The sequence below is a fragment of the Castanea sativa genome, chromosome 7 (assembly GCF_040712315.1).
Source record: "Castanea sativa cultivar Marrone di Chiusa Pesio chromosome 7, ASM4071231v1".
NCBI classification, from domain to species: Eukaryota; Viridiplantae; Streptophyta; class Magnoliopsida; order Fagales; family Fagaceae; genus Castanea; species Castanea sativa.
Genome location: NC_134019.1, coordinates 30,325,319 through 30,469,497, shown reverse-complemented (window position 1 = coordinate 30,469,497; position 144,179 = coordinate 30,325,319). Strand labels below are relative to the sequence as shown.

General features: G+C 37.3%; 4 protein-coding genes and 1 long non-coding RNA gene across 10 annotated transcripts; 4 read left to right on the top strand and 1 right to left on the bottom strand.

The window, feature by feature from the left end:
- The first annotated feature begins 31,138 nt into the window (after positions 1–31,138).
- On the top strand, positions 31,139–58,228 carry LOC142642657 (uncharacterized). 6 transcript variants are annotated; one of them, XR_012845705.1, is made up of 5 exons: positions 31,139–31,376; positions 33,307–33,412; positions 33,495–34,202; positions 34,460–34,545; positions 57,522–58,228. It is a non-coding gene; the product is annotated as an uncharacterized LOC142642657 (long non-coding RNA). The 6 variants fall into 6 exon arrangements; XR_012845704.1 differs by having other exon boundaries at positions 34,460–34,549; XR_012845706.1 differs by lacking the exon at positions 57,522–58,228 and adding an exon at positions 37,882–37,999.
- A 5,711-nt stretch (positions 58,229–63,939) lies between these two features.
- LOC142642656 (uncharacterized) lies at positions 63,940–68,757 on the top strand. Its single transcript, XM_075817052.1, has 4 exons — positions 63,940–64,971; positions 65,071–65,142; positions 66,361–66,408; positions 68,334–68,757. The coding sequence occupies exons 2-4, from the start codon at positions 65,095–65,097 to the stop codon at positions 68,562–68,564; spliced, it is 327 nt and encodes a 108-aa protein (XP_075673167.1). The 5' UTR covers positions 63,940–64,971; positions 65,071–65,094; the 3' UTR covers positions 68,565–68,757.
- A 3,397-nt stretch (positions 68,758–72,154) lies between these two features.
- LOC142644296 (uncharacterized) lies at positions 72,155–73,741 on the top strand. The gene has a single exon (XM_075818940.1). The coding sequence runs from the start codon at positions 72,155–72,157 to the stop codon at positions 73,739–73,741; it is 1,587 nt and encodes a 528-aa protein (XP_075675055.1).
- A 16,986-nt stretch (positions 73,742–90,727) lies between these two features.
- LOC142643174 (caffeoyl-CoA O-methyltransferase) lies at positions 90,728–93,419 on the top strand. The gene is made up of 5 exons (XM_075817720.1): positions 90,728–91,010; positions 91,160–91,239; positions 91,360–91,504; positions 91,631–91,762; positions 92,862–93,419. The coding sequence occupies exons 1-5, from the start codon at positions 90,918–90,920 to the stop codon at positions 93,153–93,155; spliced, it is 744 nt and encodes a 247-aa protein (XP_075673835.1). The 5' UTR covers positions 90,728–90,917; the 3' UTR covers positions 93,156–93,419.
- A 25,139-nt stretch (positions 93,420–118,558) lies between these two features.
- Positions 118,559–119,386, bottom strand: LOC142642301 (small ribosomal subunit protein uS9-like). Its single transcript, XM_075816654.1, has one exon. It carries the CDS (start codon positions 119,252–119,254, stop codon positions 118,799–118,801), a length of 456 nt encoding a protein of 151 aa, XP_075672769.1. The 5' UTR covers positions 119,255–119,386; the 3' UTR covers positions 118,559–118,798.
- Positions 119,387–144,179: the final 24,793 nt, after the last annotated feature.

Below are 144,179 nucleotides of genomic sequence, written 5' to 3'. Positions count from 1 at the left end.
TAGTGATTCTTGACTCCTAAGTCTTATAAAAAATTTTGAAACTTGGGGTTGTCAAATTACTTTCCATTGTTTAATATTATGACGTGTGGGACTCTAAACCTGCAGATGATATTTTTCCACACAAAGCTTGTGACTTTAGCCTCTGTTATCATTGTCATTGGCTCTGCTTCTACCCATTTTGTGAAATAGTCAATAGCGACAATCAGGAGCCTGAGTTGCTTCTTCCCTAGAGGTAAGGGACCCATGATATCAATTCCCTATTGGGCGAAGGGCCATGGTGAGGATATGGGTATCATCGTCTCTCCTGGTCTCGTCTGGACATTTGCGAAGTATTGACACTTGTCGCATGCTCTGACGATGTTGTATGCGTCTCTTTGTAGGGTTGGCCAATAATATCCTGCCCTGAGCACCTTTCCTATTAAGGATCTTGCCCCAACGTGATTTCCACAGATTCCCTCGTGTATCTTGCAGAGCACATAATCTGCTTCTTTAGAACTAGCGCATCTTAGATATGGGAGTGAATATCCTCGTCTGTAAAGCACGTAGTCAATAATGACATAGCTAGCTGTTCTGATCTATATCTTCCTTGCTTCCATCTTATCTTTAGGGAGCCATCCTTTTTTCAAATAACGGATGATAAGAGTCATCAACTCGTCTTGTTCTTTTATCTTCAGAACTTGCCCACCTCTTGTGCTTGGCTGCCCCTTATCTCTACACAAAGTTTAGAGGTTGCATTGTAGTTTTCTGATGAGGCCAGTCTTGCTAGGAAATCAGCTTTTGCATTTTTGGTCCTTGGGATTTGCACGAAGTTTAGGCTATCAAAGTGCTGTGAGAGTTGTTGGACGATCTTCAAGTACTTCTGCATCCTTTCTTCTTTGGCTTCGTAATTTCCCTTCACTTGTCCAATTATTAGCTGAGAAACAGCTTGGACGATAAGATTCTTTGCTCCTAAAGCTTTTGCTAGGCTTAGCCCTGTTAGCAATGCTTTGTATTTTGCCTCGTTATTCGTTGCAAGAATTGTAATCTAATAGCATACTTCAATGTTTCTTTTTCTAGAGATATGAGCACTACTTCTGCTCCTCATACCTTCCTTGTTGCAGACCCATCCGTTTGGACCGTCCATGTTTCCATAAGAGGTTCTTCTCCTTATAGGGGTAAGTGAACTCTGCAATGAAGTCTGCCAGCACTTGGGCTTTCATTGCTGCTCAGGGTCGATATTTAATGTCGAATTGGCCCAACTCAATTGCCCATTGGATGAGTCGTCTTGCTGTGTCCATCTTGTTCATTGTCTTTATTATGGGCTGATCTGTCATGACGACGATGAAGTGTGCTTGGAAATAAGGACCGAGCTTTCTAGAGACAACCAACAACATGAAAGCTATCTTTTCCATCCTTGAGTAGCTCACCTCTGCACCCTGAAATGCTTGGCTGGTGTAATAGACGGGCTTCTGCACATTTCCTTCTTCTCTGATCAGTCCCGAACTTATCGTAGTATTGGATACTGCCAAGTAGAGGTACAACTTCTCTCCTATCACCTAGGGGCTTAGCAAAGGTGGCTTCATCAGGTACTCCTTTAACTTGGCAAGGGCTTTCTCACATTTGTTAGTCCACCGAAAAGCTTTTTTCAATACCTTAAAGAATGGCATGCACATGTCCGTTGCCCTAGAGACGAATTTGTTAAGGGCTACAACTTTTCCTATCAAGCTCTGCACCTCCTTCACTGTCTTTGGTGATTTAACCTCGATTATTACTTTTAATTTGTTTGGATTTTCCTCTATACCTTGTTGGGACACCGTGAATCCCAAGAATTTTCCTAAAGCAACAACAAAAACACATTTTGCAGGGTTTAATTTCATATTGTACTTATGTAATGTGTTGAAGGTTTCTTTGAGATCGTCCAAATGGTTGGATTTGTCCTTGCTTTTTACTAGCATATCATCTACGTACATTTCTACATTCCTACCAATCTAATGAGAAAACATGCCGTTCACCAACCTTTCGTAGGTGGCTCCTGCATTCTTCAATCCAAAGGGCATAGCTTTGTAGCAGTACAACCCTTGGCTGGTAACGAATGAGGTCTTCTTTTGATCGTCTTCATCCATAAGAATCTGGTTGTATCTAGAAAATGCGTCCATGAAACTCAAGAGCTTGTGTCCAGCCCTCGAGTCTACTAGTTGGTCAACCCTTGGCAAGCGGAAGCTATCCTTTGGGCAAGCCTTATTCAAGTCTATGAAGTTGACACACATCCTCCACTTGCCATTGCTCTTCTTTACAATAACCACATTTGCAAGCTAATCTGGATAAAAGACTTCCTTGATGAAATTAGCTTCTAATAGTTTCTCTACTTCTTCTGTTATAGCTTTGTTGCGTTCTAGTGCAAACACTTTCTGCTTCTACTATACAGGCTTGTATTCCGGGTTGACGTTAAGATGATGCTATATGATCTTCTTATCGATCCTAGGCATATCTTCGTGTTTCCAAGCGAAAAAATATTGGTTTGCCCTTAAAAATGAGACCATTTTCTCTTTGTCAAGGGCTGGAAGTTCCGTTCTGATCTTCAATTTCTTCGTCAGGTCTCCTAGGATGATCTCCACTTTTTGTGGTGTTTTTGACGGTTCAAGAATGAGCTTTGGTTCGTTGATCACCCATGTGTGATTCTATCTAGATGCTAAGGCAGCTTGGTAGCACTTTCTTGCCAAAACTTGGTCTCCTTTGATTTCTCCTACCCCATAGGCTTTTGGAAACTTCACTTTCAAGTAATATGTTAATGTTGCTGCTCTTAGTCTGTTGAGTGCAGGTCTTCCCAAGATGATGTTGTATGTTGAAGGACAATTAACTATAAGGAAATCAATTTCCTTGGTGACTTGTGCCGAATAAGTTCCTGCAATCATAGTTAGAGTGACGATGCCTTTAGAGGCGAGGTAAAAGGCCCGATCCTTTTCTTATCCAGCTTCATTTGCTGAAATGTGGGCAAGTAGATGATGTTTGTTGAGCTTCCGCTGTCAATGAGCACCCAACGGATGTTGAACTCTTTTACTCTAAGCATTATTACGAGTGGATCGTCATGGGGTTGCCTGATGCCACGATCGTTTCTCTCTGAGAAGACAATATTGGGTTCGTCATTCCTTGGCATCTTTATTGGAAGGAGCCATGAATGGACGCTGTTTATCTCCCTTCCTTGTGCCTTTTTTAGGGATTTCAACATTTCGCCTACCGTTATTCCTCCCGAGATCATCTTTATTTCTCCTGCAGGGGGTTTTGGTGTCCCCTATCTCCGAAGTTCTGTCCTAGTCGTCCTTCCATTGATACCTGTATGGCTCAGTCTTCCTAATGTATTACTACAACTTTCCTTGTCGGATTAAAGTTTCCACCTGGTCTTTCAAGTGCCTACACTCATTAGTACAATGCCCGTGGTCCAGGTGGAATCTACAATACTTGCTTTTATCTCTTCTTTCCATTGGAGTGCTAATTGGCTTCGGCCATTGCGGGGAAGGATCGTCTCTTATCTGCATAAGGACCTGCTCAATTGGCATTATTAAAGGAGTGAAGTTGGTAAACTTGGGTTTCCTATCTGGAAGCTCCTTCTTTTCCCCTATGGTCTGTCCACCACTTCATGTCTCCTTCTTCTGATCCCGATTGCTGTTTGTTCCTTCGTCTCTCTTCCTTTTCGCCTTCATCTTCTTTGCGAGCACCGCATCCTCTGCATTCATGTACTTCTGGGCTTTATGGAGTAACTCTGCTATCGTTTTTGGTGGCCTTTTAGTAATTGAGAAGAAGAAATCTCCTGGTAGCAATCTTGCTTGGAAGGTTGTTAGGATGACTTGATCTTCAGCTTCGTCTACGTGTAATTGAATCGAGTGATATACTGCCTTAGTGATTCTCCTTCTGCTTGCTGAATTTTGAAAAGATGGTCAGTTGCCTTTTTGTGCCTTTGCCTTCCAATGAAATGACGAACAAAACCCTTGCTAATTTGTTCAAAGTCTGCAATGGTTCTTGGGGGTATCTTGCTTAACCATACTTTGGATGCTCCCTTCAGTGTTGTTGGGAATGCCTTACACATCACTTCGTCTGGGGTCATCTGCAATAGTATCAGCATCTTGAATGATTCAATGTGATCCAAGGGATCTTTGGAACCGTCATATGACTCCAACGATGGGAGACAAAATTTTGGTGGGAGGGGACGGTTCAGTACTTCAGTAGTGAAGGGTGAGTCCGTCCTTCTAATCATCCCATCTAGATTCTCTCTGCCTTTGTCTTTCATAGCTCTTTTTAGTTCGTCCACCTCCTTCCTCATGTTGCGGAGCTTGTTCTTCAATCTAGTGGAATCTTCTCCTAAAGTTTTGTCTCATCTATTGGCTTGAGAATTTGATTCTTCTTCATTTTGGTTTTCACCTGTTCACTGACGTTCTGCATTTTGAGACTCCATCGTCTTTCGTAGTTCTTCATTCTGGCGAGTCAGCTTTTCCACATTTGCCAAGAGGGCTTGGATTTGTTGTTGTTTCACAACATCTGGCTGAGGTCTAGTTTCTGCTTCCATCTCGCACTTTGAGGAACTCTTTTGTCATGGGGAGAGATGGCTTGAATGATTAACGATTCCCACAGACGGCGCTAAATTGATGATGTAAAAAATCAACAGTTGAGCTCTCCATCATAGTGGATGGACGATGCTGTGGATGGGGTCGTCTCTGTAGATGAGAAATTTGCAAAATGAACTGGGTGGAAGAGTAACAAGTCGGCGTGGTGTCAGCCAAACCGCCTCCGATGCTTAAGTCAGTAAGGGAGAAAGATTCTCGAGAGAAAATGAGTAGACAATGATTTCGTAGAGTATTTGTGTGTAATTGGGCGTACCTTAGGTTTCTGGAGCTTTCTCCTTTTATAGTTGTTTGCTGCGTTAATGGGCAATGAATTCCTGCATTTATGCTCAACGGCTAATACGTTATGACATTCATGTCTGGTGTGTACAGCTCATTCGTCACCGTAACTTCGTCCGTTACTCTTTATCATTAATGAGCATAATAAATGTGTAAAGTCTTCTTTGATCAATGACAGTCTTAATAGCATTGAATGCAGAGGCATTTATCATCATCAATGGTCTTTTGTCCGTCGGTCCTTCGATTACGCTTTTGCTTGTTTGGTGTCTTTAATGGAGAATTCATTTAGTGCGTGCCGTAATCATTCGTTCGAATGACGAAGCTGGCTTGAAAGACGAGGTTGGCTTGATGGACAAAGCCAGCTTGATGGATGGGACCAGTTTGATGGACAAAGCTAGCTTTTCTATTTCAAGACGAGGGTAATTTTTCTCCTCATCAATAACAATAATAGAATATTCGTACCAACGACTGTGTTAGTCTAGTGGATATTGTACTTAAGGGTTGTGGGGGGTCTTAGGTACTTATAATTTTTTGAGAGAATTTCAACCTATGGTGTCCTCCGCTCCTGATGATAGCTCTTTATCACTAGAACAAGACACCAATCAAATTTTAGTGTAGACGGGGATTGATACTTGAATGGTAGCTATTTATAATTAAATGATATTTTTTATTTCTTATGAAAATAAAATTATAAATTATCCTCCTAAGGGAATTTTTTTTTTAAGAGAGTTTCAACCTATGGTGTCCTCCGCTCCTAATGATAGCTCTTTATCACCAGACCAAGACACCAATAAGATTTTAGTGTAGGCATGGATTGATACTTGAATGATAGCTATTTATAATTAAATGATACTTTTTATTTCTTATGAAAAAAAAATTATAAATTATCCTCCCAAGTAAAAAAAATCAAATGTGAAACCGCTATCCATCTTTATTAATCATATTAATTCTTACACTTAAAAAGAGAAGAGAAAATTCTGTAGTTTGTATCAAGTTTTCGTTTTTGGTAACATTGATGGCCATTTAGCTGCCACAAAATTACAACTCACAGATACACCCAAACATTTGGTTGTTATTATATAGAATAACTTACTCAAAATTCATTAAATTTTTAATTAATCATGCCTTAAAATAGTTGGACACCATCAACAACTCTCCTTCTCAGTCTTTCTTTAAAATTTAAAACATAATTAAAAATTAACAAGAAAAATAATAATATCAACCTACCCTACATCTGTTGGCTCCAGTTAGCTTAACTAGTAAAGATTATAATAAAGAACAATCATCATATAACGAATGTCATATATTAAAGCTATATTGTATCTATTAAAAAAATCACCTATCTATACACAACATTTTTCATAATTCCATTTTTACGAAGGCTGAATTTTTTTATCAGAATTATATTTTACAACAATTAAAGTTAATATATTTTGATTAGAGCACAATATAAGTGATGTCAATAATGTCATTGTAATTTTAGCATTAATCATTCAAAAAAAAAAACTTTTTTTGAGAAGAAAAAACATAACTAATTTTACTAGGTTTTTCATAACTTATGTCTTAAATTTGTTAATATATCTCCCTCAATCAGTGTCAGAGATTGAAGCTTTGGCAATAGTTAATACTATTGAGTTTTTTGGGTTCTCCCTACTTTCTCAACTGTAGTATTTAGTTTCCTTCCTTTTGGTGAAGATGTTACATTTCTTTACTGGAATTAGATTACATGTAAGGCTTGGGTACTATTTGTGGGGTTTGGGAAACAGATTAGTTAGGATTATGGATGATCTTGCTGCTAAGTGGAATAAGCTTTCCCTTTCTCATAAAGAGGGAAAGAAAGTGGTTATTTCGAAAAATAAACATTCTCAAGAATTTGTTTTGATGGCTAAATTCCTTACCAAAAGGAATGTCAATATTGATGCTATGGCCAAAACATTTAGACATTTATGGCGTACAAGTCAAAATTTTCATATTAGAGATGCTGGAGATAACCATCTTTTGTTTGTTTTTGAACTTGAAACTAATGTCGAACAAGTACTCGGGTGAACCATGGTCTTTTGATAGACATTTTGTTGTCTTTCAAAGGTATGATAGAAGATCTGTCGTGGAGAGTTTGGAATTTAATACTGCCATGTTTTGGGTTCAAATTTACAACCTTTCGTTTAGTCTATTATGCCCTGAGGTGGCAATTGAAATTGGAGATACGCTAAGGGAGGTTATTTGTATGGAGGATACTTTAGAGATGGTTGGGGGAAATTTTTTAAGAGTTCAAATGGCTGTTGATATTACCCAACCTTTATGTCAAGGGAGACAAATTTCATTTGGAGATGATTCAAAGGGTTGGATTTCTTTCAAATATGAAAGGCTTCCTCATATTTGTTACTGGTGTGGTATGGTGTCTCATGATGACTAGGAGTGTTCTCTCTAGCTTCAAAGTAAGGGCTCCCTTAAAAAGGAAAAACAACAATTTGGACAATGGATTCGTGCTATTCAATTTAATTACTCAAGGAAGTCTATTGTGGAGGTCAAAGGCTTTGGGGTGAATGTTCATGGACAATCTTTCAATCGGTTGTCTGGTAGTCATTTGGAGATATCGCATAATATGTCTACTGATGGATGCATTCTCAAAGAAAGGGTGAAAGTAGTGGGTGGTGCTGGATGTTCATCACATACTGATAGGCAAGAGAAGGTGGCTCTGGTGGAGGTTGGACCTGATTTTAGGAAATCAATGGTTGGCATTAATCATGGGCGGTTGGAGATGGAAGTTCTAGGAATTATGGTTACTACAAATGAAGGAAACTCAATCCCGAATTTTGAGGATGCTCTGAGAGAAGTTGATAATGAATTATCCAAAGCTCTTGGGGGCTAAAACTCAAATTTAAATGTTGGTGAATCAGAAGTGGAAGTTGTTGGTAGTTTATCATCTATTAGCATGCTAGAAAAGGTGGATAAAGAGCCTATGGAGAATAGGGTGGTTATACAAGGTTTGGAGAGTCATCTAAATAAGCACGTTCCTTTGCATAAATTGGATGACTTGGCTAATAGTGGAGGTCACTTTAATATGGGATGTGAGAAGCAGGATAAGGTTAGGAAAACTTATACTGGTAAACTTCATACTTGGGCTAAAATTCCACCAAAGTCCAACGACAGAGTTCAAGTGGGTGTCAAGTTGGTGGACTAGGGTTCAAAAAGAAAACTCACTAGAAGTATGTCCTCTTCACCTATGGATAAGAAGGTGAAGTTTGTTGAGGAAATTAAAAAGCTTAGTGTTCTTTTAGCTACACATTTGGGATCAGCGGAGGTTGCTAAGCAACCTCACCGAGAGCAATGAATCTTTTAAGTTGGAACTGTCAGAGGTTTGGGAACCGTCTTATAGTTAATGCCTTAAGAAGGTAGTTAGGACCAAGAAGCCCAAAATTGTCTTCCTCATGGAGACGAAGTCAGATAGAGATTGGATGATGTGGGTCCGTGGTCAATGTGGTTTTAAGCAAGGATTGATTATTCCTAGTAGGGGTATTAGTGGTGAAGGAATTGGTTGGTGGCATCTAATGGGTTTTTATGGTAACCTAGATTTCACTAAAAGATCCGAATCTTGGAGGCTTCTTAAATATCTTAGTGGAATTTCACAATACCCTTGGATGGTTATAGGTAATTTTAATGAAATTGTTGGTTTGTATGAAAAGGAAGAAGGAGTTGTTTAGCTTGTCCAACAGATGCAAAGATTCATGGATACGCTAAATTGGAGTGGCCTGCGTGATCTGGGGTTTGTTGGTCCTAAATTTACTTGGCTCTATAATATGTTTGATGGGTCTCAAATTTGTGAAAGATTAGAAAGAGCTCTTGCTACGATGGATTTGTTGATCAAATTTCCTTCAGCTAAGCTTTTCTACAAAAGTTTCTCAATTTCAGATCATTGTCACCTTGTTCTTCAGTTAATTGGTAAACAGAAAGTTACAAAACAAAGTAAACCTTTTTGTTTTAAGGCCATAAGGATCCAAGTTGTGAGTATGTTGTAAACTCGGCATGGGAAGAAGGATTGTATTTGGATTCTGATTTTCCAATTCAACATTGTTTGGAGAATTGTCATTCTAAGTTGGAACTATGGAATAAGAATGTTTTTGGTCATGTGGGTAAAAATATAGCTCGGTTGTAGAAACATTTAGAGTGGTTGTAATTACAAAGTGCATCTCCTAAAAATATCTTGTCCATAAGAGAAACAAGGGTGGAACTTAATTGTTGGCTGGACAAAGAAGATGCTATGTGGTATCTATAACATCCCGACCCAACTTTAGAGTTAAACTATGTGTTTGAGTAGTTAATTATTATTTTAAGCCAATTCCTTTCTATAATTAATAGAATAGTATTTAAAAAATATATTATTTTATAAATAATTGAATGGCTAATTGTAAAGAATTGTAAAGATTATAGATAATTGAATGGTTAATTGTATTATAAATATATACTATGTATCTACAAAATTATATTAAGTGGTTCAAGTTATTAGATACATAGTTGGTGTTTTAATTAGGTATGATGCATGAGATGTTATAACATGGTTAAGGTTGTAAATAGGTAGTCAAGAGAAGGATACAGTGGAAATTCCACCCACACATGCAACCAAGTGAAATTCAACACATGTAAAGCCAAAGTGTCTTGCATGTTGACACATGCTATCCTCTTAAACCCCAAAGACCAACATTTGGCCGGCCATGCAACAAACAAGCTTCACCTCATTCATCTTTCTACTCTCCCAAAACGACTAGAACAATCAAGAAACTCTCTTTCTCTCACACCCACGGGTCCAACATCAAAAGAAAGAAAAACTCTCAACTCTCCTCTCCCTCTCACACCTACGGGTCTAGCAACAAGAAAATTTCTTTCAATTCTTCTCAAGCTCTTGTTCCCAACTTAAAGCTAGAGTGATTCTAACTCTATCACTCCAAGAACCCGTGTCTAGGGCAAGGGGAAAATCTTATGTGATGGTTATATGAATTTGTATATGGGTGTGTTGGATTCTAGAGATTGTTGATTGCCCGAATATGAATTGAATCATTGTTTATGCTTGCAAGTGCTTCTAGATGATAGACTAAGATAAAAATCTGTTATGGGTAAGTGTTGAAATTAGTAAAATAGCTAGATAAACTTATGGAGTTGCTAATTGAGGTGCTGAATGTGTAGTTGATTCAGTAATTGAAGCTTGTTGAAAATTAGTTAATAGGCACTTCATGAACTTGTTAAGAGTTACACTCATTGGTTAACCTGTTTGGTCATTATAAATCTTTTATTTTTCCAGGACAGTTATGGGTAAAAAGTTTGTTGGAGATTATTATATAATATGTCTAGTATGTGTGTATTAAATTTCATTGGAAAATACCATCATTTGATAATTTTTTGTAAATTTACAAGAAAATGTTGCAAAACTGTCACTGTGAAAGATTCTGTGTTTACACATGGTAAATTATGTAGTAAATTGTATATAGTGAATTTGGATGCTGGGGATATTTCCTATGAAATCTAAGACACTTATGGTTGTTGTTGAATTGGTCTCACATCAATTGGATCAATACAAAAATAGTGGTGCAATTTGTAAGTTAATTGAAATTCTGTTAGGACAGGTTTGAGTATGTTGTCTTATATGATTTTTATTAAATCATGGTTTTATTATTTGGCTTTGAAAATTATATGGAATCTACTAGATATCCATAGGAGTGGCTCTATAAATTGGTATGAAAATTGGATATGAATTGATAGCCCATTTGTATTTTATAAGTGAAGTATATGCTGCTGGAATAAATAGTGAACAGTAAGCGACATACCTAACTTTGAGGATTTAATTCTAAAGTTAGGTTGAATGATTTGAGTTATAAATTAATGTGCTCATCATTTGATATGTTTGGATCATAGATAAATTTTTTATAACTTGGTTCAAGATTTAGTACTCAAAGGAGGGGTTCTAAACCATTCTACTGCTGTTTCATGTTGCTGTCTTGTTCAACGTGTTGTATGTTGCCATATAAGTGTATATGGTTATATGACCATACTTAAAGGATTTTATGTTTATGCACGCATTATTGCCCTAACCTCAAACACATTTTGAAATGAAGTTGGCTCCTTTGGAGACATGATATAAATATGAGAATTGTGGTTTTTCTTTAGTTTGGTACACCATTTGTTGATGTGTGCATAATATGTTTGTGAGAAGCTCGTTGAGGTGAGATTAGGATATCCTTGATTTTAAGATATAGGTTTTGAGATGAATATGTAAGTTTATTCTAAGGTAAAATTGATAGTAATAAGCTTTGATATTTGGTTTAGGTGTTATCAGCCCCCAGGTCTAAGCTCCTTCGACTTTAGGCTCTTAGTTCCTCTGCTTTCAAGTAAGGGATAAGTTATATGGGCATTTGATAAGTCATGAGGTTATTTGAAATGTATTATGCATTAAAAAGTTTTTTATTAGAGATATGACATATAATCATGTTTCCGAGAAAGATATGTTCGTGAGCTTTCGAAACCTTATGTATATGATTTAAGCATATTGATGCTATTATTAATTCCACGAACATGATGTTTAAAGAAAATAATGGAAATGCTATTATTATGAAATGTTATGCAAAATAAAAATTCTAGTATGATGTATTAGTATGAAATGTTTTCGGGTTATGTCCTCTGGTGATTTGAACTCGGCCAATAGGGGTTAAATTACTGGCTTTCCACGAAAAATGTTATCTTATTGGCCATTAAAAGTGGTGAGGCTCTGTTGTACCCGCCCATGTTGGGAATGGCTAACTTGTGGAGGATGCCAACTGAACCGCATAGTTGAAGATATGTATTATGAAATGATCCCGGGAATCCTTAGCATTGTGGAGAATGCTGGATGCCTGGCATAGTGCTGCTAGAAGCCTCCCAATTATGTACAAACTTATCAAATACAGACTAACCAATATATTATTTATGAACAGTTATATTATATTATGATCATGAGAGAATGATTTTTGTTTAAATGCATTATGAAAAGTTAAAAGCTCTCATGAAAAGAAGAAGTTTCTGATGAAAAGAAAAGATGATCTTTAAAGATAAATGTTTCTGAAGTTTCTGCTATTCTTTAAAGATGAAGTTTCTGATGAAAGTACAATTTTATGTTAAAAAGTTATCTGATATCTATTCTTTATGAAACGTTAAGTTTTATGACTAAAAAAGTTATAATATTTTATGAGAAGAAGTTTATAAAGAAAATTTTTCTTATTCGTCAAGATGTTTCTAGTTTAAGACAAAGTTACCAATTATCTTATTTAAGTCAAAATGATTATTTTTTAATGAGAATATGTATGTATGTATGTATGTATTTTAAACAATCAATAATATATTTGGTGACTTTGTAAGAAATGAAAAAAATTCAATCTGAAAGGTTTTGGTAATATTATTTTGATAAGAAAAGGGAGAACAATTATTTTCCTCTGAAAAGTATGAAATACTATGCATGAAAGAATTTTCTCCTATCTAAACATTTATAAAATAAAATGATTTAATTTACATTTATTCTTATTAAATTCTTATGTATCTTACCTTTATTGAGCTGTGTAGCTTACCCCTTCCACTCTTTCAGTCAACATGTTTTATTTTGGAGCACAGAGAGCCTTAGATGAGTTTTGGAAGGAGTTGGTTTCAGTTTTAAAAGTATAGATCCCAAACTAGCAATTTGATGTTTAGCCTTGCAGTATTGTGTATTTTAGAATCTAATGAAAGTTGTGTGCCTTAAAGTATTAAGAGATGTATTACGTGAAATTCAGATTTTGAATAACTAGTGGATTGTGTTATCCCTTGAAGTATAATGTAGATGCTCTGAATATCAAGTGGAAAGTTATATCAAGAAGTAAAGAAACAAGAATGAAAAGAAAGAGGGAAGATTTTTGTTTATAATTTTAGTTGGTTCTTGTTAATACCAGGTTTAAGCTTGATATTGACATGCCAGTCATGGTCACAAACCTAGGTATTTGGTTTGGGATGTGACAGTATCAGAGGTCAAGATTAAATTGGATTCAAGTTGGGGATAGAAACACTGCCTATTTTCATTCTAAAGCTTCAACTTGTTTTTAGAATAATTGCATTGAAGGTTTTCTTGATTGTAATGATGTATGACAGAAGGATAAGAAGGAAGTGGAGAATATTATGTTAAACTATTATGCGGATCTATTCAAGTCTTCTAATCCTTCTATGCTTGAGGAATTGCTGGAAGCTATCCAATCGAAAGTTTCTGACGATATGAATATAAGGCTTATGGCTGATTTCCAAGAAGTGGAGGTTAGAAGGGCTCTTAAGCAAATGTATCATCTAAAATCTCTCGGTCCTGATGGTATGCCTCCTTTATTTTTCCAGCATTTTTGGCCAACTATTAGGATTGTTGTAACCAAAGCAGTTTTGGATTTCCTTAACTTTGGGATTATCCCTCCTAAATTTAACGAAACTTATATTGTTTTAGTTCCAAAAATTAAGGAGCCTAAGAGAGTTACTAATTATTGCCTATCAGTCTTTGTAATGTGATTTATAAGCTTGCTTCAAAAACCCTCTCTAATATATTCAAAAAAATATTGCCAAAAATTATTAGTGATTCCCAAAGTGTCTTTGTTCATGTAGATTGATTACTAATAATGTTTTTGTGGCTTTTGAAACCATGCATCATATAAATCTTAAAAAGACTGGGAAGATTGGAGAGATGGCTTGAAAGTTAGATATGAGCAAGACTTATGATAGGGTTGAGTGGCTTTGTTTGAAAAAAATCATGGAGAAACTAGGTTTTAATTCAAGATGGAGGGATCTAATGATGCAGTGTATTTCAACTTTTACTTATTTTGTGCGCATCAATGGGAAACCTTGTGGTAATATCTCTCCTTCTAAGGGTCTACGCCAAGGTAACCCTCTCTCTCCTTACTTATTTTTAATTGGTGCAGAGGGTCTCTCTACGCTAATTAAAATTTTTTGTAAATGCTAGATCTTTGGATGGTGTGTCTATATGTCATGGAGGTCCCAATATTTCTCATTTATTTTTTGCAGATGATAGCCTCATTTTTTGTAAAGCTAGCCTGGATGAATGTGACTCTCTACAACATGCTTTAATGGTGTATGAAAGGGCTTATGGACAACAGTTGAATAAAGCAAAAACTTCTCTATTTTTTAGTAGGAACACTGATGGAAATATTCAAGAGGAAATTAAGACAATATTTGGAGCACAAATAATTTGTCAGCATGAAAAATATCTTGGACTCCTTCCATTGTTGGTTGTAATAAAAGAAATTCTTTTAATGCTATTAAGGAGAAATTAGCAAAAAAATTAGCAGGATGAAAGGAAAAGCTATTGTCTAAGGCTGGTAAGGAGGTGTTGATTAAGGTTGATGATGCGAAGAAAATCAGTAGGCTGGATGCTTCGGATTTGAAAGGACTACTGGCTGTCTTGTTGGCCTAGAAAAGAAAGAAAAATAATCAAAGGTGACCGGGGTTGCCGGCCAAGAACCCTCCGATGTCAAAGTTAGTTTTTCTCTCTTAAATTTTGGAGTTCCAACTTTTTAGGAAATGTAAAAACGTACCTTTGTCTGGTCTGAATGAGCGTTTATATAGTGCACCCTAGAAACGGTTATTAGGCTTGTAACTTCCCTTATATTTGAGGAGTTTTGAGAGTTCAAGGATAACTTCCACAACCGTTTAGGAGTTACACATTTTTTTTCATATAACTGTCACTGGAAGTTATGCATGTAATAAGGAGTTGTAGTACTGAACCTCGATTTTACTCATGTCTTGGTACACTAGCATGTAGGCAAGTTCTTGCTTGGGAATTTCCTAAGTGTCAGGGGCTCGTCCAGGAGTCTTCCTGACGAGCGCACCTTGTTCCCACGGAAGGTCGTCCTTCTATAGACGACCTTCTCAGGGCAATCTTCCTTACATGGACAACCTTCCTATGTGGGGTGCATCTTTTATAGGCAAGCATCTTCATGTACGGACGAGCTTGTCACAGACGAGATGCTTACAACGTTCGCTTTCCCGTCTTTGTCCTGGACAACTGTCATGGACAACATTGGAGTTGGTGTATTTTATCATCCCCCATCAAAAGTTGCTACACAAGCTATACCAACTTATACTATGAGTTGTTTTAAAATTCCTGATCCCCTCTATGATGATTTGACAAGTACGATACGAAACTTTTGGTGGGGACAAAAATAGGATGAGAAGAAAACGACTTGGTTGAGTTGGAAAAATTATGTGTGCCGAAATCAAGTAGGGGGCTTGGTTTTAAGCTTTTGAAACCTTTTAATTTAGCTCTCTTGGCAAAACAAGGATAGAGACTTCAAGTATGCAGGGACTCACTTGTATATAAGGTGTTTAAGGCAAGGTATTTTTTGGATTGTGATTTCCTTCAAGTTTCATTAGGTAAAAAAACCTTCATATATTTGGAGAAGTTTAATGGTAGCTCAGGAGGTGGTTTGTAAGGGTGTAAGATGGCTTGTGGGGAAAGGGCAGAAAATTCAAATATGGGTTGACAAATGGCTTCCAAACTCATCTTCATATAAGGTGATTTCTCTAAAAAGTCCAAATCCTTCAGTTTCTTTGGCTAGTGATCTGATTGACGTTGATAATAAGAGATGGAATATAGATTTGCTTCAGCAAGTTTTCCTACCTTTTGAGGCTAATTATATTGGAGGAATCCCTTTTAAGTATGAGGTTGCCAGAAGATAAGTTGATTTGGGCAGAGAATACAACTGGGGTGTTTAATATTAAGAGTGCATATAAAATTACCTTGGATTTGTCCACAGTTAAAGAAGTTGTTTCTTCGTCAAATGGGGATAGTCTACGGTTATTCTAGAAAAGATTGTGGAAAATTCAAACTCCTCATAAGATTCGCCACTTTGCCTAGAGAGCTGCTCGGAATATTTTGCCCACAAAAGACAATTTGGTTCATAGACATGTGTTGGTGGATGGTACCTTTGAAGAATTTGGTATTGGTTCAAAGTCTTTACTCTATCTATTCTAGGAATGCCCCAATGCTAAGGAGATGTGGGTTGCATCTAAATTATTTTGCTCTTTGCCTATGGTACATTTTCATAGTTTCATGGATTTTTTATGGTTTGTGCTAATGGAGGAGAAATGGATGAAAAAAAAAAAAGTTTTGGCTGTCACTTTGGTCTAGGCTCTTTGGTAGAATAGAAATGATGTTAGGCATGGTAGCTTTAAGAAAAATGGATAACAGCTGTTTCAATGGTGTTCACATTATTTAAAGGAATTTTGGGCTTTCTCAGTTGTTCACCCAAAGTCTTCTCAAACAAGTGATTTGAAGTGGACTCCTCCAATAGCTCCGGCCTATAAGGTCAATGTGGATGGGATTGTTTTTCTTCTCAGAAAGCTGTTGGGGTAGGAGTTATTATCTAAGATCATAAAGGTAAGTTCATTGCTGGTTTATGTAAAAAATTCAAGCACCATTGGGAGCTATTGAAGTTGAGGCTGAAGCATTTGAATTGGGTTTGCTAATTGCAAAGGAAGTTGGTATTTTGGACTTTGTTTTGGAGGGTGACTCTTTGGTTATTGCTCAATCTTTGTGTGAGAATGCTCCAGCTCCTTCTTCAGTGGCACCTGTGATGTATGAAATATTAGCTGCAAGTCTTGATTTTCGCAATGTTCATTTCTTTCATGTTTGTCGACAAGGAAATAGGCTTGCTCATCTTTTGGCAAAATTTGCTATAGGGACTTATGACTATTTAGCTTAGATTGAAGAGAATCCTTGTTTTCTTAAACAAGTTTTTCTCCATGTCCATGATGTATCTTTTGCTTTTACTTAATGAAAGTTCTAGTCTATTTATCAAAAAAGAAAAAGAAAAAGAAGGTGACTTAAAGATTATTATCATCTCTTCTTTGCAAGCTAAAGAAACTTCTCTCACCTCATATAGCCATTTAATTGCAAATGTTTAAGTTTTTGTGGAATCCTTCAGATTAGTTTTTCTCAAGTTCGTTCCTAAGAATTTCGATGTTCATAACCTTACTAAATATATTATCTATCTATATATATATATATATATATATATATATATATATATATATATATATATATATATATATATATATATATATATATTAAATCGAAGCCTCTGAAACTCCCACAATTTTTCACGTCAGTACAGTATTTAAATAAAATTATTATTTTATTTAAATAAAATTATTTTTATTTAGTCCAAACTTAATAAGGAGTGAAACTCTATCTCTCCAACAAGTCTAACTTAAACTCAAACTCATCATTATCATTTATATCATCTATGTCTATATAATAACTAATAGTCTCACTTTGTTAATTCTTATGTGCTTGTGTGCATAAAGTACTCTATGATCAGATTTGCTATTATCTTCTTTTGCCGCAGCACAATTTTCTCCTTAAAACTTATTTTTCTTCAAGAATTTTTTTTTTAGGGCGGCTCATGCTTCACAATTCACATATTCCACTTATGTATTGGACTCCTCTCCTTCTTCGGTCAATGCATCAAGGTTAGGGTTTTTGATTTGTTCAATAAAAATTATAGATCTGTTGCTTTTTCTTATAAGTTTGTCAATTGTTAGTTTTGTTTATTTAATTGCTAGGCCTGAATCTTTTAATTAAATCTTCGATTTTTTTTTTTACCTTTTAAAAGTTTTAATATTTTGAATTTTAACATTTAAAAGGTAACTCATATTTCTCTAATATTTCTATGTTGTGTAGACATTTTTTTGTTGATTCTTCGATTTTGAATTTTGGTAGATTTCAAAATTCAACCCCTATAGACATTGATTTTTTTTTTTTAAAGGCTAACCCATCATTTTATTATATTTCTCCATTGTGTAGTCACATAATTTTTGTTTTGTTTCAACGAATTCTTGGCTCAAAATCTTCTAATTGTTTGATTTACATATGAATTTTTAAGTTCATTTTTTGCAATACATTTAATTTTCTGGCCAATTTCAATAGTAGAAAAGCTATAATCATGGATTATTATTTTGAGAGTAACCCTTCTTTCTATTGTATTTCTGTATTGTGTAATTATATATAGATAGTTTTATTTCAATACTTTTGAAGCTTTGAATCTTCTGATTTTTTTTATTATAAATTTTTTGGCCTTTTGGAAGTTTTAACATCATAACTTTTGGGTTTTATTTTTTCTATTATCAGAAATTGTCTAGAAGATTTCAATGAATATCCATGGATTATTCTTTTTGAGGGTAACCCATCTTTATCTTATATTTCTATTCCTAACTTTTTTTTCCTATATTTTTTCTTTAATTGTCCGTGTTTACGTCTCTTTTGTTTTTCTTATTTTTACTTTCATAGCATATGTACATGTTGTGTATGTTCTTTGATTCTTTCTTTAATGATTTTTGTGTGAGTATGTGTCATCGTATCTGGGTTTTTAGGCAAAATCTATAAAGACTAAAGATGCTTCTTTTTTTTTTGTAATTAATCCTGTGTTTTTCATGACTTTAGTGAGTCGTATTCTTAAATGATCGAAATGGTTTTCCTTGACGTGGATTTGGTTCATATTGGTTTCAAAGTTTATTTCTTGGCTTATATTATAGATTGTAATATATTTATTCATCAAACTGTTTAGTTGAGTTTGTTTTCGAAGTTTTTTTCAATGTTGGACATTTTCTTGAAGCATGTTGGTATCATATATTTAAATACTGTTAAGTTGATAATAATAATAATAGTAATGATAATAGTAATGATAATAATAATAATAATAATAATAATAATAATAATAATAATAATAATATATAGTTTAATAAATGTCTGAAACGTATATCTGTTAACAAATGTTTTAGTTATATGATTTTATTTTACAATTTCAATTTTGGTGTTGTAGTAAAATAAAGCAAGATTAAATGATATATTGTACTCAATACATTTCCCGTGCATCGCACGGGTTAGCAACTAGTATTATATAATTTTATAAGTTATTTTGGATATACACCACTGTAAATTTTTTTAAAATCTTTATATCTCTCTCCGTATTTGTGTTAAATATTTAATATTCTTAAAAAATATATATTATATAGGTTTATTGGTGTGAAAGAGGGTGCCCCTCCTAGTTGTAAACCAAGCCTATACGACCTTTTTTTTAAATTTTTAAATTTTGTGGAATTACCACCTTTCTTCTAAAAAAATAATATATTAGTATTAGAGCATCAACATTGAAGAGGTCAAACCTCTCCTCTATGCCAAATTCCACAGTAGCATACCATTGAGCCCCCAAAAGAGAGCTCCATTGAATGTTGGGTTCTGGAACAATTGCAAAAAAAAAAAATACCATGGAGCTACAGTGCGATTCTAAACATAGAATCGCACTGTAGCTCAATGGTAAATGTTATATTAATATTTTATTGTAAATATCAGTCCTTTCTCTCTCCACGATCTCTTATCTCTGTCTCTCCATCGCTACACTTAATCTGTCTCTCCTTCTGCTCCTGCGTGAACTTTGTCCTAAACCTCTTCTTCAAAGCCGTCCCTACATACCCACCATTCCCTCCACTTGGGTTCAACACATCATCTTGCTCGTCTCTACTATGTCCCCCTCCGCCACCCGAAGTTGATGGCAACGCCAACGGCCTCTGCTGGGTCGCCATTAGATACCCAATTGGGGTTTGATAGTACTACAAGAATTGATGGTGGTGTGGAACCATGTAAGCATCGCCGGAGGCCACGGCGGCGGCGGAGGATATCGGAGAGTTGTGTGGGTTTCTGGCGGTGGTGGGTTTATGACTGATGTGGCCGTGGATCAGGTGGTGTGAGGCGGCAGCAGCGGCATGGGTCAGTGGTGGGTCTTTGGTTTTGATTTTGATTTTGATTTGGATCGGAGATCGGCGAGTGATTTTGATTTTGATTTTGGATTTTGGGTTCTGTGGAGATCGGAGTTTTGATCGGCGTATATGAAGATTTTATTTGATTGCGTGGGTTTTGTTCCGATGGAGTTTTGATAGAGTGGATTTTTCCAATGGACGTGTGGCGTGGTGGTGGTGATTGGTGGTTTGTTAGGGTCCGGTGGGCGATCGGCATGGATTGTTGATGGTGGGTTTTTCTTCAAATTTTTGTTTTGGGATTGTTGTTGTGATTTGCTGGGCTAGTGGTGATTTTTTGTTGTGATTTTCCTGGGGTGGCAGGTGGATTTCTGGTACTCGATTGATTTGGGTGATTTTTTGTTGTGATTTGCTTGTTGTTTGCTGGGTATGGGTTTGCTAGAGGATGAGGCTGGTACTAGAGGTTGAGGGAGAAAGAGAGAAAAATGAGGAGAAAAAGAGAAATAGTTAAAAAATGATTAAAAAAGAATATTTAAATAAAATGAGAAAAAAATAGAGTTTTTAGATATCGGGTGTATTATAAAATAATATGATATAATTGATAAAATAATTTTTTAGATAGTAAAATAAGATAGAATTAGAAAAAATTAATGTTGATAGTCTTAGAGATGAGAAATAAAAATGGAATATTATAGTAATCGGCCTCTGTTGATCAAGAAAGAAAGGAACAAAGTTGACAAGTGACAACGCCCAAATTTCCAATTAAAAAACAAGTTACCTTTTATGAACCAATCGAAAGCTTCCAAATCAGTCTCACTCTCACCCCGCCCAGTAATAATTGCCTAGGTATCTCTTCCTCGAATACAGATTTTCCCATCAAACACAAAGATTCACCCTCCATTCACATAACAACTGTCCTCGATTCCCAAGAAAATCAAATTCTCGACAAAAAATAAAATCCCCCAAAAAAAATACAAAAAGATACATGGAATCCCGAAAATTGGCAGCTTTACTCTCATCCTTGATCTCTGAACTCATCCTTCTCCTCCTCCTCCTTTTCCCTTCCTCCAGTTCCCTTTCCCTCAATTCCAATTCCACTAATTCCACCAATTCCAATTCCGATGCAAACCTTTTCCCTCTCATCCACTACTTCCTTTCCGTACAAAAAATCGCCGCCTCCCTCGGTTTCCTCTCAATTTCCCGGAAACGCAAGCGAACCCATTTGCCAGAACCAGACGCTGGACCCATCGATGATGAAGAAAACCCAGAACTCGGACCTCGAGTCGGTAGCGGCCGAGTCCAACTCGTTCTGACTCGGACCCCCGATTCCTTCAAGAATTGCTTCAGAATGACCTCCTCAACCTTTGAATGGCTCTCTGGCTTGCTCGAACCATTGCTAGAGTGTCGTGACCCTGTTGGTTCACCCTTGAACCTCTCCGCCGAGCTTCGTCTGGGTCTCGGTCTGTATCGCTTGGCCACTGGGTCCGATTACCCCGAAATATCTAACCGATTCGGTGTCTCCGAGTCAGTAGCGAAATTCTGTACCAAACAATTATGCCGTGTTCTTTGCACCGATTTTCGATTCTGGGTCACTTTCCCTACCCCAAACGAGCTTGAATCCGTGTCCACAGCCTTTCAAACCCTCACTGGATTGCCAAATTGTTGTGGTGTACTAGAGTGTACAAGGTTCAAGGTTGTCAAGAACAATGATGAAATTGAAGAACATAGCATTGCTGCTCAAATAGTTGTCGATTCCTCCTGTCGAATCCTCAGCATTGTCGCAGGCTATCGCGGTGATAAGGCTGATTATAAGGTTCTTAAGTCATCGACTTTGTGTAAGGATGTTGAAGAAGGAAGGTTATTGAATTCACCACCAGTGAATGTAAATGGTGTAGCTGTGAATCAATATTTAGTTGGAAATAGAGGGTACCCTTTGCTTCCTTGGTTAATGGTACCTTATGCGGAAGCTTTGCCTGGTTCTTGTGAAGAGAATTTCAATAAGGTGCATAGTTTGATGCGCGTTTTGGGGCTTAAAGCCAGTGCTAGTTTGAAGAATTGGGGTGTTCTGAGCAAGCCTGTAGAGGAGGAGTTTAAGATTGCTGTTGCTTATATTGGCGCTTGTTCCATGCTTCACAATGCGTTGCTTATGAGGGAGGACTATACGGCTTTGGGGGATGGGTTGGGGGACTGTGATCGGAGCACTGACTACTATGGTGGGTTGGAGGAGAATTTGATTGGGAGCAAGGCTTCTGATATAAGAAGTGCATTGGCTACAAGAGCAAATGAGTTACATGATTAAAGATTGTTCTATGAGCATTTAGTTGTTTGGTGCAGTTCAAAACCAATTAGGAGTCGGCTTCTTGTGGATTTTGGAAGGAGGTAGCTAACATTGTTCTAGTCAACATTTTTTAGATAGGTAATTGAGATTTTTTAGATAGAAGATTATCAAAATGTTCCTTCAGATTTTACATTTAAACAAAAAAGAAAATAGAGATCCATAAGATTAGAGAATTTTTCTGTTGCTCCAATTTTTGTTCCATTTGCTTGCCAACTAATTTTTGAAGATGCATTCAGTTCAGCATCTTTGTACTAATTTTTTAAGTGAATTGCAGGGGATGTTTTTTTCCCTCTCCCTCAAAATTGTAAATCATATCTTAAAAAAAGAAAAAGAAAAAAAAGATTGTGATAACTCTCTGTTGGACATAGGTATTCTTATTTCTCAGTTAGTTGAAACTTGAAAGCTTGTTTGTCTGTCTCTTGTAGTTCTTCCAAAGGCTTTTCCATTTTTCATTTAGCATTCCAATGAAAAGGAGGTGAATCTTCAATGGTAGTGACAAATGAAAACCTTAAAATGTTTTCCCTTTGTCGTTTCTGATCCAGGGACACACTGAATTGGTAAATATGGTTTAGCTCAATGTTGATACTTTTATATTGATTGATTGGTTCTCAACTGAAAACATTTCGTGTTCTTCTTGTGCTAGAGGGTATCTTCAAATGTAAGTCGATTAAAGACAGTAACTGTCAGCCAAAAGCAAAAAAGATTGAAAAGATTGACACCAAAAAGCTTTATGAGAATGTTTTTATAGTATGGCACAGCCATTTTATATTCTGTAATGGGATTCCCAAACTTGGGTTATAGATTAAATTAATAGATTATTAGTCATAGTTGCAGTAAATTGAAAAGTGACCACAGATGAAGACATTGTTTAATACTCAATTGTTGCAAATAGGGCCAGATTGTGTCTTTGTACCCAACTTCAGGAAGAAAAAGGGGGGGGGGGGGGGGGGGGTGGAATTGCAAAGCATGTTCCTTATAATCGCCCTGGTTGCAGTTTAGGAACCAAGATAGCAAGCTGCATTCTTTGATAATGGAAAGTTGTTGCATATACATGTTATAAGTAAAGAGGGATCCTACTTGAATATTAGAATAATGGAGAGTAATTTCAAGTAAAATAAAATTGAGTTTAAGAATCTTACTTTAGGTGAGGAACAAGTGAACTTGTTTGGATCTTGCATGAGCGAGGGATAGACAACATTTTGTCTAGATTTTATTTCGGTTGTTTAAGAGTTTGCTTGAGCAAGAAGGGTAGTTCACTTGAGTGAGATGCATTTTCGCTAAAGCGTGATACTTACAGAAAGTTTTTTTTATGAAGAATTTTGCAAAAGAAAACAGGGAAATAAACCTATTTGTGTCCCTGACGACTAGATAGTAGTGGTAAAGTTTTAAAGTATTTGTCCGAACATAAGTGACTTTTCAAAGATGCATTTGAGTCTTTTGGCTAAAAATTGCAAAAAACGAAGTTTATTATTGTTATAGGTACTGTTCAAAGTTATTTGGCAAAATGATGAGAGAGACTGAATTTCGGCAACTGTATTGCCGAAATTGCAAGAAAATGTAGAATGTGTCAGGGGAGAGAGAAAATTGAATTTCGGTAATGACATTACTGAAATTCTTGTCCTGCCCTGCCTGCCCGTGAAGTGCCCAAAATATTGAAATGGAAAACCAATTGTGGCAATGGCATTGCCGAAAATGGGAGGGAAAAAAAAAAAAAAAAGAATTGTGGCAACCAAGTTGCCGAAAATGGAGGGAAAAAAAAAAGATGTTACGTCCACAATATTTTTCACAATAAATTACAGGTGGTTAGTTGTTATTGGTTCAAATTTGAACCTAACACTAAGATAACTTTTTTGCCCCAATAATAACAATAAGTAATAACTTGCTATTTATGATTTGGTATAAAAATATTGTGAAAATGTTGTGAATGTATCATTTCAAAAAAAATCGTGGAGCTGAAATAGAAGGAAAAGAAAAAAAAAAAAAAAAGTGGCAATGTGGCAATGCCATTGCCGAAATAGAGGGAAAAAAAAAAATTTCCCTCTATTTCGGCAATGGCATTGCCACATTGCCACTTTTTTTTTTTTTTTTTTTCTTTTCCTTCTATTTCGGCACCACAATTTTTTTTAGAAATGATACGTCCACAACATTTTCACAATATTTTTACAACAAATAATAAATGACAAGTTGTTACTTATTGTTATTATTGGAGCAAAAAAGTTATCTTAGTGTTAGGTTCAAATTTGAACCAATAACAACTAACCACCTGTAATTTGTGGTGAAAAATGTTGTGGATGCCCCCTCCATTTTTGGCAACTTGGTTGCCACAAATTTTTTTTTTCCTCCCATTTTCGGCAATGCCATTGCCACAATTGGTTTTTCATTTCAGCATTTTGGACACTTCACGAGCAGGCTCGCAAGTAAGGACAGGACAAGAATTTCGGTAATCTCATTGCCGAAATTCAATCTCTTTTCTCATTTTGCTAAATAACTTTGAACAGTACCTATAACAATAATAAACTCCGTTTTTTACGATTTTTAGCCAAAAGACTCCATTTTCAATGGTAATTCTTCATTATTTTATAAATAAAAAATTGTTTTCTTTTTCTTTTTAATATAGATTATGCACAACATAAATAGAAATTTACAGAATTCTCCAAGTTTGCTACTTGTAGAATCTTGGTTTAATTGTATCCTGAAAAACATTTACTAGCAATCCGTTAGTAAACTCAATCGAGTGGAGATAAATATCGTCTTAAAGAAAATGATCATTCTGTGCATCTAACTCTCTTCGTCCTCTTATAATTATCATTGATTTTTCCTAAATTTCCCTAAAATTAATTTGGTTTAAATAATGTACTAGTATGCAGTTGTAAGAATTGCAAAATTAGTGAAAATATGTAGGTTAATGTTGCCCAAAAAACATTTGAGTAGTTTATTTATGTAATTTGATGGCCTAAATTCCAAGTTTTAAGACTTTTTTTTTCTTGCTTAATTTGGTACTAAATAAGATGAGTATATTTTCACTCCTCACAGTATTGCATTTTTGTCATTATCATTTAACAATAATTGTAATGTAGTTATAGGAAATTGCATCATTCATTATATATTCTTTTTTTCATTAGTTACATGTTTCATTTTCTGCAATCCAAATTATCCAACATATCAAATTTGCCTGCCTGCTTGTGTGTGTTGGTACAGTGTACATGTATTATTGTGATTTCGTTTTCAGTGGTTATCATAAACCAATAAGTTTGCTTATTTTGATACACACAACAACACATCAAATACTATTTATCTATATGAATGTACAAATGGATGAAGATCTTCGCCTATCTGATAAATCAGTTTATTCAATTTTTTTTCTTGTAACAAGTGTGAGAGAGGGATTTGATCTCAGTGACTCCTTTATGAAAAAAATTAGACAATATCGATAAGTTATAATTATTATTGTTAGTATATACATTAGTTTAGCCCACTGGGCTTGGGTCTAGTGCACTGTACTTACACACTCATATTACTTATACTTCACACATACTATACAGTCTAAGTATTATACATAGAAAATGTATATCAATATACTGACTATTCTCAGTCTCTCTCTTTATATTGTGTAGTCTTAACAATTTAGGATATATAATGTTGAGCAATTTGATAGATACTACAGCTAAGTACAACTTTTGCGGTGGTCGAAAATATATGTTTTTGACACTTGCATTATTTTAGGATATTCAGTTTTTCAAATAGCTACTACTAACATAGATTTGTTTAATCAATTTAGGAGGGGTTCTAATTCTAAACTTCCAGTAGACTCATGATCTATTCATACCTTGGTAAGGTCAACAGAAACAAGGTTGACATTAAAAGAAAATAAAATAAGGAGGAGAAGAAGAAGCAAAAGGAGCTATATGAATTTTTATTTTTAAGAACCGTAAGCAACTTGCCGTCCAAATCTCTAAACTATTTAGCTTCCTATGGAGAGCCTTCATCAGATTTTTTTTTTGGGGAGTGCGAGTTTGTGTGTAATGGACGAAATGTTTGTTGCCCTGTATAGTGAATACTGTACCTGCAGTATGTTTTGATTTAGTTATCAGTGGTTATCATGTATGGATAAGAAAAATGAAATCAAGTAAAGAAAGTATCAAGTGTTTTTCGCTTCTTTTGATTCACACCCCAACACATCAACTGGTATTTCCACGATTGAATATAAGAGATGAATTTACTAAAAAAAATATATGTAATACATGAGGATCTTCACCTATCTGATAAATCAGTTTAGTCAGTCAATTATTAGAAATAAAATATTGAGCAATTAGATAGATACTACAGCTAAATACAACTTTGCTGGTGCTTGAACTTTAAAGGCATTTGTCGGAAACACTTTCTGTTTTATATATCAGTTTGGATATTAGGCATTTGTAAAGAACTAAAAGAAATTTGCACAAAATATAAGTCGAATTTTTCAAAAAATTTATTACTTATAGCATGAGTTTTAAGTCGAAATCCATTATATTATTTCTATCTAAATTATTTCATTGTTTTTCATAACTATTTTGTACATGCACCTTTGCCACATGAACAAGTTTCTTGGTTTATTGGTTGAGAGCTAGAGATGACTTTGAAAACTATCAACCCAAACTGAAACCCCCTTTTTTAGGAAAATTCACTGGGTTCGGATGTTCAATGATGCTATGCTAGGTAAGCAAGTTTGGCGTTTGTTTCATGACAGGAAGTCTTTGGTCTATAAGTATTTCGGGCTAAATATTTTCAGTCTGGCAATATCTTTGATGCTAAAGAATCTCCTAGATGTTCCTTTTCTTGGCGGAGTATTTTGCAAGCCCGAGAGAGGGTGTTAAGGGGTGCTCGTTGGCGGGTGGGCAATGGGAAAGATATATCCATTTGGCAGCATTGTTGGCTGCTGTCTGAAGGTGGTGGCTGTGTGATTTCGCCCCAGTGGGATCAGCCCCTTTAGGTGGTCCAAGAATTTTTTCTGCTCGGTTCTAGGAGGTGGGATGAGGAGCTAATAGACCGCAATTTTTATCCTTGGGAGGCTGCTGTTATAAAAGGTATTCATGTTGTTGATGCCCATTTTTTGAATCCGCACCCAAAAAAACTCATATGGAGGAAAGCCCAATGAAAAGCAAGGCGCACCAAGAATACCAAAAAGCAAGAGAGGTCTAAAGGAAGAAATGCAAGGGAAAGCGATCTGCAGCAGAATACAAATCTGCCATAGAATACAGTTCATCAGCAGAATGGCTTCGGCAGATGAAGATAAATTGGGCCCAAGACCCTTTTGATCCAGTCAACATTATTTGGCCCACAAAGGCCTAAATCATTTTGTATAAAAAAGATAGGTGTGAAAGCTAATATGAAGAAGCACGATAAAAAGAAATAAGGAACGGCAAGAAGTGTCAGCAGCAGGAATCACATGAAGGAAAGAAAAGTCAAACCAAAGAAAACAACAAACGCAGCAGGAAACGCATGAAGAAATAAGACAAAAAACACGCAACAGAACGAAACAAAACTAATTTGCTACGGCAGAAACAGCGTGGGAGTGAAAGGAGATAAAAAAGGAAGACAATGGAGCAAGCACAGAAGGGCCAGAGTACCACCAACTTGTACCCAGCCAATATAAGGGAGTTGGATCCACGGTCAAAGGGATTCAGAGGGTGTGGTTTGGTGGTGGGGGGAAAAGGGGGTCTATATTTGGTTTCTTGCCATGACTTCTTTTAGGAGTATACCTTGCTGGGATGGTATCTTATCCAAAAGAAGTAGTAGATGGTTGTGACCATTTGATGCATGCCATAGAGCTAGGTAGTGAGGTAGCCCAATCCTTATCTATTTGAACTTAGAGATAGAGGTATATAGCAAAACCAAACAAAAGAAAATTTTGTTGTGAAATGAGTTGTGGTGCAGCAAACATGTACTGAGCAATGATAGTGGTTGAGGCAACCAATGGGTTGGTTGGTAGTCTTAAAGGGATTTCCACAACAAATCAAAAACAATTGGTGAAGCCCTAGGAGTAAGAGAGAGAAATCCCATTGAATTAGCTCACTATAAAAGGAGGAGGTAGCTATGGATGAAAAAGGGAGACCAAATAGAGGAACCACCTGAGAGAAAAGACCCAAGTGAGAAAAATAACCTGCGGCAAGAGAGCAGTAAGAAACTAAGAGAAAAAAGAACGGAGAGAAAGAAAGAAAGTGGTAAAAAAAGAAGAAGAGAGAAAGCACGACAGTAATAGAGGCATGCATCAATAGATCATCTTTTCCTTCCCTCTTAGCAAACCCACTCTTTGAAGTCTCCAAAAGTAATAGCTAGTAGCCAATTAGGTCCATTCTCCAAAGTGCACAACTTTGATGCCAGAAGCTTATGACAAGGTTGTTTAAGTTGGGGTTTGGATTCTTTCTTGGTTTACTTATTCTATGGAAAGATTCAATATTTGATTTTGACCGCAAATATATTTGATTTCACTCATTAGAACTTATATTTGTTGTATTTAGTTATTTTGTTGTAGCACGTTTTTTATTACGTCTACTGTATCAGTTGTCTTGCTGTAGTATATTTACTTGCTGTACTAGTCATTCTGCTGTAGCACCCTTTTATTATATTTACCATGTTGGCTATTATACTAGCTAAACATTTTCTGTCGAAGCTTTCTTCTTTTTTTGTTATTATGTGTTTTACTTTTAACACAAACTAATCATTATCCTGACATAAGTATATATTTACATATATCTTGTTTCTCATGTTCTGCAGAATGCATTTTATAGATGTATATGTGCATATGTATAAGTATATTTATGAATATGTGTATCTATATATTTGAAAATATGCTAACCCATGTAAGCTAACATTTGCTTGATTGGTATTTTCTTTGGGATTTGGATTTGTTTATGTGCAGGAAGTAGAAAAATATTTTTACAGTAAAAAATGAAGAGTATTCATTCACCTTTTAGAAGGCTTTACTACACGGCGGAAGACTTTAATGCACAACAGACAGCTTTATTGCTCAGCAGAAGGCTTTACAGTAGACGACTATAATGCACAGCAGACAGCTTTATTGCACAGCAGAAGACTTTTCAACAGACGGCTTTAATGCATAGCAGATAGCTCTATTACACAGTAGAAGACTTTACAGCAGACGGCTTTAATGCACAGCAGAAAACTTCATTGCATAGCAGAAGGCTTTACAGTAGACGGTTTTACTGCACCGCAGACAATTTTACTGCACAGCAGAAAAGCTAGACCTGCGGCAGAAACTGAAGAAAAGTTCTTTCTGCGGCAGAAACTGGAGAAAAGTTCCTTCTGTGGCAAAACAAGGAATAAGCCTATTTTGTAGCGTCTTCCCTTGGACTTGGACTCAATGTTTGCGCACAAACTGGCAGCGGCAGAATGGTACTTTGGAGCCCATTCTGCAGAGCGCCAGGCCCAACTTCTTTCTTAGAAAAAGCCTAGACCAAGCGTTGTCCAATAACATCAAAATGCGTGTCTAAGGTACAAGAAACGTAAAAAGAACCCTCGACACATGTTAGTTAGGTTGTGGATGTGGACATGTTGGTTTGGCCTTTGACATTTGATGGAATGTACTCGGTTCGGAGTGCTTATCGGTTATGTGGTGAGATTAGTAGACAGGCTCTGCCAAGTTATTTGATGGTGGAGGGAGGCAAAGGGTTGTGGAACGGTATTTGGAAGCTCCGGGTTCCTCCGAAGGTTCACCGTTTTCTTTGGAGAGTGGTCTGAAAGGCGCTACCTACCAAGCTCAATCTGTTGAAGTGGAATGTGGCTGCTGGCGGGCTGTGTAAGCTCTGCCGTAAGTCCAACGAGGATAGTCTCCATGCTTTGTGGTTATGTGACTCGATGAAGGCTATTTGGATGTCTAATAAGAGTTTTTCTTTTATGCATTCCAAGCATTTTTCCAGTTTTGTTGATGCCTTTTTGTTTTTGAGTAAAGAGGCTTCTCCTAGGCTAGTGGAGCATTTCATCATGGTTGCATGGTGCATGTGGGAGCGTCAAAACAAGGTTAGGTTGCGGCAACAGGCTTAGGGGGTTGGGGAGGTGTGTCGGTGTGCTTCTGATCTGCTAAAAGAGTTCCATGATGTGCATAAAAAGGTTCCTCGGATGGTTGTTCGTAGTAGTGATTCTCAGTGGAAACCTCCGGCCTCTGATATGTATAAAATCAACTTTGATGGTACTTTATTTGAGGAGCAGGCTCGTGCAGGTCTAGGAGTGGTTATTAGGGATTTGGTGGGATTGGTCATTGGTGCTTTGAGCCAAAAAAATTAGGCACCCAAGTTCTGTGGACATGGCGGAGGCTCTAGCTGCTAGTAGAGCCATTGTTTTTGCCAAGGAGCTTTGTCTTAGTCTATGGTGGTGGAGGGTGATTCCTACGGGTTATCCAAGCTTTAGTTGCCGCTAGGCCTTCAAGGACTATGTTTGGTTATGTCATTGTTGAAATACATAGTTTAGTTTCTAATGTTGATTATAGTTTTTGTCATGTTAAGAGAGAGGGGAATAAACTTGCTTATGCCCTTGCTCGTAGAGCAGTTGCATTTGCCAATTTTGATGTGTGGTTAGAAGATCTACCATGTGATTTGGAGGATGTTTTTCAGTTTAATTTGCTTTAATAAATTTTCTTACTGGGTTCTCAAAAAAAAACGTAAGGGAGTCTCTCACTAAATTTTTTTTTTCTTAGTTGTCGTGAAAGACCTATAGTTTCAATTCTCAAAAAAATCCAAAATAAAGAAAGAAAAGATATATAGTTTCATCACAATAGCATGAGAAGTTACACTTACTTTGTTTCCTTTTTCCTCAAAAATAAAAAATAAAAAATTGTTTCCTCTAGTGTATTTTGGGAAAGGGATCACCTATAACCACAAAATATGGCCAAAATGGGGTTTTACCCCTTTTAATGAAACTTTCCAACATTTTGCCCACTTTCTCAAACTAATTAAGGAAATGTCCTTGTTTTGAAACTCAATAATACGAAAGTCGAGTTTTATTGAAAAACTCGATGCTCATATAGTCAAGTTTTGTATGAGGTTTGTGTCACGCTAGCAAAGCAAACGTGGCTTTTTCCAACTAAAAAATGGTCGTGTATACATCCATAACTCGGTAATCTGAAATTCGAGTTTTCCTTAACCATTTGATCCCTATTGTCTCACAACCTGTTCATTCTCTCCTATACACTCTCCCTCGCTCTACCATCACTCTCCCTCTACACTCTCCCTCGCCCTCTGTGCACTACCAGTCTCACTCTCCATCAGTCTCACTCTTTGTCAACCTCACTCTGCCATCAATCTCCCTCTACACTCTCCCTCACCTTCTTACTCTCCTTGGTGCTTCCATCAAACCCTCACTGCCGCCGTTGATTACAAGTACATTGCTCTTCTCTCTCTCTTGTTTTGTGCATCACTACTGATCTAGGTTAGCCTTGCATCTCCGTCAGTCTTGCAAATTTTTTTTTTTGTGTGTGTGGGTATTTTGGGCTTTCAATCTTGTGTGTGTGTGTGCACGTGTAGAGAGAAAACAACTCCAACTCCAATCAATGTCTACCTACGTCTTTCTAATTCATTTACAGTTTCCTGTTTATAAGGGGAAAAGCTTGAGAATGTATTTTATTTTCCTATCATATTCTCAATCATTTCATAACTATAGCTTAGTTTTGTTTATGCGATTCTATTTAAGTGAATTGGGTTATATCACTTAACTTCAAAAATGGTGAATCGATTACTCAATTGATTTTCTTCTATACAGATAGTGCCTCTTAATGTCTCTATGCCTATGATTTTATTAACTGTTGAAAACATGGTAAAATGTCGCTAAAATCTAACCCTCTTATTTTAAAATCTAAAATTTTAAACTTGCTACTTACATGAAGTTTATTTTTTTATTACTGCAATGTAGTGAATTATGATTGACTTTGAAGTAGTACTTACTGTTCGCCTTATCATGTAAAGTGAGCATCTATATCTATGGAATTACTGCATTTTGAATTGTATAGGTCTTTATTAGTATCCTTGACGGCAGTGGGCAAGTTGATCATATTCTCAACTACTTGCCCAATGTTTACTAATTATTATGCTTCTTGGAACTCAAAAAGTATAGGGTGATTGGAATTGATTGCGCATGGTGAGCCAAAAGAAGAAAAAGAAAAATGACTAGACTTACTTGCGAGTGACAAACCTAGATTTATAGCTAAAAAGAAAATAAGATAAAGTAGGATTGGACGACATTAATGGGAAGGATGTTAGAGATGGTCATTACCAAAACTCTCAATAAAAGGAATAGTGGAAATGACTTGTGTTTTATTCAAAGATTTTGATATTATATTATACTAGATTTGTTCAAGCATAAAAACAACCTAACTTATTTGTCTTTAGACAGGCTTGCTAGCTGGCAAATCACATTTATTGTAGCTAAAATGGGTGTTGCTAGGAATTAAAAAAAAAAAAAAAATAGGGTTGGGTTTGCTGACTTCATTTTGTGGAAAAGAATACATATAGCCGATCATGACAAGTCTTGTTGAAGATTCATAGCCGACCCCAAAAATATTGGGGCCAAGGCTTTGTTGTTGTTGTTTGCTGACTCCAATTTGTGTTATTTATCTAATCATTACTCTGAACCCAGACAGAGGATAGGGATAGGGAAAGGTAAGAAGGATGGAGCAGTGAGCTCGTGGGTGGGATTCTTGTTGGTGATTACTAATAGTTGGGTCTATCATTTTCTTGAATGCTGTTTTATGGAGCATTGATAAAGTTTATGACTAGATCAGGAGTCTTATGGTCTTCATGTTCCTATCCACAGTGTTAAGTCATGATATATGATACAACGAACCATTAGTATTATAGTTTGAATTGGGCTTGATTCTTACAGTAGTTAATATGTTACATTATATGTTAGAATGGTATTTGCAATGTTAAACTGCTACCGTAAAGGCAGTGTCCTTGAACCTTAGGGAAGTGAGTAATACTTTCCAATCCTAGAATCGAAACTGTTTATTATTGGAATGTTTGAGAAAATTGGAATGTTTTGCTAATAATAATCTCTCTCAGCCAGTAATCATAAAACTCAAGCATACACTTCCTTCTATAATTAATAACAATCATTAATCCTTTGTAGTTCTATATGTCATGTTGTTTTTGTAGTCATGAATTGGCGCATATTAATCAAGTTTGTGTTAATGCGGATCAGTCACAGGTATACATTGGATCATATGCTTAGATGACATGATTTGCTATTGTAATTACATCTTGTCATAGAGTGAATCCTCAATAATTGCTAACAATCTATTTGCTGCCATGTCAGATATGCATGCACTAGATTGAGTAGAGCCTGGACCCAACGATGATACCCAGTGACCCGGTAGGCGGATCATCGGTCAACTCCACTTTGGAGGCGCGCCGCCGACGAGGTATGTAGTTGTATTATTAATACATCTCCATTTTATAATTACCTCGTGTGCACTACCTAACACAATGCTCGTCCGCGTGCAGGAGGTGCTTGGCGTCTTAAAGGTTCGACACCATAAAATGTGTACTGCCGCGGGGTGGGCTAGACCCACGTATCATGCAATACATAGATGCATCAGGTTTGACTAGGTTATTCAAGGTTCCTGATATGGAGGTCGACCACACCTTGATCGCGGCCTTGGTCAAGTGGTGGCGTCCGGAGATGCATACGTTCCACTTACCCCATGGAGAAATGGGTATCAACTTGCAAGATATAGAGGTGATGATGGGAATTTCGGTGGATGGGTTGCCTGTCACTAGGAAGACAGACATGGAATGGAGTGAGGCGTGCCGAGATTTGTTAGGCCATGAACCTCCGCCGCAATTAAGGACTCAAACATGTCTATCCTTGCTAGGGCGAGGATAAGATACAAGTGGCTTGATACATGGTTTGCTGCTCCCCCAGCTACGGACACTGGTGATGAAGTAGTGCAACAACATGCCCGTTACCACCTACTTGTTTGGATGGGGCCCTGTTGTTCATGGACAAGTCAGCGAACCGGGTCTCACTCCTGCCTCTGCAACATTGACCTGGTTCTACGAGTAGCTTTGTAGTGCATCGAAGAAGGATGCGATGCAGATTGGAGGAGCACTGTTGTCGGTGCAGTTGTAGGCCTATTCAAGGTTTCCACGAATATGCCCTGTTGCAAGGCCACCTTTGCTGCCAATGCACTCAGGGCCCCTTGCCATTAGGTATGTTCATCGAGTTCTCGTTATTCGAGCTAAGTGTCTGTTAGGAATAATTATTTATGTGTAATAGTATATTATATTATAATTTTCTCTTTGATATAATAAAAAAATATGCCAAACTAACAAACAAAAGAAACTTATCAATGCTTAGATACTGAAGTATATGGATGTGAAATATAAAGCAAAACTAACGACATTGTTGACAGTTCATCACATGAAAGTTCACTAACGAGCATTTGTCGAAACCCCATGTTTGCTAGGTGGAGCGGGCCAAAGAGCACCGCTGAGAGCATGCCATGCACGTCCTTGCTACGTACCGGACGACACTGTCTACACTACGGGCAGAGTAGGTATTCGGTTAATTTACGTCCTCAATTGCATGACCACATTCTATTGCATGATCACATTTATTTCGCCACAATTTGAGGTTTTTATTTTTGTTTCCCTCAATTGCATGACCACATTTTTATGTGGGCTAGGTGCCGTTTGTTTGCCTAGAAACTGTAGGAAAGAAAAGGAATATTATTTTGCCTGAAAATTTTCAATGTGCACATAAAAGAAAATGTTGACTCACTATTTTTTTATTTATGATAAATTGAGAAACTGCAAATAAAATTAAAATTTTATAGAAATTTCGTTGCTTTATTTTAGCATTATTGAAAGACGGAGAAAGAGAGCCATGCTTCAAGTAAGTGAATCTTTTTGGTGTAGATTATGGAGTGAATTTATTTATTTTTGTTTAGCCCCAAATTAAGAAAAAATTTAGTTCATAAATTAGAAATTTTGTCTAAGATACTGGATTATATATAGTAAATCAATATGCATTCAGGTGTGATTATTGTTTGGTTGGCATGATTGGCACAAGTGTTGCAAAGCCATGCGATCACAAATTTTAGATACAAGTTTCCCAATTTCTTTTCTTGATGTTTAATTGCTAAAAAGGCTTCTTTATTTTTTTGGGTAAGAATTTTTTTTTTTTTTTTTTTATTCTCAACTTAAGATTTCTATTAATACGAAAAGAAGTCATACAGAGAACATCATGCTGCACTTGTGCAGCAATTATAGGTGGGGTATCCTCCACCCACATGACCCTATCTATTACAAATTTGGCATGCCTTGCCATAATGTGAGCCGCAGAGTTTGACCCTCTGCAAACATGAGAAACATTCCATGCTTAAAAACATCGAAGATCCACAATTAAGCCCTCTATGACTTTTTGGATGCTACTCGGTGCTAAGTGATGGTCCCGAATTGAGTTCACCACTATTTGAGAATCACTCTCAATAATGATTCGTTTAAGGCCGAGATCCCAAGCAAGTTGAACCCCCTCTTCTACCGCTTTAGCTTCAATCTCTAATGCACCGAGCAGCAACTCCCATTTTTTATTCATTGCTCCCATAATTAGACCATCTTCATTCCTTATCACCACACCACAAATGCAGCTTCCAAACTCACTAAATAGCACCATCTGTGTTAATTTTAAACCAGTCTTGCCTAGGAGGGGGCCATGGATGAATGGACTTTGAAGGGTGCCTCAACTGTGGTTGATCCTTCTGCTTAATTTCTTCTACATAGTCAGCCACAGACTTGATCAAGTCCTCTTTGTTTTTACATTTCCTCTCATGAGAAACCAAGTTTCTATTACTCAATAAGCTCCACGCAGTCACAGCGAATTTAGTCCAATCAACCTTTGGGTGGGATTCCATTATCTCCCATACAACGTTGATGAACTCGCCCTGTGGGTCTTGCAGCCATGGGAGTTTAATTTTAGTTCCACTCCATACAGCTTTTGCAAACTAGCAGCCCCACAGGACATGGCCCAAAGTCTCGCTTTGACCACATAGAGCACATTGATCTTCACACCCTACTCCCCTACACATAAGCTGATTCTTTGTGGGGAGGATATTTTTGCAAGCTCTCCATATAAAATGCTTTATTTTATTTGGACAACTCAGCTGCCAAATTACCTTCCAGATGGACCTCATCTTTGAACTATCTGAGCTACCACCAATGGCGGGTCGGGAGTTCCTTTCTTTCAACCATTTTTGTGCAACCACATAAGCACTCTTTACTGTAAACATTCTGTATTTGGTCCATGCCCATATGAGAGAATCTTCAGGCAGACGAGAGCTTACCGGGATTCCCAACACAACTTCTGCTTCATGAGGGAGAAAAGAGCGCCTGACCTTAGCAATATCCTAGCATCTTCTATCAGCATCAATCAAATCCGAGACGAGCACTGCTTCTTGATGGGGCAGCCTTGGGCTAAATACTTTGAATGATTCTGGTCTTGGGATCCACTTATCATCCCAGATATTTACCTGTTGTCCATTCCCAATATTCCACCGAGATCCCTTTACAATAATTTCTTTTGCTGCCATTATGCTCCGCCAAGCATAGGAGGGTCTTCGGCCCAGCTGAGCATGTAGGAAAGAAGCATTTGCAAAGTATTTTGCCTTGTACACTCTATGCACCAAAGAATTTGGATTTTTCAAGATTCTCCATCCTTGTTTTGCTAAGAGGGCTAAGTTGAAGGCCTTGAGATCCCTAAAACCCAAGCCCCCCTCAGCCTTTGTCGTACATAATTTCTCCTAAGAAACACAAGCCATTTTCCTCTCCTTCTCCTTCTGCCCCCACCAAAAATTACTCATCAACGAGTTTTGGTCCTTACATAGTGACTCGGGCAACTTGAACACACTCATTGTGTATGTGGGAGTGGCTTGTGCTACGGCTTTGATAAGGGCTTCTCGGCCTGCACTAGACAACAGTTTGCCTTTCCATTTTGGGTAAGAATTTTAATATAAAGTAGGAGCTCTCAAACGTGGGAGCAATACAAGGAAAAAATGCTCACGGAGAAACAAAAAAGAAGAGAAAGGATTTTGAGATTGATTTCTCTGTTTTGATTTAGGCATTTCCCTTGAGAAAATGTAAAAGGTCCTACAATATGCTTCAAAATTTTGCATTGGTGATTGCCAATATGGTGAATGTCTGCAGATTGACTCAACTGGTAAATAATTGTGTCAGGTAGCTTGCTATTGTTTCTATCGTGGAACCCTCACTTGGTAATCTTTGCTGTTAGTGATTCCTGTTGTCTTTTTCGGAAAACATACCTCTTCAAAAGCTTTTAGGTTGAATTACCCTATAGTCTTTAGTGGATGAAAAAGACCAAAATATATGCAGTGTTCAGAGAGTTTGAAATATGTCTAGAATTTCTGAACATAGAGCAATAGATGAAATAATTATAAACAAAAGGTTAAGCAGCAGCTTATACCAGTTTATCTAGTGTTTTTGCTAGTATTAGTATATTGTATCTCTTTTAAGATAGCAGCAAGAATGCCCTCTACCTTCTCAAAATTTGTCGTTTCATCGTGTGGTGGATTTGGTAGTACCTTTGAATCATAGCCTAGCCTTTTTATTTTTAATTTTTTTTTTCATAACCAGTTTTCTGGTTTTGATTTTGCATGACATCCTTGTAGCAAAACTAAGTGCTAAGAGGATAGCCCCACCATTAGTTGTTTGTTAGTTTGTCTTTTCAATTATCTGACTAGTCATTGAAGTGCTTGATTTTGGTGTTTCTTCATCCACTTATTCATTTGTTTTCTACGTATGTGTGTGTATGGCCTTATCCACTATCCACATTAATATGAGAGGTGGGGCACGGTGTTTTATGCATTTGACCCAGGTCTGTCCATGCACGCTTTTCAGAGGACAGTAAAAAAGGTTGCTAGCAGTTCATCGTCCTAAAAATGAAGGGGAAATTGTATATTTTTTATCCTCAATCTTTGTCTTGTTTCACAATCCTTTCTATACTTATAAAGGATAAAACTTATATGCAATAACTTATGTCCTCCAATTAAATTCAGTCACGTAATTGTCTAAGTTAAAGTATCTAAGAATTGTACCCAGCTTTTATCCTACTTTCAAATGTAATAAATAGAAAAGGTTGATGTAGTAAATGAAGTTTATAAAATTGGGGCTACTTTAATGGTGTAAAATGTGAAGTGGCATGAATTTCGTTCATTTGGTCAACATTTTCCTTTTATTAGATAACTAGTTAGGGTAGCACGTGTAAGGCACGTGCTACCTCTTGAGTGAAAAAAATTGAGATAAAACTTATATTTGAAGAAGTATGAAACTATATACATAAAAAAAATATATGTCACATACAAAGTTAGTATAACTATTTAACATATGAATATCTATTTATTTTAATAGTTTCTTAGTATCTATTTGTTAATGATAATATCCACTCACTAAAAACTTTTAACAATGTTAATGAATATTATCATCTTTCAACAATAAGCAACTGAGTTTTACTAGAACATTGTCACAATATTTAAATTTTCATAATAAAAGATGTCGTATGCTACAATTGAACCCTTTCATCAAATACCTTCAACCATACACAATGAAAATTTTTTCATTCATACTTTCTTCTTTATCATTATACATGATCTAGGTACAATGTTTAGCTAGCTTGGTTTTTAATAAACACCCATTTTAGGCAAGAAAATAATAATAAAAATAACAAAAGGCATGTGTCTCGAATTTTCCATTAGATAAATTATAAGTTTCAAAGATTTAAACCTAAAAAGTCAATGTTCTTTAGGTAATAAATAAAATACCTTATATCATCATTTCAACTTTCTAATCATTACTACCATCTAAAACTCAAAATTCGTGAAGAAAATTTTTGGAATTTTAAAATTTAGTGTAAGTATTTTAGATATTACACAATGTAATATTCTAAAAATCATAAACTTTCATTAGGGTTTAATTGAGAGAATAACAATATGACATATTTGCTCTTTTCTAAAACACTAAGGAGAGAATTGCTTTATTTTTAAGTTTGAGGAGGAATTGTGAATTATCTCAAACATAAATGATGAAAGATGTTTTTATCCTAAGTTTTTTCTTGGTATAAAACTATGTGTTTTACTTAAAATTGTACGTAGGGATAAAAATACAATAAAAAAATGATAAAATATAGCCATAAAATTAGTTGTAGGTTTAGGTTACAACCTTACTAAATATCTTTTTATTGGAGGTGAGTTGTAACCTTAGGTTACAACCTTGTTCAATAAAATAAATATTATTACATATTTTGAAAATCTAACAATTGAATATTTTTTACGTTCTTAATACGCATATCAAATTTTGTGTCAATCAAATATTTTTTACTATATGATCTATAAGCTTATATTTTATGCATAATTTTAAACTACAAAACTTGCAACTTAAAAAATTTATTGATGACATAGCTATTGATCTTTAATTTTCTTAAAATTTTGCAAGTATGGAGGATATAAGAATAAGATGTAATCCAATGGTAGATTTATCAAAATTCACCTCCAATAAATTTTTTTTATAATAAAGTTGTAGCTTAAAGCTACAACAAATTTTGTAGCTAAAGTTTGTCCTAAAAAAAAAAAAAAAATATATATATATATATATATATACACACACACACACAAAGTAAACTTAAGAAAATTGTACGTGAAATAATAAATTTGGCTAAACAAAGTTGACTGAACCAAAAATAAATTTCTAGAAGCACAACATAATATTACAACATTTTCGTAATACCATAATTTCGTTATATTTTATTTTGATTAGTAAAGAATTGATACTTTAGTAGTTGCAAAAATATTATGACGACAATAAATTGTCTTAATATTATGTTTATAACATTTTCACAACAAATTATAAATAGTATGTTGTTATAGGTTGTTATTGGTAAGTAAAAATGTAATTTCATTGGTAAGTTTAAATTAAAACCAATAACAATTTAAATCCTATATTTTGTTATGAAAGTGTTGTGAAAAATATTATGAATATCGTACTTTTTTTTACGATACTTTTATTTTTAGCTATGGCTGGTTCCATTATGATATTTTATTATTTTATTTTAACCTATAAGGAATTAACACCTCAACAATTGTGAAAATATTGTAGCAAATTTGTTGTGTTAATATTTTATTTTTTTTAGAGTAACACATATGTATATAAAAGAATAAAAAATAAAAAGCAAGTTCCATAGGCCATTTTACCACCCCCCCCGGAAAAAAAAAAGCAAGTGGAAGCGGAAAGAGTTGAATAAACCAAATTCATTGTTTCTTTGGCATTGACACTTTTTTTTTTTTTGAGTTGCTCATATGTATATAAAAGAATAAAAAAATAAAAAGCAAGTTCCATAGACAATTTTACCTTCAAAAAAAAAAAAAGCAAGTGAAAGCGGAAAGAGTTGGATAACCCAAATTCCCTGTTTCTTTGGCATTGAAACTTTTTATATATAGAAATTTAAAGTAAAGCCAATAACAATTTACTACTATAATTTGTTATGAAAATGTTGTGAAAAATATTGTAGATGTAACACTTCTTTTTCTACACAATACCTTTATTTTTAGTTGTGATTGGTCCAAGTATGATATTTTATTATTTTATTTTGACCTAAAGGACTTAGCACCTCTAACAATTGTGAAAATATTATAATAATTTGTTGTTTCAATAGAGTTGAATAGGCTATATTAACAACAAAAAAGAAAAAAGAAAAGAAAGGCTAGCGAAATAGTGCCACTTGAATAAACCAAATACTCTGTTCCTTTACTCATACACACTTTTTATATATAGAAATTTACCACGTAAAATTTGTTATGAAAATGTTGTAAAAATATTGCTGATGTAATACTTTTTTTCACAATATCTTTATTTTTAGTTATGGTTAGTTCCAGTATGATATTTTATTATTTTATTTTGACATTGTAGGGTCAATGGACCCAGGAATATGTTTGGGGTTGGCCCAAGAGTACTTGTTGGGCTAAAGGCCCAATCTGAGAACACTGAATGGTCCGAGAATGTAAGAATGTCAACTCACAAAGTAATACTAATAGATAAAGAGATGATACCAGAACAAGTACATCCGAGAAAATAGTCCAAGAAAGAATATGTCCTCGACTATATAAAGCCAAGGAATGAGAAGGGCTGGTTAACATCCACAGGCCATATTCTAAAAGATCCTATAAGTAAGGGTAAGCATGGTAAATGTGGAAGATAAGAAGAAAGGCGGTGAAATATCTACGATAAAGCTGTTATCACTGCCCCCGCATCAAATACTCTACAACTGCTTCTCTGGTCACATTAATGGGGAAGTGGTGCCTGAGCATCAGGGTTTAGCCTTACACCTGCCTCCAAAGACTTAAGGGGTGGTGGATGGGACAAGTATCTAAACCAGCAAAATAACCCTGAAGTGGAGGACGATGAGAGAGAAGAGGATGGTACAAAAGGAAGAAGGGACATTCAGGAAAGGGGGGAGGTGAGATCAAAATCTATAATCGTAACCTATCTTTGGAAGAGACAATATAAATTATCCTTGGCTTATGTCCAAGGACTAATTTTGTTATATTATCTTTTCCTTGTGTATAACGTTGGGATTAGGCCCATCATTTTTGTGATCCAACATCCCTAGAAAGTAGATTTCAAACCCACTCTCTACAAATTTCATTGTATTGGGTTTTTTGGGCCTATTCCCTTCTCACTATTGGGTTTGGGTACAAATTGTGACCTTACAATTGGCGCCGTCTGTGGGGATATCTTGTGTTCTAAAAGGTTTAGCATTATGGTAGGCTTAGGTCCACATCGTACGGAGTCAGTGGGGTCCTAGTGGGAGGATCACTCCTTGCATCTTGAGCAAGATAGGGACCGATAGGGTAGTGTGCATACGACGCACACTAGTAGGAGTCATTCACGGGGTGGAGGTAGAATTCCTTATGAGGAAAATGCTAAGGCCATGTAGAAGGAAATTGACCACCTAAAGAAGAAGTTACGCCAGGAAAGGCGAAGGCAAACTCCTTCCTTTTTTGATCTTTATTTTGAAGGCTCTAGGGATGACAGTTACAGACCTAGGTTAAGAACTCCCCTGGATGAGTCTTTCTCTTATAAGGAGGACAATTTCTCTTATAAGGAGGACAATTTGCATGAATGTGAGGGTAAAAAATCTTTTTCCAGGCGCTTGGGAAATGATGCTATAGGTAAGGCATTACATCAAATCTCCAAGTCACCCTTCACGCACAGAGTGGAAGAAGGGAAGCTTCCTTGGCGCTTCACACAACTAGCATTCACCATTTATAATGGTTGAACAGATCCTGTGAAGCATGTGAGTCATTTCAATCAGATGATGACAATGTATTCTAAGAATGAAACTTTAGTATGCAAAGTCTTCCCTTCCAGCCTAGGACCTGTGGTGATGAGGTGGTTTGATGGCCTGAGGGCAAGTTCTATCAATTCCTTCAAGGAACTTACTAGGGCATTTAGTTCTCATTTCATCACATGCAGTAAGGTTCCTCGGCCTTTAGATTCGTTATTATCGATGGCCATGAGAGAAGGGGAAATCCTGAAAACATACTCAGACAGAAACTGGGAGATGTTCAATGAGATTGATGGGGACTTTGATGATGTGGCGATAAGGACCTTTAAGGTTAGCCTACCTGCACAGCATGACTTGAGGAAATCTTTGTCCAAAAATCCTGTAAGGAGTGTACGTCGGCTCATGGATCGCATTGATGAATATAAAAAAGTTGAGGAAGATTAACAGCAAGGTAAGGGAAAGGCAAAGGTTATCCCTCAGGAGATGAGGGATTTCAGGTCAAACAGATACAACAACAACAGGCCCGGGAGAGATTTTGCTGGGCAAACTGGCCCTACCACTTCTTAAGTGGTTAATACCGTCTTTAGGGTACCAGTGCATCAGTTGTTGGAGAAATTCAGGAATGAACCATACTTCAAGTGGCCCAATAAGATGGCAGGGGACCCCATGAGGCGCAATCATAACCTTCATTGCCAGTATCACGAAGAGAGGGGTCATACCACTGAGGGCAGCACTTCATCAAGGCTCCTTTGGGTACGATCAATGTTATTTTTGCTACATCTGGAAGAACTGGCTGTCATCCTTCCAAGGTAATGTCCATAGCTCGAAGCCTAGCCAAGGATTCTAGGTCTGAGTCGAAAAGGATTAAAGGGAATATCCTACCAATTTTAGGTTTCTCAGAAGAGGACAAGATCAGGACTAACCAACCACATGATGATGCTTTGGTGGTTATGCTGAGGTAGGGGCTACGATGTGAGGAGGGTAATGGTTGATTAGGGTAGTGGTGCAGATATCATGTACCCTGACTTGTTCAAAAGGCTAAACTTAAAGCTTGAGGATCTTACGACTTATGATTCGCCCTTAATAAGCTTTGAGGGGAAGGTTGTCATACCAAAGAGGCAAATTAGGTTGCCTATGCAATCAGGCCTAGAAGTAGTAAACGTGGATTTCATTGTGGTAGACGCCTATTCTCCCTACACGGCCATTGTGGCAAGACCTTGGTTGCATGCTCTGTGTATCATGTCCTCAACTCTACATGTCAAAGTCAAATTCCCATCTAGGGATCAGATCGAGAAACTATTTGGGAGTTAATCTATGGCTAGATAGTGCATGGCAGCTGCAATTCTGCATCAGCCTGGGTCGGAGTCCTCAGCCTCGGCTGAGGGAGGGCCATAACAATCAACGTCTTTGGCCACGCCCAGGGTACTAGCGGTAGAAGAACCTGCATGTGAAGAATTAGAGAAGGTTCTTATAGATGACGACCCTGAAAAATTCTTTTAGGTGGGAGTTCAATTGCCACCTGAAGAGAAAGCGGAGCTGGTTATGTTTTTGAAGAAGAATGTAGATGTATTTGCATGGAATGCTTATGAAGCCCCTGGGATTGACCCTAGTTTCATTTGTCACCATTTGAATGTCAATCTGGCTGTGGTGCCGAGGAGGCAACCACCTCGGTGATCATCCAAAAAGCATTCTGAGGCCATCAAAGAAGAGGTACTCAAGCTCAAAAAGACTGGTACTATCAGAGAGGTGTTCTATCCTAAATGGTTTGCTCATACAGTGGTAATGAAGAAGGAGAATGGAAAGTGGAGGGTATGTGTAGACTTCACAGACTTGAGCTTGTCCAAAAGATTCTTTCCCAATGCCTCATATAAATCAGTTGGTGGATGCTATTGTTGGGCATCTTCGGATGAGTTTTTTAGATGTTTTTCAAGGTTATCACCAAATACTTTTGGCTTTGGGTGATCAGGAGAAGACAGCCTTTGTCACTCCCACAGGAAATTATCATTATAAGGTGATGCCCTTTGGTTTGAAGAATGCAGGAGCTACTTATTAGAGGATGATGACTAGAATGTTTGAGCCACAGTTGGGAAAGACTATTGAAGTGTATGTGGATGACATTGTGGTGAAGTGTAAAATGGTTTCTGTTCATTTGGAAGACCTAAATGATACTTTTCAGACGCTAAGGAGGTACAAGTTACGCCTTAATGCTTCCAAGTACTCCTTTGGCATGGGATCTGGTAAATTTCTTCATTATATGGTAACTCATCGGGGGATTGAAGTTAACCCTGTGCAAGTCAAGACGATTAGTGGCTTACAGCTACCTCGGAATCATAAAGAGGTTCAGAGCTTGACAGGGATGACTGTTGCCCTCAATCGGTTTATTTCTCGGTCCGTAGATAGGTGCATGCCTTTCTTCCAGTTGCTGAATAAGTGGATGGGATTTGAATGGATCGAGAAGTGTGCTTTAGCTTTTCAACAGCTTAAGGAGTATCTTTCGTGACCACCCATTATGTCTCGGCCAGAGATTGATGAGGTTTTGTTCACATATATTGTTGTGGCTAGTCATGCTGTTAGCTTGGTTCTGATATGAGTTGATAACGAGGTGCAAAAGCCAGTTTATTACGTGAGAAAATCTTTACATGAGACTGAGGTGCATTATTTACCATTGGAAAAAGCGATTCTAGCAGTGGTGCATGCTACACGTAAGCTTCCCCATTATTGCCAATCTCATACAGTCATCATTTTAACTCAACTTTCCCTTAAGTCTATACTTCAGAATGCTGACTGTACAGGAAGGATTACAAAATGGGGTACCATCTTAGGGGCTTTTAATGTCAAATACATGCCTCGCACCTCCATAAAGGGCCAGGTCCTTGCTGACTTGGTGGCAGAGTTTGTTGAACCTTCATTAGAAGAGAATGCTAAAAGGTTAGACATGGATGAAAAATCAGTTAGCATGGTTTCGTGCAAGGAACCTTTGATATGGAAAGTGTATGTTGATAGAGCAGCGAATCAAAGAGGATCTGGTGTGGGGCTAGTTTTGGTGTCCCCTGAGGGAATTACTTTTGAGAAATCCTTGAGACTGGGGTTCTCGGCCACCAACAATAAGACAGAGTATGAAGCTTTACTGGTCGGAATGGATATGGTTCAGAAAATGGGTGGAAAAACAGTGCAAATATTCTCAGATTCACAATTAGTGGTGGGCCAGGTGGATGGAAAGTTAGAGGCTAGAGATCCGAGAATGCAAGACTACCTAACCCAGGCCAGGTATTTACAATCAAAATTTAAATCTTTTAGCTTGTTGCATATCTCCAGAAGTATGAATACCCTTGCTGACTCCCTAGCTACCTTGGGACATCCTCGGCACAAGGCCTACCTCGGGTCATCCTTATAGAAGATCTGTGTAAACCCGATGGAACGAATAGTGGCACCATTCGGATTCATCAAATTAGGGTAGGACCCAGTTAGATGGATCCTATAGTGTCATTCCTTAAAAATGATATCTTGCCTGAGGAGAAATCTGAGGCAGATAAGGTACGCAATAAGGCACCTTGGTTTTGGCTGTCCGAGGACTAGAAGTTGTACAAACGCTCTTTTTTATGACCATATTTACTGTGTATACACCCTAAAGCAACGGAGCTACTTTTGAAAGAGTTACATGAAGGGATTTGCAAGAGTCATACAGGAAGAAGGTCTTTGTCTCATAGAGCTCTTACACAAGGGTATTGGTGGCCTAATATGCGGAGAGAGGCATAGGATTATGCAAAGAAATGTGACCAATGTCAGAGATTTGCTCCCAACATCCATCTACCAGGGGGTGTCCTTAATCCTCTGTCTAGTCTTTGGCCTTTTGCTCAATGGAGCTTAGACATTGTAGGACATTTCCCAAAAGCAAAAGGGAATAGGAGGTGGCTGCTTGTTGGAACAGACTATTTCACTAAATGGGTTGAAGTTGAGCCCTTATCAAGCATTAGGGACGTGGATGCGAAGAAGTTTGTCTGGAAAAACATTGTTACCAGGTTTGGAATTCCTCATACGCTTATTTTAGATAACGGCCTACAGTTTTATAGTAAGGCCTTCAGAAGGTATTGTTGTGATCTAGGCATTATGAATAGATAGTCCACTCTAACTTACCTATAAGGGAATGGGCAAGCCGAGGCTGTCAATAAAGTTATAGTTAATGGGCTTAAGAGGAGATTGGATGATGCTAAAGGAAGATGGGTGGAAGAATTGCCACATATTTTGTGGACGTATCGAACTACACCTCGAAGATCCACTGTGGAGACACCCTTCTCTATGACCTATGGAGCCGAGGTTGTGATTCCTCTGGAAACTAGATTTCCGACATTGAGGACAAGCTCTTTCATCCCAAGCAGTAATGACAATTTATTGGAAAAAAGCTTAGACCTAGTTGAGGAACAACGAGAAAATGTCATGGTACAACTAGCTTATTATCAGCATAAACTCAAGTAGGGATATGATTCCCATGTGAAACTAAGGCCACTAGCACCTGGAGACTTGGTATTGAGGAAAGTTTTGGGTACTGCTAAAAACTCGATATGGGAAAAATTAGAACCTAACTGGAAAGGACCTTATCGTATCACTTCGGTAGCTGGTATAAGGGCATATTATCTTGAAGATTTAGATGAAAGGGTTGTACAATGTCCCTGGAATGTAAACAACCTACGAAGGTATTATTATTAATGAAAGGCATTTCTGCCATTTTATTTTTGTTGACATTGTATTGCGTTGGTAATTATGTTTCTAAGTATCAACCTGAAACTTGGTCATACTTGGATCCTCGGATCACATACCTTATATAAATTGATATTTATTTAAATGTTGAATAGAACCTTAGTTATGTCTGGTCCTCAGATTATCTACTCTGGGGAAAGTAACATGTCAGTTCATTTTTCTAAGTATCAAACTAAAACTTGGTCATGCCTGGATTCTCGGACCACATACTTTGTATAAATTGATATTTAATTAAGTGTTGAACAGAAACTTAGTTATGTCTAGTCCTCATATCGTCTACTCTAGGGAAATTAACACTTCAGTTCATTTTTCTAAGTATCAAACTGAAACTTGGTCATGCTTGGATCCTCGGACCACATATCTTGTATAAATTGATATTTAATTAAGTGTTGAACGGAACCTTAGTTATGTCTGGTCTTCGGATCATCTACTTTGGGAAAATTGACACTTCAAATTTTTTTTTTCTGAAGTATCAAACTGAGACTTGGTGATGCCTGGCTCTTCGGACTATAAACCGTGTACAAATTGATATTTTATTAAGTGTTGAACAGAACCTTAGTTATGTCTGGTCCTCGAATCATCTACTTTGGAGAAATTGACACTTCAATTCTTTTTTCTAAACTATCAAAATGAGACTTGGTGATGCCTGGCTCTTCGGACTATAAACCTTGTACAAATTGATATTTTATTAAATGTTGAACAGAACCTTAGTTATGTCTGGTTCTCGAATCATCTACTTTGGAGAAATTGATACTTCAATTCTTTTTTCTAAACTATCAAAATGAGACTTGGTGATGCCTGGCTCCTCGGACCACAAACCTTGTACAAATTGATATTTTATTAAGTGTTAAACAAAACTTTAGCTATGTCTGATCCTCGGATCATCTACTTTGGGAAAATTAACACTTCATTTCATTTTTCTAGGTATCGAACTAAAACTTGGTCATACTGGGCTCCTCGGACTCCATACCTTGTATATACCGATGTTTTATTAAATATCGGTTAGAATCTAATTATGTCTGATCTTGGGACAATCTATTCTTGGATCAACTTATATCTGACTCCTCAAACCACATGTCTTATGAAATATTTGATTATATTTTCCATTTTGGTTGCATATCTTAAAGAATCCCAAAATGATGAATAACTGGGGGTTCATGAGCATCACTTAAAACATTTGCAAGTATGTTAAACGTGTTTATTTTCTGGTTCATGCCATTTTGGTTGCATATCTTAAAGAATCCCAAAACGATGAATAACTGGGGGTTCATGAGCATCACTTAAAGCATTTGCAAGTATGTTAAACATGTTTATTTTCTGGTTCATGCCTTGCCTTTAATATATATATATATATATATATATATATATATATATATATATATATATATATATATATATAAGGAAACGTCAAACACGTAAAGTAAATAACTTAATATCTTCATTAATTTAAAGTCTATTGGAAAGACAATTTGTTTACAAAGCATCAAGCTACATCAAATAACAAGAAACCTAAGCTAGAGTGAAGAAAAGACAAGCAGCAATCATGGCTTCAGCTTTAACTTCAAATGGCCTTTAGGATCTTTCAGAAGCTAGATTGGAGCTAAGGAGTCAACAGCTATCCCTTTTCCTTTCGGATCTTCCTCTGTGGTTATGGGAATTGCCGCTAAGGCGAGCTCCTTTGTTTCATCGGTCTTTTTGTCCTTGGAAGATTCCTTGGGATCACTTAAAGGCTATGTATCCTCATGTGCCACCCCATCTACCGGTTCAATATGTTTAAGAAGCTGACTTTCTGTGGAAGCAGGGTCTTCAACTATATCACCTTGTCTTACCTCTACCCCTTGAATGATAGCATCATCCTTAGGTTTGGTAGGGGCAGAGGCTCGGATGGCTAGGTGGAAGTAGACATTTTTTGTCTTCCAAAGGGTGGAAGAGGCATCAATCCCAACTTGGGAAAGTGCCTCATTCCATACTTGAAGGCAGTAATGCCTACATACCTCAGAGACTTGAGCTTTGAAATTTGCAATGGTCTCTGCCATGCCGACCTCATAGCCATCTTGCCCAGCTTGATCCCTTGCCTTCTCAGCCTTCTCTTTGGCTTTGGTAGCCTCTTCTTTGGCTTAGATGGCCTCCTCCTTTGCCCTCTCAGATTCCTTTAAATTATTCTTGAGGTCCTCAATCAGCTTCTTTGCTGCGGCATAGTCCTCGTCAGCTTGTTTAAGCTGCAGTCTTTGGGTCTCAACCTGCCTTTTAGCTACTTTTAAAGCAGCCTCAGAGCTCAACTTTTCACTCTCAGCTTTGTTCAAGCTGGCCGTGAGCTCTTGTAATTTTTTTACCTTTATATCAAGGATCCTCTAGGCATTGCTGGACCTTAATTCTTCAGCCTTGAAGGCTTTATATGTGCTAATAGCAATCTCCTCAACCCTGCAAGCAAACTGGACAGCCTATACACAAGAGATAGTAAAGCAAGAAAGCACAGTTAAAACTTGTAAGTGTAACAGAAACAGATGTAAACAACGGTTGAATGGGACTCTTACCATAGCAAGCTCCTTCTTTAATGTCATGAAGACATTCTGGTCCTTCATTTACCTGAGCTCACCCATGTCCTCGGGCAATAAGAGGGCTTGCTCCAAAGCATCTGCTATACAGGCAGTTATTCCTGTGTCAGAATTCGTAATGGATGCATCGACGGTAACCGCATGTTCATCCATGGTCATTGGGGGAGCCCAAATTGGGGCAGTTACAGGTGCATGAGTCTCTACCTGTTTTTCTGACTTCGTCTGCATCGTGCGAGCCTGCTTTCCTCCTTTTTTGGGCTCCAACTCCTTGGGAAAGGAGTCTTTCCCTCCCTCAAGCACATCCTTCCCCTTCTGCTGATCCTTTTTTCTCTTGTGATCAACTTGGTCAGTGCATTGGGATTGGGCAGGAGAAGGAAAAGGGAGTTTAGGCTGAGAGGTTTTCTCGGGGCCTTTATCTTTTGTCTTAGTTTGAGCTACCTTTGGAAGCTCTTGGGTCCCCACTTGGGCTTCTAGCATATCTTTAAGACTTTACTTAGGTTTGCGCTGAATTCCCATTATGTCAGATTGTTGAGTGTCTTCTTGTGAAGGATTTAAGGAGGATGTGCCGAAGACAACAACTCGATCTTCAGGGGAAGGGGGTCAATTGAAAACTTCAAACTCGTCCTCGAAATCTAACACTTCCACAATTTCTTCTACTTCCTTTACACTGGGTTGGGAGGAGGTTGTTTCACTAGTTGTGTGTTGTGTTGGAAGAGGAATTAGAGGAATGCCGTCTGGTATGGGCTGTATGGGCTGTGTGACAAGGGTGCCTTGAGGAGTAGGAACTCCCTCAGGTAACAAAAATCCCTCGGTAGCAACGCTTATCCGGTGTAAGCGTGGATCATTCGCTTTGATCATGCACTTCGGCACTTGAAAAGCTTTGGATATAGGATTGTAGCTGAGGATTAAATGAGCTGCTCAGAGTTGGTTGTTTGTGTGCACAAACACTTCAGCCTTTAATATTCTGTCTAATCTTGCGAAATCAACGAGATGGGGGTGGCGAACAGCTGCGTGGGGGTCTGCAAAATCGTTGAGAAGAAAAACAAGGTTAGAACAAATATATGCTTTTATATAAACCTAGGTATAAAAAGAATGGTTGTGAATAGTTGAACCAGATCCAGAACTTCACCTAGTTCCCCCTCCCTTGTCGGACAGGGGACACCGTAGCGCCAATCCCCTGATATGATTAGAAAGTCCTTTTTCATAACCTTGTTGGATTCAGGGAGGCATTGAATTAGTCTAACTTTTGGGTACCTAGATTTTAGGTAATAACCCTGTCCTGTTAGGTGGTGGAGGTTATAAACCCAGTTCACGTCATGATGGGTGAGTCCTAGGTCACTCTTTTAATTTAGTGCATCTATGGAACCCAGAATCCTAAAATATTTAGGGTGCATTGGGTAGGGGCTAATCTAAAAGCCCTAAGGTAATCCCTAGTAGCAGTCCCCATTGGGATTTTCATCCCTCCTTCTATGAACGCTATCATCGGGATTACTACCTCTCCTATTCGTCTTTTTTCATGCCACTCCCCTTCCTTACAGTATGTAACAGACACCCCCGGTGGAATTCTATATTTAGCCTTAAATTGTTCTATTTTTTTCATTCGAATCTACTAGGGATGCAAATCTACCCATTTGTGGGAGCAAGGTATGGGTATGGTGGAAGAACTAAGAAGATAGATGAGCCGAGGATAAAGAAACACAAGAGAAAGAAAGAAGAAAAAAGATGATAAAAGAGAGAGTCTGGGAGAACTTACTTTAAAAAAGACAAAGTCACCTCGGCCTAATTCTTGGTAAAATGTGAAGGCGTGTGTAGATCACAAAGGGTAGCAGATACGTTATACGAGTGTTGTAATGTGTAAGAGGGTTTGAATTGTTAATATTTATATCAGTGGGAGTTATGAAGTGGGAAAATTTCCTCCTATGTTCCAATGCAACCCTCAACCGTTGGATGTACGTCATATCACTGAGCATGGGGGACAGAGAAACGTTAGAATTTAATTTGGAGACGCCCCGCATGACGAAATGTCAAGAATGTGCAATGGGTAGTTCAAAAGTCATCATCCCTGTCAGCAAAGATGTGTGATTTACACAAGTTAACGGTGACAAATGTCAAGATCATTTTTTCCTCTCGAGGTAGCAAAAATGAGAATCTCGAGGGCTATTGTAGGGCCAATGGGCCCAGGAATATGTTTGGGGTTGGTCCAAGAGTACTTGTTGGGCTAAAGGCCCAATCCGAGGACACTGAATGATCCAAGGATGTAAGAATATCAAATCACAAAGCAATACTAATAGATAAAGAGGTGATACCTGAACAAGTACATCCGAAAAAATTGTCTGAGGAAGAATATGTCCTCGGCTTTACAAAGCCGATGAATGAGAAGGGCTAGTTAACGTCCACATGCCATATTCTAGAAGATCCTATAGGTAAGGGTTAGCATGGTAAATGTGGAAGATAAGAAGAAGGGCGGTGAAATATATATGATAAATTTGTTACCACCGCTCTCACATTAAATGCTCTGCAACTGTTTCTTTGGCCGCATTAATGGGGAAGTGATGCCTGAGCATTAATGGGGAAGTGATGCCTGAACATCAGGGTTTAGCCTTACACTTGCCTCCAAAGACTTAAGGGGTGGTGGATGGGACAAGTATCTAAACTAGCAATTTAACCCTAACGTAGAGGACGATGAGAGAAAGGAGGATGGTATAAAAGGAAGAAGGGACATTCAGGAGAGGGGGGAGGTGAGATCAAAATCTATAATCATAACCTATCTTTGGAAGAGATTAGAAGAGATAATATAAATTATCCTTGGCTTATGTCCGAGGACTAATTTTGCCATATAAACTTTTCCTTGTGTATAACGTTGGGATTAGGCCCATCATTTTTGTGATCCAACATCCTTAGAAACTAGATTTCAAACCCACTTTACAAATTTCATTATATTGGGCTTTTTGGGCCTATTCCTTTCTCACTATTGGGTTTGGGTACAAATTGTGACCTTACAGATATATAAGAAATTTACACCTCAACAATTGTGAAAATATTGTGACAATTTATTGTGTTAATATTGTATTATTATCATATAAGCAAGTAAAAAAAGTAAAAATAAAAAAGGAGGAGGCAAGTATAATTTTATAAGAGTGGGATTGAATAAACGAAAGTACTGTCGATTGGTATGTTTATATTAGAATAACAATTTATTATGTAAGATCTATTATGAAAATATTGTGAAAATGTTATAGATGTAGTATGTTTATTTTTACAATACCTTTATTTTTATTTATGGTTGCTTTTATTATGATATTTTATTATTTTATTTTAACCTATAAGAAATTTATACCTCAACAATTGTGAATAAACAAAAGCACTGTAGCACAAATACTGTAGCGTGTAGATAGAGGCATGAAAGAAACGGTGAGTTTTGGGCAGTGATTAACTAAACCAAAAATTCACTGTATATAGTTAGTAGATGATAATGAAATTTTTCAAAACAATTTTGAAAGAGAAACAGCCTAAATTATAAAAATAGTTTTAAAACAAATAAAAAATATTGGAAGATTGATGACTAAATATGCAATTTAACCAAAAATAAACCATTTACTGATGACTTCCAACTTTCTAGAAGTTGGAGCAAGCAATTGGGCCTTTAAAATTGATGAGAGTTCGAGCCCATTGACTTGAGTTGACTCACTCAACTCTGTATGCATTAGGACATGAGCTACTTCTCTCTCTAGCATATTTTCAAATGGGGGAGGCATATGTACCCCCTCAATGAATTGATAACAACTTACCAAGAAATGCATTGATTCATTAGAAGTGACATCCAAATAGTAAATAGAATTTGCCATATATAATAGCAAATTCTACAATGTCTCATGATAAGGTAGGGTAATCTGGCCACAAAATGACATAAAAAATGGATAATTGGTGGAACTCTGATTATAGAAAAATGAAGTTAATATCAACAAGTAAATTTAAAGTACCTCTATTCAACAAGCCGACATTGCTTCAACAATTCAACTGTCCCATCCATTTGCTCTCTCTGTGTATAATAATTTTAGAAAATGACACCACCAAATTGATGGGTCCCTTGTGATATATAATATCTGCTTTAGCTAAACTAGACTTGATTGGATGACTTGCTTTTCAGCCACAGAGAGCATAAATGCCCGCATATTTCGTAAAAAGAAAGGTTAGTGATAAGGTGAGAGACTTAGCAACCAACTGCATTAAGTAGAACTAGAAGAAGACTTTACTCCAAATATGGTAGTTTTCTTTATTATCCTCCTATCTGTTGGGACAGCATTAAGAGCATCTATAGCAGTTGTTGCAAAAAAAAATGTCATTTTGACACATCAAAAACTTACTTTATTATTTTATCACATCATTTTACAACATCTCATTTATAAGATGTTTTATCATTCAATTCTATATATTAAAATAATATTTACTACACATTAAAATAATATATTCTCCTCCCTATTATCATCAACAATAGCAACAGCAACAACAACGACAACGCCAATCAACAACAGCAACAACAGCAACAACACCAACAACACTAGCAAATTCCAAATCCAAAAACCTCAAAAAAAGAGGGAAAAAAAAAACTCAACCAACCAACAAACCAGAGATAAAAAAACGCCGACCCAAACTCAACCAACAATCGACCTAAAACCCCAGCCCAATCGACCCACAACCCACAGAACGTCGATCCAAAACGCCGACCCAAAACCCACATCGAAATCCATCCCAAATCTCACACCCACAACCCGATTAAGAGAGATCTGAAGGTCGGCGGTGAGGGCTGTGGATTTCAGTGGCGAGCTGTGGAGAATGAGGCAGCAAGATCGGTGGCGAGCTGTGGAGAATGAGGCGGCGAGATTAGCGACGAGGACTGGCAAGATCGGCGGCGAGGACTGGAAAGTGAGGCGGCGAGATCGGCGGCAACTTTCTTGAAAGTGATCTTGAGCAACTTTCTTAATCAGGGAGGGGAGGGAAAAGATAGAGAGTGACAGAGAGAGAAGAGATGAGATAGAGTCGACGAAGAGACCAAGAGAGATATTAGTGGAAGAGGAGAGAGAAAAACGCAATAAAATAATAATTTTTGAGATTTGCAATTGTTGTTCATATCGTGGCAAATTGCAACGGTACTGTAGATATGTGGTATAGTTTTTGAGATTTGCAACATCTGATAAAACTCCGTTTTTGTGTTTGATGTGTCAAATGTGCCAAATATTTGGCATTTGGCACATCTGCTGCGGATGCTCTAAGTGATGGTTTTTAGTAACCTACAACTACAAAGCCTCTTTGGTCTTAGGAATGCTGGTGAATAAAAGTGAATTTACACCCTTTCAAGCTTCAACTATCAATTGACCTGCTTTTCTTCTAGCCCAAAAAACAAAACTGCTATTTTAACCCTTAATTGTAGTATCATGCATGTAGTACTAAATTTGCATATTCTTTCTCTTCCTCCATCTTTTATAGCATCCCATTGGGTAAAATCTAATAAAAATGTTTAAAAAAAAAAAAAAGAACATTGCATGTTACTGTTCACCCAAAACTCATAAAACACTCTTCCATCAACACATACTATTTTGACCCTTAATTGTAATATCATGCATGTAGTATTAAATTTGCATATTCTTTCTCTTCCTCAATTTTTTTTTTAAAAAATATATATATTATTTTAACAGGATGAATTCGAAAAAAAAAAAAAAAAAGAATGAAATGTGGGGTATGTTGTTTTAGTGATAATGTAAAATAGATAAAGTGTGTTTCAATGATGCAAAATTGCATATATTTGAAAAGAGGCCAATGCGGGTGCTCCTATATAATCCTCACCAAGAGCTTCCTTTCTAGGTTGGTTATGCTTTTATTGAAGCCTTCTGGTTCATTTAGGATCTATGCTTGGTATTGATGCATCTTTAGATTAATTTGAACCATGGTGCTGATTGTCATCAAGTTTTGTATTGGTGAATGCTGCCTTTAAGTTCTACTCCTGCACCCTAAATAACCTATTAACAATAGAAAACAAAATAGGGAAGGAATTGACTGAAGTTAGAGAATTGAATATGGTGATTCAAGGTGATTAGTGAATGAGCTTCATAACCTTTAGATGTTAGAAGTTAAACCATGAATAGAACAAGAAACAAAGCAAGATAAACCCTAGAAATAACATCTACGTTTTCTAAACGAAATCATTCTTAAGGTAGGAGAGGGCAATTTCACTCTTAAGCTACTGGAATTTTATTATAGTTAATCTCGCTATCTATTGATTATTGAACACATAAAATACATTTATATAGCCTATTTGCCAATAGTACTTCTAGAAGGAATCGGATTGCTAAATAACCTTTACCTAGAAAGACTTGGTTCCCACCTTTTTTAACATAAAAGTTGCAGATTGATTAACATTAGGTTGTTTAATGATTTGATTATGGAAGTTCGTTATACCTTTTCTGTTTTTGGTTTGTTTTGTTTTCCTGTGGGACAAGAGGAGCAAGTTTCCCTATTCTAATAATTCTATGCTTTTGTCAATGGCCTCCAAGAAAAAGGACTACTAATTAGTTTTTGTATCTTATATATCACATTTATAATTTCCTAATATTGAGGTCTCCTCAATGATTGGTTCTGCACAACTTCATCTCTGATATGTCTACTTGCTATGCTTGAAAAGCCTGTATTGAGTGTGAAATTTATATGCAACTTGTACATGACTCGGTTAACTAGTTCACATAATCACTAAACTAACAAACCACTTATGCATATTGTATGGGAGCCATACACGCATACACTGGGCTCCTTGCCTACGTATTGCACTGCCGAGCAGCATATTTGAAGGGCCGAGGTGCCATTGATATACTTTTGGATAGTGGAGAGGCATCATCCCGAGCTGGTCTTCTGTCAGTTTGGGATGAAGCAACCGATTCCAGGGATCGTGGATACGTCGACCGACCTTTATAGGATATCCCTCTAGGGTAAATGGGATAGGGACTGGGTAGTTGAACATGTTGTCCATATTCAACAATGGGCCAACCGAGGGCAACTTGTTCGCGCTGCCCCTCCCCTAGATGGTGATACGACGTACCTTATTGACTACATAAGGTGGTACAATCGCAGCACAAGGTGGTTCATAACACTAGAGTCTGTATATTGGGAAATTATTGTGAGGCAACAATCGCTTTCCCTTTGTTGAAACCATTGGTTGATTAAATATCTTCAGCAAGTTTATCATGCATGCAAAACTTCACAATAATTATTGCCGTTAAATCTCTATGAATTTATCTTTCATTATATTTTAAAGTAAACAAATATTGTGATTTAAGTTCTTCATAAATAAGTGAATTTGTAGTATCCAAATTGGAAATCACCTTGATATCTGTAATATCCAAAAATTACATTATGGGAAAAAGCTATCAAGTACTATAATTTTCTAAAAGTTACCGTAAATGTAACTTGAATGCAATTCCTATCAAAAATTTGTCTTGCCTTATATTAAAAAGTTGTAAGGATACATCCTTGCTTGGGATTTAAGGAAGACATTGGAAAGAACTTGGAATTACTTAACTCTTGAGAAAGCATATGAATTGTAAGGTTCAGCTTTTATGTTTTTCCACTTGTATGTTTCGAATGTTGTTAACCATGATGCTTACACACACCTTCGGTTTGATGTATGTAGAGGTCTAAGGAGAGAACTAGATTAAAGTAATTTCATTTTGGACATTCTAATTTATTTTGGCTCAAAAGGTAGTTTTGTTATTTGTAACATCATTTGTGGTACCCATAATAGCTTAAAGCTGCGTCCATACCCCCTATTATAGTTTTGCATCATACCTGCATTCCTGCTTTTATGACGCCCTTGTTTTGCAGGTTTGGTTGACGCTTAGGTCTTTACAGAGGTGCGACCGAGGTTCCAACATGTACAATGACCTTAAGCTGACACTAGAGGTTGTCGAGGAGTTAGGCCGACTTATATTGGCGGATGCGCTCGTGGAAGCATCCGACATTGGTACACTGGCCCTGAGTCACGACGGGCGAAGTGGTGGGTCTCGAAGGCATGGACACTGTGGAAGTGGTTGAGCTGGCCGCAGCCTACAACCAATCCAAAACCTATCTACGAGGAAGGGGATGACTCAGGTGCAGAAGAGTCATGGCTTGAGGGTGATTGGGTATTGTCTAACGACGGCGGTGGGACACCGCAATGCACATCTGATGTTGGTGCTGGGCCATCCCACACTGTCGGTCATGAGGACACTGTTCCAGCCCAAACTACGTCTCGAGGTGCTAGCACGGACTATAAGGACCCTTCCTGTATGTCACCCCCAGATTTCAGTGGATCTACCCATAATGGTGGATGCATATTTGTCCCCATACCAAGCATGCCCACCCCACCTTTAGTGCATATGGAGCCCACCATAGGACCTTCATCTCCAATTTTAGGACATATGTAAATCATGTTAGGAACATATGTCAATATTTTATGTAATTGGTTAATCCTTTGACAAAACGCACTTTACTTGTAATTGAGTAGATTTAGGATGTGTTTAATACTTCAAGAAATAAGGTTTCAAGCTCAAGTGTTAAAGCCACGCAAGTCTATCGAGGCTTAAAAAGGTATTTCAGCTCGAAGCTCGACAGCTGCTTGATAGATAGGGTATCTATCGAGAATTATGAAAATCAGATTTTCAGTTCTGATTTTATTCCAATCCGTGAATATGTGTTTGGGCTTTCTTTTCTCACAACCCTAAACATATATAAGAATTATTTTAAGAGCCCATCATAGAGAGCACAATTGCACAAGCATGAAGCAAAGTGTTGTTCATGAAAATTGTGACTAGAAACCTAGTTTGCCCTAGTTCATCTTGAAGAAGCTACTGTGTTTGTACACCATAGGGTTTTGTGACCAAGCAACTTCGTGATCTTCATCATGTTGATGAATTGAAGAACTTTGCAGCTAATATCTTTCTCAAGTTGGTGATCAAGTCGCATACTAAGATCCGCGCATCTATTGGTTAGTCACGTACTGGGAGCCATGCATTAAAATGAGAGATTGTCACTACAAAACAAGTCCAAATGGGTATTGGGGTAAGGGTTCAACTGTAGGTTGGTATAAGGTACTGGGATTCCTTTACTTGTAACCGCTTGTTGTGATAATAGTAAATTCTAGGGAGTGGTGACCTTAAAATCACCTAGTGGTGTTTTTACTTCGGAGGTTTTCCCCATTCGTAAACAAATCACCATGTCAACTTTATTTTCCGCTGCATTATATTTTAGTTGGTGATTTATTTGTGCTACCACGTACATTGCATGTTAATTTGATTAATTAATAAATTTGGGTAATTAAACAATTAATTCATCACAAGGGGTCAATACATATTTGGCCTATCAAGTGGTATCAGAGCAGACACACTCTAATTAGGTTTTAATCTTTGTTATGTGATCCATTGACCCCTGTTGTAATGGATAGAAGACAGTCTCTTATAATACCTCCTCTATTTGACAATACTAACTATGCATATTGGAAAGTACACATAAGAGCTTTCTTGTAATCTCTAGATGAGAAAGTGTGGCAAGCTATGAAGATGGGCTGGACCAAGTCAAAGGAAACGCTAGCCAACTGGGATGAAGCTAAGATCAAGGCCAACAGCAGGGCATTGAATGTTTTATTTAGTGCGGTCACAAATGAGGATTTCAAGAAGATATCCTCCACTAGAATTACAACGGAAGCATGGACCATCCTCCAGAAAACCTATGAGGGAACCAAAACTATCAAGGATTTGAAGTTACAGAGGTTCACTACAAGTTTTAAAGAGATCAAGATGGAGGAGGATGAGTCATTTGATGAGTTCTATGCCAAGCTCATGGACATAGTGAACTCAGGCTTTAATCTTGGGGAAACCATTTCCAAGCCCAAGATTGTTAGAAATGTGCTCAGATCTCTACCTGAGAGATTTCATGCGAAGATCACCATTATTGAGGAATCAAAGGACATTGACAAAATTCCTTTAACAGAGCTAGTTGGTAATATGCAAACCTATGAGTTGGGTTTGACAAGGATAGGGAAATCTGGTAAGGGAAAGAGCATGGCACTGAAGACCAAGAATAGTAACACGAATGAGTCTTTCGATGATGAAGATTTTAAAATGAAGTCCTACATCACCAGGCAATTCATGAAGTTCATGAAGGATGCCAATGCAAAGGGCTTCAACAAGGACCGTAGACACTCAAGTTCTTCTCAATTTAAGAGTCAAGACAAAGGGAAGAAGGATGCTAGAGATGGCGGTCAGTACATTGTTCTCTCAGAACCCAAGTATTTCAAGTGTCAAGGTTTCAATCACATGAAAAAAAAAGTGCCCTACTTATCTCAAGTCCATTGGAAAAAAGCAAGGCACTTGCTGCAACTTTGAGCGACACTGAACTTGAGGATGATTCCGAAAATGAAGATGACAGAATCCTAAATGCCTTCACCACCATTATCAATCCTACCGAGGGGATTGTAGAAGATTTGGATGAAGAAGAAAACTTAGTGGAGTCAAAGTTTGAGAAAACGGATGAACAAGATGACATCCACACTGCCTATGCAAAGTTATACAAGGTCTCGAAAAAGCATGAAAAGTTGTATAGGTTGGCCACCAAGAGCTCAATGATGTGGAGCTTGACCAAGAAGAAATCTCCACAAAGTTAGATGAAGCTAATCAAACTATAGGAGTACTGAGGTTTGAAAATAATTTCTTGGCTAAGAAGACCAAGAAGCTTGAACCAAAGCTGTTTCAAGTCAGAGCTCAGTTGGAGAGGACTTCAAGTGCAAAGCTTGATGAGATGCTCAGACTTTAGAGATCTACTTTTGATCAAACCAGTTTAGGGTATGATTTCTCCTCTCCTAATATTGCTTCTTCTAGTACTACTGTTTTTATTTCTCCTACTAATAATGTTGATTCTGAGAACAATAGTGTGAAAAATGCGATTGCTAGTGAGAACATAGATAAGGGTAAATCTATCTTAGGAGCACTGCCTAAACTTGTTAAGAAAGAAACCAAAAACCCAAGGGCTAAGAAGAGTAATGCTCAAAAGTCTAAAAAGAAGAAGCATCATCTTTGTCATCACTGTAGAGTAGCTGGACATACTCGACTTAATTGCTACAAGTGGCAAGCCACTCAACAGAGCAACAGTTTGGTCTCATCAGGAAACCTGAGTCAGTTTCCATCCTCTCTTGCTCCTCTTGGAGATCTCCTCAAGGCCCTTATGTTCCTTTAGAACTTGAACTATTGCAATTCTTCCCTCTCACTACTGGTTCAAGGATTCACCAAAAGTAAAGGTTCTTCCAAGGTGTAGGAGAAAAAAGACTCCAAGTGATTTAGTTACTTTTTCTCTCTCCCCCCCCCCTTCTTATTTTTGTTTTTGCATTACTTGTGCGTTTTGCTTTCTTATTTTGAGTCAGTCTAGTTTTTATGCATTACTTTGCTTAACATGTTTTTGTTTATTTGTTTCTAATTTTGTTTTTCCTCCATAAAAAAATAAAAAAAGAAATACAAAAACAGTGTGTCTTTGTGCACATTGGTACATATGTACCTTGAATGGCCAATGAAACAAAGTTTTCTAAACTTTGTGTCTCTTGTAACTTAGATGAGCATCTCTATGCACAACTAAGTAAATGAGCTTTGTGGCTCTTGTTTGCGATGAGTAAGATTAAGTTATCTCTTATACTTAACACTCGTATCACTCTTTTTGACGGGAATGACTAAAAAATCCTAAGAGAAAGGCATAAATAACCATCTCACCACTGTTGCCCGCTAATCATAGAATGACATCAGTATGCTTTAGCATAACAAAAGTGCAATGTCAAAAAGCTTAACATAAGTGGGTATTTCTTTCCACTCTTATATGTCTATGCATGATATGCTTAATAAAAGAAAATATGCAAAGAAAAATTTAAACAAAAAGAATCAAAATGCTTTAAAATATGATTGCAAATGTGTATTATAGGAGATGTGGGAGTTATAGGATGTACCTCGAATGTAATAGTCCCTATCAAGCAGTTACGTGTGTGAGTTAAATTGATTTACTCATATCTCAAATCGTCATAACATATAGACACTTATGCAATCTTGCGATATTTTTCACACACAACATGCAATATTCTTTAGTACTTTTGATACATGTGCACATATAATGTGATTTGACCATTACAAGGAATACATTTGTTAATGTATGCTCACTAAACTGTCTTAACTTGTTTTTGAAATATAAAATTGGTTAGACTTGTTTTGTGTGTGTGTGTGTTTTGAATCTATGTGCTTAACATTTTCCTTGTTAAGAGATGATTTTGAGAGTTTAAAATGTTGTTTGGATCCTTGGTTAAGTAGCATGCTTGATTGCATTCATATCTGTATTTTTCTCTTCTTGAAAAATTGTTTTTCAGCAATCTCAACAGCTGCTCGACAGCTAGACTATCTATCGAGCTCTTTAGTTTCTTTTTATCGCAATCTCGATAGCTTAGCTCCTCGATCCATCGAAAAAGCTTCTGTCTCCTTGATAGATGCTCGATAGCTTCTCGATCTATCAAGATCCTTGTGATGTGGACACCTCTCAACAGATCCTCGATAGCTCTTCAATAGCTGATTCACGCGTTTTAAATCTTGACACCTCTCGATCTGTCGAGATTTATGTTTTTCTATATATATAGTCAACGCGAAAATTCTCTCATTTTCTCCGATCTCTCTCGATAGATTCTCTCTTCTCTTACTCCAAAACTCCTCAAACTCAACCTTTTCACATTCCTCACTTGATCTTCGGCCTAAATCAAGTGTTCTTCATTTGGTATGGTCTTTTTGTCTCTCTTGTATCATGCATTTCATTCTTTTTTACCTAAGTTTTGGGTTTTTGAAAAGTTTTTGGGGTTTTTCAAAATTGATGAGATTTTTGCAAAAATTTTTGGTTAGGTTTTGCTAAAATGAGTTTGAAAACAGCATGCATTGCATTACATCTACATTATAACAATGTTTCATGCATTTTAGATGTGTGTTTACTTTGTTGCAATGATGTGTGCTAGTAGGTTTGGATTGGATTGAGCCCATGATGTTTTGAAGTTTGCATGTCACATATTCATGCATTTTCATGTATACATACCTTCTTTTATCTTTATATTGATATTGTTGGTGCTTTTCTGCGTCTCTCTCTCTCTCTCTCTCTCTCTCTCTCTCTCTCTCTCTCTCTCTCTCGTGTTAGTCTACTCTATGGCACCCAAATGCAAATCCACTCCGTCCCAAAACCCTCTTCGTTCTGGGCATCCTCTTCTTCTAATCCTACTCCTTCTCACATTTGGTTTGTGATGATAAATCCCAAAAGGACTTTTCGAAGAACTTCTCTAGATGAGGCATTCATTCAACACGCCAAGTCATCCTATCAGATTTTTTCAATACTGACCTTCCCACTATCATCTACAGTTGAGGTTGGGAGTCAATGTGTGACATCCCAGTCACGTGCCCTTCCGTGATCATTCAAGAGTTCTACTCCAACATGCACGGATTTGACACTTTTGTATCTCATTTTGTCACTCCCGTTATAGGTACGATGGTGCTAGCTCGCCCAGTGATGATAAGATGTCTACTTGATATACTTACCATTTGTCATTCGTGACAAAAAGGGAGATATAGTTTTGGATATGAGAGTAGTTATACTCATAAGGGGAGAGTTAGTATAGGAGATTTTTGTTAGAGGGAGTGTCTACATTTTGAGGGATGTAGTGAGGACTTATGTATCTTTTTTCCTTTCTTTCCATTTTAGATACATTGCTTATGTATCTTTGGTCTTGTGATTGCTTTGTGATAGCAAACCTTGTACTCTTTGATGATACATATATGATGAGGTTGTTATTACAGTTGTTTCACCTATCTTTACATGTGTTGTTTTTTTTTCTCTCTTTATGCACATGCTTCTTATATATTGTAAGCAATATTTTATTTTTGTCTCACACTAAGATGTCTTGATGAGTTTTGTTTAAAGTGTTCAGAAATGCAGGTTATCAAAGTCTTCATTGCCATGAACTCTCTTTTTGCAAAGTTTTTCAAGAGTTTATGTTAGGATAGATTTTATTGTATTCAACAAGTGAGTATGAGTTGAGTGATTTATGACTTCTCTCATATGTTCATTTATTTGATGTGGTTTTGTCACAGATTGGCAAATGGGGAGATTGTTAGGACATATGTGAACATGTTAGGAACATATGTCAATATTTTATGTAATTGGCTAATCCTTTGACAAAACGCACTTTACTTATAATTGGGTAGATCTAGAATGTGTTTAATGCTTCAAGAAATAAGGTTTCAAGTTCATGTGTTAAAATCATGCAAGTCTGTCCAAGAAACAAGTGAAGAAGTGTTGCTCATTAAAACTCGACAACTAGTATCTATCGACGCTTAAAAAGTTGTTTCAGCTCGAAACTCGACAGCTGCTCGGTAGATAGAGTATCTATCGAGAATTATAAAAATCAGATTTTCAATTCTGATTTCATTCCAATCCGTAAGTATGTGTTTGAGTTTTCCTTTCTTACAATCCTAAACATATAGAAGGATTATTTTAAGGGCTGTCACAGAGAGCACAATTGCACAAGCGTAAAGCAAAGTATTGTTCATGAAAATTGTGACCAGAAACCTAGTTTGTTGTAGTTCATTTTGAAGAAGCTGCTGTATTTGTACACCATAAGGTTTTGTGACCAAGCAACTTCGTAATCTTTATCATGTTGATTAACTAAAGAACTTTGCAACCAACATCTTTCTCAAGTTGGTGATCAAGTTGTGTATTGAGATCCGTGCATCTATTAGTTAGTCACGTTCTGGGAGTCGTGCATTAAAAGGAGAGACTGTCACTATAGAACAAGTCCAATTGAGTATTAGGGTAAATGTTTAACTGTAGGTTGGTATAAGGTTCTGGGATTCCTTTACTTGTAATCACTTGTTGTGATAATAGTGAATTCTTGAGAGTGGTGACCTTAAAATCACCCGATGGGGTTTTTTCCTTGGAGGTTTCCCTCATTCGTAAACAAATCACTGCATCAACTTTATTTTTCGCTGCATTATATTTTAGTTAGTGATTTTTTTGTGCTGCCATGTACATTGCATGCTAATTTGATTAATTAATAAACTTTGGTAATTAATCAATTAATTCATCACAAGGGGTCAATATATTTTTAGCCTATCATTCAACCCCCTACGAAGAGGTTGTGCAGATTGAGCAGATATCAGGTGAGGACATTGAGCTAGTGGAGAGTTTGCGGAGATCGCGACGCTCTCCTCGCACGCTTCCAATTGCGAGACCAGCGATGGTATGTAATTCGTCTACACTTCTCATTTTCTTGAACTAATTATACTATGCATTTGATTGAATATGTTCATTTAATATGCTGTTGTGCCTGATGAAACAGGTAAGATGAGACCTGTGAGAGCATATGGGCGGAAACGAAAAGGTCATTGAGCAATCAGAGAGGGCATGCTTTGTAAGTACTGTGGGTAGTATTGTTTATTGACCCTAAAAAAAAAAGGAAAAAGAAATTTGTCTGTGCACTTGTATGTTATTTCATTCATACGTTACACACACACCCCTACCTGTAAGTGTTTGCATGAGCTTATATTTGTTGAGTGAATGCTTGTACTTACTAAATGTTGATACATTGACCAAAAGGAGGACTTGTATCCTTCTAATGGTGCATAGACCAGTTTATGTTGGGGTTGAAGTGTTTTAACACTGGTTCATTGACATAGGACAGCAACACACGGTTGAATTGCAAGATTTAGGTCGCTGGAATTTACCTGATAGCAGGTTTGTTGTATTTAGGATGACTGAGATTAGGGTTTTCATTGATGAAGAGGTATTGGAAAATATAAGGAAATATGGGATTTCTAATGGTGAGAAGGAATAGTAGGATTTGGGGATGAAACAAAGGGGGAGAAACTAGGATTTGAGTTTATTTAGTGCTGTGAACAGTTATCCGAGAACATTATTTTAGCCTTTTGTGTATTTTGGGGTTAGTTGATGGATGGTTAATGTTTTAGACTTCTGTATTTTAGGGTTGCATCACACAAATATCTCCACTTCCATAGTGGATTGTTGGAAATTCAATGTGGATTGTTTTAAACTTTTGTATTTTCAGAATTGTTCCTCTATCATCCCTTGACAATTTTGCTTTAATTTCCTCTGAGCTGATTCAGAATTTCAGAGTGATAAACTATTTGTTTGAACCCTCCTCAACGTAGAAAAAAAGTTCTTTAAGTGCTGTAATAATCTTTAACAACAGCTTTATGGTATTACCACATAATAAACTTGGAGTTATCAAAAAGGAGATGGTACGGTTCCATACTTAATAAACTTGGAGTTATAAAAAAGCAGATGGTACAGGACTCCATAACAATCAAACATAAGAAAGTATTTGCAAGTGACCCAAGCAGTAACTGTGATATTATGGCTTGAGTAAATACTTAGACAATGCACGTCTTTTCATATCAAGTTATACAAATGAGCCGATTCCTTCGAAGGTTTCTCTAATTAATGCACAAAGACGATTTTGCAACTGCACCATATTTTCCTTTATTATATTATTATTATTCTGAACCCTATTTTTCTATGAAATTTTAATACGTCTTGGTTTTTTTAGTATGTTCATTATTTGCATGTTATTTTCTGATCTTCTAAGACCAGTTTATTCTTATATTTCCAGTCTGCAGTAAGGGAATTAAAAGCGCAACTCAAGCCGCCATCAATGCAGGTAATATAATGATTTTGTGGGTTTCTTTCTTGGTGGTATACAATAATTATGGAATCGAAGGAATGGAAGCACTGTAATTGTTAGTTCATTATCATTTTGTGTTTTCAGTTTATGATTTCTCTGGGATCTCGTCTTTGTTTTTTATAGGGTAGGAATTGAATATTATCTTCTTCTTCTTCTGTGAGCCATATATTTACTTGCTTTGATACCCTCAGCTCGAAGTCTTCTCCTTGTATAAGTGTGAAGTACCCACTCCCCAAAAGCTCTCTACCTCAAAGTAATATATATGTTGTGATACATCTACTTCATTACTGAACCTTTTTTCATGTTGATCAATTTATCAAACCTCTACAGCAGACCTGATGTATTACCCTGTTTCCCTGCTGTTTGTCCTTCCTCTTCTTAGTGTCCTTGAAGCATTTTCCTACATTTTTTCCCAATTCTTCTTGAGAACCAAAGAAGGCTTTGGAATGATTGTACATGGTTCAGTTTTATCTTCTTCTTTCTTCTTTTTTTTTTCTTTATTATTTTTTTTATTATGAATTTGGGAAGTGACACATGCACCCAATGAATTTGAACCCATGACCTCCTCCCATGCATTCTTGTGAGAGGAGGAAGTGCCATTTGAGCTAGGGTTTAAGAGTTTGAAATTTGGATATTTTTTGGGACATCCAGCTTAGTAAGGTTCCATAGATGACGTAACCGAGCTTAATGACTGAAAGGATAGATTTTTACTGATTTTTTACCAATGAATTGACCTCTCCCTATTGTTTGTTTTTTTGAATGGATACGGGTTTGCAGCCAGCTCTTATGTCTCTATTGCTGCTGTTTTCTTTTAATCTTTGAGTACTCCTCATGAGAGACATTTACATGATACAGTTATCCATTCCTCTTCCACCAGTGGGGGAAGATTATAGTGATGCTCATATTGGCATTGAAAGCAGTCTTGCCATCCATGCTTTTCAGATTTGAAAACTGGTGGCCATATTTGAGGTTTGTGGGATGGTACTTGGTGGGCAAACTGAGAGCTGGATTCTTTGTTTATTGAGGCTTAGACAATGTTTCTCTGAAGTATATAACCTGTTCTAAGTGCATCTTTGAAAGTTAATGGGATTGGTTAGGCATCAGTGTGGAAATTCTGAGCTACTTATACCTAGAAAGTTGTGTTTTCTTAGGCTTGCACACAAGCAATTTTTGTTGCCTTGTCTTTTTGCATATGTTGTCTTATGAAAATATACAAGATGTGTTTTTTTTTTTTTTTTTTTTGTGGTAACAATACATCGCTGAATGTCATCCGCATTCTTGATCTTGAATGGCTTATTGCCACTATTTCCAAAAATATTAGTCATCCTGATTCCTCTATTTGGTTACCTTACTGCTGTGACAGTATTGTTTCTGATGACATCAATATAATTCCATGTTTAAGGATTGTTGGCTCAGTACAGTGTATGTGTGTTTAGTTTTTTCTTCTCTTCACAGAATGAGTAGCTTTATAGTAAAGATTATGTGCTTGACTACTGGTTTAGCCTGTTCCCCTGTTAAGCTATTGGATTCCATGCATGCATATTGTCGTGTGAAAGTGCTGTTCACATACTATATTAGCAGGCCTGTTCATTGGAATGCATTTTTTTGAAATGTGATGCTTGAAGCTAATCTGTTTTGATGATTTTGATTTTGATTCTGAATTTTGATTATTATTTATTTATTTATTAAAATTATTATTATTATTAAGTAATAGATTTTCTTTCTTTACCAAAGATATTTGATTTTTTGGGATATGGTTATTTTGATGTTGATGAGTTTTCAATTTTGATAGACGTTGCATAGTGTTTTACTACTACATATATGGTGATTCTATATTGGAATTGTGGTTTCCTCCTATGGTTAATTAATTTTAATAGGCACATAAATTTTTGATACTGCAGGCTGTTTATGAGCACCATCCGCGGCCCAAGCAACTGATTGTGGAGAATGATTTGCCTCGGAAGCTTCAGAATTTGATAGAGGAACGTAGAGATGGGCAAAGCTCTGGGGGCCAAGTTTTGGTGAAACAAATGGCTACTTCGTTGCTAAAACACTGCATTGCATATAAATACCGTTTTGTAAATATAGGTCCTTCAAATATTTGCCCCCAATATTCTTTTCATTTTTGCTAAATTATAAATAAGAGACGTAAAAATTTTTTTTTTTTTTTTCTTAAAAAAGGTATATGAGCGTGGAGTTGTGGCATTTTATTTGTGAGGCCAAAAAAGTTTATATTGTGATCTATTGTGGCGGAGTAGTTGCCTTAACAGAAGACAATGAAGCGGATTTTTTATCGTGCTTAGTAGAGATTTTTCATTTTAACCACCTTTAACTTTTAACCTTTACAAATACTTGAAAAGTGAACATTGTGGCAATTAATTGGGGTAATTACACTCTCTCTTGAGGTTTTGGAAAATGACATTCCACATTTTATGTTTTTCCTAATCAAGGTTAAACTTTGGTAAAAAGGATTTTATAGAAATTTAGAATATTTTGGATAAAAACAATGAGTGTTATTTTCTTCAAACATCAAGGAAGATGAGGGTTTTATCTATCTAGATTTGGTAAGGAATGTCATTCTTCCAAGCCTATAGGGAAGGTTTCAATGTTCAAAACTTATATTTGAACTTAGGAAGCTGTCAAAATTAGAACCTCTCTCCCGGAATAGAAGCTGCAATGAAAGTAATACTCAAGACTGTTTAGAATATCCTTTTGCCATTTGTATCAGAAGTCAGAACACCATTTAAATTCACAAGTGCTTTAAAACCGAATTAATTAATATATTAACCAAGAATGAGAATAATAAAACCATAATGAGAAAGTAACATTACTCAAATAGGTGCTCTCAACGCAAATCTATCTTTTTGTATTATGTAACTACACAGTAATGCACTTAAGTGGACCAAATAGATCGAATACGACCAAAGCTGACTGAATAGGATAAAATGGACTGAATAGAATCTACTGAACCGAATAGGACCAAAGTGGACCGAATAAGACCAAAGTAGACAGAATGGACTGAATAAGACAAAAGTAGTGCTTCTAAAAAATAATAAGGTTAACTATAACGTGTGATAAACGGAACAATTAGAAGGTTTGTACAAGATGCATCGCAAAATAGTAAGACATGCTCCCAAGATAGCCACCCGCTAGTCAAACAGCTGGAAAACGATGGTACTTCTAGTTAAACCACACGCACGAAACTATTTACTTGGCATATATACATATCTTATTGAATACGACAACAAGAAGTCATACTTTTGCATTCATTTACCCGCACGCTATCTCATCGATTCATCGACTTCATCATCCCCCACAACATGGGCCACCACTTCATTCAACATGTTCGCACTCAAGGTTGCAATCCTCCTTGCGTGGTCACGCTCCTCAATATGGCAACTTCCAAATGATACCTCAACAAGGTGTTCCTAATGTCTCCACTACCATAGTTGGTTCCTTCGCTTGGAGTCGTGCTCAGTGGACTTTCAGTCGACATGTTCAGAGTTGCCCACGATGCAGACACACCACCTTGCACGTCCATACTATTACAATGAAAATACTCCATGTATGTAGCTACTATTTCCTTCAATCTTTATATGATTTGTGATTGGCATTTGGGAACTTATGAACTTGTCTGCTAACATCTAGCCAACTGTCGTATATGCCTGGAACACGACCATTAAACACAACTTACGTATGTCCCATCCAGCTCTACAAACACACACTATTGGGATGTCTTTGCACCAGAATGGTGGATGCATACCTTCTTAATAGTGGAGTAGGTCTGGGTGTTTATAGAGAAAATGGGAAGAGAAACTCGATTTTTGAGAAGTCGAGTTATGTACAAGACCCATTTGGACACTTAGAGGGCGTTTGGATCGGCGTTCTGTGTCCACGTCAGCGTTTTGGCTTCTGTTTTTTTTTTTTTTTTAACCCAGTCGCATATATTGACTTTCAGCTATGAACAGTACACAAAATTACTGTTCATGGGTCCCACAAATTTCACTTTTCAGCAACTTTTTCATTAAAAATGGGTCCCACAATACTATTCACACATTTAAAAATTAATTTGCTACAGTTTTCAGTTTTCAGTTTCAGCAAAATAAGTTCTATCCAAACAGACCCTTAGACTCCTCCTGGATTGCATCTAGATTTGTCCAAAGTTCTTGAAAGCAATGGCTATAACTTGATTCCCCAATTGCCGAGTTTCTGAATTTTTACATCACATCATCAGCTTTTTGTAAATGTTACTCGGTCACTTAGAAATCAAGTTTTTATATAACTCAACTACAAAGAAGTCGAGTTATAATTCCATGCCCAAGGACCATATATCAGAACCCATGCACAACTCTGGCTGATTGAGTTCTGAAACAACTCAGTGTTTGAGTTCTAAAAAAGATCAAAAAAGCTTGAGAGGTCATTGATTTAATCTGAGCATGTTGGCATGGCATTTTCCTCCTCACCATTGCATCTTCACCAAGTGCACTACAAGTGCGGTCCCCTTCTTCTCTGTTATGGCACATCTCCCCTGACAAGTATAGAGCTATAAATATATGAGATTGCAACTATATCTTGACTTTTAAAAAAATTGTGATTACACTTATTGTGGCACTTTAGTATGAATGTGATTACACTTTAGTATGATTTTAACACTCTGTGTGTGTGTGTATATCTGTATGTATAGATATATCTATATATAAACAAACATACCTACCCACATATGATCATATATATACACACACGCACTCGCGCACACACACACGTTTGTATATGTGTGTGTGTGTGTGTGTGTGTGATTGTGACATTGTGTGTGTGTATATATAGTTATGTATATATAGATATATCTATATATAAACAAACATAACTGTGAATTTCTATGATCACACACACACACTTCTGCATTCCTACATAGGTATCAGCAATGATGTAAGAAACAATCATAGGTTTAAATTGTTTGGCTTGAGTGCATGTTTGTGTACAAATGAATCAAGTTTTTTAAGAAAACGCAGGATATCATTATAGTGCGTCTGTAAAAGTTTCATTGTACGTTTACGTGCATAAAGATTAATTACAATTGCGTTAACATAACCCCTTATCTTCTGCATGAAAATCATTGTTTGATTAATTATCCTTATCCAGGTCTGTCATGGGTCATCATCACTTCTACATTTACTATGATGGGGAGGCATATTGCCATGACTTGCATGGACTGTCCTATCAAGGCTAGTCACTGAAGCAGAAGTTGATTAGGTTGAAATGCGGATCATAGTTGAGAAAAATGCACCAAAACATAACTAGAGTTCTAGGGTTGGACAAGGAGTCACATCAAATATCCATTGTGTATCGTGCTCCTCAGCTACTTGTAGGTACTCAAGTTGTCTACAACTCGCATTTGTTGCTTTGCGATGATGACGTGGACATGATGTGGGCAGTGATTAAGTGGATCCCCCATTTCATAGCGTCCGACTTGTATGTAACCGTTGAGGCTATTGGGTTCCATGCTGGTGCAAGTTCGTAGCATGCCAATGGGGTGGAAGAGCCACACTCATCTCCATTTGATGTGTATCCTTCCATTGTCGACGCCACGCCTCTACCTTACAACACTCAACCATGTAGTGCAGTTGATGATTTGCACAACATTGAAGAAGTCGAAGTGTTAGGCGTCACCCAAACACATGACGTGGGAGGGTCTAGTCACGCATATGAACATGTCTAAGCTGATATGGATGAGAGACTTAATATTGATGTCAGACGAGATGTGTATGAAGAGTTCATTGATAATGATGGACAGGTGGACAATCCGAAGGTCGTAGATGAACTACAGATCGAAGACAACGAGGATGATTTCCCTAATACAGTTCCTATCCTAGAATGGTTCACATCAAACACATGGGACAATATTAATGACCCATCACCTTTATTGGGTACAGGACAGATTACAAGTTGGCATAAAGGAGACCAGCTGGCAAAAAGGATGCTATTCAAGAATAAAGCATCCGTTCAATATGTTTTGACCCTCTACTCTGTGGAGCATAATAAGCAAGACAAGGTCATCAAGTCTGACACTAATAGGCTGGTAGTGCGGTGCATACATGATGCATGTTCATGGTCAATTCGGGCTATTTTCAACAAGAAGCACGAGATGTGGCTGATCAGTAAATGTAAGGGTCCCTACAGTTGCACATCCCTCCAGGTAGTGACCGATGGACAAATGATGGATTCAAGGTTCATTTTCGTTGCACTTGAGCAGTATATATGGGAGGACGTTGCAAGATCCATAAAGGACCTACATACTATGCTGCATGTGAAGCACAAGCATGAAGTTACTATGTACAAGGTTTGGGAAGCCAAACAGGAAGCAATTGCGTGTATTTATAAGAATTTTTATGAGTCATACACGGAATTGCCACGGTTTCTAGCGGCACTAGACGATGCAGATCCGAACACTGTAACTTTGCTAAAGTGCGACCCCTGTGTCCTGGGGACTTGTATATTCAACTTCGCGTTTTGGGCTTTCGGTCCGTGTATTAGAAGGTTTAGGCATTGTAGGCCGGTGATAAGCATAGATGCAATGCACCTCTATGGCAAGTACAAAGGAAAGTTGTTGATAGCAATGGCAACAAATGGTAACAATGAGGTTTATCCACTCGCATTTGCTATTGTTGAAAGCGAGAGCAAAAAAGACATAGGGATGGTTCTTAGCATGCTGCTGAGTCGAGTTACGGATCAAACCAATTTTTGTATAATCTCCAATAGGCATCGTGGGATACAATCATGCTTTTATGACACCACTAGGGGCTATTTGCAAGTGCTCTTTACCCATCACCGGTATTGCCTCTGCCATTTAGTAAGCAATGTTAACACTAACTTCAATAGTATGGCGTTGAAGAACTTGGTATGGAAGGCAGCAATTACGAATCAAGTTAGGAAGTTTGAAAACACCATGGATTGCATTAAGAATGTCAATTCGGCGACATACGACTATCTTAAGGCTGTAGAGAAGGATATACTTGCACATGACCATGGGCATCGATATAAGGCAATGACAACCAACCTATCAAAGTGCTTTAATGGGGTACTTAAGGGTGCACTCAGCTTACCCATAACCGCAATGTTGAAATTCACATTTTACAAGGTGAACTCGTACTTTAACAATTGTCGTAACAAAACCCTAGAGCAGATGGAAGAGGGGCAAAAATGGTGCAAATATGCCTATGACAAGTTTGAGGCAAATCAAGAGAAGGCGAAGCTCCATATCGTTAGAAGGATAAGCGTGCAACAGCACTTATATACAGTGGAGACAGTCTAATCTTTTGGCTACTAGGGGGGAGCTCACGCCCATAGGGTTGATCTCGTGGAGATGACATGCACGTGCGGGAAATGGGAAGCATACAAGATCCCCTATTCACACTTAATAGCAGTTTGTGCTAAGTATAACCACGATGTGACGGAGTTTATGGGTCGTTTCTACCATGTGTCTGAACGGTACCACAACTATGAGCTGATATTCCAACCATTGAAAGGTAGGTTAGAATGGCCGGATCCGGAAGAAAGGAGGACAGTGATGCCAAACCCATGGTTGATCCAAGAGAAAGGTCGGCCTAAGTCCACGAGAATCCACAATAAGATGGATGACGAGGATAGGGAGTTGCCAACCTCTTTATGGATTGAGAACAGACCAAAGTCAAAGTGTGGGTTGTGTTACCAAGAGGGTCATAACCGTCATAGATGTCTGACTCGAAATGTGGAATCAACAAGCCGTGGTGCTACATAGCAAGTAACAATTGCAAGTCATAGTAACAAGGGGGGATATATCATAAGTTATTCTTATTTAGTGTTGTCAATTATTCTTATAAGTCATGTATTGCCAACCTCTTTATGGATTAAGATTCCTGTAGTAATTTTTAGATTAGAACCATGATAGTAAAAGATGGTTTTAAAAGATGAGTAAAAGATGCGGTATTGATGTATTTTTCTTTGTACTTGTGCAAATATGGGATTCGTGGCAAAGAGACAGTTTTTGTGGCGCTAGTTAAACTCAAATCACTTTTTGTAAACTATGAGAAAACATCATTTATATGTAAATGGTTGTACTTACATTGTGAAAAACTTGGTTCAATGGTTTTAAATGTATAATGGCTCTTTATTTCCTTTGTAGATTGTATGGACGATTTTCTTATTCATGTGGTTGGAAATGAGATGATTTGTTTATGGATGTGGCTGGAATTGTATGGATGATTTGATTATGGAAGTGGTTGGAACTATATGGATGAGTTGTTGATGGAAGTGTTTGTGATCAAGTTCAATTTTATGATGAATAAATAGGTAAAATTAGTATGGGGGTGAACAATTCTACATGAGTTCTTAGCTTAAGGCTTTGTAAGCATGCTTTAAATAACTCGATATATAAGATGTCGAGTTACATTGCTAATAACCCAATTATTATACAATCGAGTCATTCAAAACACTCTTCTAAACACTTGGATTCCTTCTAGATTGCATCTGGATCAGTCCAAAGTTCTGGGCTGGATGTGTATGGGCAACAGGGAGTAACTCAATTCTTTAGTAATCGAATTACGTTGCAAGTATCCTGATTATTAACACATCAAGTTACATTGACTTATATTGCATGTAACCCGAATATTGGAAAATTGAGTTATTTAGAAGGCCCTTCTGGACACTTGGATTCCAACTGGATTGCATCTGGATCAATCCAAAGTTCTAGGCTAGACGCGTATGGGCAACAGGGAGTTACTCGATTCTTCAGTAATCAAGTTACGTTGCAAGTATCCCGATTATTAACAAATAGAGTTACATTGACTTATATTGCATGTAACCCAAATATTGGAAAATCGAGTTTTTTAGAAGACCCTTCTAGACACTTGGATTCCTCCTAGATTGCATTTGGATCAATCCAAAGTTCTGGGTTGGACGTGGTAGCAACATGGAGTAACTCAAGTCTTGGGTAATCGAGTTAAGTAACTCAATAACTGTAAAATCAAGTTACTTTAAAAACTCAACCACCTATACATCGAGTTATGCCTTAACCCACGGTGATAAGTTCACCATTTTTGCAGAATCTGCAGAAATTAGTTCTCTCTCTTTTTGATTGCCCTCGACACATCTGGCTAGAATCGAAGTTTTCCATGCAAATTCTTCAAAGATTTTATGTAGTAAGACTCTTTTAACCGTTATTATCTTTAAAATTGCACATGGTGGTGCGTTATTCTCCAATTTTTGTTCGGAATTTCAAACTTCATTGTCTATCTAGATTGTGATGAAATTGGGTGTTTGGCTCTGAAATGCTTAATGGGTTAGGTAGTATGAATGTTGTTTGACTGTTTAATACTCTGTAGTTGCGAAAAGTACATTAGATTTTGTTCAAAACTAAAAACTAGAGCTGATAATGCATGCTTGGCAATTTGGGAATTTCATAATTGTAGGTGCAAATGTCAAAACTGGTTAATGGGCCCTTTTGTATCATTGTGGGTGCAACAGATTGTGAATGCTTTTTAGAATATTAATTAAATATTTTTTTATTATGCCTGTCTATGCATCTTACGCAGTAGGATTAGAGTGTGGGTGTTGTGTTTATCTCTTTGTCATGCGGTTTTTGGTTCTGTTTTTTTGTGAGCTGATCATGTTTCCACTGCTGACCGCCAGTTACTTATGGCTCTAAGGAGGGCTAAGAGGGGGAAATCCAAAGTTGCATCCGAACCTAAAGTAGTGTTTGATTGATTAAGGTTCCACACGCACGCAAATGAGCAAACCTTTGGAACCTTGATTCAGTATGGGCATAAGTGGGGAGAACGCCAAATCAATCTAGATGAATTGCATCCTTCTGTCCATGAGAATCTATAGTCTAGGCATTGGTTGTATCTGTGTACAAACATAAAACCCCCTCTTGCTGACTTGATTAGAAAATTCTATTCGAATCTCTCGGTGCATAAGGATGTTTCCTATAGTGTACCGTTTACAATAACTAGGGACGTAATATCCAATGTTCTTGATGTACCTATAATTCATACACCTACCTATCCATACTCTGAGTCTCTTCGTATTGATGATGTTATGGATGTTCTTTGTGGAAGATTAGTCACTCGAGCTTCTAATCCAAGTATTAGCTTAAGTGAGTTAATTAAGCTTAATTATATCTTCTTTAGGATAGCTTGTCACAACATCTTCCCTATCTCTCTTGTCCATACAATCCCTATAGACAGTGTTTCTTTGTTTACGCCCTTATCACCGATAGTTCCATTTGTTTTCCTTCCCTTTTCATTGAAACCATTGTAGAGGTGTGTAGGAGCAAGTATAAGAGGCATGGTCTATTCTTTCCATTTTTCATCCATAAGGTCCTTAAATACTTAGGATTAGAGAACTTTCCTTCCCAAGAGTTGGTCCACATCCTTCCCCATAGGAGCCAAATTTCTGAAACAGTGAAGTTCCCAAAAGAAGTTTGTCGACCCCAGTGTTGGTTCATCCAAGAGACCACAAGTACGGTCTACTACTAGAGATGTTCCAGATAAGGACATGCATAGGGATCCCACAGTTGTTGTTGCCAAGGATGGTGATGATGAGGTAGATGTTGACACTGCTGTTGCTGCACATACAGGCCCTCCTCCTCCCTCTCTTATTGCTATGATGGAGATCGTTACGATGACTTAGGCAGCCTCTAGATGGTCTTCTTGCAGTGGTTGCAGCTTTGGGAGCGGACTTAGCTAATTATAGATGTCCTGTTCCACCTTCTCCACCATCTAACTCTTGATGATTACCATTGACCATTGTACCCAAGGAGGAGACAAACTTTTTGTAGTTGTTGTAGCATATTTCGAGAATTGTATGACAGTTCTACGTAGTGACTTTCAGCCAGTTGTATATTTTGTTATTTTTGTGGCAGTTTGAAGAACATGGTATCTGTGGAAAGTAATTTGATATATTAATATGATGGTTAGTTTGATGCCCATCGTTATTATTATTAGTATTATTGAAATAGTTCTAACTGTAAGTATTATTATGAATTTAAAATTAATACACCTAATAATTTGAAATCCACATATTAATAAGGCTTAAATCCATCCATGAATTTCATTGATAGAAATTATTTGTACTTTTTGTATTTTATTTAAACTATTTGAACTAAAAATTGAAATCCAAGTCTTTCTTCACAAACAAAAGGATGTGAAAAGCCATTCTTGTAGTGCATTGTGTGGTTGTTTTGCAATATCTCGCCTTCAGTTCATAGAGTAGATCATAGTTTTTTCATCTATAAAGCCATTGAAAAAAGTATCCCTTCAACACCCCCCCTCCCCAAAAAAAAAAAATCATCATTCATATAATTATGAATTTGGTTCCCGTGTGGACTATACCTCGTGCATCATATTTTCATTACCAAATTTATTGATGAAACCTTGCAATGCAGTTAGTTTACACAATTAATGAGATAACAATAAATATGCTCAAGTCATGCTTTGCATAACAGCGGAAAAAAAAAATAAAGCAACACTTGGCATCACCTCATGCACTCCCGCATTAGGTTTAACAATTTTTTTTCAAATATTGATTTTTTTGCTTTCGCACTACTAGAATGGAGTATACAAATGTTAATCTTATAGAAGTCTTATAATGCAATTCACTATCATTTCTTCATTGTGTTGTTCAATTGGTCCATGCATCACATAGGTTAGCAACCAACAATATTCATAATAACTACAATAACAATAATAATTACAATGGGCACCAAGTCATTCCCAAAAAAAATAGAGTAACTAGATACGCCAGCTACTTTTGCACCAAGTCTAGTCCTATCAAACTGCTTCACGTGAATATGTACGCAAACTTTCTCACAGTACCCTCATCAGCCCATTACTATTGCCCCGATTCCAGTTATATCAAATCGAATCACGTGAATACAGTTCAAATGACTAACGCGGCCAACTTTTCCACTGCTACACGACAGCTTCTGACAGTTTCACCATGCTTACTGAGATAGAAACACATTCACGTGACTCATTACGCATGCTTCTACACTACACTGCATGGACCTACGGCTGTTACACCAAGACTAGTCATGTCAACCACATCAGACACACCACACACGCCAACAAACGTTACGGTTGAGCTGAGTCATTTTCTCAATTATGTGTGCACATCCTGACATCCCATCACTGTTCTACCCTGTCCAATCAGATCAAACACAAGCCCTACTATTCTTTTTACGTGTATACTCCTGTTACCTGATGCACTTCACTGCATTAACTTAGAATCGCTGCACCAAGTCTAGTCATATCAAGTGAACAGCCTATATGTACCAATTACTATTATGCAGTTGAGCCTACTTCTGTACCAATTATGAACTGCTGGACCCAGTCTAGTCATATCAATCGATCAAGCTGACTCATGTACCAATTACTATGAACTGAACAATTTGCACATGGCCGACACCACAACACCATACAGTTGCCCATGCAATCCGTCTATATATACCTCAGTCAATCCTTACACCATACTACCACACCACACCATACAGTTGCCCATCGCATCTAGATATACCTCAGTCAAATTCACCTTTTACAATGCCGATGCGCAATTGGCTCCTACCCCGTTTTCCTGATAACTACAGGAGGGAGAGATAACGATGAGAGGGAATATTATGCAAGGCTGCAGCAAGAGTGGGAGTACCGCATGAATGAGTCCAACTCTCTACATAATGATCTCCTTCTACTCGGGGCACCTTTGGTGGATCGAGTCTTACTAACAATGCCAAGGGGAAACATGGAGCAATGCAAGCGAACCGTTGCCAAAATCCAAAAAAAAAACAACCTAATGTTCCTTCATAGGTATAGGTATCACCTGTTGCGGCTTGCAGAAGAGCAGGCTGCTACAACCAACAAGCAGCTCACCCAAGTAGAACGTAATAGTATCCTCAGCTACGAGGACTACCTGTCTGAATGAATATTTATGTACTACATTGCCTAGCTAGGTTCTATGTGGGGTGCGTACTATCTCTAGAATTATGTTATCAATGTTGGTAATGCATGTTGGTCGATATGCAAGTCATGCATATTGATGGTGTCCTATGTAAGAATATGTACGTTGTATGTGTTATGCATGTATGTGTTAGTTGGTCGATATGCAGGTAATGCATATCGACCAACATCATGTGTAGGAGAATTTAGGTATTATGCATGGGTTATGCATCTAATAATTTGTCTTCCTCTTTGCAATAAGTAGTCATTCAAGATTACGCATCAAACGTGCATATTTGTGCAAATGATGATAAGGTTTACATAAAACCCTAACCATAAACACGGTTCCCTACACAATACAAATACAACAACAGTGACACACATACATCTAAAACATAATTAAAGATAACAGTTATACATCAAAGTGCGAGTGGACCACAACATGATTACTCTTCATCTGACATCTCCACGTCCGACTGATAAATGTCTGTTGCAAGAAGTGTTTGCATGTATCGTGCATGCTCGTACAACTTACATTCCACTGATTCTTGAATCTCCACCTAGGTCCGATATTGATTGAGACATATCTTCATTCAATTATTTTCTTCTCTTATGTAGCACAATACTCTACAAAGTTCTTCTATAGTGTTTCTTGGCATCTGCAATGCGAGTCGCCAAGGCACTGGCAGCTTATAGCCAACCACCTTATCATAAAACATCTCATGTTCACGGAGTAACTAGTCCCACTCCGCCCTCATGGTATTGTGCACTATTTCGCAGGTTAGGATTGATTGGATAGGTGAATTCATCTTCTAATACCTAGGAATGACCCAACGTGGTAAACACATCGCGTGGCCTGTAGCAATAAGGGTCACCCATTGACGATGACTAAAATAACATCGAAAGATCAAGTTAAAAATGTGCATCAACTATTAGTAAATAATGTATAGCTACATAAAATGGTACACAACTAAGACAATTCTAAATTGATGTAGTTTTACATGCTAGATCTATCATGTGGCCCGTAACATAAACAAAAGAATAATTGTACAATGATACATGATGCATGGCACTGTGTGGAAATATAATTGACTTATACTACTGTACACATGTGAAAATACACTATAACAATGGGAGCGTGGGTACTCCCGTTCATGTACTGATTTTCCAGCCTACACTGACATGACAAGCCTTGATACTCATATATAAAATTTTTATGATATTTGGACCATGAGATGAGCTTATAAATGCACCACAATACTGAATGGATTATTTTTATCCCACTAACTTCTTCGACTGACTAAGCTATGAGTCGCAATGCCTCAAGCTCAAAACCTACAATACGAAACAAGTTTGGATCTACTTCAACAAATGCATCATCACAAGTTCCAGCAAACCAACAACTATAGACATACACAGACCACTATGGAGGGAAATGGGTTGGAAAGAAAAGAGATTTCGTTAATATTCCAATATACACGCAGGAAAGTCTAGGAAGCGTCGAACACATCATGGTCGACAAACTTGCACAACTGAGTACAGATACCACCACAACAGAGTTCACCACAGCAGAACAACCATGGTCAGAGCTATATAAGAAGATATGTGAGTTGGAGGTGTACTGTCGATGGCATGGGTTATGAGTTCCTAAGGCACGATCAACAGAGTTACCTAGAGACGAACCTACCAACATACTTGCTCATCTCGAATGGGAGAACAATCAAATGCAAAGGCGATTAGACCGTTTTCATGCAGTCCAAAAGGCTAGGAAACATCTATCAGAGAAGGCGCAAGAGCGAGCCATCAAGCCTTTTAATGAAATTACTAATTTAGACGATGATAAAGATATTTCAAACTTCTCAAACTCAAGTAATGATGATTTCCAAAAATTCCTAACTATGAAAATTAGACGTTGTTGTTAATGTCTAAACATTCTGTGTAAGACGTAGTGTTGTTGTCATTGTCTAACAATGATGATTATGTACGTTCAACTAAAGTATGGAATGCATTAATGCTACTTATATTGTTAACAATGTCTGACAATGTAGTAACCACTTTTATTGCTTTTGCATTGCTGATTTGTTAATAAAAGCCTTCTAGAGTTATCAACATGACCATAAATGCTACTTATCATATTCTTATAATTATGTGTTATCCTTCATTTCACTAACCATCTTATAACAATCTAAGAAAAATAAGTTATATAGTTTATTACATCTTGTTATGGTAAGGATTCTCATTCTCTTGCGATTAAAATTTACTACAACAAACAACCAAAATCACACCAACGTACTCATATAACACTCATTCAACCAAAAAAAATCAATACAATATCAAATGAAAATAACGTTGCCATAAAATTCTGGTATGAGTTTTTTACTTGAGATGATAGAAATTTTAGTTCAATCTGGAAGCAGTTGTGGATCTGTAGAGTAGTAGTGGAATTCAGTTCAGACTGAAAGCAACAAGACAGTCTGAATGGGAGGAGAAGTGTAATTATAACACGAGCATAACTCGATTTTAGAGAGTTCGATTTTGCTTTATAACTCGATATTGCAATAGTCGGTTATTTAACTCGATGTTATAGTAATCGAGTTATGTACGATTAAAACAAATGAAAATGCTATGCCTAACACCAAGGCAGTCTGAATGGGAGGAGAAGTACAGCTATAACACGAGCATAACTCGATATTTAAATAGTCAATTATATAACTCGATTACTATGAAATCGAGTTATTCACAGATTAAAAAATAATAAAATGCCACGCTGGCTCCCCAGTGTGACAAAAATCTCGTCCAAACTCGATTATAAAATGACCGAGTTATTCATGTAACTCAATTATGGTAATGTCGAGTTTTAAAACAGGGAGATTTCACTAATTAGTTTGAAAAAAGGCAAAATGCTGAAACGTTTGTGAGAAATGGGCAAATGCCCATTTTGGCCCACAAAATAGACTCATCTTTTTGCAACTCTTCCCACTCCTTAAAAATTAAAAATTGAAACTATTATTTCCATGATTGAATATAATAGATGAATTCACTCACAAAAAAAAATACATATAGATGAAGATATCTTCACCTATTTAATAAATCAGTTTAGACAGTCAATAATTAGAAAATACAATATTGAGCAATTGGATAGATACAACAACTAAACCACAACTTTGCTGGTAGTTGAACTGGGAAGTAATTTGTTGCTCATCAAAATTGCATTAGGATCTTCAATTTTTTTCAAGTGGGTATTACTAAAAACATAGATTTTTAAAGTTCTAAATTCTGATATTGAAGTCAATAGAAATAAGGTTGACATTAAAATAAAAAATAAAAAAAGAGCAAAACTAGTTTACAGGCTTTTAAGGACTATACAGAAACACAACTTGCACAAATGCCGTCCGCGGACTATCTTCTATTTGCATAGTTTGGAGAATCAACTTGGAATGTGTTGAAGATAAATTCCCCATAGAGCAGACTATTCATAAATTATGTATGCCATTCAAATATAGAATGAAATAAGAAAATTTAGACATAAATTATAAAAAGAGGCTTTCTGTCCAGTCAAAGATAGCTGTGTTTTAACGGTCACAACTCATAGATGGAAGGTAGAACATAATTTTTCCTTTATTTCTGTGCCGGCCAAGGCTGGGTACACCTATTAACAAAAACAGTGTTAAAAAGGCAAGTGTTTATTTTCTTTTCTTTTTTTTCTTTTTTTTTGGGAGAAGATGTTTTCATTGATTAGTTTTGTTTAAATATAGTAAATTATATAAAAGTATAAATATACTCCCAACTTTTGGCTTTAAAAATTTGTGCATAAGTTATCAATTAACCGGAAGTGGTGAGTTAATTTAAAATTGATTGTCAACCACTTATATTCAACTATTTTATCAAATTGGGGCAAAAATTATATACCTAAACTTAATATAATTTTTTAGGGAGCGTGTATCATTGAGAAAGTCTATGGGCACAAAATTTTAGCCACAAATTCACAATCTTGACATGTGCAACTATGAGTAGTGAAGAAAAAATGGTAAATATATGTGAAAGTAATAGTTCACCAATTATGTGATTAACTATAAGTGGTGAGTCCATCTAAAATTTATTGTCAACCACTCATATTCAACTATTTCATTGAATTGGGACAAAATTTATATACCTAGACTTAATTTAATTTTTTAGAGGGTGTGTATCATGAGAAATTCTACGGGCACGAAATTTGCGTCACAAATTCACAATCTTGACATGTGCAACTATTAGTAGTGAAGAAAAGATGGTAAGTATATGTGAAAGTAATGATTCATCGACTATAATAGCACATTTCATTAAGTTGTGATAAAAAAAATGTAATGGTAAAAGAAATGGTACATCACTGGAAGGATAATTACCAATTGTTATGGCTTACAATCAAATATAATGACTAACTATATTTTTTTTCTAAAGATTAGTTAATAAATTAAATAGTAAATAATATTTGATTCACTCAAAATTTGGCATGCATGTTAAGAAAATAGAAAAAAAAAAAAAAGTAATTCAATAATGGGATATATATATATATATATATATATATATATATATATATATATATATATATATATATGAGATCAATGTTACACCACTACATTTTTTTTTAATTTTGAATTTTGACAAATCGATTGTCTGATTATATTTTTTCCTTATATTCTCTGTACTTGCAAATTTTTAAGATGATCTTAAATCAATTGCTATATAATTTATAAAAAAAAAATTCAAATTTTTGTATTTTGAAATTATGCATAAATATGAGTTTATGAATCAAATGATTAATAATATTCGATTAGTGTATGAAATTTAGCATGTGTATTAAGAACATAGATAACATAGAACTCAACAATAAAAAATTTGAAATATTAATTCAATAAAAAGTGGTTAATAAGGTGGTATAACATTTCTCAAAATAAAATTCTCTATGACTTTTAACTCAAAAAATAAGAAGAAAGCATTAGGGTTGTAGACACTCATTTTTTGCGAGCCCAATAGGGAGGAAGACCCAAAGTCATGGGCAAAAGAAAGTAGTATGGAAATGCCATTAAGCTAAGTGGCAAGAATGACAGATAGTGGGTCTATAAAGCAAATAAATGGATCTTGGGGAAGTAAATGGACCTAAAAAGGCCCGGAAGAAAGTAACAACAAACCCATAGACTGTATGGATATGGAAAAGTGAGAATGGGTCATAGCTGCTACAGCAGGCCCAAAGTAATGCAAGTAAAAAAGTGAGGGGCTATGGAGAACCCGTGAGCCCCAAGGGAAAGGTGAGAAGTACTTGGGCCAAGGAAGCCCAATAAGTTAGTAAAAGCCCATGGAAAACATAGAATTGAAAAATGGCCAAGGATGCCCAGGAAAGTAAGTGGGCCAAGGACACCCAAATGAAAGTAGGTGGGACAAGGGAGCCCGCAAGTAGCAAAGGGCCCAGTGAGATTATTGGGCCTTCGGAGAAAGAATGAACGGAAAAAGTCTAAAGTGGCCTAGCAAGCTTGGGTTAAGTAGACTCCACGACAGGCACAACAGAAATTGTGTGATAGGAAGCAAGTAACAGGTGCTGAGAATAAAGGCATGGAACGGCCCACAATCGGGCAAGGCCCAGCCCATAGAGGATGCAAGTCATAAATGAGGAATCAGGCGAAACAACTTACGCCAAAAGAAGTCAAAATGAGCAGCAGACTAAACGATTGGACGATCAGACCGTGGGAGACAGATGAGTAGCAGGCAGAGTTTGAATAAGCATGGAGGTAAGGCACGCGCGAGGCCCAAGCACCACCAGCCTGTACCCAGCCAATACAAGAAATGGTGAGGTCATGGGTCAAAGGTAAAGGGGGTATGGTCTGGCGGTGGGAAGAGGAAAAAACTCATTTTCGTGTTTCCTACTCAAACCCTTTTGGAAGCAATGTCTTGCTGGGATGACATACTACCCAAAAGAGGTAATGCTAAGTGGGAACCACCAGGTGCATGTCGAGAGAGGTAGAGAGAAGGAGAGTATTCACACCGTGGCAGGTAAGAGTGTCACAAGAAGCAAGCAAAACGAAAAAGCCTTCTTCGTCTGAAGCGGAGTGGCGCTGGTTGGGTGACTGACCAGTCAGTGATGGTCTGCAAAGAAACCCACGCCAGACAAAAACGGTTAAGGGCTAAAATGGTAAAAGTCAAGCACGGCTGGCCCTATATAAGGAGCCCTACTGTGCAAGGCCAAAAGGGGGACGGCAACCTCTATGAGATAATCACTGAAATTGCAAGAAACAGGGAAGCGAGAGAAACAAGAAGAGAGAAAGAATAAGAAGAGAGTAAAAACAAAAAACAAAAAGGAAGAAGAAAGAAGAAGGATTAAAAGAAACAAAAAAAAATAAGAGAGAAGCAGAGAGAATGGAGGGATTAGCATGCACCGAATGGGTTAGTCTCCCTCTCCCCCTCTAATCCATGCCTTCTGGCAACAAAAATGAACTTTACTTAACCCAAATCACTTAGGCCCGTTCCTTCAGAGCAGCTAATTTCCTTCTCAGGGAGATTAGTAGCGTTGAAGGAGTAGTTCTCCTTTCTGACGTTGGTTCCGTAGGATGGTTTGACATGGCAGGCTAACTTTTATTTCTTTGAATATGCTTGTTTTTCTCAATTCAATACTTATTCTCCTGTTACCATTGTGTAAAGTGGGCACCCCTCATACAAGCCCACTGTCTGTTCTATCAAAATCCCTATTATTGTTTTTATTATATTTGATTGTTGTAGTTAATGTAACAGTTCTGCTTGCTGAAAACATACGATCAGGATCTGACAAACGGAGGCATTGTTTTGCGCACAAACCGGATCAGGAAGGCTTGCTCCTGGACCGGTCCCAACTCCTCGATCCAGAAAACTTTGGGTCTAGTGTAGCGGCAGGCGGCCCAGCCCAACACTTGCAAAAAAGGCCCACGCAAAGGTATTTCTAAATGAGCTTATTTTTACTATTTTGTTTTAAAAAATTAATTCTGTAAAAATATAGATATAACTAGATGAAGCCAACTTTAAAACTTATACTTAACCAAATATACAGAATAAATTTACAAATAAGCTAAAGCAAATAAGCAATCTTTGGTAGAAACTAGAAATTAAAGAAAATAAATTAGTCCTCATATCAAACACACAATAATTGGTAGAGAAGCTTTACCAAAAAGAATAAGTTCATGCCTGGTGTCCTTGACACAATCATTAGTGCAAGAGTTTCACCAAAGAGAATGGATAGTCAAAGCAGATATACCTTATTTTCGTCTCAGTGTGTTGACCCATTGTGCGTGCATATATGACTAGAAATATATGTTAAAATGTTCCCATGAAATATATATATGTCACTCACACCCTTATTATATAGGGTTTCCATAACTGCTTCTCACTGTTCCTAAGGCTGTGTTAGAAGCCATTCATAAAAGGACTTGTATCTGGTGTAGCTTATTATTTATACTGACTTGGTTTTGTAGAAAAAAAAACAATAATAATAATAATAATAAATCTATGTAGGAAAAAAAAACTCTTGCTCAAGAAAAGGAGGAGAAATAAAGAACATTATATTGTCTTCCTGCGATGGCTCTGTTTGAAAAGTCAGTGGGGTTGGTAAAACTGGTTCCGATCCCGACTTTACCAATTCTTTTTTCTTATTTCTGGTAGGTGACAAATACAAAGTTACAAAAGGACAACGCAACTTTGGCCAATATATCCATGTCATATGGAAGAGGCAAGTTTATATACCCTTTGGTCCACACTTCATACCTATCCCACTGGTGTAGTTCTTGTTGGTGGTGGTTAGCCTTACGGCTTTGACTTGAAGCAAAATGGCCCGGTCCTCACCTAACAGGTAATAGTGAACCTTGCTTTAAAATTTTGGATTTTGATTAATTCTTATGTTGCGGCCTCTTATTGAAGCTCAAAAAGAATAAAAAAATAGGTGAGGCCTTTCAGCCTGGCTTCACAGACACTCTAATATGCTAGAACTATATTAACTACATCCAATCTGGCCCCATAGGTTTCAACTTTCAAGTAATCGCTTACCAAAGAAATGAATGACCATCTTATCTCATTGATTTCAATAATTTGATCTTATATAGTTTTACATTTTTACTTTTTCAAAAAATTCACAGCAATATTTTATTAATGATAGGGTCAAAAGTTAATATGCATTAGCAAACCATATTCAAAATGTGCCAAATTAATTGAATTTGTAGGTCCTTAGTATCTAAAAATTTTATTTAAAGATCATGTTGAAGACACAAGAGACTACTCAATAAATGCTCGAGAATTGTGCTGAATCTATAGACTCAACTACAAGCTCAATTGTTGCTTGACCAATCAAGATTCACTTAAGCTTGATACCAGTCTCGTCAGTACACTACTCGATTGATTGAGACACATTTTTCCAAATTTTCAAATTCAGATCCACAATGACCAAAAATCCTTAGTATTTGTGCTCTAGTGAGGTAAAACATACTTAAGGCTTTCTTAGGTCATCAAAAACATGAGAGAGAGATTGTTGGCTTGTTGCATTTGTGTGCGTCAAGGGCTTGTACCAAGCAAGAACTTCGATACCAACCATTGTTGCGATCCTATATGAGATTGGTGATTTTGTGAAGTGGAAGCATATCATCAACAATCAAATTGTTGTTGTGGTGTCAGTCACGAATAGGATATTCATGCATTGAAGAGATCCATGATAGTAGAGCTTAATAGGGTTGAAGTTGTGTGTAGTCACTTTAGTAATTCCTATTGCAGGTAGCAATACAAGGATTAATATGTTATATCATCTAATTTCATTCTATTTAGTAGATTCTTTCATTGAGTGGTTACTAATTAACCCTCAAAGGGTTCCCTTATATAATCATATTGCATGCCCGCTTTATTTTCCGTACTTTTATTTACTTGCTATATTGGTTGTATGAACAGTTGCTAATTAAATTGCCATTCCAAAGCATACTTAATAATCAACTTGGTTGGATTGATAAAAGGATAAAGTTTAGTTACAAAATCGGTTGTAGTCTTAGACTACAAATTCACTTAATTTTTTTTTTTATTGAAGGTGAATTTTGACAAATCCACCATTGGATTACATCTTCTTCTTATATCATCCATGTTTGCAAAATTTCAAGAAAATTAAAGATCAATAGCTATGTCATCAATAAATTTTTAAATTACAAGTTTTTGTAATTTAAAATTATGCATAAAATATAAGTTTATAGATTATATAGTAAATAATATCTTATTGACACAAAATTTGATGTGTGTATTAAGAGCGTAAAGAACATACAATTCAACAGTTAGATTTTCAAAATATGCAGTAATATTTATTTTATTGAGTGAGTTTGTACCCTAAAACTACAACAAATTTTGTAATTAAATTTTGTCCTTGATAAAAATAGAAAAGCAACCAACAGGGGCCTAAAACTTCTCAGAGATTTGATGAAGGTGAAGGGAAACCTTTAGAATTTAATTTCACAACCAATCTATTGTGCTATACCTATATTATCTCAATTGTTGTCCCCTTTAATTTTAAGTAATTATTTATCAAAGAAATAAGGGATGGTGTCAAATTAATTTTGGGAAAAAAAATGTCTTACATAATTATTTTTTTTCTCTAGTGAATTTTTCATTCCTCTTATAATGATTGTTGTTAGACCATTTTCAACATATTAATGAAACCATATTTTTCTGCAGCTCACCTAGAACTTCTCAGAGATTCGATGAAGGTGAAACCTTTAAAATTTAATTTCACAACCAATCTATTGTGCTATACCTATGTTAACTCAATTTTTGTACCCTTTAATTTTAAGTAATCATTTATCAAAGAAATAAGGGATAGTGTCACATTAATCTCAGGAAAAAAAAATGTCTTACACAATTATTTTTATTTCTCTAGTGATTTTTTCATTCCCCTTATAAAAATTATTGTTAGACCATTTTCAACATATTAATGAAACCATATTTTTCATGAAAGGTGCTGCTCACCTAGAAAACCATCCTACTTAAGTGGCTAGTAGGTTGTTGAGCTTGAACTCAATTTTCGAAACCATTAACATGGTCTCCTTCACTTCATGAATAAAGTATGCGCACAGACACACAAAACAACAACAACAAAAAAATGATAATTGAAGTAATATATACGATAAGGTCAATGAATATCCAACTATAGGTGATGGTAGCACCCTGTATCTCTCCATATCCAAACTTAATCATAATGCAGAATAAAAATGCCAACGGGTAGTTAATAAAAATGTAAATAAATCAAGGATTTTGTGGTTAGAACTTGGAAATATAATTGCTTCCAAACTTGCTCAAGTGAAGAATAATATTCCAAAAAAATTCATTGCATTTTTATTATTATGCTAATTACCAACAAGAGCATCTCTAAGTTGAATCTAGATTATTATTTTAAAACAAAAGGCATGATAATTTAGGAGGAGGTGGCCGCCAACTCTTACCGTATATAAAAGATCAAACACCAAACGGGCCTAGTTTCATCCACCACCAACCACACACCAACTCTCTCTATTTGCCACGTTGAGATTCCATCGATAAAGCTTGTGGGTTCCACCAAAGGAAGGGAAGCTATCATAAAAATCTTAACTCCAATACCCTATGTCCACTCCAAGTACCCATTATTTATTTGTTTATGACCATTTCATTTACTTTTGTTAATCAAACTCCAAAAAAACAAAATACTTAGGTGTACTACTCGATTCTCTTTTTGGTTGAAATTTGACAACAATATAATCATATTTTAAAAATTACACGTCAATGAATAAGTTTTAAAACAAAAACAAAAACAAAAACAAAAATCTTACACTAAAGTGGAAACATTCTATCATACTTATATAGTTTTTTTTAGATAATTTTACCATGTTTATTTATGATCTTTTGGGTATATTACCTTTAATGAGCTGATCACTCATTTTTAATTATCAATAATCTCAATTATTATATATATATATATATGTGAATAATAATGAATTATTTCAATACATAATTAGGATTATGTGAATATATAATCAAACTCCTAATTTATTTTGGTGGCACCTAAAATCATTAAAAGTATGTAAAACTAAAAAAATACTAAACTCTATATTCAATACTTGTATATTAAGCTTGAAGAACAATACCTATTACCTACCACTTAAATACAAAAAATCAGACGTCATAAATACCCATAATAACGTCATGAAAATTGGAGAGCAAACCCCGAAGACTACAAGTCCAAAACCAATGAACCCAAATGACACCCAAAACTTGATTAGTGGGGTCCTCTCTCACTCACCCAAAGCCCCTCATGCTTTATCGATTCCTCACCAACCCCCGCCCGGTTTGGCGGGCGGTCCATTACCAACAACTTCTTACCCGTTCAAACCGGACCTTAGCTCCAATATATACCCCTACTCTTTCCTCATTTCTTCTCAGGCTCACTGTTATTTGTTTGGTGAGCACAAAAATCTAGCAGAAAATCCAAACCAAAAATCAAAGAAGTAAGAAAAATCATTTACATCAATGGCAACCAACGCAGAAGGAACACAAAATGAAGCTGGGAGGCACCAGGAGGTTGGCCACAAGAGCCTTTTACAGAGTGATGCTCTTTACCAGGTATAGATATATTGCATGCCATCAAAGAAAGACAAGGAAAATTGAGCATTTATGTGCTTTGAAGCTCTTGTTTGATGAGTTATATTTATCAATTTCCCATTTTTGGTTTGTTAACATGTTGTTTTTCTTTTTTGGGTTTGATTTTGTAGTATATTTTAGAGACCAGTGTTTACCCAAGAGAGCCTGAGCCCATGAAGGAGCTTAGAGAGATTACAGCCAAGCATCCATGGTGAAGATCATGACTTCAAAGATTGATTCTTTTGTCAAAATTTAGATACCCCGTGATATAATAATTAAGGTTGTTGTGCATTTTGTACTAAGCGTTTTTTGGGTAATCATCAATTAACAGGAACATCATGACCACCTCAGCTGATGAAGGCCAATTCTTGAACATGCTTCTCAAGCTCATCAATGCCAAGAACACCATGGAGATTGGTGTCTACACTGGCTACTCCCTCCTAGCCACAGCTCTTGCTCTTCCCGAAGATGGAAAGGTGAAGAAGAAATTCATGAAAACCCCATCACAAAAACAAACACAAACAACCAACAAAAACAACAATCCAAGAAAATGAAAATTAAAAGTTTGTATTTTTTTTTTTTTTTTTTTTTTTTGTGTACAGATCTTGGCGATGGACATAAACAGAGAAAACTACGAGCTTGGCCTGCCTGTCATCGAAAAGGCTGGTGTTGCTCACAAGATCGACTTCAGAGAAGGCCCTGCTCTCCCAGTTCTTGACCTTATGGTCGAAGATGTAAATTTCTCTAAACCCCTTGTTTTTCTTTTCTTTTTCACTTCTTTCTTGTTCTAGATTGGAACAAATTTGACGACAATTACAAGTTTTTTCTAGATTTACACATCATATTTTAGGTAGAATAAAAAGGTGGTTCTTTCTTTAATCAGAATTGGACAAAATTGGACGGCACACAAAATAGTTTTACTAGCTGTACCCAAACATTGCTTCAAATATCATCATGATTAGGTAGAACAACGTTCAAATAGGAACATGCCATCTCTTTTTTCTTTTTCTTTTTAATATGGAAAGTTCGAAGAAATTGATGATAAGGACAGCATTGTCAGTTCCTCAAAAAATAATAAATAAATAAAGAGCATTGTCGTATTTGTATATACAAATTATACAATGTTTAGAGAAGGAACGAAAATATGTTGCCATCATTATAGAAGAGAGAGAATTGGAATCCAGTGTCAAGATCTTGTAACTTAAATTCACATTTTTTTTTTCAAAAAAAATATTTAGAGTTCAAATTCTGATCTATTTTATAACAAAAATATTTAGAGATCAAATTTCTATGCACCAATTTATTTTATAACTTCAAATTTATGAAATTATGAAAGAAGAATTGGAATCTAGCAGAACCATAAAAGTAGGGGTGTAACTTAGGCCTTCTAGACTAGACTTAAATTAAATTTGTACTAAGTCATTGTATATGCATTAAAACCATAGGGGAATAACTTAGGTCCGCTGGACTTCAATTAAATTTACATAAGTCAGAATGTACGTACTAATGAATGAACTATATAGTTAAATTTATTGCCCTTAAAAAAAAGATAACATTATTTATGTTATACTATTGGGTAATCCAATCTTGAATAATTAAAAGTTTTTTCTAAAATTTACTTCTTGATTAGTATTTTTTACAACTAAAGTTGTTTCTATTTTTATTATAGTGGCCTATTGAAAACCATTTTTTTCGATATATTCTATGCGAATCTTATTCATAACCCTTTTCACATTACTCGCCAGTCGCAAACAAACAAGTCTTTCTAATCTAGATTAGAATAGAGTTGAGTTTTTAATTCTGATTTATTTGATTTGGTGTGGTGAACCACAGGAAAAGAATCATGGAGCATATGATTTCATATTTGTGGACGCTGATAAGGACAACTACATCAACTACCACAAGAGGCTGATTGAGCTTGTGAAGGTGGGAGGAGTGATCGGGTACGACAACACCCTATGGAATGGCTCTGTGGTGGCCCCACCTGATGCACCACTACGTAAGTACGTGAGGTACTACAGGGACTTTGTGTTGGAGCTCAACAAGGCTCTTGCTGCTGACCCTAGGATTGAGATTTGCATGCTTCCTGTTGGTGATGGCATCACTATCTGCCGTAGGATCAAATGAAGGGGTCCTCACCAAAATTAAAAACACTTTTTATTTTTCTAATTTTCCACCCCTCTTTTTTTTTTTGTATTTTACCATTTGTATTCGCAATCTGAAAGGACCCTGTACGATTGAAGACTAGCTACCATATTATCGATGGTGCTGATTTAAAATTGTTGTCACATATTATCATAATATTTGTATCTCTCGGTGATATTGTTAAATGGTCTATATATATAAGTTCCAAATGCAAAATAAGATAAAATTGTTACGGTTAATGAGAAATCTTGGCTGTTTATGCTCATAACTTTTTTCTTTTTCTTTTTCCTATGGGTACTGTTAACGAATATCTTAAACACGCATATTGTAGTATGGTATGGTCAGAACCATAGGACCTTGTATGCAATGCAATACAGACCAACAACCATCTCATCTTACTTAGCTGATTTCTTTCTTCCTTCAACTACTTTAATTTGCCCACTTGGTTACAAACTTACATTATTAAGTGTGATAAAAGTTGTTGCGAACACGCTTGCACTTTTATATATACTAGTAAGTTGCATGTACAATGCATGAATAATATTGTAATATTTTATATAAAATAATTTTAGAAAATGTTGTACATACATTATAGCATAATTGTTATAAAAATTTATTAGTAATGAGTTCATCATAAGAAACAACAATTGTAGATTACACACATATCTTTTATAATTATTCAATTTAAGTAATAAGAAATTTGAAAAAAATAAGATTTTGGAGGAATATAGTAGAATAAAATTCAATAAAGAATTTGTCTTTCTCCTTAATTCTAAAATGAAATACACATCACAAACACTCACAATCGATTACAGCATTTACAAAACCCACAACGACTGACTTTAACATCAAATGCCGACGGTACTATTCACAGACACACAGATGTATCATGGATATCCTGTCACTATTCACTTTCAATGGCAGAATCTCTCAACCAGGGAATCCTTCCAGAAATTGTACCCGCCGACCCAGACATTTGCAGACAGCAATGGCCTCATCAACACCATTGGGAAATGCCCAATCCGTTTGATTTTGATGATCCCTATTACCATAATCCTGATCCAGATGCAGACATTGATGAAGAATGGTTTCAAGGAAGAGATTATTAGAAGAAATTATGTACAAAAGGATATATGAAAAAAAAAAAAAAAAATTGTGGGACCCACTTTGGACCCACTTTTGTCTTGGCCTTCTTTTCCACCTTGCCGTCACACTCCTTTCAAGAATGCATGAATTATCACTAGTCCTTTACTTCAGTTCCAGGATTTCCGCTGTCAGAAGAAGATTTTGCAGAAGCCAGCCCGTATTGCGTCCTCCGCCAGTTTCCAACACCTGTAAAGCAAGAACTCAGACCTCACGCTTTGTTAATTCACATTAGAATATTCCCAACCCTTACCATTAAACACCAAGTCCTTGGATCCCCTCTCACAGGCAGAGACCTCCTTATAGGATTTGACCTCCTCCACCAGATACCTAGTCTCAGATGGTCTTCCAAAGGCCTCTTGCATAAACAACACCTTCTCACATGGACCCAGGTACCACATTTGTTTTCAATACCATGTTTGACTGCCAAAATTTCTTTGAAAGTGGAATGATAATGGAGGGAGAAGTGGACGAAGAAGTAAGTGAAAGAGGACGAAACCAAATGTAAAAGACTAAAGGACGAAGAAGACTAAAATACAAAGAACTACAAAACTAAGTTATTTCATGAACTTAGGAAGCTACGGGAGAAGAAATGGAAAAGATGAAATGTGGATAAAGACGAGACAACTACAAGACGAACATAGGAGGGTGTAAGAAGATCATGGAAGCTTATTAATGGCATATATTGCTAAAATACTATAGAAAATAACTGCAGAATATGGGATAGAACACAGAACAAGATACAACAAACTAATAGATATTATTATATTGAACAAATATTTTACAGGACTGGAAGACATAGACTGTAAAATATTACACAAGCTGGCTGACTCTCTAATTTTTCTTACTCTAATTCACTCTCTCTTTTTTTGTTCTCGCTTCACTCTGCTAAACTAATGATACAAAGGGCCTTTTTATAGGCAAACATCTTACAAGAAGACGAAATAATTTACAGTAACAAAGCGTGAGGTCTGAGTTCTTGCTTTACAGGTGTTGGAAACTGGCGGAGGACGCAATACTGGCTGGCTTCTGCAAAATCTTCTTCTGACAGCGGAAATCCTGAAACTGAAGTAAAGGACTAGTGATAATTCATGCATTCTTGAAAGGAGTGTGACGGCAAGGTGGAAAAGAAGGCCAAGACAAAAGTGGGTCCAAAGTGGGTCCCACATTTTTTTTTTTTTTTTCATATATCCTTTTGTACATAATTTCTTCTAATCATCTCTTTCTTGAAACCATTCTTCATCAATGTCTGCATCTGGATCAGGATTATGGTAATAGGGATCATCAAAATCAAACGGACTGGGCATTTCCCAATGGTGTTGATGAGGCCATTGCTGTCTGCAAATGTCTGGGTCGGCGGGTACAATTTCTGGAAGGATTCCCTGGTTGAGAGATTCTGCCATTGAAAGTGAATAGTGACAGGATATCCATGATACATCTGTGTGTCTGTGAATAGTACCGTCGGCATTTGTTACCCAATGGACATCTGGAGGGTGGACAATTCCTTCTGCTTGTACATTATTTTTGGAATTTAGCTTTGCAACTATACAGGCTGAAGTGATTCTTTGACCAAATCTGGGGTGATCTGCTTTGTGATACTTGGACCATTGACCATCATGAGCATCATTTTTTAAAAGTTCATGCCAGAATTTGTTAAAATATTTATTATCATGAAGAAAAATGTATGAGTAGAAACGTGGTTCAAAGTGAATGCACAAGTAGTACTCATTGAGTAAGTACCACATGTAAAGGTAATGAACAACGTTCCATCGTGTTATCCAAAATGCAAATGGGGTTTTCCATGGTTGCTCAATATCTGGGTAAATGGCAAGGAAATGGTTCTGGTCTTGTGTGAGGTAATTGTGGAGGACTTGGATGATTCTTTTGGATCTAGCTTGAAGGGTTAGGGTTTTTATTTGGTCTTTTATGTCTGAGGGAAGGGTTTCTATTATTTCCATGATGTCATTGGAGGATGAAGAGGATGAGGAAGGACCTGAGGATGAGGATGGATCTGTTATTGGATATACACATAAGGGTGGAGGAATTATAGTGGTATGGAAGACTGGAGGTTTTCTGGAAAGGTAATCAGTGATAAGGTTATCTGTACCTTTGATGTGCTTGACTTGGAAGGACCATTGTGAAAACCAATTTGACCATCTCAGTAACTGGGGATGGGGGAGCATTTTTCTTTTGAACTGGAGCATTTTTGGGAAGGAAGACATATCCATGTCTACAAGGAAATTGTGACCAAGAAGGTGAAACTGAAACTTTTCAATACCATGTTTGACTGCCAGAATTTCTTTGAAAGGGGAATGATAATGGAGTTCTGAAGGCTTGAATGCACCGCTTTTGTATCCACAAATGCTTCTTTTTCCATTAGTTTCTTCAAAGAAAGCTGCTGCCCAATACTCATCACTTGCATCCGTCTGTAAAATCCTTTTTCCTGTGCCTGGAATCTGCAAAGGGGGAAGCTTTTCTGCTAATTTCTTCAACTGTTGAACTGCTTCTGTATGAACTGAATTCCATGCTGGAGGAGATTTCTTCAATAACTTGGACAAACAATCTCTGTGTCTGGAAATTTTTGGAATGAAATCTGACATGTAGTTAACAATTCCAAGAAACTGCTGGATCTGCTTGGTGCTGGTGAGTATATCTGGAAATTCACTGAGAGAGACTGCTATGTGAGGCTGCAGAGTATACTTTCCATCTGAAATGTTTACTCCAAGGAAATCAATAGAGGATACTCCTATGACCATTTTCTTTTCTGAAAGCATTATCCCTTGAGCTTTTACTAAAGTGTAGAATTCAGTAAGCAATTTTTCATGGGATTCTGCATCTTTTGAGAATAGGAGGATATCATCTACATAGATCAATGCATTTGACAACAGTGGTTGGAAAAGAGTTATCATTGCTTTTTGGAACTGGGATGGAGCATTTTTTAGGCCAAAAGGCATTACCGTCCATTGATAATGGTGGTCTGGAATGCAAAAAGCTGTCTTGTATCTTTCTTCTGGATGGATTCCAAGTTGCCAAAATCCTGCTTTAAGATCAAACTTTGAAAATACTTTGGCATTGGAAAGATGCTGGAAAAGAGCACTTTTGTTTGGCAGTGGAAACTTGTCATCAGCAAGGAAATGATTAAGATCTTGGTAGTTGATTACCAATCTGAGCTTTCCTCGAACTTGTTCTGCATGCTTGTTAACATAGAAGGCTTCACATGCCCATGGAGAAGTTGTGGGTTCAATGAGGCTTTCTGAGAGAAGGGTAGCTAACTCCTGCTTAGCTAGGGACAAGTGTTCTGGATTCATACCTCTATGGCTAGCTTTTGTAGGGTTAACATCTTCATTCATTTTGAAGGGGAGGGTTATGAAAAAGGCTGGATTTTTCCATAGTGGGTTTGGGTTTTTTAAGAGGAATTCTGAGTGGGTGGCTGCACAACATTCATTGATGATCTGGGCTTTCAAGGAATCAAAGGGGTTTAGTGAAAACAAATGTGGTACCTGGGTCCATGTGAGAAGGTGTTGTTTATGCAAGAGGCCTTTGGAAGACCATCTGAGGCTAGGTATCTGGTGGAGGAGGTCAAATCCTATAAGGAGGTCTCTGCCTGTGAGAGGGGATCCAAGGACTTGGTGTTTAATGGTAAGGGTTGGGAATATTCTAATGTGAATGGGTTTGCTTTTCTGGGTGATCAGGAATGTTTCTCCATTGGCTGCTCTGAACATCTGATGATGGGGCATCCAAAGATTTTCTGGTAAAATCTTAGGATGAAGGATTGTTGCTGCTGCTCCTGTATCAAACAAGGCTATCACTGGGATGGGTTTGGAATAGGTATCAAGGAGGATGTGAACTTGGGCTATTGGTGTGGGGCCAATTATCGGGGCTATAAGAGGCTGAGATGTGTATATGGTTTGGATTTCTGGATCTGAATCATCTGTAATGCTTGAATCTGATTCTTCTTCTGAGGATGAATAGGCTATTACTGCCAAGGCTTGGGGAGAATAATCATCATCAAGTGAAAAGAGTGATTCCACATCTGAAAATGGGGTATCATCTGCATGAATCTGGGCTTGCTCCAAAAGCTTTGCTGCTTTGGCTTTCTTTGGACAATTTTTTGCAAAATGACCGGGCTTTCTGCATACAAAACAGACTTTTGAATTTTTTCCTTTGAACTGCTTTCTTCTGAGAAACTTCCATTTCTTTTTTCTGAAAAACTTCTTCTTTGGATGGGAATGCTTTTTCTTCCAAGAATACTTTTTGTAATGATCTCTTCTCTTGGTTGGACAAGAACAATTCTTATCATAACACTTAATCTGCAAATCTTTTCTTTTGCAGTTGTCTTTGAGCTTGCTATGGATCTTGTCAATCTCCGAAAGAAACTTTCTTTGATTGCATAGTTTTTCCAAAGCAATAAGGACATGCTGATAGATTTCTCCAAGAGAGGCTTGCTGCAAGGTGATTTTTTGAAGATTCATCATGCGAAGAGTTTCATCACCAAGTGGTTCTGGAAAAGAATTCAAGAATGTGTGCTTGGAATTCACATCATCCATGCCATTAAAGGCATAATATCTGCTCGACATTCTGTCAAAATGTTTCTCCAAATCTTTTCTTTCAAAAGAACAGCATTTCATCAATAAGAATTCATCTCTGGCGACTTCAGTGTAATGGGCTAATGAACCAAGAAATTCATTATGGAGGATCGTGAAAAAATCCTCGAGTGTGTTACTCTGGGCTGCTTGTCTTTGCCTGTATTCTCCAAGGTTAATCCACCATTGTCTCAGTCTACCTGTGAGTCTTGCTACAAATTTGGCAATTATCTGGGCAACTGTATTGTTTGGGACTTGAAGTTCTGCTGTACACCATGAATACATGTTGAAAATCTCTTCATGCCATTTTGAAGGAGGACTGTTATCAAGGGTGAACAGGTGTTTTGAATCTGTGGTTGATGAGTAGGTTAATCTTGTGTGGTGATCAGGGATGACAGGTGGTGTAGGGAATATTGGTGGTGGAGGTGGAGGTTTTTTAGGACGAAGGACATCATCTTCTTCTTCTACTTTTGGCTCAGTCATGAAGACTTCATCTAAGTCAAGATCAGACAAGTCTAGATCTGCTTCATCAATGACTGGGAGGACAAAAGGTTCTGTTGGTTCTTGAAGAGTTAAAGTTCTGAGAAATGATGATATCGGGTTTGGAGGGTCAGTGTTTATGGCTAACAGGTTCATATCTGGGGGTCTGGAGGAAGCACCAATGGTTGGGTCTGGTGGTTGGTATAATGGTTCTTTGTCTTTTTTGAGGGGAGGAGGTTCATTTTGTGGTTTGGTTAGGGGTTCAAGTCTGGGTTCGAGTTGAGGTAGTGGTGTTGGGTTTGGTATGTTGGGAAAGAGTCCACATGGTTTAAAAGGGTTTTGAGCTGGATGTGTCATGTTTAATGGTTGGAGGTTTTGGTATGGGGAAACTGGGGAAAATGGTGAGGACACTGGTATGGACAGATCTTTATACAGTGATTGACGAGGTTGGTATGGCATGTAAACTTGCATTGGAAGAGCTTGAGGAGCTGCTTTCTGTGAGTTCTCCAAAGACTGGAGTTGCATCAACAACTGCTTTTTTTCTTTTTCTTTTTGCCCGATAAGGGGAAAGGATATAGACAAATCCTTTACTGTAGAAACAATTATCTCCAATTCTTGTTCAATTGACTTTATCTTCTTCTTCAAATCTTCAATGAGGGAATTTGAGGATGAAAAGGTATTGGATACCGCTTCAGTCAACTTTTGTTGGTTGTCAAGAATTTTTGAAAGGACTTGATTCTGTGCTACAGCATTTTCTGCTTGCCAATTGAGGGCTGCTTCAGCTGATGAGACCTGTTTTTTACTTCCATCTGGATTGGTTCCAACAGGGTTTTTTTATCTTCCAAACATGTTTTACATTGGCTTGTGGGTGGTCAAAACTTTCTAAGGGAGGGAAATTTTGTGAGTATGAGGGTGATGCATGGTCAAACATGTAACAAGGTAAGGGTTTTTGTGTGTGGGTTTGACTGGGAGGCTTGGGTTGACATTTTTGTATCTGGGGAAGGACTTTCTGGTAATATGGGATTAAAGGTGGTTTCTGGTTTTGTTGGTTTTGATCATGACTTTCTTTGCATGGGGAAAGGGATGGAATTTTTTGTTTTCTAGATCTGGGGTAAAGGACATAGTAATCAAACCTTCCTGAGGGTTCTCCAAGGAGGTCGACTTCTGGGTCTCCTGCTTCATATCTTTCTTTGAGAATCTGCTGGGAAGACTTCTTCTTTCTTCTTTTCTTATCTTCTTCAAATATTTCTTCTTCTCTGCATTCTTCACAATCACAAACATCCCACCATATATGGCATGTGGGTGATTTTCCTTCATAGACAGGTTTTCCAAGAGTTAGGTACAAGTCGTTAGAAAATTGAAGGTAAATGACATCATTTTTTGTCTGGGTTTATTTGACATGGAACGTTATGAAGGCTATAGATGGGTATATATAAAGAAGTATAAGTGCAAGGGGTGAAAATGGTAAATTGAAGTGTGAGGGAGGAAAAGTCTTGAAACATTGAACCAAAGAAAACAAAGAATATTTATTTTTTAATTAGAATAGACTTAAAAAATTGAACCAAACGAAACAAAAAGTCAACATTTAATTTGCTTTTATCTCTGATGTAGTATTTGAGAATATTTCAATTCTCTTTACAAAGAATTCACTACTTGGCAAAATCTTATACTTTCCTACAAGAAGTCTCTGCTTTTATATAGAGATATTGATGTATGTGCACATAATTTGACTTTACGTTTCAAGAACTTTGCTTTTGTTCGATTTCATGCATCTAGTAAAATATTAGGGGAAAAGTTAATAGATGTCCTAAAAACATTGATTTATGAAATGCTTTTAGAAGCTTTTTTTTATAAAGAAATAAAAAATATATATTAAAAAAAACTAACTTTTTTGACAACTTTTTATATCTATTAACTATATAAAAAGAGGCAATACCTCTACAGTGCCATTTTGGTTTAGTTAGTCACTTTGTCTTTTTTTTTTTCCCCCCAAGTTTTGAACAGTAGCTACAGTACCAAGCGGCACTATAGCTACAGTAGCTACAGTTTTTTTTTTCAATCTTCTGTTTGTACTTTTTTTTTTCCTTTTATATATATTGTTATACTGATACAACAAATTTAACAATGTTTTTATAATTATTGAGATGTCAATTTCTTATAAGTCAAAATAAAATAATAAAATATAAAACTATGACCAACCACAACTGAAAATAAATATTTTGTGAAAATGTTGTGACACTTGTTAGGTAAATGTGTCAAAGCTACCGTACTTTTTGTTTGTTCAATATGTTTTTTTTTTTTTTTCCAGTCATCGATTTGTGTTCTTTTTTCTACTAACTATATAAAAGGAGGCAATGCTTCTACAATGCCCCTTTTGGTGTAGTGAGCCATTTTTTTCCCCAAGTTTTGAACAGTTGCTACAGTGCCACTTTGGTTTGTTCAAGTGGCACTGTAGCTACAATAGCTATAGCATTTTTTTTTTTTTTCAGTCTTCAATTTGTACTGTTTTTTTTTTTAAAATATTTATAAGAACCAGCATATATATTGTTATACTAACACAACAAATTTCACAATATTTTCATAATTATTGAGGTATTAATTTCTTATAAGTTAAAATAAAATAATAGAATATGAAACTATGACCAACCACAACTGAAAATAAATGTTTTGTGAAAATGTTGTGATACTTGTTGGATAAATGTGTAAAAACTACAGTACTTTTGGTTTGTTCAATAAGTACTGTTCATCGCTTTTTTTTTTTTTTTTCAGTCATCAATTTGTGCTCTTTTTCTATATATAAAAAAAGCGAATAGGCTCATGAATAGTATTATGAACAATATTTTTGGTTTAGTGACTTGCCTTTTTCCCCCTTTTTTTCCTTCAAGTTCACCAACTTAGTTTGAGCTTATTTTTTTCTTTTAAAGGATCTTTATATATTTACTCTCTGCTTGTAATGTAAACTTACATTGTATACACATAAAAAGTAGCAAATATTATATACATTTGCAAAAAAGAATTGTACAAATTTTTCAAATGTGTACAACATTTACCAATTTTTATGTGTTTACAATATAAATTTACATTATAAGTGCAATGTATATATATAAGAGTGAATGGGAAAAGTTACAGTAATTTAGCTACAGTAATTTTGGTTTGTTTAACTTTCACTGTTTTGCTGGCCTTTTTTTTTTTTTTTTTGTGAATGCATAAAGTTGTAGTATATTTGCTATATTATTTTTGGTTTGTCCACAATAATTTTCACAACACTTTCATAACAAATCAAATATGGTAAATTGTTATTGGTTCTATTTAAACTTACCAATGAAATTACTTTTTTACCCATCAATAACAACTTGTAGTAACCTACTACTTATGATATGTTGTGAAAATATCATGGACATAACATTTTTTTTTGTGAAAAATGTTAAGACATCTTGATGTTGTCACAATATTTTCAAAACTGCTGAAGTGTCAATTCTTTACAAGTTAAAATAAAATATAACAAAATTATAAAGGTATTATGAAAATGTTCCATCATTCTGTTGTGTTTTTAGAAATGTTTTGTTGGTTTAATCAACTTTGTTGAGCCAAAATTCACTATTCCACATAGAATTTTCTTGGGTTGACGTTTTGTATATTTTTTTCTTTACAAACTATTTTAAGTAAAACACATAGTTTTACACACAAAAACAAAAACAAAAACTTAGGGAAAAAACATTTTTCATCCTTTATGTTTGGGGTAGTTTACAATTCTTCCTTAAACTTTAAAATCAAGCAATTTTTCCCTTAATATTTTGAAAAAGAGTAAATATGTGATATTGTTATTCTCTCAGTTAAATCCTAATGAAAACTTATGATTTTTAAAATATTTTATTGTGTAATGTCTAAATTACTCCTGCTAAATTTTAACATCCTAAATTTTTTTTTTTTACTTATTTTGAGTTTTAAATGATAAAAATTCTTAGAAAGTTAGAATGATGATATTCAATGACACATGCCTTTTGTTATCTTTTTTTAATTTTTTATTTTAAATTTCTTAGCAAAACTCAATTGTTTATTGTTGGAAGATGATGATATTCGTTATCATTCTTAGAAGTTTTTAGAGAATAGATATATTGTCTTTAGCAAGTAGGTACTAAAAAACTATTACAGTTAAATAAATATTTATATGTTAAATAGCTACCATAACTTTGTGGTTGATCAAAATTCTTAAACAAATGAGATTAACTTTTTACGACATAATTATCAAAATTCTTAAAATTAATGTCTCTTTTGATTAATGTAAATCTCTATATACTTTAAAAATCAAATGATTTATATCTTTTTTTGTAATACAAATAAAATCTAGAATTGACTTTAATTACTACAGTAGTTTTTTTCCACGGCAAGCACGTGTCTTGCATGTGCTGCCCTAACTAGTTTGACATAAAAGTGTTATCAAAATTTTCTTAAAATGATCTATCAACAAATGTTTTAAGGGTAAGTGGTAACCAAACCCCTAATAATATTTTTATACATTTTCCAAAAAATTAACTATATATATATATATATATATATAGTTAAGATCAAGTTACACCAGGTTTAACTTTAATTGGATGCAAATTTTGACAAATCCATCCTTAGATTACATTATCTTCATATCTTTCTCTATGGTTGCAAAATTTCACGGTGATCAGAGATCAATAATCATGTCATCAATCAATTATTTAAATTTAAGTTTTTGTAGTATAAAATAATGCATAAAAGATGAGATTATGGATCAATTGGTAAATAACATCTGATTTTCATAAAAAATTGGCATTCATGTTAAGAACATATAAACCATGTAATCCATCGATGAAATTTTCAAAATATGAATTCAATAACAAGTTATTAGTTGGTGTAACATTACTTAGAATTACACTAGATGTAATTTGAATTTAACCCATATATAGTTGAGTTCAAATTACACCAAGTGTAACTTTAAACAATGTTAGTTATACCATTCGATATTTTTTAATTGAATGCAAATTTTAATAAATCCATCTTCGATTACATTATCTTCAAATATTCTCTATATTTGCACAATTTTCACGGTGATCAGATGTCAATAATCATATCATCAATCAATTGTTTAAATTCAAGTTGTTGTAATTTAAAATAATGCACAAAAGATGAGATTATGGATCGAATGATAAATAACATTTGATTGCCATAAAAATTAATATGCATGTTAAGAATATATAAACCATGTAATTCAACGGTGAGATTTTCAAAATATGAATTCAATAGAAAGTTATACAAAGTGTAACTTTAAGAAATGTTATGTCATTCAATATAATTTTAATTAGATGCATATTTTGACAAACCTATCTTAAATTACATTATCTTCGTATATTCTCTATGCTTGTAAAATTTCACAATAATCAGAGATCAATAAACATGTCATCAATTAATTGTTTAAATTCAAATTTTTGTAATTTAAAATAATGCATAAAAAATAAGATTATAGATCAAATGATAAATTATATCTAATTATCATAAAAATTAATATACATGTATTTATATATATATATATATATTTATACACACGCGTGCACCTACACACAACCACAAGGTCCACAACCATTATAAGATGTTCAAAGTCCAACGCACTACCTTTCATTAAAAATAAAAAATAAAACTACTACCATTCGATACGGTCATGGGTTACTTATAGCCATAGGTTATGAATACGATGTTGCCGCTTGCCACATCGATCGATCATTGGTGGACAGCGAGGTCACCAACCCACCCACCAAAACTGTAGGATTTCAAAGGATTTGTGGTTCCCGATTCGTATAAATAATTAACTCTGAATATGATGTCCTACGGCTCATTTCGGCTTTCCATTATTTGGTAACCAAACTTTTTTCATTTGGAAAAGGACGTAAATAGCTCTATGAGAACGGTTTATAATTTTTTTTTTTTTAGTAATACTTTCTTAAATGGTATTAACAGGTTGTAGAAAGAATTCATTCTTTTTTGTTAATGCAGGTAATAAAATTTCACCTGAGCAAAATTTCAAGGTAGATTGTCATAGAAATGTTGTATACAGTGTATTATCCATTTTATTTCCTAACAAGGTGATGTGAAAATGTAAACATCAAGGATGTCAAGATAAACTTCCTCCATCCAAACAAGAAAAGGGTTACAAATGGCTCGCCTAGCTAATCTATAGCTCAAAATTCCCATGACGTCTAAGTTCCCCTCTCCTTTAGGGGGGTTCCTCAAAAAAAAAAAACTGGTGATGTGAAAATGAAATAAATCATAAATCTTAGAATTGATGGGCAATTTCATCAGTTTAGTACTGTATATTATATATGGTACATTTTTAAGTTATGGCGTAGATTGCTTTTTCAGAAAATATCATCGTACTCACCTGACACATACATAGCTTTCATGTTGCGAAATTTTAAGGGTTATTTTAATGAGGATGTTTGACATTAAACCACTTTCAATTGGTTTTTGTGGCACAAGAGAGAGGCGAAATTGTGGGCTAGACTTCGTGATATAAATCATTGGCAGGTTAGCAACTGAAGTAGAATATTCAGAACATAACCAGGTTCCATCAAAAAAATTTTAAAAAAAAATAACCAGGTAAGATATTGTTCATACTTATTAGGGTTCATTTGAATAGAATTTATTACTGAAAACTAAAAACACTGTAACAAAATAATTTTTAAATATGTGAATAGTACTGTAAAACCCATTTTTAATATTTTTTTTCTAAATAAAGTGTTTGTGGGTCCCATAAACAATGCATGAATAGTGCAGAACAGTAACTTTGTCTCCCGCACAATGCTGAACAGTATCAATTATAACCGGAACAGTGAAAAAGTTGTCCTACAAAAAAAAAAAAAAAAAAAACTGAAAACGCAAACTTGAAACGTGAAACTCAAAACGTGCATCCAAACGGATACTTAATACAAAATTTGAACCATTTATTTAAATATAAATTTTAAAATTTTAAGAAATTATGAGAGAGTTAACTTAAGAAGTAAGAACTTTTGGGTCTATTTGATTGAAAAAATTGAAAAGTTGGAAGATAGAAAATGGGAAGGAAATAAAAATATTAAAGAAATAACTATGCATGCTTTTCTAGATACACATCACTGTCAATATCTTTAAAACATTCTCCCCTTCTCCCCATGTATGTTAAAATATTTAGTATCTTCTCAAAAAAAAAAAAAAAAAAAAAAAAGTATCTATGCATTGTCTAAAGCCTAACAAAAGACTATAAGTACCAACAGATATATTTCCGGGATAGCCTAACGAAAGACTATAAGTACCAGCAGATATATTTCCGGGATATTTCAATGTTTATCAAGTTTTTGATTGCACATTGATTCAATCTAAAACTTAGATTTATCACAATTTTTTTTTTTTTTTGGTGGGGATGCATCATGGGTTGGACCATTTGCAAGTTGTAGTTGTAGGTCAGTTGTCTCACTCCTATTTCTTGCCTAACGGAGGGTTAAGGTTTCCATGTCATGTGATAGTATTGACAGAGAGAGGGTATTGAATTTGAATAATCAAATTCCCTTAATTACAACCCCCTCCTCTTCCCTAATTGAAGGGAGCATGAACATCTTCATTTCATCAATTTCATGGTTAAGATTTTAAATACTTACTCTACCTGTAAATAAGCAGTTGTTGTATCATTTAAAATTTTAAAGGACATTACAATTCATAGGGGTGGCAATTTGTGTTTGTGGGTCGAGTTCGTGTAGTGTCGAGCCATAAGTATTTGGCTATATGGGTTGACCCGAATCCGATCTGTTTAGTAAATGTGTCTGAAATCCTCTACCCAAACACGACATGTTTATTAAACAGGTCAACCCGACCTAATATGTTTAATTCGTTTAATTAACAAGTCATGTAAAAGCCAATACAAATTACCCATTTAATGATCTATTTGATTAATAGGTCATACCTAACCTATATAATTTTTATCAATTCTCATATATCTAGAATTCAAATACAATTACAATCATAAATATAGTAAATAAACATATAAAAACAACCATAAAATCAAAATAACTAATAATTTTATAAGCTAAACAAGTCAGACAGGTTCACATGTTAAACACGAACACAAGCCGTATATTAAACAAGTTAGCCATGTTTACTCAAATCCGTTTAGCCTCAACCCATGACCTGTTTATATACGGGTTAGTTGTGTCGAGTTCGTGGGTCGTGTCAAATTTTGTCACCCCTAACAATTTATACACCTATATATTTGTAAAATTTAATGTGAACCATGAAATTAATTCATTTCAAATGGAATGATCTTTTTCTTCTTAATGTGGGGGGCCATCTTTAACAACTTTTTATATAAGGAAAGTTTAAAACTGTGAGCGACCGCGACCCCGACTCGCCAATTTTTTCTCAAATTGGGCCTAACCCACACAAACGGGTGGGATTGTGATGCTCAAAATGTCGAATTCACTGCAAAATGTACTCCCCCCCTAGATCGAGGGTTTTACATGGAGTCACCACTTATTTAATTTAAATAGAAAAATAAGAAAACATTCATTATATATGACAATTTACATCAATTTTGTAACAAAATTTACAATGCTTTTTTATCCTAGATACCATCTAAGAAAGTAAATTACATTGCTTTGCTTCTTAGTTACATTCTAAAAAAATGTAAAATTGCATATACAAGAGTCTAGTCTAAAACCCTTGATCTTGGTTCGGAGGCTAATTTACGAGATGGGAAGGGATTAAGCACCCATCTCACTTGGTAAAACCGGTCTCCTAGGTTAAGGTGGTCAATATCATGTCATGTTAAACAAATACAAATAATATATCATATAAACATGTTAATTTGCAAGAATTGTAAACAAATATATGTTGGATAATTTAACATAAAGATAAACAAAAAGTGAAATTTGTTAAATAACAATGTAAATGTAAAGAGGGTATGAAAATAATGGCATGTTCATCCAAGAAATTAATGTAAACAAGGAATTCCTAGCCTAGACATGTTCATCTAAGCATGTGAAGGAAAACAAAATCATCATGTTATTTGTGATCAACATAATTGCAAAATAAAATTTATTTTTAGGCCTACCAATCATCCAAGCAATCATGAGAAGAACAAAGAAAATCACCCAGACATATTCATTAGACTTGTTTGTCTAAGCATTCAAAAAAGAGAGAAACAACTACCTAGACATGTTCATCTAAGCATGTTATGAAAAGCAAATAATAACTTAGAAGTGTTCATCCAAGCATGTAAAGTAAAATAGAGAATTGTCATGCTATTTCTCTAGACATGTTCATCTAGAGAAAATCAAAATACTTAGACATGTTCGTTTAAGCATTTAAAAAAAGTAAATCTAATCATTCAAGAGAAAGTTGCACATTAGCCTAAAAGTGTTGATCTAAGCATGTAAAAGGAATATCAATGAGATATATAGGCATGTTCATCCAAGCATATCATGAAAGAAACATATAATGACTATAAGCATTTATTCAAGCATTTGCAGAAAGTTAAAGAACATGATTAACTACTTACTAACATAAATCATGAATTAAAAGGGGAAATGATCACTTAAAAGGCTAGGGAGAAAGTAAGGAAGTACTAAATTACAACTAAAGTAACAACAATGGTTGCACAACATTTTTTCTTTTCAGCTTGCTCACTAGCTCTCTAGAGGGAATCAGGGTGCAAAAAATGGAAGAGATCTTCTCTATTTATAGGGTAAGGGATGGCTTAGCTTTAAGGCTAAGGCATTAGCTTTCTTCTGAAACCAAGGGAGGAGATAAACCTGTTTAGATAAGCTGGAACAGATTTGGTGTTGATACCCATTTGACTTTTGAAAGGAAGTAGAAGATGATGTTGAACTTGTGTTATCTTCTGCACCTGTTTCATATTTTGACTCTAACTTTCTACTCAAAATTCCAAATGATTCGAGATTATTATTTTTTGAAAGGAAATTCAAATCTCTACAACGTTTCCAGAAATAGAGAAAACCAAATTTCAAAGCTATCCAGGCCAAATATGCAATTCCAATTGTTGCTAAAAATAGTAACATTTTTTTAGCATTTTTCTGTTTTTTGAAATTTTTCATAGAATGTATCTGTTTCTCTATCCAACTTGTTTTTCAAAAACTTTTTCTGAAGCTAAGGGAGGGGATAAGCCTATTAGATAAGCTTGAACAAATTTGATGTTGATCCCCATTTGAAATTTTGAAAGAAAATTGAAGATGATGTTGAATTTGTGTTATCTTCTACACTTGTTTCGTATTTTGACTCTACATTTCTGCTCAAAATTCCAATTGATTCAAGATTGGTGCTTTTTGAATGGAAACTCAATTCTCTACAATCTTTCCAAAAATAGAGAAAACCAAATTCCAAAGTTATCCAGGCCAAAAATGTGATTCAAGTTGCTGCTGAAGATAATAATGTTTTTGACCATTTTTTCTGTTTTCTTTTTTTTTTTTTTAATTTTTTCATGGATCATATCTTTTTCTCTCCAAATTGTTTTTCAAAAGAGCAGATAAGATGCCATAAAAAGAAAACATTTTTTATTTAAAAAAATAAATAAATACAGTAAATAAAATAAAATTCAATCAAAAATCACACTTAATTAATTTTAAATTAATTCTTGTGAGAACCAACCAAAATTAAGTGTTTAAAATAGAACATGATCGGGCTCATTGTGTAGGTGAGTCATGATCATTGAAAATTGTTTATATGATAACTTTTTATCAGGTGGTCCGATCAAAGCCCATGACATACCATTATGATCATTAGAGCATCAAGATTTGTTTTGTATCACAAATCTAAAAATTTACCTGTTGGAATTATGATCATGCCCTTGGTGCAACATTTTTGTTTTGCCCTTAATATTAGTTAAATGCAAGTTGTAAAATGGGGTGTCTACATAAACTTCTCTTCAAGATCATCTTTAAACTTTCACCCAATTTAAAAGGGAAAAACACATCATTTCTATTTGATCTAACCACTTTTTAACATGCTATCTAACATACTCTCCAACCCTTCTTTATTTTATTAAGTAATTAATTTTACTCTTTTATTTATTTTTTCCTCGGATTTTTCAACTTGTCGCCCACCACAATCTTCCAGTCGGCCCAAATCAATATTTCTTTTTCCTTTTCTTTATTTTTTCTTTATTTTTGTTCAATTTTTTACTTTTATTCTTGGTGAGAGGAGGAATGTTATCTTATTATGAAGAGAAAGGGAGACAAGAAAGGTTGATATAGGAAAACTGTCGTTTAACCTCAAAAAAGATAAAGATTATGCAAAAAAAAAAAAAAAAAAAAAAAAAAAGAGAAAGAGAAAATATTAATATTTTAATTAAGTAGTAGAATATTTTAGTCCCAAAATATGTTTTATAGAGCTACAATGGCTCTTCATGTGTGTATTTAGTGTACCACTTAAAAATAAAAAATAAAAATCAACTAAAATTTTTTTTTTTTTTAAATGTTGGGACCGAAGTTCGCTATCCAAAGAAAATGGAGAGAAAATTAGCTCTAAGCTTATTGGAAATGCACATTACCATCAGGTTAGGTAAGTGAGTTCTTCAGCAATTAAATAAATAAAAAGGTCATAATCAATCCCAAAAAATCCATACATCAGATTGATTAGCCATACATTTGTCAAGGAAGTTGTGATCGTGTGATGGTGAATGTCTCACAAGTCACAACAAGGAAGTTGTGATCGAACAGCAAAATTGACAAGTTCCACACAGGCTTGAATGCCTCTAATTAACACCAAAAGTGACCTCTATAGTGAACAATTTTTTTCTTTTTCTTTTTCCTTTTCGTTTTATCTCTTCTTTTTTTTTAATGGATGTATGTATATTTTTGGATAATTAATGACTGTATCAGGAGATTCAGGACCAGTTGTGTGCGCGTGTATGTGGTGTGGACCTGATACGAGGTGGCTTACGACTATGAGGTTGGTGGTTTTTGTAGCAAGGTGGTAGTTCATAGTTAATACCGCCCCAAAAATCATGGAAAACTCCGACAACATATCTACTTTTTCTATGGAACTCGACATGCCCTTATAGTTATCCTAAGTATTAAAGTCACAACACAAGGATGTATCCTAAAACAACTATCAATCACAGTCACAGCTTCGTAAAAGAGAGACTCATTTTAATGCCGCCCCAAACAAATCAGCTCCAACAATTTTTCTAAAATGCAAATTTTTTTTTTTTTTTTTTTTTAAGAGTTGTTACAGTTGCTCTCTACTTGGTGAGCTACTATTCATGAGCAAAACAAATTTTGAGATTTAGAGAGACCATTGGAGACCTATTTTTTTATTTCACTCTTAAGTATTTTGGTTTTACATTTACTATTGGATATGCTCTTAGAGTATTTTCAATAAATTCTCTAAATTTTTGTATTGTTTAAAAAGTAAATAATTATATTTATTTTTTATCTATCTACTTTTTCAAATATATTTTTCAATAGAATCTCGATCATTTCTCTATTTCATTTTTTTTTTTTGTAAACATTTCTCTATCTCATTTAAATATTATTTCTCTACTCTTTCTTTATTTTTTCATCATCTTTTTTTAATCAGTAAAAAAGAGAAAGAATTGATATAATACTACCTGCTAGAATTTTTTAAGCCAAAAATTAAATTGCTAATGAACAAAATTAAATTGCTAATGAACAGTAGCCCATCAGACTTAGTGAGCTACTATTCATGAGCAAAACAAAATTTTGAGATTTAGAGAGACCATTGAAGAACTATTTTTTTGTTTCACTCTTAAGTATTTTGGTTTTACATTTGCTGTTGGACATGCTCTTAGTGTGGAGAGCACCATAGCTTCTCTATAAAATTCTAATACAATAAAGTATTCATTCTCTTTTTCTTTTTCTTTTTCTTTTTTCCTTTTTTTTTCTCTCTCATATGGACTACTCTCCCCCTCTCTCTTCTTCTTCTTCTTCTTCTTCTTCTTATTTATCTTCACTCTCACATACAAACAACTCTCCCCCTCTCTTCACTGTCTCTCCCATCCTCACTCTCAACGTCTCTCTCCTCTTCTTGTCCAGCCACGATCCGATTGAAGCCACCACCAACTGATCAAACCCAGCACAAAACCCAACCATCAATGAGTATAACAGTAATATTGGTGGGTTATCTAGGTCTAATGATAGGTAATACAAGCAAAGTTGAGAGTATTTGATTTGGGTGTTGTTGGATGACAAAATATGGATTGTGAGATTTGGGTGTTGTTGGATGATAAAATTTAAGTTAAGATTTGGGTTTTAAAATTTGGATGATGTTGATTTGGGTGGTGTTGGATAATAAAATGTGGGTTTTGAGATTTGGGTATTGGATAATAAAATCTAGGTTTCAAGATTTGATTGTTGTTGAATGGAGAAGAGTTTTTAGTGTTGATGATAGTACAACCATGGGGTGTAACTGATTTTTGAAAAAAAAAACAAATAATAATAATAAGTGAAGAAATAATATTTAAATGTGGATAGAGAAATAATAGAGAGTTTATTGCAAAGTGTATGTGAAAAAGTAGGTAGACAACACTGTTAATTCTCTAAATATTGAAAAATTTTGGAGAGACTGCTAGAGATGCCTTAATGACCATTTAAATCTAAAAAACCTCATTTGTAACGGTCACATTTCATTAATCTTGGTAATTTCCAACACTTAAAATTTATGCGAGATTAAATTTTACAATTTATTATTCCTTGTTTAGGTTGGGTTAGATGAAGTTAGATGTAAAATAAGCAAAAGTCTATCAACACAAAATTTGACACCTCTAATGTGGCAAATGGTTAGAAATACTGAAATAGGTAAAATGACGATAACATAAATAGACTCAAATAAAAACTAATACAAATTTGTCATATTAATAGGTGTAAAAAAAGTTTTCAATTTTTTTTTGTGTATATGTAGCATTGCTCATAATAGAAATATAGATAATTTGTCTCACTTTTTGTGTGACACTTTAAGCTTCACCAATCATAATTTATCATGTATTCATTTGACGTTTTTTATTTTATAAAATGATGAGTATTGTTATATTCACAACAATGACATCACATTTTTATCCACTAATAACAACTTGACACCTAAAATTTGTTGTAAAAATGTTAAGACTTAACATTACTCAATAACCAGAGTTTAAAATAGAAAACACACAGCATACCATTATTAGTGAATCAACGATACAATACTTAATAACCAAAGTTTAGATGATGATGATGATTCACAAACAACATATAAAGGTTTAGATGATGAATTACTTCTTCAGTTATGGCAAGCTTAGGCTATGTTTTGTTTGTGTGTTTCCATCACCCAAATCTCAAATTTGATAACTCAATTCTCAAATTGTGAGTCCCACCACCACTCAATTTGTTTGGGTTTGTTTTCATAATTCAATACTCAAAAATATGAGTTTTGTTGTAAAATAGAGGATATATATATATAGAGGCAAGAGAATGAAATATGAGGATAATATTATATATAAATTGCTTCTTATCTAGTGGTCATCTACCACAATATATTATTTTTGAACTAATATACATATATCTATTTTTTACTCTCAATATCTCTCTAATTTTCTTAGTACATTACAATAGGAGCAAAGACTCGTATACATAGGCAGAAGATGAACTGACGAACAAATGTGGCAAGATCCCCTAAAGATGCTGCACCCATTTAATGTGATAGACTTATATCCATCACCCATGAAGAGTAAATAGCTTATATCAAAAAAAAAAAATAGTGTAAAACAAAAAATAAATAGTATATAAAAAGTTTGAGTTGTGGAAATTAAGATAAATTTTTTTATGTTTTCAAGTGACTAGTTAAGAAATATGGAGGCATTTTTGTAAAATTAAGAAAAAGAATGAGACCCAATCACATGACTTGTCTCATCAAATCAGACCACATGTAAAGGACAGTGGTCCTTCTCCTAAATTCCTTTAACTCGTGCTCTATCTCCCAGCTTTCCTTCTCATCTCTATCCCAAGCATTAACTTAAGATCTGCTTGCATATTCCTTATTACTGAAAATTAAAAATATTATAGCAAAATAAGTATTAAATATGTAAATAGTATCGTGGAACCTAAATTTATATTGAAATCTGTGTTTGAATAACTTTTATGGGTCCCATGAACAGTGACGTGAGACCCAAAAAAACACAAAACGCAACATTGGAATAATTTTCAGTGCTACGCAAACAAACACTTATAGTCCGTTTGGATTGAGGGAGAGGGGAGGGGGAGTAGAGTAGAACATAGTTTTGAAACCCGGACCGTTCAAAGAACCGTAAAAGAGAGAGGTTCAAGATTTTTGAGGTCGAACCGAAATTGAACCGTACTGACGTAATAATTAATTTAATAATTAATTAATATGAAATAAATAAAAATTAATAATCTTAACTAAACATTTAAAGAAATTCAAGTATTTGGAGACTACTAAAAATAAAATGTATTTTTCACAGTTTATTATGAATTTTAACTGGATATTTTCTTATCATTTATAATATTTTAATAAATTTATACAATAGTCAACGTAACCATATCTTTAAAAGCTATGATTTATACCATTAAAATATTTTAACTATTTATTAACCATTGAATATTCACGGTACAATTTTAAATGGGTTATAAAATAATTCCAAATCTCAAGGTTTAAAGTTTCAAGGTGGCTAGCTGTGGCTATTTGTGCTTCCTTTGTTCTGTGGCTAGGCCCGAACTAGTGAGGTTAGGCCTGTGCACGTGAGGCTGCAAGACACTTTTTTTTTTTTTTTTTATGTTGTTGTACTTTTGTTTATTTTAATATACCTATTCTACATTTTCAGTCAAAAAAAGGCAGCTAGCTGTTATGCATTTGAGCATCTGATCTAACTGCCTTTGAAAAACAAAAAAAAAGCACCTCTGTTTTGCAGAACCCTCTCTCTCCTTTAAATCTCTTGTTCCTCTTTCCTCTTAGACCAAAATCACAAAGTAAAGATGTCATCTAGTCCACTGTGGAGCTGTGCTGTGAAGAACGAAGTCCACATTGAGCTGTGACTTCGGATCTGGTTCTTTTGGACCACCATTTTTTAGGAGGAAAAAATGGCAGTTCCGTTAATCAACCAATCACGAAACTCAGACGCAAGCTTCGGTAGCAGCCGTCCTTCCTCCTCCGTCGAATCCCTCTTTCCTTCGATCTCCTCTACAAAGCTCTGTGTGTGTGTGTGTTTTTATTTTATTTTTTTCTTTAAGATTCAGATTCAAATGTAAGTAGGGAACCGTGAGAAGCAATCTGATCACGGTTCTCAGAACTGTGAAGTCCAACTGCAGTTCGCACGGATCCTTGTTTTTTTCCTATAGTCAAGAACCGCAAAAATGAGCGGTTCGAGGTTTTTCCAGTCGAACTGTACAGTCTAGTCTGGGTTTTAAAACCTTGGAGTAGAATAAATTTAACATAAAATTTGCTCATTTTTAGTCAATTCTACCCTACTCCCCCTCCTTTCCCTCTGGCCATTAATTTGCAGTTCTACCCAAGCCAGAAAGAATCTGCCCACAAGCCTTAACATTTCCTACTCTGATCGAGATCCACATAGACAAATGCGAGTCTCTACAAAATGCTAAAAGTGCAAGTAGCCCATGGCTGAATCTTGAGAGCTCCAGCCCATCATCCTTTCTAGATCAAAACTCAAGACCAAAGCCCTCCAGTTCCTCTGGCCACTATCTCTACTTCTTGTTTTTTTCTTTTTTTCTTTTTTTCCTATGGCCAAGAATCCCTCTCCCTATTGTTGGTTGTTTGTGAGTTGGGGTATTCGGTTGATTTAGGTTTGAGGGTTTGAAAAATGGAATTTTGATTTGGGTTTGGAGTTTAGAAAGAAAAGATTTTTGTTTTGGATTATACGGTTTGTTTCAAAATGGATATATGTGGGTTTATGAGCTAAGTTGTGTTTGTATGTTTACCAGGGCTTGGCTGATGGGTTGTGGAGGAGAGAGAGAATTGAAAGAGGAAGTAGGAGTGTTTTAGTGAGAATAATGAAATTGAGGCAATAGCAAACATTCATATTTGACTCACAGTCAGGGGTACCTGACCAACCAAGTGCCTTTATTTTTATTTTTTTAATCAAATATTTACAATTCAATAGTTAGAGGTGAAGCAATTTGGACCATTATTTTTTTATAACTCGATAGGTGGTGGCTGAAACAATGGTCATATCCGATAGAGACAATGGGAGACGGCAACAAATTGTGCTACCATATATTTTTTCATGCCTAACCCCAAAAATATTGAGACTTAATTTGTCGGATTGCCTGCAGATTTTTGCAACTTTGCACTTCTCTTTGGTTGAAACACAAAACAACCAAAACAAAGCAAATGGAGGTAGGTGATGGCTACCAAATGGAACAGAGTAAGTTCATGGGTGCCCTATCAAACCAACAACCACAGCAAAAGCATGTAGCAAAGACCACTATTCTACTTCCTGAAACAGATTCAAATCCAGCTAACTTTCTCGAAAGGATTCAAATCCTGCTAGTGGGTTCACCCTGCCTCAATTTCTGCCAAACAAACAAAACAACAGACTAAGATTTCCATTAAGTGATTGGAGATGGGCATCAAAAGCTGAGACATCCCCACTTCTATCAATTACTTCACTCTATTGGACCTATATTCAATTCATAAATAATACAACTAAACAGACAATCCCACCATTTGAAGACCATTCTGGGTAAGTTCCAATTCGCATTTCACTCGAAATAGATACTTTCCCATTTCACTCGAAAAATATGTCTCCATTTCACGAGAAAAACATAAAAGATCCTAATTCGCTATCATTGCCAATTAGGTATCAACTCCATTTTTTAGGAATAGCTAGGTAAGCTAAAACTTAATGGGCAGAACTAGCATAGAATCAGCATTTGGTGGATTGATAATGATTCACTGGGTAACACTGACCTAAAATCTTTAGGCAGTCTCAAGCCACTCTACATCTCATTCCAAGAGCAAAACCCATACATGCATATACTTAAAAATTAAGCATAATTTTAGATCTAGTTTCTCTCAGGATACTCTTAACTCTTCTGTGCTCAGTCCTATACCCACTCAGACTCAGGTCATAGCCATAAGGAGCATATGAAATCAAAATACTGAGATTATAATAAAACATCAAATCCCTCAAAATTAATTCAAAATAAATCACTCAAGAGATAGTATCAAATTACCGTGGGCATTACTGTAAGTTGTACAGTTAAAAATTGTTCAAAAATAATCCAGAACAGATCAATGACTATGAGTGAAAAAAGCATGTGCAAGGCATATCAGGAGGCAGTATAAAGCACTCAACATATAACTAGCTCACAATTGATACTACCTGGTCATTCAACATATAACTAGCTCACAATTGATACTATCTGATCATCTGTCAAACCCAAAGATTGGACACAAAGATCGAAGTCTCAAATAATACTTTCAAGAGAATGCAAAGCCTGCAATGATCAAATACTAAACAAAGACAAATCCCAAGAACCATGTGAAAAAATGTTATTAACATTTCCACATAACACTTTGTAGCAATATAAATCAATCCAAATCCCAGAATCAAGTAAAAAAATTTAATAACATTTGCACGAAAACAACATACCAGTAGAGACACATCATCATTGAACAAAGAACAGAGATGATAGTTTACATCAAGCACTATCTCAGAAATTCAACATACCAAAAGAAACAACTATATCATCTATGTTTTTGGTAACCAATTAAAGCAAATTGGTTAACTCCAATTGCCAAGGAGAAATCGAATAAGCAAACCACAAAAATTCTCAATCTTCAAACTATTTATAAAAAATAAAAGACTAACCTTGCCTCCACCAACAACAAAATGCAGAAAATGGAACACAACAAAACAAATTGAAAACAGTAACATCAAGAACACATCAAAATCATATCCAAACAACCAGATTCCAATCTAAACCAGCTCAGACTTAAAAAACCGAGATAGCAAAGTACAATCAACCGTTCACTAGAACCTATATTCGAGGTTATGAAGTAGCTCAAATAAAACAATAAATTTAAGCAAAGCATTCCATGTATTTATCAATCTAAATCGCCAAAAGTCACAATTACCCAGACGCATACCATTACCCAGAAACTAAATTAGCAAAACTAAAATAACCCATTAAATAAAAGCCTGAATTTAAGCAAAGCATTCCATATATTTATCAATCTAAATAACCATAAGTTTTCATTTGAATGAAAGCATACTAATACCCAGATGCCAAAATTCTCAAATTACTCAAAAAACTAAAACAACCCATTAACATAACAGTCTTTAAATACTCAAAAAAACCATATCCTCAGAACAACAAATAGTAAAAAAGAAAAGCAGATAACTTTAGAGCATTCGAAAATGTGAAACCGCCAAAAACCCAGTCTTCAACGGTAAGATTTCTGGAACCTAGCCCTGGCACCACGACCACCAAACTTCTTGGGCTCACAGCGCCTAGGATCAGCAACAAGCAAAGTCCTATCATACCTGACGAGAATGTCCTTGATTTCCTTCTTGCTCTGCTCGTCCACGTACTTCTGGTAAAAAGCAACCAAGGCCTTCGCTATGCTCTGACGAATAGCGTAGATCTGGGAGGTGTGGCCACCGCCCTTGACTCTGATCCGCATGTCGACTCCGGCGAAGCGGTGTCGTCCCAGGAGGAGGATGGGCTCGTAGGCCTTGAACCTTAGGATCTCCGGCTCGACGAGCTCGATGGGGCAGCCGTTGATCTTGATGAGGCCGCGGCCGCGCTTGCAGTAGGTGACTGCCACAGCTGTTTTCTTGCGCCCGAAGCACTGGACTGACTCCACCGCGTTCGGCGTTGCGGCCATTGATGCAGCCATGATGGGCTTTCTGTGTGGTTTTGGGAACAGAGGGTAAACCCTAGCGTGCGGTTTTTGTTGGAGCCTCTTGACTCTTTTGAGAATGAAGGTGAGAGAAATGAAATAAGAGAAAGAGGGGCTTATATATGGATTATGGAGGTGTGCGTTAGGGTTTTTGGGCGATGGGGTTGAATTTACTAAAATGTCCTTGGTTTGTGTCTCTTGTTACTCTCTCAAGCACACGGTGCGTTTAATGGTTGAGACCTCCACTGCCCACCAAATTCAATGTTTTTTCACCTTAAAAGATATTATTTTAAGTATAATACCAAATATGTTGCCAGTATTTTAAATATAATACTTTTTAAATCACAATTTTTATTCTCACTGTTTATATTTATTCAAAATTCATTTTAAATTAACAAATTTTAATTAATGGTAAAAAGTTTTTTGAAGAATTCTGAAAAAAAAAAAAAAAAAAAAGTAATAATAGAAGTTCACAGAGAAGCCTTAATTGAATAAACTTGATACTTAGAGGACTAAAATGAACAAAAGCAAAATTAATAAATTGAAATAAATGCTAGTGAAATTTAGATAATGTGTTATGCATTTTAGCCTTAATTTAATCTTATTTTTAATACAATTGATCTTGAGATTATTATCAAACTAAATAATATATTCAAGTTTTTTTTTTTTTTTTCACTCTGAAAAAATTTGGTTCATTGAAGCTTGTTCATGAGTTATTGATTATAAGTTATACTTGATGATGCAAAGAAAATCAGTAGGTTGGATGCTCCGGACTTCAAAGAACTACTAGTTCTCTCTGCGGCCTGAAAAAGAAAGAAAAGCAAATCAAATGCGACCGGGGCTGCCGGCCAAAAACCCTCCGATGACAAAGTTAGTTTTTCCCTCTATGTTATCTGAGTTCCAACTTTTTTGGAGTAAAAACTGAACATACCTTGGCCTTGTCTGAAACAGCCTTTATATAGTGTTCTTTATAGGCGGTTATCAAAATTGGAACTTCTCCTGGATTCAAGGAGAGGTAGAAATCAAACGTAACTTTCATAACCGTTTGGAAGTTATGTTTTTATTTCACAACGGATAACTGGCGGTTATGCATGGGATAAGGGATTATCACATCTTATTCGGAGATTTTTCTAAGTGTGATACCCTCGTCCTGGAGTTCCTCAGTTGGGTGTGCTTTGGTACACGCGCAGGGGCTGTTTCATCTATCGGGCAAATTCCTTCAAGACGAGGCTGTCGGCACTCTGGACGAGTGCATCACTGGTGGTGCTTACCTCGTCCAGAGTTCTTCCTACCTGGACGAGGTAGCTGAAGGTAGGTCAAGAAGAGTGTTTACAATTCCAAACTGGCCATGGACGACCTTTATGGACGACTTGGAAATAGGCAAAATCAGTACCCCATCAGTTGCCCCCTTGTTTAAGGGTCGTCCAAAGTTTTTCGGTTTTTGGACACACTTCAACATATTATCCCACGTGCCTCAAGGTAGAGGGTGGGGCTTTAACGGCCACCACATTGTGCCACGTGTCATCATTTACTTGGATAACCGTCATGTCGATTTGAGTTTTTGAGGAAGTTGCCACACGGCTCTCCCTGATTGGATATTTCGTTTCAGGCCTTACTTTTCAACGCCTATAAATAGTGGATTTCCTCCCATACCCTCTCCATTTTTCAAATTTCCTTGTTTGACATCTCTCGTCCGTTGCCTCGTCTAGGAGTATTCCAGCGTCCCTAGTTTCCGTCGTCTAGAGCCAGGTATTTTCTCTACGCTCGTCTTTAGGTTTCCCTTACATTTCCACAATGTCCGAGGTTTTTTCTTCGTCTAGCAATAGTGTTAATAGGGAGATAGACGAGTATTGCAACACAACTAGCTATAGTGGTTCTAGTAGTGATAACAGTAGTAGCGGTGGCAATACTACGGACGAGTATATTTCTGAGGTTCCTGGGGTTCCCTTAGAAGTTTTCCAGGAAGAGTTTAGGACGAGAGTGATGTCAGGGTCCAAGGCTGGCCCTTCTAGTGCTCCCTCGTCCACTCAGAAGGACGAGATTGAGATTGTTTACAGCTGTGCTGTAGGGGTCCCGGCTAGGACGGACGAGAGAAAATTAGCATCTCTTCGAAGCTGGTACCAAATTCCAGACGAGCTAAATCCTAGATTGGCCGTCCGTGATGAATGGTGTTGCCAACCTCATTTTGGCATTGGGGTTTACGAAGTCTATCTCCTTGGGGGTCTTAGGCTTCCTTTTAACGCTTTTGCTAGGGAGTTACTTACTAGGTTAGGTATAGGTTTATGTCAGCTAAATCCTAATGCATGGAGACTAGTTGTTTCTATGCAAGTTTTGTGGAGAGAGGTTTTCGAAGGGGATTGTCCTCTTACCGTGGATGAATTCCTTTTTTGTTATAAACCCTCTGAAATTAGTCAATCTCGTGGCTTTTATCAATTCACGGCCAGGAGAAAAGACTGTAGGATAATAAAATCTCTGGTTACCTCAGATAGGAGTTGGAAGACGAAGTTCTTCTTCGTCTCAGGTTTTTGGGCAGGACGCCCTGTTGATGTGAGCAGGGATTCATTTCCTCCATATACAGGGGAGTTAGGGAACCTTCGTCCTGAAGGTATGCTCACCGTTACCGTAGCATCACCTTTATTACATATCTTTCTGGGCTAATCTCTTCGTCCTTGTCTCGCTGAGCAAATTTTATCTAGGACGCGTTCAGAAGGCTCGTCTTTATCCAGAGAGGGACTTCCATTCCTTGGTTACCCTCCAGCGTCTTGCGACTTGGGGACTTGGCCCAGAGCCCTCTCCGGAAGCCTTAGCCCACGAGATCATAGTTCGTCGTCGTGAGTTCTCGTCTTGCATTTCCCCCTTCTTCTTCTCTTTTTTTTTTTTTTGTCGTCTTAGACGCATTTGTTGACTTACTCACCTACATTCATTATTATCATTGTTTATTTCAGGGATGGCTACCCTGAAGGAAAACAAAGGCAAAGGGGTCGCGGACGAACGTGGCAAGCAAGACACAGAGGCTAGGGCTCGTCCTGCTGTGGGCGATAAGAGGAGCCTGTCAAAGGCCATCAATCTTGAAAACCTCCCCAGCCGGAGAGCCAAGCACAGAAAGTCGTCCAAGCCTGGGGTCGTCTCTCCCGTTCCCCCCCGTTCCTCCTCAACCACCGTCCGTCCAGATCTTCGACGTGGAGTCGTCTGAGCCTGCTCCCATTCCACCGTCCAAGACCGGCGTTCCTGCCTCGTCCCAACCTCCTGTTGACGTTGTGCCCAACCTTCTTGAGAGTGAGGGCTTAGCTTGGGAGAGGTTCCAACAGGCAGTGTCTGACGAGGACATGGCTGCATGCTATAATATGTCCCTGAAAGATTTTGAGCACTCGGGTGTCCACGATCTTTTCAAGGTAACTGTTACAAATATGTTCTCGTCATTAGTTTTTTATGCTTGTTTACTTTGCTTGATACAAAAATTCTTATTTGTTTGTGCAGGCCATGTCCAAGTTTATAGCTGCGTCCAGGCAGGCTACTGAGCTGGACAGGACGAGGCTGCTGTTAGAGAGGAGGATCAAGGAGGTCAAAGATGAGTGCAAGGGCTGGGCTGAGACGGCTGCCGAGGCTAAGGACGCGGCCAAAGGTTTGCTGAACCTCGTCGAGGAACTAAAGGCTGATATAGTGGAAAAAGACTCTCGTCTTAACCACTTTCACAGGAAGATCGACGAGCTAAGCAATTCCCTTGTGAGGGCTAAGGACGAGGCCGTGGAGGAATTTAGGGCTTCGAAGCAATTTACTGACCTTCTGGACGCCAACTATGCGGCTGGATTTGAAGACTTTCGCATGGAGGCGAAAGAAAAGTTTCCAGAAGTTGATTTCAGTCCTATCATCCTTCAACTTGGAGGTGCTGCAAGTTCTTTTCTTCAGACCAGCTCTGAGGATGTCAACGTTGAAGATGATGCCTCGACCAAGCCTCCTCAAGACGACCCTGATGCCTGATGCCTTCGTTATTTGAAGATTCTCTTTGTTCAAGTGTTCTTTTTTTTTTTTTTTTTTTTAAATGTATAAGGGTACACTTATCTTGTCTGAAATACTTTTGACGAGTTTATAAACAATTGCCTTTCCAGGCTTATTTCTCAAGGGTTTTTGGACGGTAGTCGTTCACCCTTAATTGTCTAATGAATGTTCATCTTCGCTTTATCATTATTGTTGTTCCATGGACGAGTTTGTGTATTATTTTCTTATTCAATTGCCTTTTAAGCAATGTTCCCAAGTGTTGGGTGATTGTTTACATGATGCCCTTATGGACGACTAGCTTAGGACGATGAAGATCATTTTGCCTGCTTTTTAGGCGATTACTATATCTTCGCGAGTTCACAATCGTCTCGACCATATGCTCGTCGTTGGGATGCATGTGTTAATGCCTACTTTCTTTCTTAGACGGGTAGGCCCTGGCTAAGGAAAGCTTGGACGAGCATGCCTTAGCATTTTTTTCTTTGCTATATCCTCGTTTAAAGGAAAGCTTGGATGAGCATGCCTTAGCATTTTTTTTTCTTTGCTTTATCCTCGTTTAAAGGAAAGCTTGGACGAGCATGCCTTAGCTTTTTTTTTTTTTTTTTTGCTTTATCCTCGTTTAAAGGAAAGCTTAGACAAGTTAGTCTTTGTCCAGAGATTTTACTTGTCTAAGGCTTTTGCCTCGTCCGTGGGTATTATCAGGGAAACTGGAATTCAAATACATAAGAAATCCAAACCATATTATTACATGAACATTGTTCACAAATTTGGCACATGCTTACAAGCTAGTGCCTTATTAGGATACTTAAGTACATAGCATCATCTTTCATAAGCTAGTGCCCTATTAAGTAGTGCAAAAGTTTAAGAACTAGTGCACTTTTATTCATAACACACCATAACAGTAGTAAAAGCAAAAGTAGATATAAACAAACACGCAAATCACAACTGTAATTTTGCCACTGACTTCCCTCGTCCTTGCTCATCACTGATAGTACCTTCGCAGATGTTCCACGTTCCAAGGATGTTCTAACTTCCGCCCATCTAGGGCTTCCAGGTAGTAGGACCCCTGCCTTTTGCAGTTGATTACCCTGTAGGGTCCTTCCCAATTGGGTTCCAGTTTTCCATGAGCTGGGTTCCTGGTCGCCAAGGAGACCCTTTTGAGGACAAGGTCCCCGACACTAAACCGTCTGGGTTTTACCATGGCGTCATGCTGTCTGGCCATAAGATTTTTGTACCTTGCCGTCCTTTGCTCCGCATCCATTCTTACCTCATCAATAAGATCGAGGTCAAGGCGAAGTTGTTCCCCGTTGTCTTTCTCCTGGTACTTCATCACTCGGTGACTTGCCATATGGACCTCCGCTGGTATAACAGCTTCACTCCCATAGGCTAGTTTAAAAGGGATCTCTCCTGTCGGAGTTCGTGCAGTCGTCCTATAGGCCCAAAGAACACCTGACAGCTCGTCTGGCCATATCCCTTTTGCCCCCTCAAGCCGAGTCTTGATGATTTTCAGCAGGGATCGGTTTGCTACTTCTGCTTGCCTATTTGCCTGTGGATGGGAGGGTGAAGAGTAGTGATTCTTGATTCCAAAATGATTGCAAAAGTCCCTGAAGGGTGCGTTGTCAAATTGACGCCCGTTGTCAGATACTAATACCCTGGGTACTCCGAACCTGCATAGGATATTCTTCCATACGAAATTTTTCACGTTCTGCTGAGTGATTGCTGCAAGAGGCTCGGCTTCTACTCACTTGGTAAAGTAATCTATACCTACCACCAAAAATTTCATCTGCCGGATTCCTACGGGGAAAGGACCCAGGATATCCAGGCCCCACTGTGCAAAGGGCCATGGGGCCGTCATTGGGGTCTGGTATTCTGACGGCTGTCTAGGCACATTGCTATAACGCTGACATTGGTCACATACCTTGACATAGGCTTTAGCGTCTGCCTGCATTGTTGGCCAATAGTAGCCGGCACGGACGACCTTATGGACAAGGGACCTTGCCCCTGAATGATTTCCACACGATCCTTCATGAACTTCCCTTAGAACATAGTTTGACTCGTCAGGAGCCAAGCATCTTAAGTAGGGTTGGGAAAAGCCTCGCTTGTACAACACTTCATTAATGAGGATATACTTGGCCGACCTGACCCTTAACTTTCTCGCCTTATCCTTGTCCTCTGGAAGCCTCCCATCCTTAAGGTAAATTATTATCGGACTCATCCAATTCTCTCCTCCTCCTATCTGCTGTATGTCAGGGATGTCTATGCTCGGCATGTACTGGATGTCGTCGAACTCGTCTATGACCCCTGCCGAGGCGGCTTTCGCCAAGGCGTCTGCTTCCGCATTCTTCTCCCTGGGAAGTTGAATAAAACTTATGGCTGAAAATTTTCGGGCGAGGCGTTTCACTTTGTTAAGGTACTTCTTCATTCGATCCTCCTTGACATCACACATCCCATTTACTTGGTTGATGACCAGTTGAGAGTCTCCTCTGATTGTTAACGACTCCGCCCCTAAGGACTTGGCCAATTCCAACCCCTTGAGTAGAGCCTCGTACTCAGCCTCGTTGTTGGTAGTTGGATACTGCAGACGGACCGCGTACTCCAACTTGTCACCCTCAGGGGACTTCAGTACAATTCCAACCCCTCCTGCATACAGTGTGGACGATCCGTCTACATTTACCACCCACATTTCATTTCCTTCGTCCTTGTTCAGGTCATCCTGACTGGGGGTGAATTCTGCAATGAAATCTGCCAACGCTTACGCTTTTATTGTGCTCCTCGGAGGTACCTGACATCGAACTCGCTGAGCTCAACGGCCCACTGTACTAGCCGTCCAGCGGCTTCCAACCTGCTCATCGCCTTTTTTATGGGATGGTCTGTTAGGACGTTGATGACGTGTGCCTGAAAATAATGTCTCAGCTTCTTGGAAGTCGTGACTAATGCGAAGGCTAGTTTCTCCATCATCGGGTATCGTCCTTCTGCCCCTCTCATCGCGTGGCTTGTATAATAGACCGGCTTCTGGACTCTCCCTTCTTCTCTGACCAACGCTGAGCTTACTGCGTGTGGGGACACTGCCAAGTACAAGTACAACTCTTTCCCAAGTACAGACGGACTCAACAACGGGGCCGTCATTAGATACGTCTTCAACTCTTGGAAGGCCTTTTGACACTCGTTCGTCCATTCAAAAGCCTTCCTAAGGACTTTAAAGAAAGGTAAACATTTGTCAGTAGCTTTCGATACAAACCTGTTGAGGGCGGCGACTCGTCCAGTAAGAGACTGGACTTCCTTGATATTTCTCGGTGGCTCCATGTTCAGTATCGCCTGGATTTTATCCGGATTCGCCTCAATTCCCCTGTGCGACACCATAAACCCCAAGAACTTACCCGATGAAACCCCGAAAGCACACTTGCTCGGATTTAACTTCATGTGGTACCGTCGCAACGTATCAAAAGTCTCTTGAAGGTCGTCAAGATGTTTATCCTCGTCCTAGCTCTTCACCAGCATGTCGTCCACATAAACCTCCACATTTCGCCCGATTTGAGGACGGAACATATGGTTAACCAGCCTTTGGTAAGTCGCCCCTGCGTTCTTCAAACCGAAGGGCATAACCTTGTAGCAATACAACCCTTGGCTCGTGACGAATGAGGTCTTCTCCTAATCTGCTTCATTCATCTGAATCTGGTTATACCTTGAGAAAGCGTCCATGAAGCTAAGTATCCTGTGACCTGCCGTCGAGTCCACTAACTGGTCAATGCGCGGCAATGGGTAGCTATCCTTGGGGCAAGCTTTGTTGAGATCAGTGAAGTCCACGCACATCCGCCACTTGCCATTGACTTTCTTGACCATGACTACGTTCGCCAACCAGTCTGGGTAATGAACTTCTCGGATAAACTTCGCGGCGACCAACTTCTGCACTTCTTCCCTAATGGCATTGTCTCGCTCGGGAGCAAAAACTCTTCTCTTCTGACGCACTGGTTTCGAATAGGGACACACGTTCAGGCTGTGGGTAATGACGCTCGGATCAATGCCAGGCATGTCCTTATGACTCCATGCAAAGACATCGAGGTTTTTCTTCAGAAACCGAACCAAAGCGTGCTTTGCCCCCTCTTCCATGCTTGCCCCAACTCTGGTAGACTTCTCGGGCTGGTCATCGTCCAAAGGGACGTCCTCTAATGCTTCAGTGGGCTCAGCCACGACCCTTCTTCCGTCTATACTCATCGCCTGCATGTGCTCGTCCATGGCCAGCATGGCTAAGTAGCATTCTCTGGCAACCAGCTGGTCTCCTTGTACCTGGCCTACTCCGTGCTCGGTCGGGAATTTGATGGACAGGTGGTAGGTAGAGGTTACCGCCTTCCAGCTGTTCAAAGTTGGCCTTCCAATAATTGCATTGTATGACGATGCACAATCAACAACAAGGAAATTCACCTCCTTGGTTATCTGCTGCGGATACGTCCCGACGACCACCGGCAACGTGATGGTGCCCACAGGTTGCACCTTCATTCCTCCGAATCCCACCAATGGTGAGTTCACTGGTCGAAGCCGATCTCGTCCTAGCTTCATTTGTTGGAACGCGGCGTAGTAGAGAATGTTTGCAGAGCTGCCATTGTCTATCAATACCCTCCTGGTCGTGTAGTCAGAAATGAGTAGGGTGATGACTATCGCGTCATCGTGTGGGTGGTGAATTCGTCCTGCCTCCTCGTCCGTGAAAGTAACAGCCTGTTGGTCTACCTCCCTCGTCTTAGGAGGTCGTCCAGACTGTTGGATGTTCTGCACCACCCTCAGGTATGTCTTCCTTGATTTGGACGACTGCGCCGTCGAGCTTCCTCCTATAATTACCCTTATTTCTCCTAGTGGGGGGCGTGATGATTCTTCCACCTTGGCCTTCATTTTCTCATCTCTCTAGTCTCGTCCAAGGAAGTTCCTCAATTTTTCCTGTCTAATGAGATTTTCTATCTGCTGCTTCAAGTCAAAGCACTCGTCTGTATCATGCCCATAGTCCCTGTGAAAACGGTAGTACTTGCTCCTATTACGCTTGTTGGGGTCTCCCTTCAATTTGTCCGGCCACTTCAAGGACGGATCATCCTTGATCTGCATAAGAACCTGCTATAATGGCATAGTCAGGGGCGTGTATTGCTGATTCCTTGCAGAGGAACTGGCCTTCTTACCATCCTTATCTTTTCTCTCGTCTACCCGAACTTTCTTCGGATGAGGTCCCTGGTCCGGGTAGCGATGGTGGCCCACTTCCGAGCGCTCTGCCCTTTTTATTTTCTTGGCTATGATGGCGTCTTCAGCATTCATAAAATTCTGGGCCGAATGGACAAGCTCGGCCATAATTTGTGGTTCCTGCTCGTAGAGCTTATGAATGAACAAGTCAGAATTGACCCCATTGTGGAAAGCGGCCAGCAATAGCTTGTCATCCATCTCGTCCACCGTTAAGGCTTCTCTGTTAAACCGGGTGATAAAAGATCGCAAACTCTCATTGTCCCCTTGCTCTATAGTCAGCAGGCTGGAGGAGGAACGTTTGTGACGCTGTCCTCCAATGAAGTTGTTGACAAACAGCTTACTCAGTTCTTCAAATGATCCCACTGAGTTTGGGGGGATCTTACTGAACCACACTCGCGCTGGTCCCTTGAGTGTGGTGGGAAAAGCTCTGCACATGATCTCGTCTGGGACCCCCTGCAGGTGCATGGTCGTCTTGAAAGTTGCAATGTGATCGCAAGGGTCACGATTTCCATCGTACGAGTCTAAAGAAGGCATTTTGAATTTCGGGGGTAGAGGGTGACTGTTGATGGAAGCTGTGAAAGGGGAGTCCGTTCGGTGGACCATATCATCTACTGGGTTTGCTCGCCTCATTTTTTCCCTCATTTCATCCATGGCTTTTCTCATCTGGTCCATTTCTTTTTCCAAGTGCGGCACCCTTCTTGAAGCGGTACCCCTTGTTTGATCTTCGGACTCTACATTTTCCCTTCCTCCTTCCTGACTTGGGGCCCTTCCCTCCATGTGTCCTTGACGCTGCCTCCTGAGGTTGATCTCCCTATTCAACTCCTGGTTCTGACGTGTCAGTTCTGCCGTGTCAGTTCTGCCATAGCGGCAGCCATGGATTGTATGTGCTGAATAGAAGGCGGTTGCATTACAGGTGCCGATCTGTGATCGCGAAAGGGATTGCTGGAAGCATCCCTACTCTCCTGGTGGCCTGGGCTGGTAGCCCTTGATCTTGTTCGAACCATTCAGCCTTTTGTCTGGGATAGAATAACTCTTCCCCACAGACGGCGTCAACTGATGATGCAAAGAAGATCAGTAGGCTAGATGCTCCGGACTTCAAAGAACTACTGGTTCTCTCTGCGGCCTGAAAAAGAAAGAAAAGCGAATCAAAGGCGACCGGGGCTGCCGGCCAAAAACCCTCCGATGGCAAAGTTAGTTTTTCCCTCTATGTTATTTGAGTTCCAACTTTTTTGGGGTAAAAACTGAACATACCTTGGCCTTGTCTGAAACAGCCTTTATATAGTGTTCTTATAGGCGGTTATCAAAATTGGAACTTCTCCTGGATTCAAGGAGAGGTAGAAATCAAACGTAACTTTCATAACCGTTTGGAAGTTATGTTTTTGTTTCACAACGGATAACTGGCGGTTATGCGTGGGATAAGGGATTATCACATCTTATTCGGAGATTTTCCTAAGTGTGATACCCTCGTCCTGGAGTTCCTCAGTTGGGTGTGCTTTGGTACACGCGCAGGGGCTGTTTCATCTATCGGGCAAATTCCTTCAAGACGAGGCTGTCGACACTCTGGACGAGTGCATCACTGGTGGTGTTTACCTCGTCCAGAGTTCTTCCTACCTGGACGAGGTAGCTGAAGGTAGGTCAAGAAGGGTGTTTACAATTCCAAACTGGCCATGGACGACCTTTATGGACGACTTGGAGATAGGCAAAATCAGTACCCCATCAATACTTATTTCATATAAAGTAAACATTGTGAATAACTAAAATATATTTGAAATTACATAATTTTAGTTAATTAGATAAGATGAATTTGATTCATGAACTTGTAAAAATTAAATTTATCAATCGATTATTTTTATTACAACATGAACTATTTGTATATTAGTAATGCATTACAAATAATAATTTGAACTATTATGAATTTATTTATATACTTACACAGCCAATCTCAGGTATATATAAGTATAATTTACATATGAAAAATATAAACATGCAATACATTATGTATATTTAAATTGAGTCTCGTACCCACGAGTTTGCTCACAAAAATATTATTATGCTTGAGATATTCTAGTCTAATAGTTGAGCTTAAAATTAGCTTTCAACCTGGCTCATTTGAATGAACAAATTTTTTCATGAGCTTCATTTACACATTTGCCTCCATGTTGCTTAATTTACTTATGAACTTGTGATTCTATGATTGCCCTATATCTTCTTTTCTTTTTTTCCTTTTTTTTAGAATAATGATAATTTTTGCTCTTTCAACTGGGTTTGTGGAATTTAAAAAATAAGTTTAAATTTAATAAAAATGTGGTATAAAACCAAATATTTACACCCTCCAAGAATATTCTGCCACATCAAATGTTCTTAACTTTAGCAATAGACACTTTCATACACAATTTAACTCTATAAACAAAATCAATTTTTTAAATTATACAAATTTAAAATTTATAAAAAATAAAAATAATAAAATAATAAAATAAAAAACCAAAACCACCGTCCGAGCACTGCCTGGTTTCAACCCATCACCAAAACACTTGTAAAGGTTTATTTTAATTTATTTCAACTTTGTTCGGAGAATAGAATTGTGTGTGAAGGTAACTATTTTTCTTGACTTAAAAAATATAATGTGGCAGAAAATTAGATTTAGGCTTGGTTCATTTGTTGTGTAAAGAAATATATAATTAATAAATTCTCAAGCTTCATTTACATTCCTACCTCCATATTGATTGATTTGGACTTTTTTTTTTTTTGGAGGAAATGATTGATTTAGTCGTGATTATGTGATTTTCGTCTTCTTTTTTTTTTTCTATTTTTTATTAAATAATAACTTTTGTTTTTTATTTGGTTTGTGGAATTCCAAGAATAGTAATCTATTTTTTTTTAAGGTAAGACTTAAATACAATACTTAGATGTTGTTGCTTAAGTTCACCTTTTAAGATTCTGCAATGTGGATTTTTCTTCATAGGATAGAAGTGTATTTTTTAGTTAAGTAACTACATTGCTGAATCTTAAAAAGAAAACTTAAGGAATAGCATCTAATATATTGTATCTAAATTTTTTCCTTTTTTAATATAAAATTAAGCAAATAATCACATATTGACATTTTGTAAGAAATAAAAACAACTTTAGTCTTATATATAAACAAATCAAATTTAGTGTCTATTTGGAACAACTTATTTAGTTGAAATTGAAATTTTTTTACTAAAAGTATAGAAAAATGTTAAAAAATAAGCTGAATAGTATAGTGGGACTCAAAAATAGTATAAAAAAGTATAATGAGACTCATAAATAGTAGCAAAAATAATCTGAAAGTGGAAATAAGTAGAAAAATTCAGCTCATTCCAAACGTACACTTAGTCTACATGCCAATATGGATGCTTTTTTATTTTTCTAGAAACACACCATTAAGGACACTAATATTCTTTTCTCAACAACCAACAAAAAACAAAAAAAAAGAAGAGGGGGGGGGGGGGGACACTTGTATGTCATTCAAGTGGGTTCATTTATATATATATATATATATATATATATATATATATATATATATATATATATATATATATATTTTTTTTTTTTTTTTTTTTTAAATGACTGACTTAACAATATGCTTTAGTAACTAGTAAGAGCATTAGCAATGACATTGTTAAAAGTGCTAAAAATTTATTGGATGAATTCCACAAACCTCCCTTGACGTTTGAGGTAATGCCAATAAGGTCCACAACAATTAAAAAAGTGACCATCCTAATCCAATGACCAAACTATTATACAAACGTTGTTGCTTTTTTTTCTTCTTTCTTCTTTGTTCTTTCCTTTTTCTTCCTCTAACCCAAAATAACCTCTCTCTTTATCTTCCTCTAACCATCTCAGTCCATAACCTCTGACCAAACCAAGCAACCCCAGCCACTAGACCTGACCCGCCACCACTTCAAATTAACCATCTTGCGTTCAAATCCAGCGACAATCAGCCCTCCTTCGCTCAGATTTGACGACAATTTTTCTTAGATATACTTAGATCTAGTGATTTTGGCTCAAATCCGAAGATATTTTGCAAAAATTTGCTTAGATCTGGTAACTTTGGCTTAGATCCGACAATGTTTAAGCTTAGGAGATTGGGGGTCGCTAGCTTTTGTGGGTTTTGCTGGGTCGGTGGTCAAGTGTCGGTGATCGTTGGCTTTGTTGGTTCTGTTCTTTAATTTTTTCTTATTCTTGGAATTAAAGAAAGGGAAGAAAGAAGACTCAAGAGATCGAGGGGTGAGAGAAAGGACAAACTGTATGTAACGGTGTTACAAACTGTTTGGGAATAAGGACAAAAATGGTCACTTTTTAAATATTGTCGACTTTATTGGCATTAGCCCAAACCTCAAGGGAGGTTTGTGGAATTTTCCCAAATCGATCTTACACCCCAAACACCAAAATAAAACTAACATCTGGGTTGCCATTGCTTACAAATTTTAGTTGTTTACTACAGTAAGTTCTTAAATTTAGAAATCATTGTGATTGAATTGTAAACTTAAATCCCCTTATTTAACTCTCTCTCTCTCTCTCTCTCCCTCTCTCTCTCTCTCTCTCTATATATATATATATATATATTAGATTGATGATGAATTTGTTGATGATGTTGGGTTTTGAGATCATGGTTTTGCTAATTAGTGGTGGGTTTTGAAGTCATAAAAAGAAATAATAAGGGTTAAAGTTTCAAATCTCATGTTGTCTTGGAAGGGATGTCATGGTTGGAGTTATTAGTGTAGAGTGAGGGTTTTTTTTTTTTTTTTTTTTTTTGTGTAGAATTTTGAAGAAAAGTGTAGGAAATAAAGCATTTTGAGTCCTTGTTCTAACTTAAAGCTTTAACAACCATGACAAATTGACAACGTCTTAAAAAGTTCTTGTTTTTAACTTAAAGTTGCATTTCGAATGAGCTTTTTTATTGGCAAATTTTCATTGGTTATTGTGGGGGGTAAAAGGACCCTGATGGGGATGTGGGCCTTTGGGCCATGCTAAAGAAGACCGACCTGCTCTTAGGTTTAGAATTTGTTAGTACTACGGGTCGGCCCATACGCCGAGGATCCGAGGATCCAGCCGAGGGGGAATTTCTCCTCGGAAGGACACTGGAGAACCAGGGACTTCATGGTAAAGGTTAGGGAATGACACGGTCAAGACCAATGGTTAAAAGGGGTGAACCCTTGAATGTCCTGGAAGCACCGATGTTAGAGAAATACCAAAGATAAAGGCTGCCACCTCCACATTAAAGACCCTGCACCTACCACCCTGGCCGCATTAATGGGGAAGTGACACCTGAACAGTGGAAGGGAAACTTCTGGTTACTATTCAAAGGCACTGAGAAAAGAAATATCTAGGCTAAGGGGGAGTGGGGGCAACACGTGTACAAAGTATCAAAAAGAGGAGTATTTAAGGAGCAACCTAGAACAGGAAGAGGGATCCCCTTTTTTGTAATCAAGAGAAAAAAGAGAAAGAGATAATATAAGAACAGCTCTCGGCTTGCGTCCGAGCAGGTTGATTTACAATATTCCTTGTTGTTTTCAAGTGTTAGCAATCTTTGACTTGTCATTTAATCCTTAGTCAATTCTAACCTGGGTTTCAAGCCCACACTCTACAAATTCATATTGTTTAAGGCTCATTGGGCCTGAGCCCGTAATTGTTCTTGGGGCCAGGTGCAATTGTGCGCTTACAGTTATATATAATTAATCATTGATATTTTGTATTAAACTTTAACTTTGATAAATACAATCAAAGAGAAATTCACATGATTCTTGAGCAAATATCAATTAATTGTGCTCTTAAGGGTATTTGTCCGCAGCTTGTGAGCAAATACCATCTCAAGAAAAAAGATTGATTTGTGATTAAAAAAAAAATCAGTTAATTCATTTCATGTCAGTGGTGGAGCCACATTGAGACTAAGGGGGGCCTTGTCCCCCCCCAACCCCAAATTTTTTATAAAAATTGTAGTGTGTGTATATATATATATATATTTGGTATGAATTATGTGGGGAGTAAAAGGACCCAAGTGGGCATCTGGGCCTTTGGGCTCTAATAAGGAGGGTCGATCTGTTCTTGAACTAAGAATTTGTTAGTACTGCGAATTGGCCCACATGTTGAGGGTCCGAGGATGCAGCCGAGGGTGAGTTTCTCCTCGGACAGACCCAAGAGAACTCGGGAATTCACTACGAAGGTCAAGGCAGAACTCTGGAAAGACTGTTGGTTAAGAGGGGGAAGCCCTGAACCTACTAGATACACTGATGTTAGAAAAGTATCATGAGCCAAGGCTGTCACCTCCACATTAAAGACTCTACACCTATCTCCCTGGCCGCATTAATGGGGAAGTGACCCCTGAACAGTAGGGATGAAACTTTTGGTCACTATTCAAAGGCATTAAGGGAAGAAATATCTAGGGGGAAGGGGTTTGAGCAACACGTGGATAAAGCATCAGAAAATGAAGTATTTAAGGGGAGTGAAGGTTAAAGAAAAGGGGATCAGTCTGTAACTAAGAAAGAAATTAAGAATTGTAATCTTTAAGAAAGAAAGAGAAATAATACAGAAGTAATCCTCGGCTCACGTCCGAGGAGGTCCGTCGGCAATTATCATTCGTTATTTATAAGTGTTTACACACCAAAGCCTGTTATCAAATTCTCAGTACCTTTAATCTAGATTTCAAGCCCACGCTCTACAAATTTTATTGTTTAAGGCTCATTGGGCCTGAGCCAATAAATTTCTTTGGGTGCAGGTGCAATTGTGCACTTACAATTGGCGCCGTCTGTGGGAATCTAGTCTTAAAAGAGCTGGGATACTATGGCAAGCGTAGGCTTACACCATGCAGAGTCTCAAGGATCACAACCGGAGGATCTTTTCGAGCGTCTAGAGCGTCAAAGGGATCGTGAAAGAAGTGTCCATACGAAATACCCTAGGGCTAGCCATATTCATGGCGGGGGCAGCGCCACCCATGAGGATGGTGCTAAAGCCATACAGAAGGAGATTAATCGTTTGAAAAGAAAACTGCGCCGCGCCAGACGTAAGCCTTCATCGTCCTCGTCTAATCCCTCTTCGGAGGAGGTCCGGGGAGGTAGTTACAGCTCGAGGTCATGCTCACCCCCCAGCACAATGTCCTCTTGTGAGGAGGACGACCCGCCAGCTTGCAGACACAAGAAACTTCCTTCTAGGGGCTTGGGAAACGATGCTATGAGTCGGGCGTTGCACCAACTCTCCAAATCTCCATTTTCAAGAAGGATTGAGAAAGGGAGGCTTCCCAAGAGGTTTACCCAGCCCACCTTTACCATCTATAATGGCCGGACTGATCCAGTGGAGCACGTAAGTCACTTTAACCAGAGGATGGCGGTGCACTCTCATAACGAGACCCTGATGTGTAAAATTTTGCCCTCTAGCTTGGGACCTGTTGCTATGAGGTGGTTCAACGGCCTTAAATCGGGGTCTATAGGTTCGTTCAGGGAGCTTACTAGAGCATTCGTTTCGCGGTTTATCATTTGTAGCAGAGTGCCTCGGCCATTGGACTCGCTGTTATCCATGACCATGAGGGAAGGGGAGACGTTGAAAGCATATTCCGATCGGTACTGGGAGATGTTTAACGAGATAGATGGTGATTTTGATGAGGTGGCGCTCAACACCTTTAAGGTAGGTCTTCCTACTGATCACGATTTGAGGAAGTCCTTGACCAAAAAACCTGTCCGCAGCGTGCGTCGCCTCATGGATCGTATTGATGATTACAAAAGAGTAGAGGAAGACCAGCAACAAGGAAAGGGTAAGGAGAAGGTTATCCTGCAGGAGAGAAGGGATTTCAGGTCGGACAGATACCACAACAACAAGCTGAGGAGAGATTACATTGGGCAGTCCGGCTCGGTAGTACCTCAGGCTGTGAACACTGTGTTCCGAGAACCAATACACCAATTATTGGAGAAAGTTCGTAAGGAGCCCTTCTTCAGATGGCCTAGTAAGATGGCAGGAGACCCCGCGAAGAGGAATCAGAATCTCTTTTGTCAGTACCATCAGGACGTGGGCCACACTACCGAGAACTGTCGGACCCTTTGGAACCACTTGGAGCAGCTTGTCAGTGAAGGAAAACTGAAGCAGCACCTATGTCAACCTAAAGGACAGGGCAGTCAATCTGGATCAAACAATCAGAAGAATAATCCATCTCGGCCGGCATTGGGAACAATTAACGTTATTTTTGCTACACCTGGCAGGACCGGCTCAGGTCCCACTAGGGTGATGGCGGTTTCCCATTCTCAGGTCGAAGAGGCAGGCTGCAGGCCGAAGAAGTTGAAGGTGACTTTACCCGTCTTGGGATTTTTGGAAGAGGATAAGGTTGGTACCATTCAACTTCATGACGATGCTCTTATGGTCACCCTCAGGATAGGGAATTATGATGTAAAGAGGGTGATGATCGATCAGGGCAGCGGTGCAGATATCATGTACCCTGATTTATTTAAGGGGCTGAGGTTGAAGCTGAAAGATCTTACTCCTTATGACTCGCCACTCATAAGCTTTGAAGGAAAGGTCATTGTGCCGAAGGGACAGATTCGCTTGCCCGTTCAATCCGGCTCAGAAACGGTTGAGGTGGATTTCATCGTGGTTGACGCGTTCTCCCCATATACAGCCATCCTCGCCAGGCCATGGCTGCACGCTCTAGGAGCCGTCTCCTCTACCTTGCATGTTAAGGTTAAGTTCCCCTCAGGGGAATATGTTGAAGAGATCCTCGGCAGCCAATCGGTGGCCAGGCAATGCATATCGGCCGCAGTGCTTCGTCAGACAGAAGCCGAGTCATCGGCTTTGTTCATCCAAGACTCATAGCAATTAACAGCTCTGGATGCACCTGGAGCGGCGACAGGAGAGGAGGCTGTTTGTGAGGAGTTAGAGAAGTTTTTGATAGCGGATGACCCATAGAGGTTCTTCCAAGTTGGCATACGTTTGCCGCACCAGGAGAAGATGGAGTTGTTGGAGTTTCTGAAAGGTAATATTGATGTTTTTGCGTGGGACCCTTATGAGGCTCTAGGCGTAGATCCGAGCTTCATTTGTCATCATTTAAATGTAAACCTCGCCATTGTTCCGAGAAGGCAGCCACCTCGGCGTTCTTCCAAAGAACATTCCGAGGCTGTCAAGGAGGAGGTGCTCAAACTCAAGAGGGCTGGGGCTATTAAAGAAGTTTTCTACCCCGAATGGTTGGCGCATACGGTTGTGGTCAAAAAGAAGAATGGAACGTGGAGAGTATGTGTGGACTTCACGGATTTGAACAAGGCCTGCCCCAAGGATTCATTCCCAATGCCGCGTATTGATCAGCTTGTGGACGCCACTGTCGGACATCCTCATATGAGTTTTTTGGATGCCTTCCAGGGTTACCATCAGATTCCATTGGCATTGGAGGACCAAGAGAAGACTGCTTTTATTACTCCAACAGGGAACTACCACTATAAGGTCATGCCGTTCGGGTTGAAGAATGCTGGGGCTACCTACCAAAGAATGATGACCAGAATGTTCGAACAGCAATTAGGGAAGACCATTGAGGTGTATGTGGATGATATGGTGGTGAAGAGTAAAACAATACCTTCACACGTTAAAGATTTGGCTGACACCTTCCAGGTGCTGAGAAAGTACAAGTTGCGCCTTAATGCCTCAAAGTGCTCTTTTGGCGTGGGATCTGGAAAGTTCTTGGGATATATGATTACTCATAGAGGCATAGAGGTAAACCCAGCGCAGGTCAAGGCTATTCAGAATTTGCAGCCGCCTCGAAACCCAAAAGAAATCCAGAAATTGACCGGAATGATTGCCGCACTGAGCAGATTTATCTCTCGGTCAGCTGACCGGTGCCGTCCTTTCTTCCAGTTGTTGAATAAATGGAAGGGGTTTCAATGGACCGAGGACTGTGTGTTAGCCTTCCAACAGCTTAAGAAATATCTTTCTCGGCCACCCATTTTGTCTCGCCCCGAGGCGGACGAGGTTTTGTTTGCTTATCTGGCAGTGGCCGTCCACGCGGTCAGCCTGGTCCTTATAAGAGATGAAAGCGGGGTGCAAAGACCGGTCTACTACGTTAGTAAGTCTTTGAATGAGGCCGAGGTGCGCTATCTACTCTTGGAGAAAGCACTTCTGGCCATAGTTCATGCCACGCGCAAGCTTCCTCATTATTTTCAGTCTCACACTGTGGTGGTTCTGACCCAATTGCCTCTCAAGGCGGTGTTACGCAGCGCCGATTACTCTGGTAGGGTGGCAAAGTGGGGAACTATTTTGGGAGCCTTTGACGTTAAATACAGGCCTCGCACCTCCGTGAAGGGCCAGGTCCTTGCTGACTTGGTGGCAGAGTTTACTGAGCCATTGCTAGAAGAAACTTTGAAAGAAGCACACATGGATGGAAAATCAGTTGGTGTGATCACAGCAGCAACACCTCCAACTTGGAAAATGTATATGGATGGGGCAGCTAATCAGAGAGGGTCTGGTGTCGGACTTGTCCTGGTATCCCTTGAGGGAATTGTCTTCGAAAAATCTCTAAGGCTATCATTCTCGGCTACTAATAATGAAGCCGAGTACGAAGCAGTCTTGGTGGGCATGAACATGGTACATAGGATGGGTGGAAAGGAAGTTCATGCGTTCTCGGACTCTCAGCTAGTGGTCGGCCAGGTCACGGGGACCATGGAGGCTAGGGACCCAAGAATGCAGGAATATTTGGCCCAGGTCAAGCGTCAGCAAGCTGAATTTGACTCCTTCGTCTTAGCTCACATTTGTAGGAGTGGAAACACCCATGCAGATTCTTTGGCCACATTGGCAACGTCTTCGGCTCAGAATTTGCCCAGGATTATTCTTGTAGAGGATTTGCTAGAGCCAACTCTTACCGCTGTCAATGCGGCCCGCATCCATCTAATAAGGCCTGGACCTAGTTGGATTGACCCGGTCATATCTTTTCTTAAGAACGACATTCTTCCTAAAGACAAGTCTGAAGCAGATAAGATATGTCGAAAGGCACCACGTTTCTGGTTGTCCGAGGACCAAAAACTATATAAACGATCCTTCTCAGGACCGTACTTGTTGTGTGTGCACCCTGAATCAACGGAAGCACTTCTGGAAGAACTGCATGAAGGGATTTGTGGGAGCCACACCGGGGGAAGGTCTTTAGCCCATAGAGCTCTGACTCAGGGTTATTGGTAGCCCAATATGCAAAGGGAGGATCAGGACTATGCCAGAAAGTGCGACCAATGCCAGAGGTTCGCCCCTAATATTCATCAACCTGGAGGGGTTCTAAATCCTCTCTCCAGTCCCTGGCCTTTTGCGCAATGGGCATTGGACATCGTGGGGCCATTTTCGAGGGCTGTAGGAAACAAAAGATAGCTGCTCGTGGGGACGGACTACTTCACTAAATGGGTTGAGGCCGAGCCCTTAGCAAATATCAGAGACGTTGATTCCAAGAAGTTTGTTTGGAAACATTGTCACTAGATTCGGAATACCACATATGCTTATTTCAGACAACGACGTTCAATTTGACAGCAAGGCTTTTAGGAAATATTGTGATGATATGGGCATCATAAATAAGTATTCCACCCCAGCTTATCCTCAGGAAAATGGGCAAGCCGAGGCCGTTAACAAGGTCATAGTCAGTGGACTCAAGAAAAGGTTGGACGATGCGAAAGGCAGGTGGGTAGAAGAACTCCCACATGTTCTGTGGACGTATCGGACTACACCGCGCAGGTCCACGGGAGAAACGCCATTCTCTATGACTTATGGAGCCAAGGCGGTGATACCTCTGGAATCAGGTTTTCCCACCCTGAAGACGAGTTCTTTTAGCCCGGAGAATAACGATGGCCTCTTGGAGAAAGGTCTTGATTTAATTGAGGAACGGCGCGAGGCAACTATGGTCCAAATGGCTTATTATCAACAGAAGCTTAAACGGGGATATGATGCCCACGTGAAGCTAAGGCCACTCGCACCTGGGGATCTTGTACTAAGAAAAGTTGTGGGCACCGCTAAGAACTCGGCTTGGGGTAAGCTAGGACCGAACTGGGAAGGTCCCTATCGCATTGTTTCAGTAGCTGGCATAGGGTCGTATCGTTTAGCTGATCTAGATGAAAGAATTGTACCACGCCCCTGGAATGTAAATAACCTTCGAAGGTATTATTATTAATAAAATGTGCTTTTGTTAGTTACCAGTTCAAAGTTATAAATACTTCGGGGGCTTACTGTTACTATTCTTAAGTGTCAAATAGAAACTTGGTTAAGTATGGTCCTCGGACCACAAACCTTGTGGAAATTGATATCTAATCATTTGTTAAACAGAACCTTAGTTATGCCGGGTCCTCGGACCTTCTACTTTGGAAAAATTAACATTTGAAGTTACTATTCTTAAGTGTCAAACAGAAACTTGGTTAAGTATGGTCCTCGGACCACAAACCTTGTGAAAATTGATATCTTATTATTTGTTAAACAGAACCTAAGTTATGCCGGGTCCTCGGACCTTCTACTTTGGGAAAATTAACATTTGAAGTTACTATTCTTAAGTGTCAAACAGAAACTTGGTTAAGTATGGTCCTCGGACCACAAACCTTGTGGAAATTGATATCTTATCATTTGTTAAACAGAACCTTAGTTATGTCGGGTCCTCGGACCTCCTACTTTGGGAAAATTAACATTTGAAGTTACTATTCTTAAGTGTCAAACAGAAACTTGGTTAAGTATGGTCCTCGGACCACAAACCTTGTGGAAATTGATATCTTATCATTTGTTAAACAGAACCTTAGTTATGTCGGGTCCTCGGACCTCCTACTTTGGAAAAATTAACATTTGAAGTTACTATTCTTAAGTGTCAAACAGAAACTTGGTTAAGTATGGTCCTCAGACCACAAACCTTGTGGAAATTGATATCTTATTATTTGTTAAACAGAACCTAAGTTATGCCGGGTCCTCGGACCTTCTACTTTGGGAAAATTAACATTTGAAGTTACTATTCTTAAGTGTCAAACAGAAACTTGGTTAAGTATGGTCCTCAGATCACAAACCTTGTGGAAATTAATATCTTAGTCATTGTTCTTATTCTTATCACATACTTTGTAGAAATCAGTATCTTACCATTCATTAACTTAGATCTTAAGTTCTATATCTTTAAGTGTTAAACAAATTTTTGTAAGGAATAGCCTTCGGACCTTACATCCTACTGAAAGTAATACCTCAAATTACAAAAGTTTAACCATCATATGAGTTTTTTAACTAAGGCATTGTTTAATATCCAAACTAAGTTAATCTCTACCAGGTTCTTAAATGTTCTACTTTGCAAAGCAAATATGCGCATGGCTGTTTGGAGGTTATAATTGTGCAACTCCTAGAGTTAGATTTGTTTATTCTGTTCTTCCTTTAACTATGTATTAGTGAGAACTTTCATGACAAGCACAAAAAAAACAAAGTAAAACAAATACAACATAAGTGAAAGTTGAATAAAATTGTTCTTCATTAATTATATACATCATCAAAAAGAAAGGGAGTACATGAAAGTCCTATGCTAGGTCCTAAGCTTGGGTAGGGGGGTCTTGGAGGGAGCTACTACCAGCCTCAGTGCTCTTCAGTTCCAGCTCAAAGGTAGACAAAACTTGCTTCCCTTTGTCTGTTGAAGGAACGAGGGGCTGCACGTTCTGAATTTGCTCCTTCTCGGCACCGCCACGCTCGTCCTTCTCTTTATGGGAATCTTCAGGTTCTGTAGGATCAGGAACGAGTTCTTGCACCACAGGAGGAAGGGCAGGGGAGGCAGCAACAGGAGGGTCTTCTATCTCCTGTATGTCTAGGGGAAGCCAAATGTTCTCGGGCTTCCTCAGCTCGGAAGCTTGAGGAACCCCGCTGCATTCATGGCCTCTCCCCAGACTTGTTGACAGTACTCTCGGCACAAGGCCGCAAAGGCTTCTGTCAACTGTTCTTGTGTTGCATTTACGCCCTCCTGATAGCTAGCCTTCTTTACGGCCTCTAATGCGTGCTTGTGGGCGCGAGCCTCCTCCTTCGCCCGCGTAAGCTCCTTCTCCAAATCAGAGCGTGCCCGTTGGGCTTGAGAGAGCTCGTCGTCCTTTTGGCAAAGAAGCTTACGTTGCCCTTCCACTTGGTTTTCCATCGTCTTTAAGCTGGCCTCGGCACCATCCTTCTCTCTTTTTAAATCGACCAGCTGCGATGTGATCTTCCCATTCTCTACTAGGACCTGGCCTAGGGACCTTTCTGCCTCTTGCCGTAGCTCTTGCTCCATCCCAGTGCGCTTCCGAGAATCCTCCACGAACTTCTCGGCCGCGAAAACTTCTTGGATGGCCTACAAAAAAATGTCAGGAGGTTAAATATGGTAAAGTGTTTACAAATGAATCTAGAGTACAAGTGTGAGGTGGAACTTACCAGAGCTAAATCCCTTTTTAATGAAAGGAACAACTGAGGCTGGCCCATCCTCTCCAAGGTTTCCATGTCCTTGGGCAGCAGAAGAGGACGCTCCAACGCCTCGGCCAAGTGGTGGGCGTGGCCTAGTTGGATTGCCCTAATACTGGAGTGGCAGGGGATTGGTGTGCCGTCCAGTCTTAAGTCAGGAGACCAGGTGGCCGGTGCTCGGCGCACTTCGGCCATGTCTCTGATCTCCCCACTCTCGACTGAGCGAGCCCGACCTTTGCCCTTGTCCAGCTTCTGCTGCTGAGCTAGTTGTGGTTGTTGTCGTGGCTTCTTTTGTTTTTCGCCACCAGTCTCCTCGGCCTCCCCTTTTCTTTTCTTTTTATGCTCCTCAACTGGAAGTTTGGGGTCGGCTGGAGGAGGGGGTGGTGGCAAGGCTGGGGGAACTTGGGACCCCTTCATTCCCTTTTTGGCCACTCTCGCGCCTCTCGCCGTCATAAGGCCCTTGAGCTCGTCCATGTCTTCCTCAATGGAACTGTCTTCTGGACGTGCTATCATTAGGCCCGCGATCCCAGAGGTCTTGGCTGGCTCCTCTTCCTCGTCGGAAAGGACAACAAATGGGCTTCTACTAGGCCTTTGGGTGTCTTCAAGTTGGAACTTATCTATCTCATCGTCCAACGTGTTCGACGAAGACACTTGCTCCTCGGGGACAACTGTTGCCTGAGAGTGCGTGGCGAGGGGGATTGCTGCGATGGTCTGTGTGTACAATATAGTGTGGGGGTCGTCAGGAAGGTCGTGGTCAGCTAAGAAGTGCGGTCTGGCCTCGTGAATCCTTCTTCGCCTTCGGTCACCCGCAACGATGGCGTTCTCAATCTCCTGGAAGTCCGAGGAGATAGGGTTGTACCCTAATATCAAATGAGCCGCCCTGAGTTGTAAGTCTTCACTCACGAACACCTCTGAGCGTAACACTCGGTTCAGATCCGCGACGTTACAATGGCTCAAGCGAGGGCACACGTGTTGTTTATCTGCAAAGAAAGACACCAAAACAAACAAACATGGTCAGATTTGTGGGACATGTAATAAACTAAAGTTAGACGCTTAAGTAAATGCAAATGCACATTTTTAGATGTTAGGTGGAGTTGTGGGGTGGGAAGTTAGATCCTAAGGAGTCGCACCTGGATCTCCCCACTCAACTGGGCAGTGGAGGCCGTCGTGCCAGTTGCCTGAGACGATGAGGTAGTCGTCCTTCATGCCTTTATTGGACTTGGGTAGACAGGAGATCAACCTAACTACGCTAGAGCGGGATTTGATATAATAGCCTACCCTAGTGAGTTTGTGGCATTCGTACATAAAGGCGACGTCATGCCAA

What these genes read in the sequence shown, in the direction of transcription:
- LOC142644296 (XM_075818940.1), top strand. Translation starts at nt 72,155, where the DNA reads ATGGATGAGAGACTTAATATTGATGTCAGACGAGATGTGTATGAAGAG.
- LOC142642301 (XM_075816654.1), bottom strand. Translation starts at nt 119,254, where the DNA reads ATGGCTGCATCAATGGCCGCAACGCCGAACGCGGTGGAGTCAGTCCAG.
- LOC142642656 (XM_075817052.1), top strand. Translation starts at nt 65,095, where the DNA reads ATGGGCGGAAACGAAAAGGTCATTGAGCAATCAGAGAGGGCATGCTTT. An exon ending in AATCAGAGAGGGCATGCTTT is followed by an intron (nt 65,143 to 66,360) that starts GTAAGTACTGTG and finishes TTATATTTCCAG; the next exon opens with TCTGCAGTAAGGGAATTAAA. An exon ending in TCAAGCCGCCATCAATGCAG is followed by an intron (nt 66,409 to 68,333) that starts GTAATATAATGA and finishes TTGATACTGCAG; the next exon opens with GCTGTTTATGAGCACCATCC.
- LOC142643174 (XM_075817720.1), top strand. Translation starts at nt 90,918, where the DNA reads ATGGCAACCAACGCAGAAGGAACACAAAATGAAGCTGGGAGGCACCAG. An exon ending in AGAGTGATGCTCTTTACCAG is followed by an intron (nt 91,011 to 91,159) that starts GTATAGATATAT and finishes TTGATTTTGTAG; the next exon opens with TATATTTTAGAGACCAGTGT. An exon ending in ATTACAGCCAAGCATCCATG is followed by an intron (nt 91,240 to 91,359) that starts GTGAAGATCATG and finishes ATCAATTAACAG; the next exon opens with GAACATCATGACCACCTCAG.